General features: G+C 37.2%; 4 protein-coding genes across 4 annotated transcripts; 2 read left to right on the top strand and 2 right to left on the bottom strand.

Moving 5' to 3' along the window:
* Positions 1-54343: 54343 nt before the first annotated feature.
* Positions 54344-66654, top strand: n6amt1 (N-6 adenine-specific DNA methyltransferase 1). The gene is made up of 7 exons (XM_007237290.3): positions 54344-54416; positions 58121-58283; positions 59700-59786; positions 60405-60495; positions 61307-61390; positions 63300-63441; positions 65164-66654. The coding sequence occupies exons 2-7, from the start codon at positions 58156-58158 to the stop codon at positions 65277-65279; spliced, it is 648 nt and encodes a 215-aa protein (XP_007237352.3). The 5' UTR covers positions 54344-54416; positions 58121-58155; the 3' UTR covers positions 65280-66654.
* Positions 66655-68009: 1355 nt separating this feature from the next.
* On the bottom strand, positions 68010-106893 carry gart (phosphoribosylglycinamide formyltransferase). The gene is made up of 22 exons (XM_022674977.2): positions 106748-106893; positions 101182-101335; positions 100030-100125; positions 97114-97288; positions 94617-94728; positions 93359-93427; positions 93104-93229; positions 91775-91862; positions 90936-91021; positions 89268-89436; positions 85547-85781; positions 84242-84336; positions 82544-82653; positions 82230-82428; positions 78753-79004; positions 77945-78097; positions 76526-76729; positions 75055-75207; positions 73637-73767; positions 73005-73146; positions 71054-71169; positions 68010-68496 (listed from the first exon to the last, which is right to left on the bottom strand). Exons 2-22 carry the CDS (start codon positions 101324-101326, stop codon positions 68305-68307), a joined length of 3048 nt encoding a protein of 1015 aa, XP_022530698.2. The 5' UTR covers positions 101327-101335; positions 106748-106893; the 3' UTR covers positions 68010-68304.
* Positions 106894-112060: 5167 nt separating this feature from the next.
* LOC111193577 (uncharacterized) lies at positions 112061-118485 on the bottom strand. The gene is made up of 5 exons (XM_022674976.2): positions 118378-118485; positions 116375-116737; positions 114490-114756; positions 113555-113707; positions 112061-112806 (listed from the first exon to the last, which is right to left on the bottom strand). Exons 2-5 carry the CDS (start codon positions 116682-116684, stop codon positions 112637-112639), a joined length of 900 nt encoding a protein of 299 aa, XP_022530697.2. The 5' UTR covers positions 116685-116737; positions 118378-118485; the 3' UTR covers positions 112061-112636.
* Positions 118486-132709: 14224 nt separating this feature from the next.
* On the top strand, positions 132710-142989 carry LOC103046930 (uncharacterized). The gene is made up of 3 exons (XM_049470047.1): positions 132710-133005; positions 139223-139510; positions 142730-142989. The coding sequence occupies exons 1-3, from the start codon at positions 132933-132935 to the stop codon at positions 142987-142989; spliced, it is 621 nt and encodes a 206-aa protein (XP_049326004.1). The 5' UTR covers positions 132710-132932.
* The last annotated feature ends 1190 nt before the right edge of the window (positions 142990-144179 follow it).

The raw sequence follows: 144179 nt of genomic DNA, 5'->3' as shown, positions 1-144179 counted from the left end.
GAACAATAAGGCCCCGTCCACACAAACCCGGGTATTTTTAAAAACAGAGGGTTTTGTCTCCGTTTTGGTCTTCCGTCCACACGAAAGCGGAGTTTTCGAAAACGCCTTCCAAGGTGGAGGTTTTTGAAAACTCTGCTCCAGCGGAGCCGTGTGGACGGGGGAAAACGGAGGTTTTTGAAAACGCTGATGTCACACAGCGAGTCTGCGCATGTCTGCTTTTCGTTTACGACCTGGAGGGGATTCTTTTCGGCGCATCAACAGCGAACTCCGACCGTTTAAAGCATTTTTACACCCAGCTGATCCAACTAATGAACTAACTGCCCTCTCTGACCCAACAGCGCGGAATTACCCAGAACCAGCTTTAAACACTGTAACACGTTTTACCAGTGTAGCTGAGAGCAGTGATAGTGGTGTGTTTGACTGTTCTACACACTACTCTATCAGTATGAGCTCTAATTATACTGATCCAACACCCCCCTGAATACACCAGCAAACTCAAAATATATCATATAACTTACTGTTACTGGAACTCCTCATCCAGCCTGTTTCCTCCACAGCCTCTCTGGATTTTACAGCGGGTCAGTAATGTGGGTTGTAGTGGTTTGTTTATAGATTCTGATCAATTTTATTATGCAGTTTGGTGTTTGTTTCTCGTTGTTTAGTACATTAAGCCACATTAAGATTCGTCCTGAAACAGGGACAGCACCTGGATTGGTTTGTTTCTCTCTGCAATGTGTGGATTAATAACATGTTCACAGCTTAATTTAACCTTACTCTACTAAAATGCGCTGCGTGCAGTTTTTTCCGATCCTCCTGTCCGGAGGTACAGACCCTACCCCGAAAGGTAAAAAATTGGTGGGACAATGAAAAAGAAATATGTAGTTTTTGCTGAGGAGTGACGAGAAAACGTCCAAGTGTCTAGAGAATCACTGTTCACATTCCGTGTGTGTCACGGATGACCCAGGCAGGGAGACGAGGAGGCGGACACAAGTGCAGGTAGGGTGAAATCAATAAATAATAATTTAATAAATAAATATAAATACACCAGGAAACGAGAAACAAGTAAACACTTAAACATAAAACAGGGAGATATATACAAGGATCAAGGGAGTGAACTAAATAAATTAAACTAGATAAACAAATGACCAAAAACCAAAACAAACGAGAGAAACCAGAGAGCATAAACTAAACCAACAAGAGATAATAAATAGCAAAATAAACTGGAAGTAAATAAACAAAGAAACAAACGAGGGACTGAATAAATACAATACTAAACAAGGCAGGGATATATACAAGGAAAACTAACAAGAGGCTAAACTAGACAGGGATAAATAAACTAAGCAGGGAACTAAAGGGAACAAGAAACAAGAAGATGTAAACAAGGAACTAGGGCTAGGGCTAAGGCTGAAATCACAAAGAGACACGGAGAGACAAACAACAGGGGTTAGTGCAAAGACCGACGGAGGACAAGGTGGCAGAGGAGGGCTATTTATAGTAACATAAAACACACTATAATTAGAAACACCTGGGGAAGGGGCGGAGCTACAAATGAGAAACACATGGTGGAAATCTACTGACAAGAGACACAGAGGAGTACAGGTCACGTGAGGAAAACACACAGAGACATGAGACAGGGCTAAGACATGACAGTGTGGACGAAGATATTTTTCAAAACGGAGACAAAAACCTCCATTTTTAAAAATATCCGGCTTCGTGTGGACGGGGCCTAAGACTAGAGTTTAAGGGGTTAATGTACAGAGAAATAAGGGCTAAGGAAGTGCTCGGCAAAGGCAGGCATGGAAAATGCAAGCTTTGAAGCGTGTCTGTTCCCCTCACAACACTGGGATCAGGTTATCACTGTCAGAGTTGGGGTGCTCGCAGGGTCAGGTTTCAGAAAAACATGCGGTTTCCATAAAGCCGGCGAGATGCAGCGGCTTCAGCCAGACTCGTCTCAAACTCAGCATCCCGTCATTTATCTCAGGCCGTGCTGAGAGGACGCCTTTTGAGTTAATTATTAATTATTTGAATTAATTTCATGGTAAGTGAATCGACCTAAAGCCCTTCGCTAAAGAATCAGCGCATGCCAATCTGCACGCTAGCTATTCCTGCTGCACGTCCTTCTGCCAGCTGGCGTCCCGCGCACTATAGTGCACCAGAGAAACATTCCCCCTCGCTCTGAGCTGTTGCTGGAACTACACACCGGGACACATGAAAAGGTGAAAAAGCGCGCAATTCGCCATTTAGTTAAAAATGAAAATATTCCACCCAACGTTAATTTAGCACCAGCGGGCTGAAGCTGCTTCATCCAGATGCTGATAGATATCAGCGTGAAGTTTCTGTTGGAGGCGGGTTTAAAGACTTTTTCTAGTTATTAATCCCTCAAGCACGTGCACCTATTTTATAGGCTCATGCTAGCTATTAAATATTCCACATAAACTCTAAAAATGGAGCTGTAAATGTGGCCCTTTATTGGTGATTAAAAAAAAAAACTAAGAGCTGGAAGTTGGAACTCAATGCAGGAGTTGGTTTAATATGAAGATATGATACTGTATTCATCATTGCTATCTTACACCACGCCTACAACAGTCTATTTTTACGTTTAAATAGCAGCGCTGCTTCTGAATATATCTATATATCTGATGCGAAGGCGTGTTGGTCTGGAAATGAGACGTGTGTTCAGGTAAATTTCTGGTGTATTGCTATCCCGGCATCATTTTGGCAACAGAAAACACAGGTGCACCACTGACTGAATACAACCTAGACAGACATCAACAGTCAACAGTCAGATGTTCATTGCTATCTTGGCAGTGAATTATCAACACAGCTGCATTTCTGCACGATCTGAACCAACTGAAACACAATAATTCCTTTTCTATATAGTTTAGATTAATTAAAGACGGTTAAGACAGGCTATCATCACCATTAAACAATCAATGAAGAAATAAATCTGACTTCCCTTCAAGTGCATGCATGCGTGCAATGCAGCAGCATAAGATCCAAAAGAGTGCGCTGGTAATTTCTATATTTACTGTAACTGTAGATTAACCCTTTTATAAACCAAAATGAAATCTGAGAGAAATATGCTATGCTTTTCCTGATGCATGATGTAACTTTACTCGTACTTGTTGACTGTTGGTTTCTTGGAGTGGCACAGAATTTGGCATAACACCTTGCTAAAATTATGGGGAGCAATGTTCTTTTTGGAGAGCAGCATTCTTAGCTTCCTCCTTGTAACCTTGCTGTATACATGACTGTTGTATGGTGTTCTCTTGATAGTGGGCTCATGATCATTAACATTAGCCAATGTGTGAAGGCCTTCAGTTGCTTAGAAGTTACAATGAATGTGAACAATGAAGGTTCTGAATCTGTTATGCTTGTTCTGCTGTGTGATGTGACTTCATTACTCATTGGGTGTCGGATTCTGGCAGAGAGACAAAATCTTGCACAAAACAAGGTTGAATCGATAACATTCTACCAATCAATATTAAGGTGATGATACTCCCCTCTGAACAGGGAAATAGCGAGCGGTTATTGGGTAATGCTAATGCTGCTCCAGCAGTGCTAGCCAGGGTTAGGAGCAGGCTACAGGCCAATGATACTCAGCTCTGAAAGGGAAAGTAGTGGTTAGCGGCTAATGCTAATGCTACCCCAGTCTCGGTGCTGGAAAACTAAGCTGAAACTCTTGTATAATGCTGTACTTCAGAGAAGTGGCTTTACTGCTCTTTAATACCTGACTGGTATAATTAATACATAAGGGGCACTTGATTAAAAAGCACACAGACAATTATAGGAAAAATTAAATAATTTTAAGTGTGCCTTATAGCACAAAAAATACAGTACTGCTCTTTTAAAAAAAGACAAAAAAAAGAATGGTAAGAACTGGAATTTTTTTGATTTTAGACTCCGCTTACAGGAAGTGAAATTCACGCTTTGAGCCACCCTTGAAGACTTCGCTTTACACATGCATTTCTGGACAAGCTGAGAGAAACAAAACCATCACTCCAAAATAAAAGAAGCAGGATTTTACGCTTATATGAATCAGGTAATGCAAGATTACACAGTTCTTGTGCTTCACCAAAGTTACAGAGTGCAGTTATAGATTATAGACACTGTTGTCCTTATTAAGCGTGTAAAGCTGATATTTTTAATGTTAAAATTGAGAAAACGACACTGAGACACAAGGTTTCTTTTGTTTACCTGTCTTGACTTGGCTTAGTAGAGCAGCCCCGGGAGTCCAGATGGTCCACACTCGTGCACATCTGGAACGGAGACACACACAAACACGTGCACGCACGCACACACACACGCACACACACACACACACACACAATCATGCAAAAGAATGTACATACAGTACAAGCACTTGTATAAATGAGAGACTGACACTAACATTAATCATTCATTTAATCGTGAATTAATACTGGATATGACAAAACAATAAATCATCAATCATGTGCTCATTGTTTAAAACTTCAAATGGAAGCTTAAACAAAAGCAAGAACTCTGGAGTTTAAAACGCCGAAACATCTGCATGAGATTTTCTTTACGGTGACCTGCTTTTATTATTTTTCCCCTTTTAGAGCCTCTTTTCTTATATATGAATAAATTCCCATGAAATATTGACTGGCTTCGCCTGAATGTGAGGGAAAATAAATACAATCAGAGCCTCCTTCATCATATACTGCACACACACACACACACACACACAATACACACACACACACACACACACACACACACACACAATACACACAGCCACCAGCAATATGTTCATCCATCCATCCAGTCTGGATTCTTACAATATGAGCGTCTCGCAGCTCATAACTTTCCTCTCTATCTTTCTCTCTCTCTCTCTCTCTCTCTTTCTGTCTCTCTTTATCGCTTACACACACACACACACACACAAACACGCGCAGACAAAACATCACTCTACTGGGATATGGCAAGCTCCAGCACGGCTGACCCACTTGGCACTTTGCCAGCGGAGCGGTTAAAGCAGAATAAACACTGTATTAAACCCCTCTCTCTCTCTCTCTCTTTTTTTTCTCTCTCTCTTTTTCTCTCTCTCTCTGCACTCATCATCCCTTGCTCCCTCTCCCTCTCTCTCCACTTCCACTGCATTTACTGCCAGTTTCAGACCTCTCAACCTGTTGAAAGATAAAAATAAAGCGAGTCCAAGCTAAAGTTTTGGTCAAAAGAATCTCCATTCATTACTCTGTAGAGTATAAAGTAGAAGTATAGATACTAGAGTTAAAAAATACTTCTGTAGAAGTTAAAGAAGTATCAACTCAAGCTTTACTCTTTAAGTAAAAGTGTAAAGAAAAAAAAAACTACTGGTTTCAAAACTACTTAACCCTTGTGTGGTGTTCGGGTCTGTGGGGCCCGTTTTCATTTTTCATCAAATGATACAAAAAAAATATTTTTTCTACCTCAAACTCATTGACATTGGCTCATTTTTTTGTGAAAAACATATATCAAAACACATTTTCGATAAACACACACTGTACACCCCCGCCCCCCCCCCCCCCCCCCCTACACATTTATATTACATACAGTATGTTTGGCCAAGGGCTAATAAACATTGCTTCATTTGTAAATTTGAAACTAAACAAATTTTCTACTCATATCTTGAGTTTAATTCATTTTCTTTTACATTTTATTAAAAAACTAATAAAAAAAAGAGTAGCACTTTTTAAAAGAAATGTAACATAAGAAAGGTAAAGGGCAAATATTAACCATGTAAGCTGTTTATATTGCTCGCAATTTAGGTGAAGCGAGCATGTGTAAAGCATTTTAATGTAGAATTGCTTAATTTTGCTGAATTAAATACAAGTAACAAAGTAAACGAATAACAAAAATATGAACACCACACAAGGGTTAAAGAAATGGGTAAAAAAAATAAAGCCATTAAGAACAAAAGCTAAGGTCGAACCTATAGTGAGTCCTATAGTGCACTATCCCCCCACAAACACATTTTACTACAAGCCATAATGACTATTTTGTTAAAATATTAAAATGTTAATGTTGATAATATAATTTGGGATTTTGCACTAGGCTGTTCTCTAGTGTTTCAGCTGCATATATGCTGATTATAAATCAATGTATTTTAGTAGAATAAAGTAAATATATTAAAGTTAAAGTTTAGTTGGACTGGAGTTTGTCTGGAGTTCTCTTGAGTCTCTGCACGGATCATCTTCATACTAGACTACATACGTCTGCTATGACGTGTGCAGGTGTGATGAATGAGAGTATAAACCAATAGGGAGTCAGAATGGTATATGTTTAGACTTCTTTACATCCAATCACAATCAGATTCTCTCTATCTGGATGGAGAGATTGATCTGGATAGGAGTTTTCATTTCAGTTCAGTGATGACCCTCTTTGAATCTGTCGACTGGACTAAATGTCTCACATTTGTGTGACAATGACATATCTTTCTGTCATTTAAAAACTGAACAATTTTTCACAAAGAAAATTCAGTGAAGATAAACTGGGCTTTAAAGGGTTAACAGACGCTTGGCTGAACTTGGTCGTCTGCTTTTGGTTCACATTTGGCCTTTGTTTTGTGGGTAACCTGGTCAGAGGTTAGATAGAGTTCAGGTGCATGTGGACTAGTATTGCTGATATTAACTCCATTAATAAAGTTAGTGGAGTAGTGTTAGGGATTAGACTGGTCCAAAACTGTGATATATTGATATATTTAGGTCTACCTAAGCCTAAAACCCAAGTCTTTGCTCATGCATGATCAACATTCCTAAAATACGTAAAATAACGTTGAAGGATCTCATATCTATTTTGTATACTTTGGGAAGGTTGGAAGGTTCAAACTGGACATATGGATTATGACTTAATAATGCACAGTTAGGTATTATTTGGTTCACAGTATTGCTGTCCCTGTGATTCCAATCATGCTTTCTAATCATTCTAGGAAGATGTGTGATCTAGGGTAATTAACTAGGATACACAGTCTTGATCCCAGAGGAAAATCAGATCATTTCTTATCTTAACTAGAGATGCCTCAGTGCTATGGTGCAACCTGAATCCAGATTGGAAGTTTGGTAACACTTTATTTTGAGTGTTCCTTATTTAAATAAAATAAACATCACACATCACACTCTCAGTAATTTATCAAGAACGTACCAGTGATGCAGCATCATCTAAACATTCAGAAGATCATTAAAAGACTTTTACTAAAGACTGGAGAATTCAATTGTTCTTCACTCTATTTGTTAAAAAAGCCGAAGTTCATGTCTGTAGATATTTCCCTGAAAAATACCTGACCTGTAACAGATCTGCTGCTTTTTATAGTCAAAGTGGTTTTTATTGTCATTTCAGCTATATACAGAGTACACAGTGAAACGAAACAACGTTCCTCCAGGGACCATGGTGCACATAAACACAGTGTAGACAGAACAATAGTGCAACAGTACAAAAGTGCAGACAGACAATACAACACAATACAGACAAAGAATAATAAATAACAAGACAGTGTGCAAATTTTGCAGTGTGCAAAAAGTGTGCAAAAAAGACCAGTGAGGTAGTAATTACCTCTATTACACAGTGTGCAATAGAGTCCAGTGAGGTAGTAGGGTTTTTAGTGCTTTCCATTTTCTGGGGTAAGTGGGGTAAGAGTGTGTGTGCATGTACAGAAAAACCATCAGTTCAGTCTCTGCAGTTGAGGAGTCTGATGACTTGGGGGTAGAAGCTGTTGCAGAATCTGGTCGTGCTGGACCGGATGCTGCGGTACCTTCTTCCCGAAGGCAGGAGGGAGAACAGTTTGTGTGAGGGATGAGTGGGGTCATTCACAATGCTGGTTGCTTTGCGGATGCTGCGGGTGGTGTAAATGTCCGTGATGGAGGGGAGAGAGACGCCGATGATCCTCTCAGCTGTCCTCACAATACGCTGGAGGGTCTTGCGGTAAGAGACGGTGCAGGTCCCAAACCAGGCAGTGATGCAGCTGCTCAGGATGCTCTCAATGGCTCAATAGTCTATAATTTACTGAGGAATAGGATTGGGTCTTGGATTTAGATTAAGTTTAGAACTTGGTTTTGGATTGTGGGTAAAAATAGAGGAAGGGTCAGGATAATGGTTAGAATTAAGCATTGTGTTTTAGGGTTTAGGTTCTGAACTGAGGTTAAGGTTGGGGTTAGATTAGGTGTTGGGTAACACTGGGTTATGGTTTGCTGGTTGAAGGTTACATATTTACAAGTCTACTTCATGGATGTATAGTTACCTCAATGTATTTAAATGCTTCATTATACCTATTTCACTGATATGTTATTAATTAGGGCTGCACCGATTAGTCGATATAATCGACAATGTCGATTATTCAAATTAATAATCAACTAATCGTTAATTTGTAACCGCATTACTCAAAGTGCTGGGGACAGGAGCGCAATGGGAGATGGGTAATGGGTTCACTCACACAATTTACACTGTTTTGAGTGTCTCCAAAAGTGCCCAACCGCAACAGATCACATATTTAATCACTAAAAATCAGTATATTCCACTTTTAAACAACATTTGGATATTTAAATCTCATGTTCAGCGGTTTTCTGTTGTTTTTAGAGATGGAGGACAAGGCCGAAATTATCGTTGACTAATTGACTAATCGACTAATCGAAAAAATTATGTTCAGATTAGTCGACTACCAAAATAATCATTAGTTGCAGCCCTATTATTAATGCATTACTGATAATCTATTAAGCGATTACTAAACATTTACAAAGGACCACTCATAAGAAAACTTTACCAAAAGTTAAAAAAAGAGGGTTTTATGTGGTAATAAGTAAAATTGTTGGGCTACAGATTTTTCTAAGTTATTTTAAGTTCAACATCTGTCTGTCAGTCTGTAATCAGAATTTGATTACTTGATAAAATGTTGATAGACAGTAAAATGTTTATAAAGACAGTATTGCTATCTGGGAACATGCAGATTTAATGGCTCTTCAAATCAAGGGTATAATACAGAGTTTGTTCAAATTTCAATGTAGTGGGTCCAAACCTTGATATATAGCTCATGGCTAATGTAGGGTCTAACACTTAACCCTATCCCTCTTTTTTGTACATTCACGTCCATAAGTCAGATTTTCCAATTTTTCTTAGGTTGAAGTGGCAGGTTAAGGGAAGTGCTGGGGCTACATGGTACTTCAAACTGAGATTTTCCAGAGTCACTCTCAAAACAGAGGGCTATAAGAATCCCTGGCAAGATGGCGGCACAAGCAACCAAACAAACCCATAACTAAAGTATTTTCCTTGTTACAATTACGATAAACCCCAAGCTATATTACCACAGTTTAATGTGTAGTTTCAATGTTTTAAGGCCATTTTCTTTATAACAAGCCTAAAAAAGCAGTCACTAGTAGTTCGTTTTAGTAGCTAGCAAGCTAAGTTACACGTTCCACCTTAAACGGTGAAACGGAAAGCCGAAGCTGCAGCATTAAAGGAATAAAAGCTAATGAAAGCAGGGTGCCGAATGCTCCAGCAGTCTAAAGTGCTGCCACTATAATTGGGAGATTGCTGGTTCGAACCCTGGTCATGCAGCTTGCCACCAGCTGCCAGAACCCTGAGAGAGCCCGATTGGCCTTGCTCTCTGGGTGGGTACAGTAGATGGCGCTCTTTACCCTAATCACTCCTAGGGTGATGTCGATCAGCACAAGGCTGCGCCTGTGAGCGGTTGTAACACCCTCCTCATGTTGTGGCATCACCTGTACTGCGAGATATATAAAGTACAGGCCAAAAGTTTGGACACATCTTCTCTTTTTCAATGCGTTTCTTTATTTTCATGACTATTTACATTGTAGATTCTCACTGAAGCATCAAAACTATGAATGAACACATGTGGAGTTTTATGCACTTATGCACAAAAAAAAGGTGAAATAACTAAAAACATGTTTTATATTCTAGTTTCTTAAAAATAGCCACCCTTTGCTCTGATTACTGCTTTGCACACTCTTGGCATCATTCTCTCAATGAGCTTCATTAAGAGGTGGCCACCTGAAATGAAACGTTTTCCAACAGTCTTGAAGGAAGGAAGGAGTTCCCAGAGGTGTTTATTAGCACTTGTTGCTCCTTTGCCTTCTTCACTCTGTGCTCCAGCTCACCCCAAACCTCAAATCTGGATTGGGTTCAGGTCCGGTGACTGTGGAGGTTCAGCTAATTCATAGTTTTGATGCTTCAGTGAGAATCTACAATGTAAATAGTCATGAAAATAAAGAAAACACATTAAAAAAGAGAAGGTGTGTCCAAACTTTTGGCCTGTACTGTAGCTGAGCAGCAGCTGAATGGGTGGAACAATCAACCTAGCTCCCAATTTTTAGGGGGATGATTTAACTCCGTTCCAAGAGGGAAGGGTTACAAAAGAGCAATGGGATTGGGCTCAAGTCTGCTACAGCCTATAATTCAAGTCTAAATTCTGTGAGAAGATCTAAAAATCTTTTGTCCAGCATGCTCAATTAGTCAGGGCAGATTGATAAACTGCAGTGTCATCAGGTGGAAGTGGAAGTCAGGGGCACGTCCTACACAACCGCACACATACGGCCTACACGCCAACATAACACACATACGCATACCGAATTCCCAAGTGTTCTTTTCCTTTTTCCCAGACGTTCACTTCTGTCAGATAAACACACGTATGCCTTCCCCCGGCGGCAGTGCGTACTCGGATCTGTCAGCGGGTGAAATTGCCTGGAAAAGAGAAAAACGCAGGAGAAATGAACTGGTGAAGGTTATTTATCATACAACCAAGATTAGCTGATCTCGTCCCAAACCGCAGCACCGCACTGCACGCCTCGGTGGGAATGCAAATAGGTGCACGTAAAAAATGAGCACTTTTTCATACATTTGAGAGATTTCGCTTTTCTGTGGCTCCGGCGATCTATGGTCTCTTTCTCCGGCTCAGATGAATCGCTTTGAAGTCGTTCCCAACTAGGGATACAAGTGTAATTGCCATGCCCAACCGGAGCGTGCCAAAGAACTCATTCAGCTTTTGCACTTTAAAGTTTATGTGCAATGAAAAGACAATGCCTGTTGAAGTGGAGTTGAATCTTGTGAAGCCATTTCTGGAAAACTCTTGCTGTGTGTGGGTGAGCATTATCCTGCTAAAAAATGCCAATTGTACTTCTGCTAAAATCCATTTTTTCTTGTTCTTTGTGAAATACAGTAGGTCTCTCTGAGTTGTATATGATGCTGCACATGATGAAACTCTTCCTCAACCTCCATTGTCTGCAGCAGAAACTGAAAAGAAAATATTCAGAAAAACAAGTCGATCAGGAAAAGCACCATGTCTATGGCAACCCGTGAATGAGTCTTTTTGGCCCCGCCCACCTCAGCTTGTGACCGCCCACAGGCAGTGACACCACCTTGTCAGATAAGAGCTAACAGTGCTAGAAACAGCATGACAGTTCATTCCTGTGTTATGTGTGCGAATAACACATCAGTGTTTTATATACTTTACCCAGTAATTCAGAGCTAAGAGACAAATGGTTAAAATGCGTCTATGAAACACCAGCAGGAAAGCACAATTGAGATAGTAGGTAGGTGTATGTTTAGAACTGTTCTGTTTACACTAGTTAAAAGTAAAAAAAAAAAAATACTCTCAGGACCTGGACTAAATGTCTCTGTTTTAAAATATTTCGAACTGTTGTCCGTCTCGCTGCCCACTGGTGTCACAGTGCTGTTAGCTGATCAGAGGCGATATGTTTGCCTGTATGAATATTCATAAGCAAGAGCCAAAATCCCCCCTCTCTCCCCGCCCACTCCTCAACGGGCCTAAAGCAGTGTTAAACCGGATCACCAGAGCAATTTTTTTTTTCACAAAAACAGCTCACATGGCATTCATTTATAACTAGACATTATAAAACGATTCAAAAACAATGGAATGAGACCTTTAAAGCACATTTAGCCACAGGATGTCATGCATGTACAGTATCACTAAAATGTTACCGTACGTGTCCACTGACACTTAAGCCTCTATTAAGCATCAATTTCAATAGTGAGCCTTTTGCAACAATAAAATTTAATTTTCTTTTTTTTTGCAGTAGTGTACTCTATTTTATATTAAAAAAAAACATGCAAAACATGAAATTATTTTACAGCCATATAGCCCACCCCTATTAGAAATAATAAAGCCAAAAACATCTCTATTTTCAATTTGAGGTAACAAACAAATGTAGCATTTCACATAAACTTAGGTAACTAATTTAATTATTATATAATAATTTTCTGGAGGTTAAAATTGCTGTGGTCAAATTGACCTCCAATGATAAATGATTTTTTTAAAGGTAACAGGAGGGCTGAAATAAAAAAAAAATACAAGTCATATGTTACTTGTGTTTTAACATTCCACTTATTTGAATGAATCAATTAATAAATAGATTAATAAATATATGCTTTCTGATTCAAGCTGTCCTCTGAATATGGAAAAAAAAAAGGAAAACAGCAATTTCAGCTTTCAGCCTTGTACACATTTGTACATATTTATACAGTGATTAAAAACATGGTAGCTTAAGAAAGAATAAGTAAGCTCTTATTGTACACACTGATATATTTAACTATGTGCAATGTGAACATGCACCACCCTTACTCCTCTGGCGACAGATTTACACCAATAAAAAACACTCAAACTGCCAATTTTCGTACTGTTATGTGAATAGGCACTATTAGGGCTAACAGCTTCTGTTAAGCATCAGTAAATATAATTTTCATATTGGTTAAGCCCTAATTTTACAGCATAAAAGTCCCAGTGTTGCAACCAATCTATGGTCGTTTTAATTCAATATTAGTGTGGCAATAATCATTAATGTGTTCACTGATTCTACCTTCAGTTCCTCCCAGACATGAAGACTGTAGACTTTGGTTTGGCTGGTGTTGTTTTTAAAGAAGGATTACTTCAATATTTTTTTAGATGAAAAAGCAGCCTGTGTATTTTTTTAATAGAGTACAGCCCTATACAGTACCAGTCCAAAGTTTGGACACACCCTAAATTCAGTGTTTGTTTTTTTTTTTTTTTTTTTTTTTTTCATTTTCATTCATCCACAGCAAAGGCAGAATTAAATTGCTCACAGCAAGACCTCATTCTCAAACCTGGCCATCGGCAGATTCATTACCAAAGTGTTGGTTAAAGCTGCCCTGTCCTATAAAAAAAAACACACACCAGTTTAGAGTTTGCTGTTCTTAAGAAGCATTGCTTGATGTGAAAAATGCCTCACACAAAAGAGCTCTCAGAAGACCTACAATCAAGAATTGTTGGAAAGGGTTACAAAAGTATCTCTAAAAACCTTGATGTTCATGTGTCCATGGTAAGACAGACGCTCTACAAATGGAGAAAGTTCAGCACTGCTGATGCTCTCCCTAGGCATAATAAAGTCCTGTAAAGATGACTGTAAGAGCACAGCGCAGAATGATCAATGAGGTGAGGAAGAATCCTAGAGTGTCAGCTGAAGACTTACAGATATCTTTGGCACATGCTGACATTTTTGTTGACAAATCTACAATAAGGAAAACGTCAAACAAGAATGGAGTTCATGGAAGGACACCACAGAGGAACCACTGCTGTCCAAAAAAACATTGCTGCAGGTTTTAAGTTTGTAAAAGAGCACCTGGATGATCTATAGCAGTACTGGCTAAATATACTGTGGACAAATTAAACCAAAACTGAATTTTAGTTTTGAAGGTACAGACAACGCTATGTGTGGAGAAAAAAGGCACAGCGCACCATCATCAAACCCTCATCCAACTGTGAAACATGGTGGAGGGGGCATCATGGTTCGGGGCTGCTTTGCTGCCTCAGGGCCTAAACGGATTGCTGTCATCAATGGAAAAATTAATCCCCAAGTTTACCAAGACATTTTGCAGGAAAACTTAAGACCATCTGTTCACCAACTGAAGCTTAACAGTGGATGGATGATGCAACAGAACAACGACCCAAAACATAGAAGTAGATCAACAACAGAACGAACGGCTTCAACAGAAGAAAATATATAAATACGCTTTCTGGAGAGTCCTGACCTCCTGAAACCAATTGAGATGCTGTGGCATCATGACCTCAAGAGAGCGATTCACACCAGATATCCCATAATATTATAGCTGAACTGAAACAGTTTAGTGAATAGGAATGATCCAGAATTCCTCCTGACTGTTCTGCAGGTCTGATCTGCAACTACAGGAAATGTTTGGTTGAGTTTTTGCTGCTAAAGGAGGATCAACCAGTTATTAAATACAAAGATTTACATACTTTTTCCTCCCTCACTGTGAATGTTAACGTTAATGTTGTGTTCAATAAAACCATGCAAACATATATTTTTTTGTGTGGTATTAGTTTAAGCAGACTGTGTTTGTCTATTGTTGTGACTTAGATGAAGATCAGAACACATTTAATGACCAATTTATGCAGAAATCTAAGTAATCCCAAAGGGTTCACATACTTTTTCTTGGAAATGTACAATAACTGCATGTCTGCAAAATGAATGGTCCCAACCATACGAACAGTCATATAGCCTTTACACAGCAGTTTCAAACTCATAAATTAACTTTTACCAGCTAATTAGTGTTTTATATGTTTATTGTTATATTCAGCAAAATCTTCTGTTTCACAGCCAATCGTTAAATGCCACACAGTGCAGTACTCTGTCACGCTATAGCACACATACTAGAGTTATGCATTGTCTTGCTGGGAAAATACGAGCCTGTGAAGAATTAAACTGGCATGTTGAAGTCCAGAGAAAGAAAAATAAAAGGTCTGTATAAGGTGTTTATTTATGTAGTGCCAGGTCGTGTGACAGGCGTCTACATGAAACTCTCCCTCCAGCAGTTTACTTAACAACATAAATGTCCTCCTAAAAACTTTTAATTATAGACATCTTGGTTATGGGTCTCTGATTTAATCCAGTTGTTCTAATGCTGAGAAGCAGAATAGCAGCTTTCAAAAGCTTCAAGAGTTTCAAATAGTCCAGAGATTGTCAGACTAGGATTTCCAGTGTTTTATTAAAGATCTAATTCTAAAATAAAAAATGAAGCAAGGAAATAAAAGAATGATGTAATAGCATTTAATAGTCTATATCATCCCTGTCCAATGAAAAACATGAATCTCCAAAACAGCAATTTTACAGAAGATAAAAAAAAACCTTCTAATTTTTCAATGGAAGTCAATGTAAAAAGGGATATGCACCCTAGTTGAAGTGAAAACGCTGAATGATTTTGCTTTTATGGTGCTGATAAGTGGCTGCTATGGTGTTGCTAGCTGGCTTTTACAGTGTTGATAAGTGGCTGCTATGGTGTTGCTAGGTGGCTTTTACGGTGTTGATAAGTGGCTGCTATGGTGTTGCTAGGTGGCTTTTACAGTGCTGATAAGTGGCTGCTATGGTGTTGTTAGGTGGCTTTTACAGTGTTGATAAGTGGCTGCTATGGTGTTGTTAGGTGGCTTTTACGGTGTTGATAAGTGGCTGCTATGGTGTTGTTAGGTGGCTTCTACAGTGCTGATAAGTGGCTGCTATGGTGTTGCTAGGTGGCTTTTACAGTGCTGATAAGTGGCTGCTATGGTGTTGTTAGGTGGCTTTTACAGTGCTGATAAGTGGCTGCTATGGTGTTGTTAGGTGGCTTTTACGGTGTTGATAAGTGGCTGCTATGGTGTTGCTAGGTGGCTTTTCCGGTGTTGATAAGTGGCTGCTACACTCTAAAAAACAGAGGTACGATATCAGTACTTTTTTGTACTTAAAGGTACACTCTTCATAATTGTACCCTCAAAGGTACAATATTGGTCTTTACAGGGTCAGATGTGTTCCCTCTGAAGTACAATGTCTTTCCTGACAGCAATAAGTACAGATTTGTACCATTTAACCCGAAAAAAAGGTACATTCAGTATTCTGTATCATTGTACTGATAAACAATATATATTTTAATTGCACATTTTTAAATTTAAAAGCCAGACAATTTTGGATCATCAAGTTTTTGAGCCATATTTAGTTGATGATAATGTTTATAATCTTTATAATTTATACTGAAAAAAAAACATGGGTACAAAAAAGGACTTTCACTGAAAGGTACTTTTTTGTACCTCAATATAAGGTACAGCCCCAGCGACAAGCTTTGTACTCTTTTAAGTACAAATCTGTACTTACTTTTCTTAGTGTGTATGGTGTTGTTAGGTGGCTTCTACAGTGCTGATAAGTGGCTGCTATGGTGTTGCTAGGTGGCTTTTACAGTGTTGATAAGTGGCTGCTATGGTGTTGTTAGGTGGCTTTTACGGTGTTGATAAGTGGCTGCTATGGTGTTGTTAGGTGGCTTTTACGGTGTTGATAAGTGGCTGCTATGGTGTTGCTAGCTGGCTTTTACAGTGTTGATAAGTGGCTGCTATGGTGTTGCTAGGTGGCTTTTACGGTGTTGATAAGTGGCTGCTATGGTGTTGCTAGGTGGCTTTTACAGTGCTGATAAGTGGCTGCTATGGTGTTGCTAGGTGGCTTTTACGGTGTTGATAAGTGGCTGCTATGGTGTTGTTAGGTGGCTTTTCCGGTGTTGATAAGTGGCTGCTATGGTGTTGTTAGGTGGCTTCTACAGTGCTGATAAGTGGCTGCTATGGTGTTGTTAGGTGCCTTTTCCGGTGTTGATAAGTGGCTGCTATGGTGTTGTTAGGTGGCTTTTACGGTGTTGATAAGTGGCTGCTATGGTGTTGCTAGCTGGCTTTTACAGTGTTGATAAGTGGCTGCTATGGTGTTGCTAGGTGGCTTTTACGGTGTTGATAAGTGGCTGCTATGGTGTTGCTAGGTGGCTTTTACAGTGCTGATAAGTGGCTGCTATGGTGTTGCTAGGTGGCTTTTACGGTGTTGATAAGTGGCTGCTATGGTGTTGTTAGGTGGCTTTTCCGGTGTTGATAAGTGGCTGCTATGGTGTTGTTAGGTGGCTTCTACAGTGCTGATAAGTGGCTGCTATGGTGTTGTTAGGTGCCTTTTCCGGTGTTGATAAGTGGCTGCTATGGTCTTGTTAGGTGGCTCCTACAGTGTTGATAAGTGGCTGCTATGGTGTTGCTAGGTGGCTTTTACAGTGCTGATAAGTGGCTGCTATGGTGTTGTTAGGTGGCTTTTACAGTGTTGATAAGTGGCTGCTATGGTGTTGTTAGGTGGCTTTTACAGTGCTGATAAGTGGCTGCTATGGTGTTGTTAGGTGGCTTTTACGGTGTTGATAAGTGGCTGCTATGGTGTTGCTAGGTGGCTTTTCCGGTGTTGATAAGTGGCTGCTATGGTGTTGTTAGGTGGCTTCTACAGTGCTGATAAGTGGCTGCTATGGTGTTGTTAGGTGGCTTTTACGGTGTTGATAAGTGGCTGCTATGGTGTTGTTAGGTGGCTTTTACGGTGTTGATAAGTGGCTGCTATGGTGTTGCTAGCTGGCTTTTACAGTGTTGATAAGTGGCTGCTATGGTGTTGCTAGGTGGCTTTTACGGTGTTGATAAGTGGCTGCTATGGTGTTGCTAGCTGGCTTTTACAGTGTTGATAAGTGGCTGCTATGGTGTTGCTAGGTGGCTTTTACGGTGTTGATAAGTGGCTGCTATGGTGTTGCTAGGTGGCTTTTACAGTGCTGATAAGTGGCTGCTATGGTGTTGTTAGGTGGCTTTTCCGGTGTTGATAAGTGGCTGCTATGGTGTTGTTAGGTGGCTTCTACAGTGCTGATAAGTGGCTGCTATGGTGTTGTTAGGTGCCTTTTCCGGTGTTGATAAGTGGCTGCTATGGTCTTGTTAGGTGGCTCCTACAGTGTTGATAAGTGGCTGCTATGGTGTTGCTAGGTGGCTTTTACAGTGTTGATAAGTGGCTGCTATGGTGTTGCCAGGTGGCTGCTATGGTGTTCCAACATGATGCAAAAAATGCACTTGCTTTGTTAGTAGTTACTCTGTAATTCCAGGTGGTTGCAATGTCACCAAGTGTTTTTTTTTTTTGTAACCTTTGTGACTGTTTAGGTATTGTTAGAGTATTTGCATAGTGGGAGTTGCTAGGTGGTTGCCATGGTGTACTACAGTATGCAGTTGCTTTGATCACCTATGTGGAGAGTTCCAACACGGTTGCTTTGTCATGATATATTGTTGTGGTACCCTATTAGGCTGGCTAGATATTATTAGTGTATTTGTATAGTGGTTGCTAGTTGGTTGCTATGGTGTTGCTAGGTGGCTGCTATGATGTTGCTACATGATGGTAAAAAATGCAGATGCTTTATTAACCAGTCTTGGTCATGATTGGTGGCTGCTATATCATTCCAGGTGGTCGCTATGTCGGCAAGTAGTAGGTTTTACCAGTGTATTTGCTTAGTGGGTGATGCTAGGTGGATGCTATGATGTTGCTAGGTGGCTGCTATGGTGGTGCTACATGATGCTAAAAAATTGTGCTTTATTTTGCTGCTCTGTCATGGTAAGTGTTGCTTATTATGCTTATTTTGGTGGGCACTATTTTAGCCATTTTTAGCACACCAATCAATTTAGGGTTTGATTTAGGGCATGTTGTGTGTCTTTGGTATCGTGAGGGTGTGAAAAATACCCTTTGCACGCCTCAAAATGTGCCAAAAACATGTACTAATTCTCTTAATTAATCATGGGTGTGGTAAATTTTGGGCGTAACGTGAAATAAACCAATCAGTGGGCCAGTTGTCATTCCCTTTAAAAGGCAGGTAAGCTCTGACTTTGGCGTGCTTGTATCTTAACAGGGCGGCGCTTTTGTGCGTCTCAGCAGAGACAGATACTGACCTACTACTGAAGGTATGCCAGCAGCTCCTTTAAGGGAACAGCAATGTTATTTTATTCTTTATTTTACTGTTGAATTATGATGATTGACTGTCGTGAGGGTTTTAATCAGTCAGTGGCGCACCCATCAGTGTAGATTTATTACTAAACTTCAAGGAGCATCAAGCAAGCAACAAATATTGCGCAGGCAGTATGATAGGGGCCAAGATCATTGGTTGCAGGACCTCATTAATGTAACATTGGGCTGACAAATTTTCTGTATTAAAGACAGGTTCTTTCGAGTTTTCCTCAATTTTCTCTTTAATAATATGTTTCTAAAAGTTAGCAGAAGCTGCAGTTCTGTGGCTTAGCGCCTTGCTCTTCACTGCAGTTCACTGGAGGCACATTTGGCTCGCACATGTTTTCCCTCAGGGCTGCTCCGGGCCAGGGTGAGAATAGCTGCCGAATCAACAGGGCCAAAAAACCACAACAACACGCCACTGAGGAACGGCCTTAGCTGGCAGATTACAGGCCTCGGCCTCTGAGCTTCTGCTGATCTTCAGGAAGACCTCCCTGGTCCTCACCTTTTAGGCTTTTCAGTGTGGGAAGTATGAAGGAACAGGAACCCTTAAAACCTTCCCCTCATAATCTGCTTATTCAGACTCGCTAACTCGCTAACCGCTAACCTGCGACTGCCTTTAGCTGCTAATCACAGAGCCTTTCCCACAGACTTCCTTAGTAAATATAGGATACTTAGCCAGGAATTAGAAACGTGTGCTCGCCACGAAGAAAAGTGTTTTCTTTATGAGTCTACTGACCAATGGCAGGACGCGCTATAATACCTAGCCCATTACTCATAAGCTTAGGAGCTGCATAATTTTACTTTGAATGGATATTTGGGATATTTGATTCCAACATGTTAGCATTAGCTTTGTGTGACTCAGTAGGAAATGGCATGTTGGGTAGATGGTTGGAAGGATCCTTGTGTGGGAGGTTTGGTTTTGTCTTTATATGCTCAAACAGCTAACCACAGTTTTGCTAGCTGAGATGTATTTCCTGCAACGAAGTCTTACATTAAAGATGATTATAAAGTGTTATTTTTATAAATACCCCTCCATCTCTGCTTTCTGTAATTTTACCATGCTTGATAACTGAGTAGATTTTAATTACTTGTACTTTTTCCACATATTACACATAATTAAGGAATTTTATTACCCTTTCACAGACATAAAGCTCACTCGGGTTGCCAGGCTGAGGACACTGAACCTACCCGATGTACGAGTGCAAGACAAGTTCAAAAACTTCAATAACTATCAAACATGTATCTAGTGTTATGCTGACTCTATTTTACACAATAGATAGATAGATGTATAGATAGATATATAGCTGTGTAGATGTATAGATAGATAGATAGATAGATAGATAGATAGATAGATAGATAGATAGATAGATAGATAGATAGATAGATAGCTAAATAGCTAACGCTAGTTGCTAGGACTGGTCATTAGTAATGTTTACTGTTACTTTTCTTACCTTTTGGACGTAAGAAATTGCTCAATATATAATCACAATCGTAGCTAAATTGAGTTAATAAAGAGTCTAACTTTAGTTTACTGATATATATTTTTGACATACTCATCACTACTCATCATAGTTCAGCATATTTCAGATCACTTTAGCTAACCTTGCTAAGCTAGCTAGCATTAGCTATCTCAAGTACCCTCTGCATTGTTACCCAATATATTTATTTAAATGCCCATCCCTAGTGAGCTAACCTAGTGGTTGTGATATACTGTATTACTAGTTGTGATAAATGTTCTGGCAAAGTAGCTTAGATAACCTACCTGATCAGGAGAAAAGTAGCAGCTCAGCGTCTTGTAGTCCTTCTGGTCTCCTAGTCTTCTCCATCTGTCGAACAAACTGCCAGTATTTACTCTCATTTTATTCAATTGTTTTGTGTGTAGCAGCTAAGATTTGCTTGTTAGCTTCTATGGCTATATCACCGCTGATACGTTTTTAAATCTGGCAACCTCGGGGGGTGAAGTTAGCGTTGGAAAATGAGTCAGAGGACACAGCCACACAGATTTCTGTAGTTTTAGTAAGAAAATACTGGCTTTTGCTCTGCTGACAACAGATGACAGTGCTTGTTCGCATGTTTACTTGATAATTATATCTGATGACAAATCCTGATCATTTTATCATTTATTACTATAAACATAATACTTAATAGTGCACACACACACTTGCACCAACACATACACATATGCTCTGTTCACTGCACATTTTCTCTTTCCAGGTGGAATATGGTATGAAATCATGATTAATCACATAATATTGTTGTGATTAATAAAATACTTTTTTGATTGATTGATCCAACTAATATAAATATAATTTATTTTCACCAATCTGACTATTCTATTGTTTGTACAAATTTAAATACCATTATTAAATGCTTAAGTCTTAAGAATGCAAAAAAGTGTGATTAATTATAATTATTCGTGTAATAATGATATTAATAAATATAGGGGTTGGACAATGAAACTGAAACACCTGGTTTTAGAGCACAATAATTGATTGTGGTGACGGACAGTTCTGGTGGAAACAGGAGAGTTGAGGTGCACATTGAATTCTGCGTGATTTGATCAGCCGTGGTTTTATGTTTTTTGGATAAAATCCGGGTTAGCACCCGAACATCCCTTTTAGACAGCTTCCTCTTACAGCGTCCACAGTTAATCCTGTTGGATGTGGTTGGTCCTTCTTGGTGGTTATGCTGACATTACCCTGGATACCGTGGCTCTTGATGCATCACAAAGACTTGCTGTCTTGGTCACAGATGCTCCAGCAAGACGTGCACCAACAATTTGTCCTCTTTTGAACTCTGGTATGTGACCCACAATGTTGTGTGCATTGCAATATTTAGAGCAGAACTGTGCTCTTACCCTGCTAATTGAACCTTCACACTCTGCTCTTACTGGTGCAATGTGCAATTAATGAAGATTGGCCACCAGGCTGCTCCAATTTAGCCATGAAACCTAAAATCCCACACTAAAATGAGACAGGTGTTTCAGTTTCATTGTCCAACCCCTGTACATACTTAATTCAATGTATAATTGATTCAATGTGTCTGACTTCAGATCTTTAAGAGTTAAATGTAACTTAAAGCTAAGCTATTTGATAAATGAGCAGAAACAAACAATGTCGCAATGCTCGGGAAAGAAGATGACTCTGACAGACAAACAACACTAGAGCCTTCAGTGGAAATGAAAAACAAGCCGAGCACATGTTTTCCTTTTTGGCATGTGTTGTTGGACCAGAAACAGGATTATACATGTACTGAACGTGTTTAATTTCAGCCCATCAAAATGACTGGCTCTGTTCTGCTGCTGAATGTGACGGAACCACAGGGTCCAAATACCGTTCCTGCTCACATCTGCAACAACTGGGTCAGCTAAATTGATCTCAGCGGGCTCACTGCATGATAATAGGGGCAATAACACTGAATCCCCGTCGTCGCCTTCTTCCCAGTCCTACATGTGAACAATTATACTGCCCCAGTGCTGACTGCACAGACTGCTCGAGACGGGACCCAGACAGGAACTGAAATGAGGTCGAGAACAATTTTACACAAACCAACAGGAAAACAACATTTTATAACTGAAGAAACTTTATATGTGTGAATATAATGATGATATACAGGGGTTGGACAATGAAACTAAAGACCTGTCATTTTAGTGTGGGAGGTTTCATGGCTAAATTGGAGCAGCCTGGTGGCCAATCTTCATTAATTGCACATTATTGCACCAGTAAGAGCAGAGTGTGAAGGTTTAATTAGCAGGGTAAGAGCACAGTTTTACTCAAAATATTGCAATGCACACAACATTATGTGTGACATACCAGTGTTCAAAAGAGGACAAATTGTTGGTGCACGTCTTGCTGGCGCATCTGTGACCAAGACAGCAAGTCTTTGTGATGCATCAAGAGCCACGGTATCCAGGGTAATGTCAGCATACCACCAAAAAGGACCAACCACATCCAACAGGATTAACTGTGGACGCTGTAAGAGGAAGCTGTCTGAAAACAGCTAACCCGGATTGTATCCAAAAAACATAAAACCACGGCTGATCAAATCACGCAGAATTCAATGTGCACCTCAACTCTCCTGTTTCCACCAGAACTGTCCGTCACCACAATAAATTATTGTCTAAACTATGTCTCAGTTGCGGAGCTCACCATCAGATCTTCCGACATTCGGATTTTATTGTTAAAAACGACATTTCTGAAGTGAAGCAATAGCTTGTTCAGCAGTTAACTGTTGTAACAGACCCTCAGGGAAACGTTCTCTGCAGTTTTTTCGGTAAGTGGATAATTTCCCTCCAAAATGGCAGCTTTCATTTCGGCCATATTTTGGCTTCAAAACGCCGTAATGAGAGTGAATGGGGACGTCCTGTCCATACTTATAAACATACTGTGTCTGTGGTCCATACTTCAACCTGTCAAACTGTCATTGTCATTGCCATGGAAAACCTGGAATTGTCGCAAAAGACAATATACTGTAGTTCCAGTCTAGTAGCAGTCTAGGTTCCTCTGTCCTTGTAGTCCATGTACCCTCAAGTGGGGTACCTGGTTAGTGTTCTGATACTCAATGTACTAGGCTGAATGTTGGCTTATGAAAGGGGTATCCAAGGAGTGTTCTGTTACTCACTGTACTGGGCTGAATGATGGACTCTTGAGAGGGGTTTCCAGGTAGTGTTCTGATACTCAGTGTACTGGGCTAAATGATTGACTATCACTAAACACAATACAGTTCAAGTCTAGTAGCAGTCTAGGGTTCTCTGTACATGTAGTCCATGTACTCTCAAGAGGGGTATTTGATCAGTGTTCTGATACTCACTGTACTGGGCTGAATGATGGATTCTTGAGAGGGGTATCCAGTCATTGTTCTGATAATCACTGTACAGGGCTAAATGATGGACTCTTAAGAAAGGTATTCATTTAGTGTTATGATACTGAATGATAGACTCTTGTTAAATACAATACAGTTCCAGTCAAGTAGCAGTCTAGCTTTCTCAACCCATGCAAGTCCAAGAACTCTCAAGAGGGGTACCTGGTTAGTGTTTTGACACTCATAGTGCTGGGCTGAGTGATGGACTCTTGAAGGGGTAGGAAACACTACTCGTTGGTACAGAGTTCTCTGTGTTTCTGTGTCTTTTTCTAGTTATTATTATGAAAGTGTGAATGTGTGTAAGTGTGTAAATGCTGCAGTCCAAATATACAATATAGTTTTTTTTAAGAGAATTGTATTGAGTTTTTCAGTTTATACCATTGATTTTGTACCATTTCTGGTTATTTACTGGACCTGAAGATCTTACATAGCAAAAATAAAGGGAAATCAATGCGGGGTTTCTACAACTTTTGACTGGTAGTCTACAGTATAAAGATTTTGAGGTATATTTCAATTCACAGACACAATACACCCCTTAAACATATGATATATTTGTTCCAACCAAAACACATATCTCTGCAGGAGAATATTGCTCAGTGACACTGAAAGGCTGTTGCTTATTATTGCTCTGTGAATTGTGTCCAGGGGTTACCCTCAGACCCCCAGACCATGTGTTTGACAAAATGTGTTTGTACTGGGGTTTTGACACATGGGGGGAGTGGGGAAGGGAAGGGGGTGGGAGGGATTATAGCTAAGAAGGAGCCAAGTTGTCAGAAAACATTTGTGGAAGACCACGGGACAGCCTATCTTTTTCCGCTGGGTTGACAGCGCCGCTCGGGTCTTGTGTGGTCTCGGCCGATAAGGCATTTCTCTTTCAGAGGCCGATGGACTCGCAGGGTCAGAGTTCAGCTACTCGAAGTTCAGTGTGACACGTGACTCCATAAATCATCTCGTGAGGTTCAGCTGTATGGGAGTGCATGCAGGAAGACTCAAGCCATAGCATGAACATACATTTTACCACAAACAGTAACAGAGCTCTTTAAAATACAAACAAACACTTTTCTCCTGTGATCCAGAACCACATCATCGTGTTCTGATAATCATGTTATGGTTGGGGTAGATGTTGGATCCAAGTGCAGAGCAGGTAGGGAAATGTATATAATGAATATATAAGGAAAAAAGCAACCAAACGTAAAACTGTCTGAGCACTGATCAGTCCTCTCTTTTGAGGTCTTTTTTTTTATCATTGTCGATTCTCACTGAAGGCATAAAAACTATAAATGAACACATGTGGAGTTTTATTTACTTAACAAAAAAAGGTGAATCAACTGAAAAAAAAGTTTCTTCAAAGGAGCCCCCTTTTGCTCTGATTACTGCTTTGCACACTCTTGGCATCATTCTCTCAATGAGCTTCTTCAAGAGGTAGTCACCTGAAATGGAAAGTTTTCCTACAGTCTTGAAGGAAGGAGTTCCCAGAGGTGTTTATTAGCACTTGTTGCCCCTTTGTCTTCTTCACTCTGTGCTCCAGCTCACCCCAAACCATCTGGATTGGGTTCAGGTCCGGTGACTGTGGAGGTTCAGCTAATTTTTTGTTAAGTATAAAACTCCACATGTGTTCATTCATAGTTTTGATGCTTCAGTGACAATCTACAATGTAAATAGTCATGAAATTAAGAAAATGCATTGAATGAGAAGGTGTGTCCAAACTTTTGGCCTGTAAAGCAGGGTGCTCACAGGTGCAGGTGGTTGACGCTGATCATTGCACCTGCTGGTAGCCCGCGGTGCAGCACTGCCCATAACAAATCATGTGGTTGGGTTGTTCACTGCAGTTATGGTTTAGGATAGAGATGGAACAATCAGGGACCTATCGGACGCCCTATGCAAAGCACGTTGCAATGCTCATTGCTATCTTACACCCTGCCAACAGTCTGTTTCCATGCCTTGTGCTCATGCTGTTACGATATCAAAGTGCCAAATTCAGAGAGCACCTGGCTCTTCTGTTCTGACCTTCAGTGTACTGAACTAAATAATGTAATCTCTTTGTCAAGTAGTTCTTGCCATAATCTGGATTAGAACATTACTCAAATATTCACTATTCACTGTATACCTGTAACTCTACCTCTTCACTACTTTACTTTAACTGATGCTCTCAAACACTTTATTAAGAGACAAGAAATTCAAGTAATTAACTCTTGATGAGTTCAGCACAGCTGTTAACTGAAAGCCTGAATTCCTTTGTGAATCTACCTCATAAAACTGACTGAGAAAATCCAGCAGAGATGTGTAGCAGATAGTTCTCCAATCTTGTCCTGCAGCGTCCTCTAGTCTGGTTCTGTGTAAAGCTGTTAGACGAGGTTGTGGAGGGATGATGGCGCCTCAGGCCAGTTCAGAGTGTTTCCTCTCGTCTTTCAGCATCTGACCTCTTCAGGTTCAGGGATGCCCTCCTTCACCCCTGTAATCCTCAATTCTTCACTGAACTTTAAATACCTGTCACGCCTGATCTGGGGAATTTCTGAGGTTGTGCGATTCTGCACGTCACCAAAACAGACGTACGCAGAGCGGGGCACGTGCAGACACGCCCACAAACACACACACTCACGTACACACACACACACACTCACGCACACACACAGAAATATACAGCACTCTGGGGAAGTTAGGCTAGCTTTAACAAAAAATGGAAAAGGTTGGGACAGTATGTAAAATGAGTTTCCTACATTTAAGGAATTATACACTCGAGGTTCGTGCTATAATGTGTAATATTCGCACTGCTGTTCTGCGGTCGTAGGAATGTTATAGCACAAACCTCAGGTGTATTATTGTGATTATACCACAGTTCAATTATCACAGTTAAAGAGGACGAGAAAATCCGATCTGTTTGGTTATAAAAACTCAGCGAGCTAAAATGCTTCCATTGCTGCTCAATTTGTAGCTGTAGTGCTGTTTGGCTTGTAAGCGCTGCATCGTTGCTAGGTTACCTGTATGTGGCGGAGTTATACATGGAGAGCTTCGGTTACAGTGCATTACCTGCTGATAACGGCACTCACAGAACACCTCTAAGGACACAGTAATATTTCAGGATTGAAATGAGGTTTATTGTACTAAGAGTTGCCTGAGGTGTGCTTTTGCTTTTGCATACCTCAGGTGACTCTGTTTTTGGCGTTCTTGCAGAAATGGCTTCTTTGGCATCACTCTCCCATACAGCTTCTCCTTGTGCAAAGTGCGCTGTATTGTTGACCGATGCACAGTGACACCATCTGCAGAAAGATGATGCTGCAGCTCTTTGGAGGTGGTCTGTGGATTGTCCTTGACTGTTCTCACCATTCTTCTTCTCTGCCTTTCTGATATTTTTCTTGACTCTCAAATGATCTAAAAACAAAGATTGGTCAACATAGTTGTTCAGGGGAAGGATACAAAAAGTTGTCTCAGAGATTTAACCTGTCACACAGGGACCACAAGTGGGCTTAACAAGAATTGTCTCCTTCCCCTGAACAACTATGCTGAACAATCTTTGTTTTTAGATCATTTGAGAGTTGTTTTGATGAGCCCATGATGCCACTCTTCAGAGGAGATTCAAATAGGAGAACAACTTGCAATTGGCCACCTTAAATACCTTTTCTCATGATTGGATACACCTGGCTATGAAGTTCAAAGCTCAATGAGGTTACCAAACCAATTTGACAAAAAACCCTCATATTGCTGAGATGAATAGATTAGTGTAATTTGCTTTGGTGCCTAAAACTTACTCTATTACTGCACAGTACTGTATATAAAATCTTTTTTTTTTTTTAAGGAACTTTGGATCTGTGCAAAAAGATGTTCAGAAGCCATAAACAGGTGGATCAGAACTCAAGAACTTAAGAACTAGGTAACTTACAAAGGTTTTCGTGAAATGCTCTTTATTTTAAGAAAGTTCTTAAGTATGAGGTTGCGAAGTTCTTAGCCTTAAGAACATTTTAGGAAACGCACCCTTGGATGTTTGTGTGTTTTTTATGTATTTTAAGTAATGCTTTACATCCAGAAAATGAAAAAAAAGACATTTCATTAGATTCTAATGTTCTACTTATGAAGGTACTGATTAACATGTAACTCTGTACTATAACATTTTTAAAGTCTTGTTAAAGTCTCTGGTTCTACAGTATGAATATATATATATATATAAATATATGTGATTTTCTTTCCCCAGCACGGTCATCAATCGTCCTGACACCCCCACACCGGGGCGTGAGGGGCCCGGGCGCTGCTGCAGGTGTGTGGTGACAGTTCAGGAAAAGGCCCTGCTGTTATTTGACGTTTTCTCCCGGCTGCTGACCCCCGTCACTCCCACTGGATACGAGCGTCAGTGCAGAGAGCCCTCCCTCTCCCCCTGCCCTAACACGCCATCATTAACTTCAAAAACATCCCTGCCTGCCATTTATTGGCCCTGTGGTGAATGTAGGCCAAATTCTCGCTTTATGGGCCCTAGTGAGGCCTGAGTGTGTCTGAGTGAGAGAGAGAGAGTGAGTGACAGAAAGAGGAAAGAGGGGAAAGAAAGAGCTGTACATCCTGAATACATTTGAATTTGAATCTCTTTGGATGTGTAGAAAGAGTTAGCCAACTTCTTTCCTTCAGTGCCGGGAAAATCTAAAATCCACAAAATCACCAAGAAGCTGATTGTTAGAAAAGAACAAAACTATAAATATGTCTCAATAAAATGATGATATACAGTTGGGTATGGAGGTTGTACTGTCTTCTGCTCTATGTGAGCGAGAACTCTGACAGCAAGTGTCAACACTGTAGGTTCCATCAACAGGTTCAATGACGTTTGAAGTCGTGAAACTATAAATAAAACAGATTCAAATCACTTAAATATTCGACTTATTGAGGTTTACATAGACAAGTAGCTTCCTATAACAGTTAGAAACTGCCAGGCTAAAATAAGAGCTGGCCTACAAAGCACACAAAGTTTAACTCTCTAGCTCTAGCTAAGCAATATTACTGATTTACATTATCAAGAAATATGAAAGTGTAAGCAAAGATACACCTTGTAATAAGATATATATACATACATACATACATACAGACGATGCCACGTAAAACAGAAGAAGGTAGATGAAGTGGGATAGAGAAGTCCATCAGCATGTGATCTGGAGCATGAACATACGTCCTTGAACTATACAACTTCCTGTGTAGTGACATCACATCCTGTATGCCAGCAACAATAAAGAAAAACACCAAAATCGGCCACTAGGTCGCATTCAGTAGCTCCTCCATTTCCACTTCCACGCTTTTGTGTTTGCAGTGGACAAATAGCTGTTTTATTAAATGTGAGGAGATGAAACTCATCTGATATGTCCGTCCGGATGGAAATAAAATTACTGGAGGACTACGAAAAGAATTCAGTGAAAAACTGTAGATAATTCAGCCTCTAATTTTCTCCGAGGACGTCTGATTATAACACATACATGGTCGTTCCGGACAGGAATAAAATCACAGAGGACCCACCATAAAAGAGAAAACTACCCCAGAACCCTCTGAGAAACTAATCCCATTCAGATATGGCTTAAGCTTCACCTCCTGCCTTTATTTTTACCTCTTTCTCTCTATTATATCTCTGGCCAGAGCGCTGAGATGATGGACAGCGGGCTGCAGTAAATCTTGTCATTTTCACGGCTTCAGTATGATAAACGCTGCATACAGAGCTGCACTCCTACATCTGGCTCCAACCCCAACTGCTCCTGTGCAGATATAAAACCAGGCCCCTTCAGCTCAGCTCAGCCATCGCTCACGTTCAGTCGCACCTCAGAGTGGGTCAGATTCTGTGTAACCAGAGAGATATCACCTGTGTAAATTCGAATAAATTCATGGTGGGGACTATTCATCTATCTAATGGTTTCTCTTAGTTGAGACGCCGCCCCAGAAAGCTGTGGGTCTCCATAATAACTCAGTTACCAATGAGGCTATTCATCACACACACATACAGCGTGAGTATCGGCTCTTCCACTGTGGGCCGATTATGTTATATTTTTCACCACACCTGTGCTCTAGTCGTACGAAACTGATTATTGCGACAGTATTAAATTCTGGTAATCTTTTTCTTAATAGTGCTGCGTATCTGAGACTCCACGCTAAGGCCCGTGGCGTTCTCCCGCCGGTCATATTTCCACTGCTTTGGCTTGTACGAATCCAGGGCAGTGGAAAAGGTGCTACAGGGAGCTGTAACAGTGGCCAGGAGTCTACACGTGTCATACGGTCGTTTGCACCACATTCCAATCCCACCAAATACACACGTATTTATAAAGTGGGACACTATATGTTGAGTCCAGTGTTTTTACTATTTTCTACTGAAAGCACTTCTTACGATAGTGTCCTATTATTAAAAGAATGTAACTTTACGTTTTATAGAGATTTTTGGCAGCAGTTAATGTATACAGGTATAATTAGATAACCCAAACCCTTCCAGTCTGTTAGCGGCACAAGACATTATCCGAAAGTTGTTTTTATTGCAGTATATTGTTATTTTTGCGATTCACTGCTCTCATCACTGACCTCGCTTGTAAAACCGGTGTTGGGCCAAATTTAGCACCCCCGCCAGGAAAAGCACCCCCTCTCGGGAGCACGCAGGAAAAAGAAGCGTCACCTGCAGCCTCTCCTGAAAGAGAGGGTGCTTTTAATTGCAGGGGTGCAGATTTCAGCGCACTTTCAAAATAAAAGTTTATTTTAAAACTATTTCTGCTTTTTTGTGGTATTAATCTGCTTTTTTGCGGCAAATCTACCTATTTCTGATATTGGGTGGGACACCCATCCCCCTGGTTCCTACACCAATGTGCACCAACAAATATACATATATTTAGAAATTGGGACACTATTCACACACCATCTCAAGACCATGTCTGACTGTCTGAGAAAAAAGACACTCATTCACTTACTCATCTATTACTCTAACATGATAGTCCACCTAATTCTTTTACTTCAGATGCTGGTTCTTTATCTCTCAGCTTGTCCAGAAATGCTTGTCCATTAGGGGTGGCTCAGAGTGGTTAATGATGTAACGAATTTGCTAATTGGCTCAGGTTTTATTTGGTCTACTTTTTAATCTCGGACAGCAAACACATCCTGATGGCTTGTGGCGTTCTCCCGCCGGTCATATTTCCACTGCTTTGGCTTGTATGAATCCAGGGCAGTGGAAAAGGTGCTACAGGGAGCTGTAACAGTGGCCAGGAGTCTACACGTGTCATACGGTCGTTTGCACCACATTCCAATCCCACCAAATACACACGTATTTATAAAGTGGGACACTGCACACAATCCTGAGGCAAGACTGTCTGAGAAATAAAAAATATCAGTGTCATTTGCTTACACATATTAGTATAACCTTTTTTACTTACAAAAAAAACAGAGGTGTCTAGCATTCCCATTTACACAGTTCTTCAATTTATATTATAAATGAACTTGCTTTTAATACTTCTCACCCGAGGGTCCAAAGATCACCAGCATCCAATACTGACCTCCTTACATACAGGGTTTCCTACAGATTTTCTAAAACTTGACATTATGGGCTGTAGATGGTGGCCATTTACAATTTTATTTTTTTTCTTAAATTGTTTCACAAATTTTAAATGTAGTTAATGGCAGATTGATCATTATTTCGGTTCTTGTTTACTTTTTATAATAATAAAGATCAGGTCATTAAATCGTCAGTAAAGTATTAGGATTTAACCTTTTTTATTTTTAAATGTATGTTCACTATATAAAAAATGATGCTATGCTGTGTTGGTCTAACTTGCATTGGTGCATTCTGTAAAATATTGCAAACTTAGAAAAAGAAAAGAAAAATACCCTACAGCTTTCAAACACCGTATTTAATAATAAGAGTTTGAGGTATATTTCACATTGTATGGTCCGAACCTTCAGACTTTTTTACTTTGTTCCAAACCAAAATAGCATGTGTGAAAGATGCCATGGACCAAAATTTGATGCAACCAATAGAGATGGTCCTCAGTCAGCATTAAAATGCAGCATGGTGTGATTTGTAATGTGAAAACACTTTTCGAATAATTTACATTTTTGGACTAATTACAGCAATTTGATGCAGGTTATTGTCTACAATTAAAACATTAAGAAAATAGAAGTAGAAGAGAAATAAAGTTAGTTGTAAAATTGTTAGTTGTTCATTTGTAAAATTGGAACGAGTATTAAGTATTGTTCTTAAAGCTGACGGTGCCCTTGTAAAAAAAAAAAAAAAAAACAGTAGATTAAAGTATACTAAGCATTATTACACTGTAGTGCACTATATATAGTGAACTTGTAGCCACATTATTAATCAGTATATTTTTATAACTTTTATTGTACTTATTATACTTTAATTACAGTATGAAAATAGAGTCTGTGACGCCTACCACAGACTCTCTAGTTCCTTTTTCTGACTCTGCCGTTCCCGTCTATGGACAATCCCCGGTCCGGAACTACACCTCCCAGCATGCACCTGACAACACCACGTGTTCGGACTCAGCCAACCGCGGCTCACTCGTGCGTTCTACGTCACCGGAATTCTAGACTGTGTTCAGGTGTTAGTAATTTAGTTTAGGTATAAATACCTGTCTGTTTGTCTCGCGTGTCGCGAGGTAATTTCCCTGTTCACCAGCGATATACTGAGCGTTATTTTCCTGTCTGTATTACCCGTGTATGACCCTTACTTGTTCTTTTCGACTACGTTTTTGCCTTACCCTTTTGTTCTGTTTGGTTTGTGATTTTCTGGTTTATTGAACTCTGCTTCTGTCTTATGGTTTCGTTTTCGGTTTGTGATTCGGCTCTGATGTTTTGATTGGTTGTTTTTCTGGCTTTGACCCACGCCTGTTATCCGACTACGCTATCAGCTTACGTGCTTTATAATAAAGCCTCGTTTTGTTTTTACCGCGAGCGTCTGACTCCCGTCTGTGGCGTTACAAATAGTACAAAAGTCTTATTTAAATTGTGCTAAGTGTACTTAACTGTACTTAAATGGAACTATTTTAAATATACTTAAGTAACATTTAAACATTTAAACTACTTAATGTATGTAACCCCATATTTTAAATATGCTTAAAGTAAAATTATAATACATTTATTATAGAGTATTACAACTGTATCACTATTTATTATACACCAGGTATATTAGAAATGTGCTAAGAATTGATGTTAAATATATGTGATCTATTTATATTAGAGTACAAATATGCTTATTGTTACTGTCTTTTGTAAGTACCACACTTCTAGTATACTTCGTTGCTATAAAAATATATTTTTATATACTGTACTTCCTTAATATACTGTTTAATTTATTCTGTACTAACAATCATTTATAATATATATATATTTTTTTTAATTAGTAGTAGTAATTCAATTTACTTAAAAAAAATACATGACACATTGTACTTTAAGTGAACTACTGTAACAGATGTTTTTAACACACTTTGCTAAAAATGCATAAAAGTATATTTGGAAATAAATATTTTAGTATTGAATTACATTACTAATACATAGCTAAAAGTGTACATCACAGTAGTCTATTTTATTATTATTTTTAAATACGCTGTATTGTACATTTTAAAATGTATGATCAAAGTTTACTTTCAGTCATTTGATGAAAGTATAGTATTAATGTATTTTTAATATATTTTAAGTATATTTACAGCATACTCAGACATTTCTCACTATGTTTTAAGTAAAATAAAGTATATTTTTTGACCAGGGTGCTGCTTGCACTCGCAAAATATTTGCCAATCGAGCATTTATGGAAACAACTGGGTGTTTGCTAGTATTGACCCACGCCCTTGATTGGGCAGAGAAGAAGAAAGAGGGGGAGCGAACTCAGAGTATTTGGGGTGGAGTTCGGGGCAGCTTCGCTGTAAAGCGTGAAGCCGAAGCCCCCCCTCTCATGAAGAGAAACATGAGAAGAGAATAAAATTAAAGAAGGAGGAAGATGGGGAGGAGGTGGGTGCGAGGTTTGTTCAATGAGTAGGTAGAGAGGAAGTGACGGTTTAAATAGGGATGGAAGTGGGAGGAGTGAGGGCGTGGCTCACTCCCAAAACTTAGTTATGACACATAACTCCACATACAGAACATTTAGGCCTTCATACCCAACTATAACTTATATTGTATCCTGGTTAAAGTCTATTTTTTCAACAATCCACAATCCACAATTCTTGGTGCTTTTTTTATTATTAGTAAGTGTATTAAAGCGCATAAACACTAAGAAAAGTAAGTACAGATTTGTACTTAAAAGGGTACAAAGCTTGTCTCTGGGGCTGTACCTTATATTGAGGTACAAAAAAGTACCTTTCAGTGAAAGTCCTTTTTTGTACCCATGGTTTTTTGTGCCAGTAAAGATTATAAAGATTATAAACATTATCATACTAAACTAAATATGGCTCAAAAACTTGATGATCCAAAATTGTCTGGCTTTCAAATAAAAAATGTGCAATTAAAATATATATAGTTTATTAGTACAGTGATACAGAATACTGAATGTACCTTCTGGCTGCAGGTTAAATGGTACAAATTTGTACTTATTCCTGTTAGAAATGACTTTGTACTTCAGAGGGAACAAATCTGACCCTCTAAAGACCAATACTGTACCTTTGAGGGTACAATTATGAAGAGTGTACCTTAGAGTACAAAAAAGTACTCATATCGTACCTCTGTTTTTTAGAGTGTATTTACTCATTTCTTTCTGTCCAGTTTGAGTTTGTTCTGTTAGTCCTGCACTCCGTCCCAGAACAGCACTGCTACCCGGTTCTGAAGTGATAATCTGTTGTGGTTCTTATTTTTCCACATCTCACTTATGAAAGAAGTGAACGTTCTGGAGCGAGGGAGCTGCAGTGGAGCCAAAACAACAGATAAATTTAAAAACGAGAGCGTTGCTTCACTCTTGAGTTGTTTCTGGGTAAAATCAGAGGAACAGCTGTGCTTCTCTCTCTCTGTGTGTGTTTTTCATGATCCTCTCTGTCCAGAAACACTGTTCACTTTTAGATCAGTTGTTTATTGTTGACATGAACACTTTAAAATATACAATCTACAATCATATGTATCAAACGTAGAATCGTATAATAAATATTACATAATGTGAAGAAAATATATGGAAACAGTTGAGTGGAAAACGTCAGCATTGCTCCACTTATAGAACAGAACTGTGAGAATATTCAATTCAACATACTGTATCTCAATATATGAATATCCATAACCAGTATATACGTACACAGTATGTATCAGTCTAAAGTTTTAGAACATCTCTATGGTTTAGTAGTCCAGTAGTAGTGCTGTATGACCCAGACAAGCTGCTTTGGTACCACTTTAAAATAAGACTGCCTTTATAAAGGGTTTATAAATGGTTTACAATTAGTTTATTAATGGTCACCAGAGACTGTAAAAAAAGATGGACGCCGTGTCTCCATTCCCATTCATTCAATGAAAATGAAGCCAAAATCTTCCGCCATGTTGGCGATTCTGACACCCGATTCTGCACAGTAGAGACCAGAGGAGGGAGAAAGACTGTGGATAGCAGTCGAGGGCTGCCTCGAGGTCACAGGCTGCAGAGCGGGGCGGAGCGGAGCTGACGGTCTGTTATTGGTCCCGCCCATAAGCAGCCCTTTTACAATAACCACACCTTTTTTGAATAGAGCTGAATAACGTTTTAAAAAAATGAATTCTGTGGGGATATAAAAAATTGACAATATAAGCAGAGGTTACACTAGCTGCTGCATTTAAATAATGGAGGTAGAATTACAGTATATTAGAAAAAAACGTGATTGAGAGTTGTTCTGTTTTGCCATTGAAACCTATGGGGATGGGTGGAGTTACACAGCTTTCTGCAGCCGAACAGCAGGGGGCGCCGACCTGTGGTGGCTTCATTTTTGAGAGACGATGCTCTGTCCAGCTATACATAGTCTATGATGGTCACTAATTAGGTTGTAAATGCCTTAAAATCATTAATAATCAGTTATAACACATACGTAGAAAGGACAACAATATAGATGGCTGTGTAATAGAGTTCACTATTTGGCAAACAACAGGTCATTGTTGCCCTTTCTACGTATGTGTTATAACTGATTATTAATGATTTTTAAGACATTTACAACCTAATTAGGAACCATTAATAAACTAATTGTAAACCATTTATAAACCCTTTATAAAGGTAGTCTTGTTTTAAAGTGGTACCGCTGCTTTATTATTTTCTCATCTAATCAATGACTTTATTACTACTCTTCACCTGTCAGACCTCTAATTTTTCTCTTTTCTTCTTCCGGATGGGATTAGTTTCTCAGGGGGACATTTGTGAAAAATATTTTACTCTTCTTCTCAGTGATAAAACTCTTGCATCCGGACTGCAATTATAAAAACAGGAGGACCAGTGAGTTTTTAGGCTTTCTTAGTCACATGACATCGCGTTCAGTAGCTCCTCTATTTCCACTCGCTGTTGTGTTTACATAGATCTCCATGGAAACGCGCGCCAAAAGTATAATTATGGTGCACGGCAGTGAAAAAAAAAAAGCTATTTTATCAAACGCGAGGAGACGAAACTCAAAGATGTGCGTCTGGACGGGACTAAAATTAGAGTTCGACGTCTAAAAAAAAAACACACACATGGTGGTTCTGGACAGGAGTAAAATCACAGAGGACTCCCCCATAAAAGAGAAAATTACTAATCCCATCCAGATAGTGCTTTAATTAAGATGAGCTAAATGCTGAAGCTGTTGTTTCCATGTGGATCAGCCAGACGTGACTCTTCCTGTAGCATTTTTTTTCTCCAGTTTCCAAGAGTCTTTATTTAAAGGTGTAGGAAACAGTATTCACCGCTCTGTGGCTTCATTTGTAATTTCTCTAAAGAAAAGAAAAACTTCTACTTTTATTAGTTACATATTTCTCTGTGTTTCTGTCAGAGGTGGAAAAAGTACTGAAAAATTGTAATTAAGTAAAAGTACCTTTACTTTGCTAAAATTCTACTCAAGTAAAAGTAAAAGTACCCATCTAAAAATCTACTCGAGGAAAAGCAAAAAAGTACTCAATCAAAAATGTACTGTGAGTAAAAGTTACATAGTTACTTTTAATTATTTGATGTAAAAAAAGTAAAAACAAATCATAAATTAAATTGTTTTTAATGAACTATTATTCCATATAATAATTTGGATCTTTCAGGCAGTATCTGTTCAGACCACCCCATAAAACATTTTCAAGAACAAGTGGTATAGATTTCTATGATCCATATTTTCCCTTATTGTTAAAAAGTTATGGTCATATATGTGACTATAAACTGTATTTTTATAATTTTACAGACAATTGTTTTTTTTTTTTTTCCCAGCATTTTATTTTTTACATAGTAATTGGGAGTTTTTCAATGTAGCAAAGTAAATTACTTGTGTCAAAATGTACTTAAGTAAAATTACCTATTTATTAAAAAGACAAATTACTCATAAAATATACTCAATTACAGTAACTTGAGTAAATGTAATTCATTACTTTCCACCTCTGGTTTCTGTGTCTTTTTCTAGTTATTATGATGAACCTGTGATTGTGCTATGTGTGTGTGTGTGTGTGTGTGTGTGTGTGTGTGTGTGTGTGTATCACATTTATTTGCAATATAAGATGCACCGGATTATAAGGCACACGATCAATAAATGTCAATTTTCTGATCTATTTTTATACATAAGGTGTACACTGTATTTTGAGGCGCATTAAGCGACACTAGTAAGGAACAGGGGTGTCTCCATATTTTCTTCTGATTCAGCAGGTCTTACCGCTGGGTGGCAAGGCCTGTAAAGCTAAAATAAGTTAAGAAAACAAAACTGTAATTCTAAAAAAAAAAAAAAAAAAATTAAGTCAAACGAGCCAAAACAAGTGCTGGATGTTAATCTACACAGATTTATCTCCTTAAAAAAAACTGTATATTTGGGTGAATAAAGCACTACTGTTTATTTACAGTAAGCTTATATTTCCAAATTTGTCTCACTGTTGCTATATAAACGAGGCAGGCAGAAGGCCTGAATATAGACTGTTGGTGGGGTGTGAGATAGCAATGAGCATCACAAATCGCCTTGGGCAGGGTGTGAGATAGGGCCCTCTGAGCGCCAAAATTTAACACCCATTACAATAAACTCACATTAAATTAACTATTACGTGTAGATTAAACATTTACTGTATTTACTGTACAAATAAGTAAAGTATAAGGTCTAAAGAAAGTACTTTTTATTCAATCAGAAACTATTAATTGCTGAGTAATGACAAATTACTGTATTTAGTAAATAACATGAATTATTTACTTTATTATTTATTAGGTACCCTATTGGTAATTATTCAGCAGTTACTAATAAATTATACACTATAAAATAGATTATATTAATTATTATGTAACTAATATTAATAATTTAGTATCTACCTTAAACTGATTCCACTGATTCCACTGATTCCACTGATTCCTACTGATTGTCATGATTTATTTATATGCTAATGTTAATGTCTCTTATTCAAAAAAAAAAAAAAATATATATATATATATATATATATATATTATTCAAAAATATATATTTACTAGTATATTGGCCAAATATCCATTTTGCTCCATTAATGAATGATTTAAATTAAGTCTTGTTTTCTCATTTTATCATTGAGACCCTACAGAGACCACCTGCTTTCCACATCCACAGTGAATGTTACAGTGAATTGTTTTCTATATTTTTAGTTTAATCAGTTCCAATGAACAGTATTCACACAATAATGAATATATTGGTGCATTATTTTTTTTTGTCTGCCTGGATTTTTTCATATTGCGTCAAACTAAAGCCTCGGCCTTCCAGTTAGAACCGGAGCTGCATGACACTGCAGGAACGTACTTTGAGTACTTTTACATGCTTCCAGTGGTGGGTGAAAATATGTACACAAATCTTTGAGTTAGTCAGTCACGCCAATTCAACAATTTAACACAGGAGCACTTCACCAGCATCTGCCGTCCAGAACCATTTCAAAATGCTTTTCATTTAGTTATGACGCAGAGATACAGCTCCAGTACAAAACAACAAAACTTCTCTGTTTACATACATTCATCTTCATAATAAGGATAAGGAATCAACTAACAGGAATGAAACTTGGTGGGTAGTAGTGCCAAACTGTCCCACTTTATTCTTGGTGGAGACGACCAACGAATCTGTGGGTGGTGGTAATGTGGGCAGCACCAAGATCAACAATCAGGGCCTTATCGTACATCCTGTGCAAGGCGTTTCTTGATGCTCATTGCTATCTTACACCCCCTCAACAGTCTGTTTAACACCTTGCGCCCACACCGTTAAAATAGCATCAGAGTTTAGTAATAAATCTACACTGATGGGCGTGGTGATCTGGAAGGGAGGTGTTTTCAGGTAAATTTCTGGCATGTTTCTATATATTTTGGTGGTGGAAAACATAGGAGCTTCACTGACTTATTAAAACCCAACAGACAACAGTCAACAGTCAGAATCCATTCCTACAGGTGCTCCCAGCGTTAAACACACACACAACCACATATGGACGCACTGCAGAGCACAAACCTGACTTTTAACTGAACAATAAACTGAATAAAGAATATTATATCTTTACTGTTTCCTTAAATGAGCTGCTGGTGTGTCTTCACAGCATGAACGAGCAGCTCAGTATCCTATATCTAAAGTCTGAGCTCACCTTTCTCTTAAAGGGAATGATAAATGACACACTGACTGGTTTATTTTATGTTATGCCCAAAATTAACCACATCCATGTTTAATGAAGAGAATTAGTACATGCCTTTTGCGCATTTTATGCTGCTCAAGGAATACTTTTTCATGACACCAAAGACACAACGAAACGCCCTAAATCAAGCTGCGCAATGCATAATTGGCCATTGTACATTATTTTAAAATGTTCTACACTATAGATTAATACTAAAGTCATCTAAACTATGAAGACAAACATATGGAATTGTTTAGTGAGCAAAAACGTGTTGAACAAACCAGAATATGTTTTATATTTTAGATTCTTCAGCTTTACACATCTCACATCTTCAGCTTTATGAGGTAGGCCTTTTAGTTAACAGCTGTGCTAAACTCTTCAAGTTAATTACTTGAATTTCTTGTCTCTTAATAAAGTGTTTGAGAGCATCAGTTAAAGTAAAGTAGTGAAGAGGTAGAGTTACAGGTATACAGTGAATAGTGAATATTTGAGTAATGTTCTAATCCAGATTATGAGAAGCAAGAACTACTCAACTAAATAAAGAAAAAAAATACTTTAATAAATGAAGGTCAGTCAATCTGAAACATTTCAAGAACTTTGAGGCTATTCTCAAGTGCAATCACCGCAAAAAACATCAAAAGTGTTATGATGAAGCTGGCTCTCATCAGGACCACCCCATGAAAGGAAGAGCAAGAGTTTCTCTGTTGTACAGGATAAGTTTATTAGAGTTATCAGCCTCAGAAACCACAAGTTAACAGCTCCCCAGATAAGAGCACCTAAAAGCTTCTTCACAGAGTATTTTGGTTTGTTTAACACTTTTAAGTTACTACTAGGCTACCAGTAGCTCTGCCACCACAGCAAAATCTGGACACTGTATTATCTAACTAACAATAGAGCATTAATAAGCAGCAGGTTAGAAATGTAGATAACTGGTGGTAATGCTCCTTTCCCTCTGAGCTTCATAAACTACAGCCCAAGTAGTTAGAACTATATTTCACTGCAAAAAAAAAAAAGAAAAATACGACTTTATTCTCATAATATAATGACTTTATTTCTGTAAAATTAAGATTTTATTCCCGTAATATTTGTACTATTTTTTTAATTATTTTTTTACGAGTGGCCCTAAAACTTAACCTTTGACTGGTAGTGTATATTTAAAGCTGATGTCCATAAGTTTTGGGATTTAAGGGATTTAGTGCCCTCTCTGGTGAGAATAGGTAATTGCACCGAGCATGCGGAAGAATCATTTTAAACTGGACGGGTGTGATGTGGTCTCCGTTCAGAGTGGAAGAATCAGATTCCAGGTTATGTTCAGTCAGAGAGAGAGAGAGAGAGCGCTCAGTCGGAATCTTCACTCCTTCGTTTCTTTGGTTTTACTACGAGTGAATGAGCTCCTGAGGTCTGAGTTTCCTCTTCTGAAGTCTCCGTTGCTCCACCAGCCGCTCGCGTTCAGTAAAACTGAGCCGGATCCTCTTTTAGAGGCTGTACGTGTGGCGTAAGTACATACAGTTAAGATGCGTGACGTGGCCAGAAGAAGAACTCAATGTAACACCCCAGTTTTTAGAATGAATATATTAGTCTTAGCAGGGATGGTGGTTTCAGCACACTGGTACCATTAAACACAATATTTTATCCATATTCTTCTCCACTCAGACATGCTTCTGCTTTCAGTTTGTGTTTCTCTGTTCCCTACATTCAGCTTCTTCTTTCGCTGACAGAACTAAACATCCTGTACACACCTCTCCACCCTGACCCCTCCCATCATCTGTCCTCACAACAGAACCACTTTGAAGTCCAAAGTGTCAAACTGCATCCTCAAACCCAGTCTCCTAATCCCAGCATGCGCCAGCCGCTCGTAAAGCCATCCCACAAATCTGCGCTCCTCCGCTGGGCTCGGTCTTTTGCTGAATGGCCAGGACTGAACATCTTGCACAGAGACGTCTCTCGGACCGGGTTTTCTCAGAGGCTGGACCTACTGTGCTCTTAATTCCCTTGATTTAGCCTCTAATCTTACCCCATAAAGACGTCACACACGTGTCCACTGAGGAAGGGACAGAGAAGAACCCTGTAGACCCTGTGACCTATATTTCTTCATAAATTTGACACTATTTATCACTATTTAACACAATTTGACACTATGTCAGGCCCGTCCAGCCAAGCCAAGCACCCTATGCCCAAATAAGGACTTCCCCTAATTAGAGCACACACACACACACACACACATACATACACACACACACACTCTGAGAGGCACTCCATGCCCATATATGGACTTCCTCTAATCAGGGCACGCTCATGCAGTCATCCAGCCCTGATTAGAGATCAGCTTCACCTGGGCAGAGTTGCTTATAAGCACGCTGCTCCTCTCTGCTGTTGCCGAGTATTGGTCGCTCTCATGGTCTGTGTTTCCTTGTGGTTCCAGCCTGTTTGCTACTCTACAAAGCGTTCTATCTCCCAAGCCTGTCTTCCCTAGTTCCTGTTTTTTCCTTGGACTCCTCCCGGCCTAAGTATCCCTGTTTTATTTCTTGTTTTGTTTGTTTGCCCTGTTTACTTTCTTAGTCTAGCCATTTTCCTAAGCTCTGCTTATTAGTTTTCTGTTTGCTATTTTGTAGTCTAGTGCTCCCTTTGTTTTCCCCATTCCCCTTACTACTTCCTGGTTTTATTGTTTTGGCCGTTCCACTTATTCCTTAGTCCCTGTTTCTTTTGGCCCAGTCCCGTTTACTTTGTCAGTGTTTATATTTGTTTTCAGTTTTGCCCGACTTTAGTGTGTTGCTCTAGTCCTCTCTTATATTGTTTATTTTGTTGTTTATTTCAATAAATTTTACTGCTTCGTTCTACATCCCAGCAGTGTCTCTTATTTTCTCTCTGCCTGTTTACAGTCAGGCATGACACACTAGTATTGTACTTAAAACATATTGAGAAATGTCTAAATGTGCTGTAAATATACTATACAGATTTATATACTTACTTAAAATATATTAAAAGTACATTTATATTATGCTTTCATCAAACGTTTGAAAGTAAACTTTGATTATACTTTTAAAAGTACTATATAGAGTATTTAAAATAAATAGACTACTACTTTTATTTTAATGTAATTAAATATACTTCTAAAATAATTATTTCCAAATATACTCATTGTGTTAAAAAAAAAACTGTTACAGTAGTTCACTTAAAGTACAATGTATCAATGTATCAAAAAGTAGAATCAAATTCTGTGAAGTCAGCTGGATTGCTCTGGGGTCTCAAGTAAGTAGGCTTATATTAAAAAAAAAAATACAAGGGCGAACAAAAAAAATTAGGAAACCATTTTATGGATCTTACTTTGTTGGGTAGAACTTAGTTTAAAAATTTAGAACCGCTTAAATTCATAGATCTTTGAAATGTGTGTTTAAAAAACTGAGTAGACTCAACTCGAATGATGTATGGGTTTAGAGGCAGGGCAGGAGGGAGAGCTGATTGGCTGAGCCACAGCAGCAGCAATGGTAAGATGCAGATGTTTGGACGTCCGCAGGGGGCGTTATTATTGATTGACTGATCTGCATATTGTCTATTGTATATCTTTATATCAAAGTACACGGAAACGTCATCCACACATATAACACAGTTGATCCTGAGAGGGCGTTGCAGAGGCAGAAATTAGGGAAGGTTTATAAAGATTGTAAGCAGGACTGGTATGTTTCATAACTTTAAAGAAACACGTTTTAGCTCTTAAAGAAAAATATATGGTTTAGGGTTTAGTGGTTCTTTATAATATAATATTTTAAGTCATATTTTGACATGACTTTGTGACTTTAGTTATGCTGTGGTAATTTAATAAGTATATTTTAAGTAGCTTTTACTATTTATGTTTACTTAAATGAACAGAAAGTTGATTCAACTCAAGAAAGATCCAAATATACGCCTCATTTTTTAGTGTGTGCTAACCCATGATAAATAACTAAATAATATAAGTCAAGTCTTCAATATATCAAGAATGTAAAGGTGTTTCTTTAATATTTTTGGTGTGTTAAACACATTTTTGGGGGAATACAGTGAATCCCTAAAAAGCCTGATGTAGAACTGAACTCAACACGGACACGCTGCCAGGCTCTTTCTGCAACAAAGACCTTCCAAGACTTCCATTACTATGAAATGATAAAGGTAAATAGAGCAGAATTAAATTCTGTGGAGTCAGCTGGATTGCTCTGGGGTCTCCTCCTCTCCCCACCCACCCACTCGCTCAGTCAGTCAGTCAGACGGTTAGTTGATGGGCTTTTGGGGCCGGCGGGTCTGGAAAGTGTTAAATCCTCTCTTCTGTGGATCATGGCCAGGTCACAGTCACGACCAGGCAGTCTGGGATATGTTAGACACCCTTGTGGAGATCAGCTGCCTCAGCAAAGAGAACCAACAGGAGTCTATTGACCACCTGACTGTCAAACTACTGCTGACTTTCTCTCGCCTAAAATGCCCAAGAATTTATTGTACAACAATTTACTGTTTTGCAAGATATTGTCTTGAGTGGAGGGAAAACTGTAACGTTTTCCTGTCAGGCTAGGGGCTAATCATACACCAGGGGTGTCCAAACTACGGCCCGCGGGCCATTTGGGGCCCGTTTCCTTTTTTGGAGCGGCCCGCGAGGTATTTTAGAAATAGAATGAAAGTTGGCCCGCTGTTAAGCAGGTTTTTATAATGTGAGATCCAAAGTTTGAACGCTAGGTGTCAGAAACGGGCCAAAGAGTCTAAAAGCGGAGAGGGTGCGCATTTCTAGCGCAGAAAAATGTGCCAAAGAATCTAAAAGCGGAGAGAGTGCACATTTCTAGCGCAGAAAAACAGGCAAAAGAGTCTAAAAGTGGAGAGGGTGCGCATTTCTAGCGCAGAAAAACAGGGCCAAATAGTCTAAAAGCAGAGAGAGTGTGCATTTCTAGCGCAGAAAAACGGGGCAAAGAGTCTAAAAGCGAAGAGAGTGCGCATTTCTATCGCAGAAAAACGGACAAAAGAGTCTAAAAGCGGAGAGGGTGAGCATTTCTAGCGCAGAAAAACGGGCCAAATAGTCTAAAAGCAGAGAGAGTGTGCATTTCTAGCTCAGAAAAACAGGGCAAAAGAGTCTAAAAGCGGAGAGAGTGCGCATTTCTAGCGCAGAAAAACGGGCCAAAGAGTCTAAAAGCGGAGAGAGTGCGCATTTCTAGCGCAGAAAAACAGGGCAAAAGAGTCTAAAAGCGGAGAGGGTGCACATTTCTAGCGCAGAAAAACGGGCCAAAGAGTCTAAAAGCGAAGAGAGTGCGCATTTCTAGCGCAGAAAAACAGGGCAAAAGAGTCTAAAAGCGGAGAGGGTGCACATTTCTAGCGCAGAAAAACAGGGCAAAAGTGTCTAAAAGTGGAGAGAGTGCGCATTTCTAGTGCAGACAAACGGGCCAAAGAGTCTAAAAGAGGAGAGGGTGCTCATTTCTAGAGCAGAAAAACAGGGCAAAGAGTCTAAAAGCAGAGAGAGTGCGCATTTCTAGAGCAGAAAAACGGGCCAAAGAGTCTAAAAGCGGAGAGGGTGCGCATTTCTAGCTCAGAAAAATGACCAAAGAGTGTAAAAGTTGTCATAATTAAGGAGTTTAATATTAAGAGACATCATGAAATGAAACATCAATCTTAGTTTACACAACACTGTCAAAGATAAAGATAGTAAGTCAAGTAAAATGGTGTGTAAATGAAATAATCAGGAAAAATGTATTATTTAAAGTGGTATATTTCATTATTTGTTTTATTATAAGTCTGTGGCCCGTGACTTCAAATATATTTCTCCTTCTGACCCCCAACAAAAAAAGTTTGGACAAACCTCTCATACACAGTGTAAATGCTTGGAAATGTATTTATACCTTGAACTTTTCCACATTTTGTCACCCTACAACCACAAACTTAAATGCATTTGATTGAGATTTTAAGATTTTATTGAGATCCATCGTTAAAAGAAACATATGAATCGCTGTTTGCAGTTGCAGCAAAAACATGTGGAAAAGGTTCTGTGATCAGATGAGACCAATGTTGAACTTACAGGCCTAAATGCAAAGCAAAGCTCTATATGGGGAGGAAAAGTAACTCTGCTCATCACCCTGAACACCCCACTCATCCCCACTGTGAAACATGGTGGTGGCAGCATCATGCGGTAGAGATGCTTTTCTTCAGCAGGGACAGAGAAGCTGATTAGTGTTGATGGTGGGAAGATGGATGGAGATAAATACAGAACAGTCCTGGAAAAAAAGAAAACCTGTTGGAGGCTTAAAAAGATTTGAGACTGGGAAGGAGATTCACCTTCCAGCAAGACGATGACCCTAAGCATACAGCCAGAGCTACAGTGCAAAGATTTAGGTAAATAAATATTCATGTGTTGATGAAAATGATCCAGTTTTAAATCGCATTGAGCTTCTGTGGAGAGATATGAAAACTGCTGTTCACAGATGCTCTCTGCTCTCCATCCAACCTGGCTGAGCTTAAGCTGTTTTATAAAGAAGAACGGGGCAAAAATCTAAAATCTCAGTTGAATTGCAGCAAATGGTGGCTCTACTAAGTATTGCTTTGAAATACTTTTGAATAATTTTGCACATCACACTTTTTTTTTAGATTATGCAATGCTTTGTGTTGGTTTATCACTTAAAATCTCAATAAAATACATTATTACCACAAGTTTGTGGTTGTAAGGTGACAAAATGTTGAAATGTTAAAGGGGTATGAATACATTTGCAAGCCACTGTAAAGTGAAATTGGCAAAAAAAAATGCACCAAGAGTTTTACTGTTGGAATGGTAAAAAAAAAAAAAAATGTAAATGATTACAGTATTATAGTGCAAAAAATATATATATATATTGGGCCAAACCATACAGACCCTATACAGTCTCTAGGTAAGACTCTTGACATTCTGCAACAAATTTAATCCTAATCTGTTTTACAATCTGGTATTTATTCCTGGAAAACCCTTGCTATGTGTGGGTGAGCATTATCCTGCTGAAAAATGCTAGTCGGAAGTTCTGCCATGGGAAGCAACACGTGGCCACAGGATGTCCAGCAAATATCAATATGCTGTTAGTTAGTGTCCCAAGTATCACTACTAGGGGTGACTGACTGTTGTATAAAATGCATCCTTAGATCATCACACCAGCAGTTCTGGCAGTGTGTCGCTCAACAGCACTTAAAACAGGCTGTTGTATAATACCAAAGAGAACATTCATTTTTGGGTAATGATAATATGGTTTCAAACCAGAGACTGGAAAAAACATGGACGCCGTGTCGCCGTTCCCATTCATTAAATGAAAATGAAGCCAAAATCTTCCTCCATGTTGGCGATCCTGAAACTCGAGTCTGTAGAGCACAGTAGAGACCAGAGGAGGGAGAAAGACTGTGGAGAGACTGTGTCATTTAAATAACCCCGCCCCCTGAGGACTGCCTCGAGGTCACAGGCTGCAGAGCGGAGCTGAGCAGAGCTGACGGTCTGTTATTGGTCCCGCCCATAACCAGCCCTTTTACAATAACCACACCTTTTTTAAATAGAGCTGAATAACATTTTTAAATAAAGAATTTTGCTGAGATATAAAAATTGACAATATAAGCAGAGGTTACAGTAACTGCTGAATTTAAATAAAGGAGGTAGAATTACAGTATATTAGATAAAAAAGTGATTGAAAGTTGTCTGTTTTACCATTGAAACCTATGGGGATGGGTGGGGTTACACAGCTTTCTGAAACCGAACAGCAGGGGGCGCCCGACCTGTGGTGGCTTCACTTTTGAGAGACGATGCTCTGTCCAGCTATACACAGTCTATGTTTCAAACCACCATCCTGTTAGCCATCCAATATATTTGAATGCATCATAGGCTACGTTCACATTACAAGCCACATTGCTTAAATCAGATTTTTTGCTCAGACCAGATTTGGCTATCTTGACGGTTCAAATTCACAAATGTAAGAGACCACAACACTTTTGAGGTCTGCAATAAACACAGTAGCTAATCTTTCCCAATTCAGTCAAAGCTGGCTTTTTAGCATCATGGTGAAACTGCCCAAACCCGTTTTTTTATTCCATACAAATATATACTAATATTTTAATTAACACCACTAAATATATTTGCATTCTACATTTTGTCACACCTTGGCCTGTGTCTGTCTTGTATATATTTTTTCTTCTTTTGGTTCTATATGTTTCTGTCCTCTATATTTCTGTCCCCCTCCCTAGCCATTAGTGTTGTCACCTTGTGTCTTGTTTGTAACCCCGCCCCCTCGTTACTGGCCCCAGGTGTTCCTCACCCTCCTTGTGTAGTTAAGCCCCTTTGTTTCAGTGTTTGTGAATGTGTGTCAGGTTTGTTTTTGATCCCAGTGTTATTTTCCTCCCTCTAGTCTCTTATTTTATTAGTTTTGATTAGTCTTTGTTATTGTGTTTATTATTTATTTATCCCTGTCTTGTAAAATTAGTTTTTTACCTTTTGCTTTGTTTATCTTGGTTGTCTTCTCACTCTTTCCTATGTGACACATTTCTTACATTCATTCTTTTATTTACATTTGATTATTTACTATAACAAGTGTGATTAATCGCAGTTAATCACAGAATATTGTTGTGATTAATCTGATTATTTTTTTAATCAACTGACACCACTAATATTTGCTCCTTTCAGCAGAGTAAAACATTGGGGGAAGAAATTCAATAGACTTTTAGTAATATTGCCAATGTAGGGCATGTATCTCTCTCTCTCTCTCTTTTACTCTTTGTCTCTCTCTCTTTCTTTCTCTCTGCCAGCAAAAACAATGAAGCACCTCTCAAAGCTTTTCAACTTCCAGCAGCATTAGGAACCTCAGAGCTGTTCCTCGTGGATCTCTGCTGCCCTCTATTGACTCTATTCATTTAAACTTTTTACCATGGAACTTTCCACTCCATTCATTCAAACCAGCACTGGAAAACCGTGCCCTTTAGGAAGCATGCACACTTTCTGTCCACAAACCCATTACTGTTACAGTGTTTCTACACTGAATATCACTTTGTAGATCTGTAAAAATAATTATAGACTGTAGTTCTGTATCTGTTTCTCTGTATACTTTATTAACCCTTGTGTGGTGTCATATTTTTGTTACTCGTTTACTTTGTTACTTGTATTTAATTCAGCAAAATTAAGCAATTTTACATTAAAATGCTTTACACATGCTTGCTTCAACTAAATTGCAAGCAATATAAACAGCTTACATGGTTAATATTTGCCCTTTACCTTTCTTATGTTACATTTCTTTCAAAAAGTGCTGCTCTTTTTTTATTAGTTTATTAATAAAATGTAAAAGAAAATGAATTAAACTCAAGATATGAGTAGAAAATTTGTGTAGTTTCAAATTTACAAATGAAGCAATGTTTATTAGCCCTTGGCCAAACATACTGTATGTAATATAAATGGGTAGGGGGGGGGGGTGCTGCACAGTGTGTGTTTATCGAAAATGTGTTTTGATATATGTTTTTCACAAAAAATGAGCCAATGCCAATGAGTTTGAGGTAGAAAAAATATTTTTTTAGTATCATTTAATGAAAAATTAAAACGTGTCCCACAGACCCGAACACCACACAAGGGTTAAACTTTTGATTCATACTTTACTTTATCACTTAAGAGGATCTGAACAAAGCAAAAAGGCAAATAACCACTGTTTTTGCTTTTTCATATTTTATATAATGTATTTTTACACAAATACAGGAGCATTTGGAGGAAAATGAAGCGTGAAATAAAGTAAAGAACTGCAACAACAAAAGAAAAGAGACAAACGTTGGGCAAAACATGCGACAGCTCTTCACCTGTCGTCTGCCAGTGTAAACACAGGGTTAGTGTGTGTTGTGCTCATATGTGTGGATCAGAAACAGCCATGCTGCTGGAGTGTTTAAACACCTTAGGGTCACTGTTACAATCGGAAAAGTCAGGTTTGTTTTGTTGCACCTTTCCCAGCTCTATATTATAAAGTTCAATGCGAATGGCACTGCTTTGACCTGTGTTCTGTCGAGTTGTGCTGCCTTGTCAAACCCTGCTTCCCTAGTGCATATTTAAGGTTTCGGTAAAGGGCGGAATCAACCGGAGATCCGATTTAAACCTACAGTTACTTACACAAGATAGCTAATGATAACAAGCTCTGTAAACAGAATTAGATATTTCACTTCTCTGCATATCTCTGCTTTCAGAGTACATTAGTAAGAAACTCTTTGTCTCTTTTTTTCCTAATATAAAAGATGAGTACAAAATCAGATGACCATTGGTTATTTTATTATTTATTTGTTTTTAAATATCTATTCTTAATTAATTATAGTCTGTAATTGTTTAAGAACTATTAGAACTATAAATTACTTCTGTATGATCTTGGCGGCACAGTGGCTTAGTGTTTTGGGGTCTTGGGTTCAAGTCCCTATCTGTGTGGAGTTTCCATGTTCTCCCTGTGTCAATGTAGGTTTCCTCCAGGGACGCTGTTTTCATCCCACAGTCTACAAACATGGAGATCAAGTAAATTGCCCAGAAAAAGTGAGTGGTATGTATGTAGGTGTGTGTAAATGTATGTATGACTGTGCCCAGATATGGATTGGTAAATGCTGTAGTGCTCGATGCAGTCCTCCAGGTGGACGGTTGTTTCCGGATGAGAGTACGCTGTGCGCTATTGGCTGCCGCTTCTCACCGGTGTGTGGATGAGTGTTGATGTGTAATGTGCTTGTGTGTAAAATGTGTAAATTATAAAGCGTCCTTGGGTTTCTAGAAAGGTACTACATATATATATATATATAAGTTGAACTTCATTCATACATTCATTTATTCATTCATTCATTCAGTGTAGCTGATGGATGAAAATGAAAAAGGATAATGGGTTTATTAACAATAAGGTGGTCATAATGATATGCATGTTATCCTTCAGTAAAGACAAACTCCAGCAATCGAGTCCCTCCCTATTGAACCGTCTCCTGGAGCATAGCGTGGCAGCGCGGCTCTCCAGGCCTGGCCAGCGCCGGCCGGTCTTATTTATCTGCTGCGTGTGGCCCTTATAAAGGCTTGGCCCTCCGGAGACCCAGGAATTTCTAAATTAAAAACAAGTTTGTTTGGCTTATCGCTCTCCACACACTCTCTTTCTCTCTCACACACACACGAAAAAAAAAGAAAAGAGAGAAAAATCACACGTTTTTTACACCCCTCTCTTTTATGTGTCCCTCTCGTGTCTATAATTCGATCTCAGCAGCTTGTTTGCCCTACAGGCTCGTCACTGTCAGAACCAATGCATAGGTGGACCATTCACAACCGCCCAAGTTTCTCTGCTTCTCTGTAATTGTGGATGATTGCACATTTGTTTTAAATGCTGGTCTGCAAATCATAGATATAAAATGCAAAAGAGGCTGGAGAACCACTGGCGTCTTCCATCAAACACCAAGAGTAAGCAAACTCTACAGTAACTCTACTAGTATCAACACCCGGGGCGATTCTAGGATCATAGGTTTAAGGTGGGTCTTAAGGTGCCCAATGATCCCAGCCACATCGTTTTCCTTTAAAAAACACTGTAAATGAATAAATGCATGTAGTAGCGCCTTTCCAAGGACGCTTTACAATTTACACGTTTTTATAAACAACCATTCATACTCAGCACTCATCCACACACCAATGAGAAGCGGCAGCCAATAGGACGCAGCGTACTCTCAACCGGAAACAACCACCCACCTGGAGAACTGCATATTACAGCATTCTACAGCATTTTTACTCAGAGTGCCAATTCATATCTGGCCACAGTTATACAAACATTTCTGGGCAATTTAGAGTGATTTACCTAATCACCACGTTGTTTGGACTGTGGGAAGAAACCAGAGTCCTTGGAGGAAACCCACACAGACACAGGGAGAACATGGAAACTCCACACAGTTAGGGACTTGAACCCAAGACCCCGGTGCTGGGAGGCTACCACTGTGCTAACCACTAAGCCACTGTGCCGTCAAATGAAATAGAAGCGGGTTCCCAGGAGGGGTGAAAGTCTCATATTAGAAGAAATAAAACCTTTTAGATTTAAATCAGACTTGCAAACTATGTTATACACAGGGAAAAGGTGTGTTACTTTCACTTTAAACTAGTGCTGTGCGGTATACCGGTTCATACAAAACTTCATAAAACCTAATGATATAAGGTGAGCAGTAACTATAGCACTGTTTAAATATATTAATACTGCGGCGTGAAGGTTAATATTAATGAGCACTGAACTAAATTTATTTGTTAACTTGAGAAAGAAGGGAGTTTAGTTTCGTAATGTCTCTAATGGTTTAACTATTTATTAAAATATTTTTGTAAAGGAAGCTGTGTTAAGGTTGTTGGCGTATCTCTTTTTAAAGGTATATTGATTACATTGTTCAGCTGTTTTTCTTCTAATGAAGTCTGATGTCTTCATATATTGTGTAATTTAGTGGGAGAAAAATAAACCCAATCAGAGTAATCAGAGGCTTAATTTGAAGCATAGTCATGCACAAACATATAAACAAATAATAAAAATAAAATACTGTGATATACATTTTTGGTCATACCTCCCAGCACTATTTTAAACACCTTCTTAGCAGATAATAAGATGAAAAGAAAAAAAAATGAGGGCGCATTATTGCATATTTGTATCTAAAATAAATACTTTCCACAGCTGTATTCTATTTTATTTTGTCTGAATTATATAATAATTATATAATAATAAGCTACTTAAAACCTCAGTATAGATAACATTAATTAGCTGACACACACAGACAGTACTAGTCTAGCACCTCATCTTTAATATAATAAACTCACAGACCAACCCACAGCCTGTGCTGTGCTGTGTGAGATGGGGATTGCTGGTTCAAATCCTGGCCATGCAGCTTGCCATCAGCTGCTGGAGCCCTGACAGAGAACTATTGGCCTTGCTCTCTCTGGGTGGGTACAGTAGATGGCGCTCTTCCTCCTCATCACTCCTATGGTGATGTCGATCCGCACAAGGCATCTGTGAGCTGATGTATCAGACCCAAGTCGCTGCATCAGTGCTGCATCAGCAGCAGTTCAAAAAGAGGCGGAGTCTGACTTTACATTTATCGAAGGAGGCATGTGCTGGTCTTCACCCTCCTTGTGTTGGGGCATCACTAGTGATGAGGGATGTACAGCTGGTTAGCAGCTGAAATGGTGAGACAACTGGTCTAGCTAAATTGGCAGAAATTGGGGACAATTTGAAATAAATAATGTTTTAAAATGTTAAAAATTATGTTTTTTAAATGGTTAATAATAATAAAAGATAACTAGTTTAGTCCCACTCATTCATATTACATTTCTCAAAAATATTTCAGGTCTCAGTGTTTTCTGAATGAAGCACAACACGGCCCAACCAATTAAAACAGAGCTCATTTATCTGTCTATTCAGCTGCTTTAAATGTACAATAAAAGAAAGAGCCTGTTAAATTCTTAGGGATTAAGAGGGGTCATAAACCGGTCACGTAAAAATGAATGTAAACCCACACTGTCTTTATAAGTGCAGCTGAATGAAGAAATAAAATACGAGTCATCACACTGGATGGTGCCGGCTAGTCTCTTCTACACTCAAGGGCAAGCCGTGCTCTGCAAAATTAAAACACCACAAATGGCTGGTTTGGCTTCTTCCTCCACACCCTGCATCTATAAACCATTATGCAACTATGACATCTCTATGTGCATCAGATACAGGCTTCACAATGCAACAACTCAATATACGTTCATCTGCATTTAAAGTTCATATTTTAAAGTTAAGTTCAAGCTACATTAATCTGTAATTAGTCAGTAAACTGAAAACAATAAATCAATAAAGTAACCTTTATCTAAATTCAGAATACAATACAAGGATTACCCTTATTTAAAATATCGCAGATCATAGTACATTTAAGGATAATAAGAAATAATGAATTATTTAAAACTGCTGTAACACAGTAATTAATATAAATTCATTAATTAGGAAAAACAGATGAAACTAATAATAATAATAATAATAGTCTTTTAAAACAGAAGAAGTATCTCCATTCATTTCTCTGTAGGTAGAAGTATAGATACTAGGGTTTAAAATACTTCTGTAGAAGTTGAAGCATTAACTCAAGCTTTTTACTCTTTGAGTAAAGTACCGGATTTAAAACTACTTAAAGTATAAAAGTAAAAGTAAAAAAAAAATAAAGCCATTAACTACAACCTGACTGAACCACAGAGTCCTATAGTTTACTATAATGTTAAAATATAAAAATGTTAATGTTAATAATATAATTTGGGATTTTGCACTAGGCTGTTCTCTGGTTTTTCAGCTGCATATATGCTGATTGTAAATCAATGTATTTTAGTAGAATAAAGTAAATATATTAAAGAAGTTTAGTTGGACAGGAGTTTATCTGGAGTTCTCTTGAGTCTCTGCACGGATCATCTTCATACTAGACTACATACGTCTGCTATGTTCTAGCTGGAGTGTGTGTGTGTGTGTGGGGGGGAGGGGGGTGGTTGGGGGCGTGTGCAGGTGTGATGGATCACAGTATAAACCAATAGGGAGTTGGAATGGTTTATGTTTATACTTCTCTACATCCAATCGCAATCAGATTCTCTCTATCTGGATGGAGAGATTTATCTGGATAGGAGTTTTATTAAACGATGAGAAGCCGGAATAAAAACGAGCTGAAATTAAATAGGATTAACGTGGCTGTTTTTATTAAAATGTAAGGAGTAGAAAGTTCAGATAATTGTGTGAAAATGTAAGAAGCAGAAGAAAACAGTAGTCTAAATAAATAATTACTACACTAAAGTATAGAAATAAAGAATAAAGTATAGAATGTGTACTTTTTTACTTGAAACCTTTAGTTTACAATAAATATAAAATAACTTCAAATTATAACTACATGGATTAATAGTATCCAATTTTATATGTATTTTAAAGAGTTTTATTATATTTTTATAAGTTTTATTATTAGTAGTATTTTTAATACTAAATCTGCCATAGGAACCTGGCTTTTATTGTACATTTACCAAAAAAAACTACATCTCCCACAATGCACTTGGAGAGTACCCGGAAGTGGAAGCGCGCTCGTGTCTAGCTGCATGTGTGTTTTGGAGACAGTGCAGAGAGAGCGGTGAAGGTATGGAGTCTCTCTGTTACTCTGAGTTTTATAATTAATAATCTAATAATCTGATATTCAGAGCGGGATTAGTGTGTATTAATGTGCGTTAGACACTTGATTAGACTTTAATACAGGACCACGTGTCTGCTGACGGAACCTGTAGCTTATATCATTCATTCATCCATCTAAACACAATACATACATTATTACATATATATATATAACTTACAGCTCTGGGAAAAAAAATAAGAGACCACTTAAAAGTGTAAGATTCTTTGATTTTACCAAATTAAAAACCTCTGGAATATAATCAAGAGGAAGAAGGATGATCACAAGCCATCAAACCAAACTGAACAGGAGTAAAGCAGCATAAAGTTATCCAAAAGCAGTGTGTAAGACTGGTGGAGGAGAACATGATGCCAAGATGCATGAAAACTGTGATTAAAAACCAGGTTTATTCCACCAAATATTGATTTCTGAACTCTTAAAGCTTTATGAATATAAACTTTTCTTTATATTTTTTAGGTCTGAAAGCTCTGCCCCTTTTTTGTTATTTCAGCCATTTCTCATTTTCTGCAAATAAATGCTCTAAATGTCAATATTTTTATTTGGATTTGTTTACTCAAACATATACCCATAAATAAAAGCAGCAACTATTGCTCAGCTCCTTCAAGATGCTGAGAAACTATTCCAGGTGACTCTCCCTCATGAAGACACTGTATTTAAAAAAACTGTATTTAAAAAAAAAATAATAATACTTAGAAGAATCTAAAATATAAAACATATTCTGGTTTGTTTAACACGTTTTGTTTACTTAATAATTAAGCATGTGATCCTGTATAGCTTCTATATAGTAATATTCAGTATCTGAATATTAAATGAATAGGCTAACCCTTTTGAGAGTACATCAGTCATTCCATAGAGTGAGTATCAGAACACTACCTGGTTACCCCTCTCAAGAGTCCATCATTTAGCCCAGTACAGTGAGTATTAGAATAATAACGGGATACCCCTCTTGAGAGAATTGTAAGGTATGAAATGTAAGGTATGTTTCATCTTGAGAGACTTTTTAATATATTTTAATATACATGATGATGCATTACCAAGATTGCCTAAAAAAATGATAATCATCTTGTCCCGCTATTGATTGATATTGGTGAACGACTGATGATCAGTGATCGATGATCAGCCCAAAAAACACAGATTATTCCATCTCTATTCCATACCTAGTATCAAGTCTCCCGTTTTGGCCGGTAAAAAACTACCGTATTTTACTCCTCTTTCCCGCCGTCCTGTCTCATTAGTATTTTCCTGTAAATTTCCTGTATTATATAAAATTTTAAAAAACTTTATTATTGAGGAGACAGGGCACTGACCACTCTGTGTCTCTTAACCAATCGTGGTGCCGGTTCAAGGAGAAAGTCCCGCCTTTCAGGAGAAACAGCCAATCAGCTTGCTGATTTGCAGAGCACAAAGGAGGGTCAGTGTGGGGAAGCCCCCCCGTCGCTGCTGTGAGTTCAGGCAGCTATTTGGAGCAGCTGATGTCAAAACAGATCTGGATATTCAGCGATTTTTCTAAAAGAAAGGTAACGGTAGGCTAATCATGTAAACTGTGATGAGATTTTTCTGATAGCTGCTTAAAAATACTCGTCTCCGAATCAAAACACACAGATTAAACCTTTTAAAAATAAAACAATTACAGATTGTGACTCAGTTTAACTAGAAATGTGGAGAGGACCGAAATGAACTGAACTGATCAGGGGTGGAGTGATCAAAAGAAAGAAGTATTAATTAAAAATGATTAATTGTTTAGGCCCCTTAGGACTAATTTTTACTGATGGAATAAATCTGGTCCATGTCCTTTTAGTAAAAGCTAAATCCATTAAATAAATTAAAAATATATCATATATAAAAGAGTGCATTTATGCCAAAAAAGACATAAAATCTTAACTTTTTTTTAAAAATAACTAGCAAATGTTTTTTAATTTGGCTGTAATAAAATAATTACATATGTAGGAATGTTCACAACATTTCAGTGTCAACAAAGGTAGACCCATCAGATTCTGATCATCTAATTGTAGTGTGTAAGTGGTTATCAGGTGGTTATTTTCAGATTTTTTTGTAAACCTGTCTTAAAATGTAAGGGATACTGAACCTTCGTTGGGCTGATGGGACGGCTCAAAGCGGACAGAGATATTTTTAAATCTAAAACTTGTCAGGTATGCTCTATTCTAAACCGTAACTGGAGTGAACAACCCAGCCACATGATTACCAGAGCAGGGTGGTGTGGTTGTGGATCACCGGACAAAAATGTGTTTGTAATGTTTTAATCCATATTATGGGAAGAATATCTCACTTAATTAAAGAAAAATAATTTTGAAAGGACCCTCAATTGAAGTCGCAAAGACCATCAAATACGTAATGATGAAACTGGCACTCATCAGGACCACCCCAGCAAAGGAAGAGCAGGAGTTTCCTCTGTTGTACAGGATAAGTTCATCAGAGTTACCAGCCTCAGAAACCACAAGTTAACAGCTCCCCAGTATTTTGGTTTGTTTAACACTTTTTTTTAAAGTTACTACATGATTCCTTGTGTTCCTACATAATATGGATCACTTCAGTATTCATTTACAAAATACTGAAATATAAAATAGATAACATATTGAATAAGAAGCTGTTTCCGAACATTTGACTGGTACCATTACCGTGTTCAGCTGTTTTTTTCAGCAGAGTTGATGTATAAAATAGATTTAAAGTGTTTATAGTTATGGAAGGTTATGGAGCACAGCTCGTTAAAGACGCTGTAAATCTCAGCCAGACAGCAGATGACAGCGTTCTGTAAATCCTCTCGTGTCTACAGAACACCAAATCTCACACTCTCAGCCTTTAAGCACCAGCACTGCTGCTGTCAGCCAACTCCCAGAAAATAAAACTATAAAACTGTGGCAGTGTAAAGGAGCCGAACCCTCGCGTGCTCAGCTGTATCAGTATAAAGCTGTGGTGGTGTGGGACCTGTGGCTGTGGTGGGATTCTGTGGGCTGATCTGATTTTACAGTCTTTTATATTCCTTTTGTTTAATGTTTTAAGAGTTTAGTCTGTACTGTACACTCAGACATGCACTTTATTACAAACTGCTATATTCACTATATACTGCTATTATATATTTGCTATTCACTCTGAAACTCAAAAATTTACCAAACTGTTTTTATTTATATTTTTTTATGTTTTATTTAATATGTTCTTATTATATCTGATATATCATGTATTAATGTTAAAAACTTAAGGATTAGGGCCTAAATTGTAGTTTAAAATATTGAATCCAGTCTGGGGTCATTTCCAGCCGCAGTGCTGTGACGTCTAACTTTAAGCATTAGCTTAAAGTTAGCATTTTTCTAATTACTCCCCTTAAACGATCTCGAAATTCACAGGATCCAGTGATATTTAGGAGGTAAATGTACACAGAACAAAACGTTCAGGGTTCTGAACATATTTATTTACCACAGAATGTGACAGAGACCACTTCAGTGGTCTATTGGACTGTAGCCTGCATGTTTACTGTGTTAAAACAAGCTACATAGGACAAACCGCTAGCTAATATCAACCTAACTTTCCGGAACATTCAGGGTTCTTCAGTGTAGCTCTGAAGAACCCTACTAGCGCTAATCGCTGCACCCAGCCTTAGTGGATCTGGTCTAGTGTATGCTCTCTGTTCTGTGTTTCAGAAGCACTCGCTGTATGCTGTTCTGTAGCCGTGCTGATGTTCCCGACTCCGCTCTACTCCCACGCTGGTCGTGGGCCGTTCTCAGAAGTGTACGAACCAGCAGAGGATTCCTTCCTGCTCATCGACGCTTTAGAGAAGGATGCTGATTTGCTGAGGGAAAGCAGGTGGGTGTTTTTCTAAAGGGAGTGTTGTGGATTTTGTGATGTCATTAGTAATTTCTGACTACTTTATCATTTGTTGACACTTGATTTGGTTTATCTGATATATATTTTTTATAGTGGTGACAATCGTTACAAAAAAATTAAGCATTGTATTTTATTGTATGTACTTCACATTATAACAAATTTTATTTAAATGCAATCATGGTAAAACAAACAAACAAAAAAAAAAACAGAGGCGCATCTCAAAAAATTTGAATATCATTGGAAAGTAAAATTATCTCAGTAATTCAGCCTAAAATGTGAAACTCATATATTTTATAAATGTATTAAACACAGAGTGATCTATATTAAGCGATACGTTTCTTTTATTGTTAAGTCTCAGAAAATGTGAATATAATATAACATGCATAAGTCGCTTGGGGCGTGTCTCACTCAGAACGAGTTGTCGCTGTTGGGCATTTCTAAACACGTGCAGTCAGACAGGAAGGATACAGAAACAGGGTTTAGCCTGTGTACGTAATTCCTAAACATTAAACACTCATGCAAACATTTCACATTATTTCAAATGCACATCATCTAAACAATTAATAATTTTTATTTTATCAAATACAATTATTTAACATAATTAATTATGTATAAAAATATTACAATACATTAGATATAATACATTATTTTGCTTAATGTAGTAAATAATTCCCTTATGTTATATATATATACAGTCATATGAAAATAAATTGGGCACCCCTATTAATCTTAATCATTTTTAGTTCTAAATATTTGGGTGTTTGCAACAGCCATTTCAGTTTGATATATCTAATAACTCAGAGGAGATTCAAATAGGTGAACAACTTGCAATTGGCCACCTTAAATACCTTTTCTCATGATTGGATACACCTGGCTATGAAGTTCAAAGCTCAATGAGGTTACCAAACCAATGTTGTGCTTCAGTAAGTCAGTAAAAAGTAGTTAGGAGTATTCAAATCAATAAAATGATAAGGGTGCCCATACTTTTGCACCGGTCAAATTTTGGTTTAATGCATATTGCACATTTTCTGTTAGTACAATAAACCTCAATCCTGAAATATTACTGTGTCCATCAGTTATTAGATATATCAAACTGAAATGGCTGTTGCAAACACCCAAATATTTACAACTAAAAATGATTAAGATTAATAGGGGTGCCCAAACTTTTTCATATGACTGTAAGTATGTATATATATATATATATATATATATATATATATATATATATATATATATATATATATATATATATATATATATATATATATATATATGTGTATGTATATATATATGTGTATGTATGTATGTATGTATGTATTGGATTTTGATACCCCGTATTGAAGTAGCCCAAATTACAATTATAAATATTATACTCATTTTCTCTGTGTTTTTCAGACCTGCTGTGTGTTTGGAGGTGGGCAGTGGTTCGGGGGTGGTCTCTGCTTTTCTGGCTTCTGTGATTGGGCCAGAAGCTTTATATCTGTGAGTGTGAGACTCGTGCTTCAGTACTTGATTAATTCAGCTTTATACTGTTTGTTAGTGACTTTTTTCAGAGTTAATTAGTCTGAATATAAGGTATATCACTGGTAAGTATACATAATAAATATTAAACCACAGTTAGTTCCAACCCTGCAATGTGATTGGCTGAGAGGTGTTCTATGAATGCCATTATCAGCCAGTAATGCACTCACGGAGTGTTTATAACCAAACAGATTGTATTTTCTCATACTCTTTAACTCAAAATCTTGTAATAAACACTGATAATGGAACTGTGGTATAATCACAATAATACACTCGAGGTTCGTGCTATAACGTGTAATATTGGCACTGCTGTGCTGATCTAAGGCACTCGGTTCATTATAGCACAAATCTTGAGTGTGTTATTGCATAAATATATATTTTAAATCAAACATAGATGTATTATCCTTAAGCACAATGTTCTTTTACCATTGGATACATAAGCTAATTTATAATACATATATTTTGCTTTTTCATACATAATGTTTGAAATGTACTGATAAAAACTGATATTAATAAATCAGACAGTATTGATCAGAGATTCCGATTTTCACTGTGTGTGTGTGTGTGTGTGTGTTATAGCTGTACTGATCTGAACCCTGCTGCAGCTCAGTGCACTGCTGAAACGTCTCGCTGCAACAAGCTTGATCTACAGCCAATCATAACAGACCTGGTGAGACACATTCGTCTTTTTTTATTCTCTCTCTCTTTCTCTCTTTACTCTGTAATTAATACACACTCACCCTGGCGCTTTTATTACCATGCTTCTGTAGTTGCTGCCAGTATAAGTTCCTTATTTATTACTGTATTTTTTCACACTATAAGGCTCAGGTTTCGGTGAAGTTTCTCCAGCACTAAGGCTGGGTGCAGCAGACCCCATCGCTTTCTATTTTGCTGTTCAAAGGCAAATATATATAGGACTGTAGCCTTTATATACCATGTTAAAACAAGCTATGTGAGATGATCCGCTGTCTGCTAAATTCTAGCTCAGGGTTCCTCAGTGTAGCACTGTTGAACAGCATTTACATCCAACTAGCGCTGCGGTTAGCAGCTAATGCTAAAGCTTAGTGCTGGAGAAACTTCACTGAAAACTCACCCTTAGACAAAATATTGGATATCTGAGCTTACTGTAAATAAACAGAAGCACTTTACTTACCCAAAAAAAGTTTTTTTCAGGAGATAAATCTGTGTAGATTAATATCCAGCGCTCATTTTACTTTAAAAGAAAATGTTTTTTTAAGAATTACAGTTTTGTTTAATTAGTCGCTTCTCCCAGATTTCCCATTAGAATGGAGACATTTGCTCACTTTAATGTTGGCATCCTTACTAGTGTCACTTAATTCGCCTTAAAGTCTGATTTTTTTTTTTTCCTGAAGCAGATCTGTTTCTGAATGTTCATAATGTTTTATGTACAGTATATATATATATATATATATATATATATATATATGTATATTGTATTTAATAATGGGTTTGTTTGTTAGATGGAGTGTTTGTTACCCAGACTGAATGGAAAGGTGGATGTTCTGCTCTTCAACCCCCCGTACGTCGTTACACCTTCTGATGAGGTTAAGAAACGTTATGATAAAGCAGTTAATCACACTAAATACTGAGCTTGCTGTTGAAATTTTTTTTCTTCACACCTTGGATATTTAGATTCTTAACAGTTATTAACAATTAAATATGTTAATAATTTGTATTAACTTTTAAGATTGTGTAAATATTTTGTTATATCTTTTCACGGGGTAAGACTGAAAATAAGACACTTTGATAGTATACAGCTCAAAATACCTCAATATACAGCCATTACTGTCTAAACTACTGACAACAAAAGTGAGTACATCCTTAAATACAAATGGCCAGATTGTGCCCAATTAGCCATTTTCCTTCCCTGGTGTATCATGTGACTCATTAGTTTTTAGAAGGTCTCATGTGTGAAAGGGGAGCAGTTAAATTTGGTGTTTTGGGTCCAATTCTCTCATACTGGCCACTGGATATTTAACATAGCACTTCATGGCAAAGAACTCTCTGAGGATGGGAGAAACAGAATTGTTCTCTACAAAGATGGCTTAGTCTGAACATGGATAATGCCCTAAACTGCCTAGGGTTGACAGAAAAAGTTGAGTCCTACATTTGCAGCTGCTTTGCTGAAGAAGCTGAAGATAAAGGTAATTGACTGGCCAAGTATGGCTCCAGACATTAAGCCTATTGAGCATCTGTGGGGCATCCTGAAACCGAAGGTGGAGGAGTGCAGAGTCCAGTGGCGACCTGTGAAGCTATAGTGAACTCCATCCCCAACAGAGTTAAAGCACTGCTGGAAAATAATGGTGGCAAAACAATGTACTTACATTTTGGGCACAATTTGGCCATTTTCTCTTGGTGTACTCACTTTCGTTGCTAGTGGTTTGGACATTAATTGTTTTACTATAGCTGTACACTGACTACTACACTGTATCAAAGTGTCATATCTCCAGTTTTGTACTTTTAAATCAGGGGTGTCCAAACTTTTTTTTTTGTTGGCGGCCAGAAGGAGAAATATATTTGAAGTCACGGGCCACAGACTCTGTAATAAAACAAATAATGAAATATACCACTTTAAATAATACATTTTTCTAATTATTTCATTTACACACCATTTTACTTGACTTTCTTTATCTTTGACAGTGTTGTGTAAACTAAGATTTTTCAAATTGATGTTTCATTTCATGATGTCTTTTAATATTAAACTCCTTAATTACGGCAACTTTTAGACTCATTAGCCCTTTTTCTGGGGAACAACTGAACACTCTAACCCCTTTTAGGCTTTTTGGCCCGTTTTTCTGTGCTACAATTGCGCACTCTCTCCTCTTTTAGACTCTTTGGCCCGTTTTTTCTGCGCTAGAAATGCACACTCTCTCCGCTTTTAGACTCTTTGGCCCGTATTTTTGCACTAGAAACACGTTCCCTCTCCGCTTTTAGACTCTTTGGCCCGTTTTTCTGCGCTAGAAATGCGCACCCTCTCCGCTTTTAGACTCTTAGGCCTGTTTTTTGCACTAGAAATGCGCACCCTCACCGCTTTTACACTCTTTGGCCTGTTTTTCTGCGCTACAACTGTGCACTCTCTCCGCTTTTAGACTCTTTGGCCCGTTTTTCTGCGCTAGAAATGCGCACCCTCTCCGCTTTTAGACTCTTTGTCCCGTTTCTGACACCTAGCGTTCAAACTTTGAATCTCACATTATAAAAACCTGCTTAACAGCGGGCCAACTTTCATTCTATTTCTAAAATACCTCGCGGGTCGCTCCAAAAAAAGGAAACGGGCCCCAAATGGCCCGCGGGCTGTAGTTTGGACACCCCTGCTTTAAATGGTAAGTTTCTTACTTTTTATTTTACAAATACATGAGAGGTGCACTATTTTTTGTGGGATACTGCCAATATAGACTGTGAATATGCCTGTAGATTAGTTTAATATCTTCTTTGTATTTAAATGCTCATGTTCAGGTGGGCAGTCATGGTATTGAGGCGTCCTGGGCTGGTGGAAACAGAGGCCGGGAGGTGATGGACAGATTCTTCCCAATGGTTCCACAATTACTGTCCAATCAGGGTCTCTTCTACCTCGTTACAGTCTCCGATAATAAACCAGGTAGGATCATCTATGAGACAAACTAAGTTTGTAAGTTTGCCCGCTAAGGAAGACGTGTAGGTTAGTTTTAAGAGTGAGGGATAGAATATCAAAAATAAAATCCAGAAAATCATATTGTATAAATTATATACATTTATTAGCATTTTGCAGTTTTGGTCCACTCCTCTTTGCAGATCATCTCTAAATCATTAAAATTTTGAGCCGGCTGTCGCTTGGCAGCTCGAAGCTTTAGCTCTCTCCATAAGTTGTCTATGGGATTAAGATCTGGCTATAGGCCACTCCATGATCTTAATGTGCTTCTTTTTTGAGCCACTCCTTCGTAGCCTCAGCTGTATGTTTTGGGTCATAGTCATGCTGGAAGACCCAGCCACAACCCATTTTTAATGTCTTTCTTACTGTTGCACCAACAGTTGTCTCCTTTTCGCCCAGTGTCTTACTTATGGTTTTGTAGGCCATTGCAGGCTTGTGCAGGTCTATGATCTTGTCCCTGACCTCCTTAGAAAGCTCTTTAGTCTTGCCCATTTTGCAGGGATTAGAGTCTGATTGATTAATTGAGTCTGTGGACAGGAGTCTTTTATACAGGTGTCTGTATAAACAGCTTTTTTAAACAGCTGTCTTTAATGCAAGTAACGAGTTGATTAGGATTACAGTACTCTTGCTATTTAATAGAGATGAACCAAAATGAAAAAGTAAACAAATATTGAATAAGTAAACATTTACCATTTTTAATATCCCAGCAGACAAACCAACAAAGCACAAAACATTTACCTCAGCAGTGCTATTGTAATTATACAATAGTGCTACTCTAACCACCTGTCTACCTCACCCGAGCATTCTAATCGTACATTTACCTCAGTAGCTATTCTAATCAAACATTTACCTCAGCAGTGCTATTCTTAGCCAGAATTGACCTCAGTAGTGCTATTCTAATGAAACATTTACCGCAGCAGTGCTATTCTAATTATATATTACCCTTAGACGTGCTATTCTAATTGTGAATTTACCTCAGCAGTGCTGTTCTAATCGTACATTTACCTCAACAGTGCTATTTTAATTGTGAATTTACATCAGCAATGCTATTCTAATCATATATTTACCTCAGCAGTAATATTCTAATCATACATTTACCTTAGTAGTGCTATTTTAAGCATACATTAACCTCAGTGGTGTTATTCTAATTATACATTTACCCCAGCATTGCTATCTTGATCACGCATTTTCCTCAGCAGTGCTATTCTGATCATACATTTACCTCAGCATTGCTATTCTAATTACATGAATTGAAATTTGCGTAGAGAAATACAACCAGTGTTTGTTTGGTAACCAAACAATTCCTAAAGATAAGTTCATTCATTATCTTTACACCTAACTTGTATCTTACAGCTGGATACTGAGAGTCACTTATTTAATTTATTTGTAAAAAATAGAGTGTAAAAATGAACTTAAACCTGCTGTTTGTCGACTCTCATAATGTTAAAGAAAAAAGTGCAGTTTGATTTCAAATGAATATTATTGTTCTATATTAATTTTATAAAAGTGCACCAGCTTTCTATATGTCTTTTAGTGATTATGGTAGTCTTTTAAGTTTCAGTTGGCAAATAATTGGAGCATCCCTGATGTAATCCTTACTATTTAAGATAAGTGTTGTACTGTTTATATTATATAACTGTAACAGTGCTGTTGATCTTTTTATATGTTTTTCTTTCCTGTCTCTGTGTTTAGAGGAGATTCTGGATCTTCTGAGGGGTTCAGGGCTGAGGGGGACTGTGTGTCTGTCCCGTCAGGCTGGTATAGAGAAGCTGTCCATCCTGCGCTTCAGTAAGAGTGAATACTGTTAATCAGCAGCGCTGATGGACTGACTGACCACAGGATCTCTTTCACTGAGTGAAGGAGAACTGACTGCAGGATCTGCTCTGTGTGGAGTTTTTGTCGTAAGCTGAGACTGTTCTTCACTGAGGGTTTAATGGGTTATCTGCCACTATGATCGGGAGATCGCTGGTTCGAATCCCGGTCATGCAGCTTTCCATCAGCTGCCAGAACCCCGAGAGCGTACAATTGGCCTTGCTCTCTCTGGGTGGGTACAGTAGATGGTGCTAACGCTCTTTCCCCTCATCACTCCTAGGGTGATGTAGATCAGCACGAGGCGTCTGTGAGCTGTGACCTAATGATACTTCAGCTGCTCTTTGGGGAAAAAAATGAAGATAAGAGACAGTTATTAAAATCAAATAAATCTGTATATTTAAATACAAAAATGCATTTCAGTATTTTTAACTGGAGGAACTCAAGATGAAATATTGTTTTTACTTGACTTTCAATAAAAGTATTAAATCTGTTTGCTTAAATCTTGCTTGTGTAGATATTAATGGGAATTTAAATCTAGTCATGGCAGTCTAAATATGTATGCACAGTTAGGGAGTCCATAACATGAATAAGACTTTATTTTCGTGGAAATATTAATTGGATTTGTTTTGACCCTTTGTGGCATGGCACTAACCTTTGATTATTACAAAATCCATTTAATTTGTGTCATTTTTTGGTAATATTCACAAAATGCCACAAATAATAACATTTTTTTTTTTTCGTTTACTTAATAAATTTGAGTCTTTTGTATTTGTTGCCTAAGGGCAACATTATGCAGCTAGACTTCTTTAATTGGGAATAATGCCAAAGCAGTGGTGGTTATTTCCTTTCTAAAAATACATCCAAAATGTGCCATAAATGGTTTATTATTTGTAACATTATTATTGTATAACATTTTAAGATTTAAAAAGTTAATTTCTTTTAAAATTGGAAGAATTGAATTTATTAATAAGGTTTTATTTAATTATTTTATAAAAGGGTCTTAAATTTGATTTTTTTTTTTTTTGCGCTAAAAATTATGTCGTCCAAACAAAAATATCAACTGATCAAACTATTCCAATAAAATTATTCCAGTTATTTTACCTACTGGTTGTCTCGTTTCAACGCATCATTGGACAGGTGACTGTTCAGTCCAGTGTTCAACCTCACTCACAAGATAGCACCTCACAACTTGTACAGGTGTGGGCATTTTCTTAAACATTGCTTGAATGCATCACTTCTGGATGAATTTACAAACTGCTGTCCCATAACTTTTGGCATGTCAGTGTGTGTTGAAGCTTTTTCTAACAGTTTATATAGGACGTAATGTGTAATATAAGTGTATGTGAGTAAAGAACAATCTCAAAACTGTTACACCGGTGCAGGTTTTGTGCAATATTATGATTTAATACATCAGTGTAGAGAAACAGAAATTACAGTATTCACAGTCACGTGCAGAGAGCAGATACAGTGTTCACTATTGCAGTTCACCATCAGGCACTGGTCATGCAATTCATCTTTTATTAGTCTGAATAATACTTAAGTAGTGTCTAATCTAAATGTGAGTTCTTGTAATGCTCAACATGGCATCTGTTTACAGATAAAGACCCACCCTTTAACAAAAAGAGCCAATCAGCTTAAGAGGCAGTGTGCTTGGTATAGAAGCCCAGGATCAGTGTGGAGATCTGCGCAAGCACAGTAGCCAGAAAAAGCAGAAAATGCATGTTTTTTGTGCATTATTGACCTAAATGCTTCAAACCATTCATAAGGTTCTTATCAATTATTTAAAAAATGTTTTTAAAATGACAATTTGACCTTCAGTTTCTAGCAGGGTTCTTGCACAATTTTAAAATCAAATTTAAGGTTTTTTAAGACCGGTTTTAGACCTCAATAAATTTGAATTTAAGACACATATATATTTTCTTTGGTAGAAAATAATTTGTCCAATTGGAAATCATAACTTGATGCAGCTACCTCGCCGCTAACATTACTATGTTATCTAGCTCACTGCTAATGTTAGCTAGCTTGCCATCAACCTTAGTTCTTTCCCCAGTAATGTAGCTAACTTGCCCAAACGTTACTATGTTAGCTAGCTCTCCACTGACCTTTATTCTCTCCCCGGTAACATAGCTAACTCACTGCTAATGTTATTATGTTAGCATGTTAGCTAGTTCACCACTAATGTTCTCTCCCCAGTAATGTAGCTAGATAATGCTGCCATCGTTAGTATGTTAGCTAGTTTGACGCTAACGTTAGCTAGCTCGCCCCTACCTTTAGTAAGCTCTCCGCTAACCTTACTTCTCTCCCCAGCAATGTAGCTAGATAACGCTGCTTACGTTAGTATGTTAGCTAGCTCACCGCTACTGTGAGCTAGCTCTCTGTTAACGTTAGTTCTCTTTCCAGTAACATTAGCTAACCGCTAAAGTTAGCACGTGCCTTCCCACGGCATAAAGCTCACCATCTTAAAAATTAATACCTACAGCAAATTTACAGTACATTTAAGTCAATTTAAGACCTTAATTACCTGGATTTTAATTTAAGACCTTTTAAGACTTTTTAAGGACCTGCAGGGACCCTGTCTAGTATTTTGGTGTTTTTAATCATTCATAGAGATGGGAGTCTGGTGTTGTATGTTGCAAAAATGGCCACAGAATGAACAGACCTGCCTGTAAGGAAGTTAGTTTGTACTTTAACATAATAAAAGTGAAGAATAGAAAAAAAAAAGATTAGTTTATATTAGAAAAATGGAATGTTCAGAAATAACACAAAACCACAGTAATACTTGTAACATTTAACACTTCCTCTTAAACTAGACAAATGAGCATTCTACATCATTCTAACAGCTAAATAATAGAATGAAATGAAATGAGATGAGATGAAAAGAAATGGAATGAAATGAAAGGTCACTTGTGCTCTCAGTAAGTGATGTAAACAAGCTCAGTTCAGAATTCAGGCAGAGGAATTATTTATTTATACTGGATCTAATCTAAACCAGGTTTCATCACGCTAGCCGCAGCCCGAACTCTACGCAGACTGGCTCCACAGGAGGTGTCCGTCCTCCCCCAGTCTGACCGCTCCACTGGATACCAGTTCTAACGCACTGGGAAACGCCCGATGCTCCGCCTCCCGGATGCGCTCCGATAGGCTTTCCTCCGTGTCATTGGTCAGCACAGGGACTGCCTCCTGAGCTATGATAGCTCCAGCATCCACCTCCTCCTGTTGAGTCAAGAATGTTTTAATACAGTTAAATATACAAAGACAAAATGCACCTTATTTAATATGTAAAATATATCAAAATATTTAATAAATAATTTTATATAAAAAAGCACTATATATATATATATATATATACACACATTAACAGCAATATGAGTGTTTTTACCTGAAAAAAAAAAAAGCGCCACATGATTTAAACAATGCAAATAAACATACATACAATAAAATGTAACAAGGAATTCTCATTTTTAACTAAGTATGTTATTTCAATGTTATTGCCGAGATGAAGAACAAAGTGTAGTTTCTCCAGATTTCTCCTGGATGCTCCTCAGCCAGCATGTGTATATTATGTTCAGTTCCGTCAGAAGCTCACCTGATTTACCACATTTACCAATTTACCAAACCAGGTGTTGATTAATATGATGAGAACTAGAAATATGAACTCTATTAAACTCAGATTAAGAGGAGGAGAGATTAGGAGATGTTTTAAGGAAAACGGGGCTGTAAAAGCTGGCCTCGCTTTGCCAAACATTCACACAAAGCAATCCAGACTGTTCTCATACAGAGTTCCCCAATGGTGGAACAAACTACCTTCCACTACCAGATCAGGAGAATCTCTCACTATCTTTAATAAACTCCTGAAGACAGAGCTCTTCAAAGAGCACTTTCTCTCCTAACACCTCTAACTAACTACCTTCTACTACCAGATCAGGAGAATCTCTCACTATCTTTAATAAACTCCTGAAGACAGAGCTCTTCAAAGAGCTCTTACTCTCCTAACACCTCTAACTAACTACCTTCTACTACCAGATCAGGAGAATCTCTCACTATCTTTAATAAACTCCTGAAGACAGAGCTCTTCAAAGAGCACTTACTCTCCTAACACCTCTAACTAACTACCTTCTACTACCAGATCAGGAGAATCTCACTATCTTTAAGAAACTCCTGAAGACAGAGCTCTTCAAAGAGCTCTTACTCTCCTAACACCTCTAACTAACTACCTTCTACTACCAGATCAGGAGAATCTCACTATCTTTAAGAAACTCCTGAAGACAGAGCTCTTCAAAGAGCTCTTACTCTCCTAACACCTCTAACTAACTACCTTCTACTACCAGATCAGGAGAATCTCACTATCTTTAAGAAACTCCTGAAGACAGAACTCTTCAAAGAGCACTTACTCTCCTAACACCTCTAACAAACTAACTACTTCTAACCTCATTTCCTTCTTCCCCTCCTTCACTCCTCTATCCTATTATTCCCCTTTGTCCTCCTTTTATCCCTATCCAAAGATGTTTTTCCTTTAAACTTATTTTACATTGTACTTGACTATTGTAAGTCGCTTTGGACAAAAGCGTCTGCCAAATGTAATGTAATGTAATGTAATGTAACTGCTCTTTGTAAAATTGCTGTGTTTGTATTTATTGTAATGCTAAGTTAGTGTTTTACTGATCTAATAAACACTTACTGCCCAGATGAGAAGCTTTATCTTTACTGAAATTCCAACAGGTGCCTAAAACATTTGCACAATACTGTGAATATGTAAAAATAAATGTTAAAAAAAAAAATAGCAATACCAGTGAAAAAAATAAAATGGTTATTCATTAAATACTAATATAGAATTTATTAAATATAAAAAAACTGCATGTGCATCACTGTATGTGCCAGAAAGATTTCAGCTGTATCAAATACGATATAATAAAAGTAATATATTTTAAATGTAATTTAATCTTTTTTTTTTTTATACCTCATCAGAAGGTCAAATAAATCCTCCACTTTAAATAATTAAACATTTCTGGCTACTTTTGACGGTTTAGGCTTTTAGAAAGTTAAGAATTAAAAAGGAAAAAAGAAAAAAAAATAGCACTATAAGGGGCTAACCTAGTTTACAGGTAATAGAACCATATATAACCACCTTGTTAGCATTGTGAAATTAAAGAGACCACCAGTTTCTGGATCAGTTTCTCTGATTTAGCTATTTATAGGTAAAAAAAGATGCAGAGCTTTCAGACCTCAAATAATGCAAAGAAAACAAGTTCATATTCATAAAGCTTTAAGAGTTCAGAAATCAATATTTGGTGGAATAACCCTGGTTGGTTTTTAATCACAGTTTTTTTCATGCATCTTGGCATCATGTTCTCCTCCACCAGTCTTACACACTGCTTTTGGATAACTTTATGCTGCTTTACTCCTGGTGCAAAAATTCAAGCAGTTCAGTTTGGTGGTTTGATGGTTTGTGATCATCCATCTTCCTCTTGATTATATTCCAGAGGTTTTCAATTTGGTAAAATGAAAAAACTCATTTTTAAGTGCTCTCTTATTTTTTTCTAGAGCTGTATGTAACTAATATTGTAGCTAGTCATTTAATGAACAGGTGAACACATGTTAGTGGAGGCTAAAACATCTTTTAAAAATAAGGAAAAAGCAATTGCATTATTATGCTGTTATACTATCCGTATACATGTGGCATTAAATGGTATTAAAAGAACAATATTGTTGCAACCCAGAAAAACTGATTTTCTGATTTTATCCGCTATGTTTAATACAGTAAAGGACTTACAGCGACGAAGTGCACGGTGCAGCCGGAGACTCGAGCTCCTGCCTGCAGGGCCTGCTTCTGTGCGTTCACTCCTTTAAAAGACGGCAGCAGAGACGGGTGGATGTTCAGCAGCTTCCCTGTTCCACACAGAGAAACACAGATATAAAAACTACTGGTCCAGATCTGTTTCTTCATTCAGAGAGGAGGAGGGATCATGTGCATCACTACAGTCAGCAGAGAGATGTTATTCTACACATATCCACCAGAGGACGCTGTTTTTCCAATAGTGCGCCTTTTTAATATGTTTTTGGTGGAATTATATAACTTTATACAACAAAAAGTACCAAAAGTTTCCCTTCTCATCCCTTCTCAGTGTGTTTCTTTATTTCTTAATCGACAATGTAGGAAATACATTACATTAATATTAAAGACAGGGACACATATGGAATTATGTAGTAAACAGTATAAAAGTGTTCATCCTCCACATTAATCCCCTGATCTAAACCTGATGGACTGAGATGGTGATTTGAGGTGATTTAATTGGGATGAGCTGGAGCTTCACAGCAAAGTGAAGAAAAAGCAGCAACTATTGTTCAGCACCTCCAGGAACTCCTTCTTTCAAGACGCTGAGAAAACTATTCCAGGTGACTCTCCCTCATGAAGACACTGAGATTAAAATACCAAGAGTGTGCAGATCTGTACTTAAAGATAAATGTGATACTTATTTAGAAGAATCTAAAGTATAAAACATACTCTGATTTGTTAAACATTTTTTCTTTACAGAACAAGAGTTCAGCATGAATTTCTGTATAGCTGTAATATAGTTTTCCATATCAAATTTACAATGTAAAAAAAAATCATAAAAAAGAAAGAAAACCTATTTAATGACAGAAATCTTGAGACAGAAGTTTGGACACACCCTAAATTCAGTGTTTAAATACTAACATCATATAATATAGTCTTCAATATTAAATTTACTATGTATGAAAATCACAAAAATGAAGAAAACACAACTTTTGACTGGTACTGTACAGTTTTATTTATATATTTATATATATATATATATATATATATATATATATATATATATATATATATATATATATATATATATTTCTCATTGTACTTGTGGATTGTGTTCTGATTTAACAGAAAAGAGTTAATACTCAAATGCTAGGAAAAAAAAAAATCATGCTTTTTTTTTCCCACATATTTAACAATATGTAATAAAAACTAGTTTACGCTTCACTTTATAACAGACGTTAAATAAATCACGATTACTAAGTTACACAATGGGCAGGTTTTAAATATATAAATATAACATGGTTTTCGGGAGTGGGCGTGTCATTTCTTATTGTAGGCTATAATATAGCCAAAAAAAATATATATATATGTTTTTTTTTTTTTTGTGGTAGATTTTTATAGCTATGTTACTTTATTCATTTATTTTTTTATTTATTTAATATCACTTATTATTTATAGAAAATGTGGTCTTGGTAAGTTACTTTTTATGAAATAAACTAAAGTTTATAGATTTTCTTTATATCTATGTTTCTGCTGAATATCTGAAACTCTTATATTGATACTTAATAAAACTATTATTTATTTTGTTGCAGTAGTATAGTCTTCAAATTCATTTTAAGAAAAGTGATTATTTGTCATATCGGCAGGAATATCGTTATAAAAAAATACATTGAAATATTGTGATTATTATTTTAGGACCATATCGCTACACTAAATATAGTTTTCTTATTTTTTATTTATTTTCACACTTATTTTACACAATTTTTGACCCTGCAGCTGGGATTAATTTGTATGGTATTTGAAGTAGGGGCTCATTAACATTACAGCAGATCTGTTTTCACTATTCCAGATCTCTCTCTCTCTGTTTGTATTTTGTATAAAACAGTAGATAAATAAACTGATTTATCCTAAACTCCTAAACTCCCAAACTCCAGGTTTAGCTCCATACCGTTCCATTTTCTGACGAAGTTTCCGGTGAGGATTCTCATGAAGCCGGCGAGACACACCACCTCCACCCCGAACTCCTCCAGCACTCGGTCTATAGTGCTGTCAAACTCAGCACGACTCCCATACAGCTTATGATCCACCACCTGAAGATCACAGCAACAAATACATCAACCCAAACTGAACGGTTTCTACACAACCGGCCTGCCTCTCCAATCATCTGCTGCAGGTTATATTCAGAAACTAATCTTAAACTATGATCGGGAGATCGCTGATTCGAATCCCGGTCATGCAGCTTGCCATCAGCTGCCAGAGTCCTGAGAGAGCACAATTGGTAGAATTGGTCTTGCTCTCTCTGGGTGGGTACAGTCAATGGCGCTCCTTCCCCCCCCCCCATCACTCCTAGGGTGATGTCGCTCAGCACAAGGCTGCGTCTGTGAGCTGATGTATCAGAACCGAGTCGCTGCGCTTTCCTCCGAGCGTTAGCGCTGTGATGCTACTCGGCAATGATGCATCAGCAGCAGTTCAAAAAGAGGCGGAGTCTGACTTCACATGTATCAAAGTAGGGCATGTGCTACTAGCATCACTAGTTATGGAGGAAATACAGTATGTTTGGAACTGTGGAGGAACTTGTACCCGTGTCTGAATTCCAGCCATGGAGGCTCTCTTCAGACCCAGAACCCCCGGCCGGTTTGAGATCACCACCACAATCTCAGCGGAGCTGGATGGCTTCTTGGTCTGCTCGATCAGGGCCTGCAGGTTGGTGCCTAAAACACACACATATTACCATTTTATCATGATTAATAACTTTTTTTAGATTTTAGACAAATAGATACACTTCTTCTTAAATTATGGTTCAACATATATAGGATCCCCGATAAAGAAAACTGTTTTAAACACATTTATATTAAATCATATGAATATTTCAGCTTCTTTCAAACAGTATCAAGCAGTCATGCTTCACATACTAACGTGAACTGAACTCAATAATAATGGAGAAGTAGCCAAGTTACATCTGATTAATAATTTGGCAGTGAGGAGTACTCCAAAATATACGCCAGAAACCGATAGTTAGTCTCTATAGTGACTCAGTTTAGCTAAAAATGTGTTTATATATTGAGCGATTTGTTACGTTCAAAACGATTAATGGTGAACATTACTTATGACCATTCCTAGCAACTACCCAGCTATTTAGCTTATTATATTAATCTGTTTGTTGTGTAACATACAGTCAACATTATGCTAGATATGGGTTTTAGTAGAGAGTTTTAGTAGAATTTCTCCTCCTCCTCCTCTTCCTCCACTCTTGCTCCTCCTCTCAATTCTGCGACTCTCCTACCAGCCTAAACTGGCTTCGCTTGACAGCAGATCTAGATCACGCTGAAAAAAGCCTTTCCCACTCCTCAATGCAGAATTCTCTCATCTGAGTGACGTTTGAGGGGTTTCTTGCTGATCAGCCTGTTTCCAAAACATCAAACCATCGAGTTCTACATCAAACCATCGAGTTCTAGGCTTCAACTTTCTCTCTTTTGAGCAAATGTTTGGTGGAGTTACTCAAATGTTTTGGGTCGTTGTCATGCTGCATGATCCATCTCTGCTTCAGCTTCAGTTTTTGTGAGATATAAATCCTCTTTAGATCTAGTCACGGGGATCCACACTATTTCACAATCAAGAACAAACTTTTTTATTTACAAATATATATATATATTTTTTGTACAGTACATTTAGTTTTATGTTTAGTTATATAAACTCCATCTCTGTTTCTGATACAGTTAAAAAAGCTGTTCAAATGCTTAAATGTCTATATGATTTAATGTGTTTAAAAAGACAGGTTTCATGGTATTACCTACATTTTTCACATGAAAATAGGTTTAAAAACCAAAAACATCTAAAGCCTTACACCGAGTTTGACTGTAGGGACCATTCTCTGTTCTTTAAAAGGCCTGAAACCATTTTGTGTAAATAGTACAGCGATGCATTTGATCTTATTTGACCACAAAGCACTATTCTCGAAGGATGTTCTAAAGAATCACAGCTGAGAATTCATCACTCACCCGTCCCAGAGATCAGCACAGCCACCTTGGTCCTCTTGCGGGAGCTGGAATCTGTGTGGGAAGCTCCGTTCTGAAGAACACTGGTATCAGGAGAGGGATTAGGACCAGCCTTCAGACTGTCTAACAGGTTTCTGACCACCACAGCTTCTCCACCTGATCATTTATGAAATAAAAAAATATATACATTTGATTACTTATTTTAGAATATTTATAAGGAATTAGCTTTTTTTTATTTATCTTTAGATTTATACATACAAAGCATTATAGAGAAATATACAACACAGACCAAACTTATAAAATGCTGTAAATTAGGACTACACATGGTTAATTGTGACTGCGCATAGTCACAATATTCTTCCTTTAACTTTTTGAAGTGACTGCAACCGTTTCTGCTTGTGAGTTCTGGATAGGGGTGGCCGAATAGTAGGTTTATGCACCACAGCGAGCCTTTGAAGGATCTACACCTTGAGGTTTGCAGGACTCCAGAGGCACCAGCAGCTTTAAAGCTTTTTTTTTTTTTTTTTTGCTAATCTATTAAAACCCCTTAACACCTGAATTAATGTAGCTGTATATGAAAAAATGTTTCATGTGTGTTTTACCTTTAAGTAGATAGTAAATATTGTTGAGATTATTAATTTCACTTTTGCACAAAAATAAATAGAAATTTTGGTATGTTGCAAATTTGCAACAACAGGCAATATGGTCCATACTAAGATAACAATAACAGAGTAATATAACAGTGAAAAATCAATGTTTTATTTATGCACCCAACAGCAGGCATTCAATAATAAATAACACCAATTACTGTCACCAACACAATATACACAAATATTACAGGAAACATTTCATTAATTTGAATTCTAGATTCATTTGAATTGTAAATTGTCAAAGGTTCCTAGGTCCGTGGCGAATATGCACTAACAGGCATTGGGGGAATGCAGGCGCTATCTTGGCAGGTTGATTGAATCAAACGGTTAGTCGCATATTTGCAACAACAGGCGTTAAGGGGTGAATCTGATGAACTTGCCTGTCAGAAACCTTCCTCATTTTGCATCTGTGCTCTAAATCAGCCACAAATCTCTTCACAGCACGATGATCACGCTTCAGTTTTCGTGCCTTGCCCAAGGCAAAGAGATCTTTTTCTTTCCCATATTGCTTGAAACCTGTGGCCTGCTTAATAATGTGTTTTTTTTTTTTTCTAACTTATCATCGGAAGGTTTGTTTAATAAAATTGGATTTATACTTAACAATTCATGACTTAGAAATTATACTGACTGTCATTTGCATTGACTATTTAGGAAATTCTGAGACAAATAATATTTGCATATTAATTTGGAACACGGTGTATGTTAAGACAAAGTGTGCTGATCAAAAATGTATATTTAATTCAGTGTACACATGATTTATTGAGCAGATAACTCAGCCATTCTGAATGTAGATGTAAATCTAAAATTGTACATCTAAAACACACCAGGCAGTTTGTGCATCAGCGAGCCAACGATCCACGCCTCCTCCTGGGCCTGCAGCTGTCTGAGGACCCTCTGAGCGTCCTGCTTTCCCACCACCAGCACCGCTCCCAGCCCACAGTTAAACGTCCGAGCCATCTCTTCCTCAGAGAGTCCTCCTTCCTTCTGCAGCCACGAGAAAACCGAGGGAATTCTCCAGCGAGTCGCATCTGAAAAACAAAACCTCAGTATCATCAAAGATAAATCTGGTACTAATAAAGCAGAGCAAACAAGGTGTGCGTTCTCCAAAAGCACAGTTATTAACTATGTTACCAACTAGCATAGTTTAAGTGTGTTTTCCATCACCACAGATGGAACTATTGAGGTAATCACATTGGTAACTGGCATGGTAGAAACCATTGTTAAGATACACAGGTTTTTACATTTACCACCCATGTGACCCATGCTATAAACCCATCTGTTTATATTTCACCATGCATTTTAAATACAATTGTTGTATACACAATATATAAAATGCAATGTATTTTTAAATGTATAAAAGTACATGTGCATATTTTTTTTTTTGTGTTGGATTCTGTTTCAATGAAACTTCAGAAAACAGTTTACTCTCTTCACAAATTGGCTATACAGGGCTAGAATAGTCATGTTAGCTTAGCTTAGCCTGTAAACTTAAAGTTAATTATGAAAGACTGCTGAGGTAAAATAAAGACTTAAGGTTTTCACTAGTATATAACTTAATTCATTGGAATTTAAAGCATTCAGCACCACTTATTATATGCTCTGTATCATTTACTATCATTTCATAAACTGTCTGTTTCCCAACTAAAGGATACAAGGTGTTCAGGTCTAGCATATTAACGTTAGCTAGTAAACTAATAGCCATAGCATCTGTTTATTTGCCGAAATACTCGCTACATTTATCTGGAGAAAAATGACTTACATTTGATTAAAGTAGCACTGCTGAGGTAAACTTATGAATAGAATAGAACTTCTGAGGTAAATGTATTACTATAAAGGCACTGCCGAGGTAAATGCATGACTAGAATACAACTTCAGAGGTAAATGTATTACTAGAAAAGCACTGCCGAGGTAAATGTATGACTAGAATAAAAATTCTGAGATGAATGTATGACTAGAAACTAGGATACTAGAATAGCACTATTAAGGTAAGTGTATGACTACAATAGAACCTTTGAGGTAAAAAAACTAGAAACTAGAAACTAGAAAAGCATTGCTGAGCTAAATGAATTACTAAAATACCACTACTGAGGTAAATGGATGACTACGATAGCAATACTGAGGTAAATTCATGACTAAAATTTCACTGCTAAGGTAAATGTATTACCAGAATAGCACTACTGAGGTAAATGTATGACCACATTAGAACTGCTGAGGTGTTTTCAATCCAGGCAGTGCATCCTTACCCAGGTCTACAGCCAGTTCTTTGGGTAGAACTCTGGGAATGTTCTCCAGGAGGCCGCCCCCTGTAATGTGGGCGTAGGCTTTAACGGTTCCACTGCGCAGGATGGGCTGGAGAAGGCGGCTGTAGATTTTGGTTGGTGTGAGCAGCGTCTCACCTGCAAAATAACAGAGCATTAATACTAATTAATAATTTACTGTCCCAAAAATATTGTAATCGGAACATTGACTCGACATCTAAAACCATATCTATCTACAGGGGTTGGACAATGAAACTGAAACACCTGGTTTTAGACCACAATAATGTATTGTGGTGACGGACAGTTCTGGTGGAAACAGGAGAGTTGAGGTGCACATTGAATTCTGCCGTGATTTGGGCAGCCGTGGTTTTATGTTTTCAGACAGCTTCCTCTTACAGCGTCCACAGTTAATCCTGTTGGATGTGGTTGGTCCTTCTTGGTGGTTATGCTGACATTACTCTGGATACCGTGGCTCTTGATGCATCACAAAGACTTGCTGTCTTGGTCACAGATGCTCCAGCAAGACGTGCACCAACAATTTGTCCTCTTTTGAACTCTGGTATGTCACCCATAATGTTGTGTGCATTGCAATATTTAGAGCAGAACTGTGCTCTTACCCTGCTACTTGAACCTTCACACTCTGCTCTTACTGGTGTAATAATGTGCAATTAATGAAGATTGACCACCAGGCTGCTCCAATTTAGCCATGAATCCTCCCACACTAAAATGACAGGTGTTTCAGTTTCATTGTCAAACCCCTGTATCTATATCTATATCTATATATTTGCCGTACCCATGGTTTGTCCTGGTGATCCGAAGGGGGCGGGTGAGCTGTACTGGAGCCCCGCCCGCTCCAGGACTTTCCTCACCAGGCTGAATCCGTTACTGTGCACCCCGGAGGAGGCTACACCAATCAGCAGGTCTCCCTCTTGAATATCCCCCAGCCTGGGCAGCAGAGACCCCCGCTCTACAGCTCCGACACAGAACCCGGCCAGGTCATACTCTCCAGCACCATACACTCCCGGCATCTCTGCAGTTTCTCCACCTGAACATATAAAAAAATACACTTACCATAATGATACAGTTCAACCCTTTAGACATGTTTAGTGTCTGAACTCTGTTCCTTTATGCCAAGCTCAGACTACACAACATTTTTGTCCCTCACAAGGTTCACTATGTCAGATTAAGCAGTTATCTTCGTTTTGCATCGTTCTCAGGGGACTGGCAACACTACACGTTAGTCACCGACCAATCATCGTCCGCGTCCTCGCGTGAGTTCGTAGGTCATCGCGGGGGAGAAGCATAGAATCTGAGAATCATGGCTTCAGAAGCGCTTTGCGTGATTGTGGCGATTTTTTGTGCTGAAGAAACTAAATAAAGAGGGAAAAGCGACTGTGGGCTCCTGGGTGACCCAAATGGACGTTACATGCTTTTTGCACTCCAGAGAGAACTTACGGTATGGTAAAGATGTAGCTACTTAGGTTTCAGTGAATGTAACCAGAATATCTCATGGATGAAGTAGATTATTAGAAGATTATTAGATGATTATTAGATTATTCTTCTGTTTCTCTGGTCCAGAGAACTGCAGGAGCACCGTCCTGCTTTCTTTTCTCATGTTTACATCTGTGCGCCACAGAACGCTCTGTCTACCAGTCAATCGTGGCCAGCATTCTCTTCTACGCTGTGGTGTGCTGGGGAGGCAACATGAAGAGGAGAGATGCATCACGGTTAGACAAGCTGGTCAGGAGGGCCGGGGCAGTGGTTGGAATGGAGCTGGACTCTCTGGTTACAATAGCTGAGAGAAGGACTTTGGATAAACTGCTTTCTATCATGAACAATGATAGTCACCCACTTCACACCACCATCATGAAGCAGAGGAGTGTGTTCAGTGGCAGACTGCTGTCACAGAGCTGCACAACAGACAGACTCAGAAAATCCTTCATTCCGAGAGCCATCAGACTCTTTAACTCCTCCCATCGGGGACGGGATGCTGCTGACGACTGAGTTTAATCCAGTCACACCACTTGGACATTATTCAACAACTTAATTATTTATATTAACACTTCCCCAACCTCGCTTACATTCAAGTACACTTTACTCATGATTGGGTATTCACATTTTCACATTCTCTTTTTAGAACTGTCTTCTCACAGATGCATATTTATATTATATTTCTATGTCACATCAGTTACTTTCGTAATCGGTGTCATTGCACATTGCACTTTACTCTGTTAATTATTTAATTATTTATGACCATTAGCAACATCTACTGCACTGCTCTGTTTACAGATAGATCCTTACCTTCTATAGTTAGTTTTTTTTATAGCCTTATATATTTTCTATTCTTCTGTGTTTTGATTTGTCTGAGTATGTTTCTTATTGTATTGTGTTGTTGCTGCTGGATGCCTAAATTTCCTTCGGGATAAATAAAGTATCTATCTGTCTGTCTGTCTGTCTGTCTGTCTGTCTGTCTTCCTATTGGTCAGTCAGGGAGCAGCATGTGTCAAACTAGGCGATAAAATACAAAAAATTCTAACATGCTAGTCTTTCCATCGGACACTCCTAGGGCATCGATCACGTCAAATTACTGATCTTTGACTGTGTCACACTACACAGAGCTTTGTGGCTCGCGACAATAAAATTGTCGGGCATTAGTTTTACATTGGAGATTCAAAGCTAATGTCGCTAACAACAATGGATAGTTTTTATTCTGATTGGTTGCACATGATAACAATGATATCACAATACTGTAAACACACTGCCTGGAAAAAAAGACCTCACCTGGATTTAAGTAAGTAAACTATGTTGGGTTGGTTGATGCTGCAGTTGGTCTGCAGGTTTAGGTTCAGCAACAGTATGTGCTGAAAGAATGAGGTCAGCTGACTACCTGAATATACTGAATATAGACCAGGTTATTCCATCAATGGATCAACCTTTTCTTCATATTCCAAGATGACAATGTCAGGATTCATGGGGCTGGAATTGTGAAAGAGTTCAGGGTTCAGGGAGCATGAGATCATCATTTATCATTTTCACACATGGATTGAGAGAGAGTTCACCACAGAGTCCAGATCTTAACCTCATTGAGGTTAATCTTTGGGATGTGCTGGATGGAGAAGAGCTGCTTTGTGCAGTGGTCAGACTCTACCATCATCAATGCTGCTGCAAGATCTTGATAAAAAATGAATCCAGCAACACTGGATTGAAATAAATCTTATAGGAATGCAGAAGCTTTATGAAAAAAACAATGTCACAGTGAATGCGTGCTGCAATCAAAGCAATTAAAAAGGGGGCAACCAAATATTAGAATGTGTGATGACATGATATGATACAGTCATATGAAAAAGTTTGGGCACCCCTATTAATCTTAATCATTTTTAGTTGTAAACATTTGGGTGTTTGAAACAGCCATTTCAGTTTGATATATCTAATAACTGATGGACGCAGTAATATTTCAGGATTGAAATGAGGTTTATTGTACTAACAGAAAATGTGTAATATGCATTAAACCAAAATTTGACCGGTGCAAAAGTATGGGCACCCTTATCATTTTATTGATTTGAATACTCCTAACTACTTTTTACTGACTTACTGAAGCACAAAATTGGTTTGGTAACCTCATTGAGCTTTGAACTTCATAGCCAGGTGCCTCATTTCAATCCTGAAATATTACTGTGTCCATCAGTTATTAGATATATCAAACTGAAATGGCTGTTGCAAACACCCAAATATTAACAACTAAAAATTATTAAGATTAATAGGGGTGCCCAAACTTTTTCATTTGACTGAATCCCTCTCATTATTAAAATAAAAGAATCAGGATGTTAATTTATAAATAGAGTAGGTCTACAGAGGTAAATTTGCTAATATTACTAATATGACACTGCTGTGGTATCTATTTAGCAAGTGTGATTAGAGTAGCACGGCTGAAGTAAATTTATGAATAGAGTAGCACTATGAAAAGTAAATAGAGTATATTGAGCTTTGTTGTTATTCTGGTCTTCTTGGATATTAAAAAAAAGTAGTTTTATGCAATACAACATTTTCTACACATTTTATTGGAGTGTGTGGTTTGGGATGTAGCCTTGTATTAATGTATAAATAAATGTATTATTACTTTTTCCTAAAATGTACATTTCCTTAGGATTTCATTACAAGTCAAATGGGAAAATAATAAGTATATATTCTTGATAATTCTAATATTATTGTTAAAATGTTTAGTAAAAAACCTCCTTGAAAATGTAGCTAAAAATTAGCTGATGAGACTCACCTAACAAAGCACATCCTGCCATCTGACACCCCTCCACAATACCACCAATCACAGATGAGGCCACGCCCACATCCAAGTGCCCACAGGAGAAATAGTCCAGAAAGAAGAGAGGCTCCGCCCCCTGGGCCAGAACATCATTCACACACATGGCCACCAGGTCCTGTCCGAGAGTGTTGTGGACGTTGCAATCTTGTGCAATCTAAACAAAATTCAGAACAAGAATAAACGAATGAATCTGTTTAACTGAAGAACTTAAAGATAAAATAAAGCTGAGTTTATGATTCTTTTTGATAAAGGTCAACATCAATTCATACCTTCAGTTTAGTACCAACTCCATCAGTTCCAGAAACGAGAATCGGATCAACAAATCCAGCAGCTTTCAGGTCAAACAGCCCAGCGAAGCCTCCGAGATCAGCACTGCAGCCTGAGGAAGAGTAATCATTATTTCAGAATAAAATACTAAATAAAAACTATATAAAATGGTATAAACTGTGGTGTATAGAGGTCATGTGTGTGATTATCTATGTTATACTTAATATAACACTAATATAATAACACTGCTGTAGTAGCTAGCTAGCAAAAGCTACTAAGTGTGATTAGAGTAGCATGGCTGAAGTAAATTCAATAATAGAGTAGCACTACGAAAAGTAAATAGAGTATATTGAGATTTCTTGGTATTTTGGGATATTTTGCGTATTCTGGTCTTTTGGGATATTAAAAAAAGTAGTTTTATGCAATACTGCATTTTCTACACATTTTATTGGAGTGTGTTCCACAGCATAACAATTCCAACCTCTTAAGTAGGAATTTACAAAGAGGACCTAAAGGCAGCAATAAAAGTGTTAAACAACCCAAAATACTCTGTGAACTGTTTAGCTGCTCTTATCTGGGGAGCTGTTTACTTGTAGTTTCTGAGGCTGGAAACTCTGATGAACTTATCCTGTACAACAGAGGAAACTCTTGCTCTTCCTTTCCTGGAGCGGTCCTGATGAGTGCCAGTTTCATCATCATAAGGTTTTGATGGTCTTGTTTTGTGACTGCACTTGAGGATACTTGCAAGTAATTAACTCTTGATGAGTTCAGCACAGCTGTTAACTGAAAGCCTGAATTCCAGATGACTCTACCTCATAAAGCTGACTGAGAAAATCTAAAATCTAAAATCATATTCTGGCTTGTTTAACACTTTGTTTACTAAATAATTCAATGTATTTTTATTCATAGTTTGGATGACTTCAGTATTATTAACTATTCCCTCTTTCTGTATATGAATTACATTATAATACATAAACTATTTGTATTAATGATGGAGAAAAAACATTTCCTTAATGTATTTGTTAGATATATTTTTAAAAAACTTTTAATAATAATAAAACAACTGTTTCTAAATTTGTGTTTCATTTGTTACATTAAAAGCAACGTTTATTTATTATTAATAAAGAACAGTGTGTTCCAAGAACATTAAAATGATCAAATCTGGCAAACTCGCAAATGAGAATTATTAGGGGTGGGCGATATGACGCAAAAATAATACATGATATTTCATGGTATTTTTGCAAAAATGATACTTGTTAATATGACAAAACACTGGATTGCAATATGATATGATACGGCACACCCCTAACTGAGATATTAAAAAAATACAATAATTTTTATTAAATTTGTAACAGTAGTCAATGATCCAGAATATCATGATACTAATAATAATGCACTCCAAATATCTCCATATATCCAGGATTAAAGTAAAATAAATTATTATAAATGAACTGGACATATATAATCTGTCTCAAGTAGATATTTAATTGGAAATGAGAGAAAACAGTAAAAAGTAGTACCCTTATGTGATAATTAGGGGTGGATGATATGGTATGATATTTCAGGGTATAATATCGTTTACATTATTCAAAAATATTAGTGATATTATTGAAACAAAACGACATGGCATACCTCTAACCAAGATACTATAATAATGAGAAATTTGCTGTTTTTCTTATTATAATATTAGATGAAGGTACCTGAGCGAGACGTGGCTTTAGCCAGAGGTTTGATTATATCCACCAGCTTGTTCCCTGCAGCTATATCCACTCCACTGTCCTTATACGTCAGCCCTCTGTAAAATCCACACAAGAGGACAAGTGAGTGCATTGTTTAGTTTTTTTTTTGTTTTTTTTAAACAATGATCTGAATTATGATTAATTTATTTATACACTGAAATTTTATCAATTCATATATTTTAATATAATTCTAAATTAAATGACAAAGAAAGGGGTGTTGCAAAAGATTGTTTAGTTATTTATTAGAAAATAAACAAAACAAAAAGAAATACATATACAATGAACACAATAATACACATATGTATACTAGTGCATCTAAAAAAAAAATAATAATATCATTGAAAAGCTACTTTATTGCAGTAATTCAGTTTAAAATGTGAAACTCATATATTATATAGATGTATTAAACACAGAGTGATCTATTTTAAGTGTTTATTTCTTTTATTGTTGATGATTATGGCTTACAGACAATGAAAACCCAAAAATCAGTGTCTCAGAAAATTAGAATATTATATAAGATCAATTGATACTTTTGGAAATGTGGGCAGTGTGCCAAGTCCTGCTGAAAAATGAAATCTGCATCTCCATAAAAGTTGGTATCAGCAGAGGGAAGCTCTAAGATATGAAGTGCTGTAAGATTTTGTGGGAAAACAAAACTGCACTGACTTTAGACTTGATAATAAAACACAGTGGATCAACACCAGCAGATGACAGACATGTCTCTCCAAACCATCACTGATCATCAGTAAATTTTACATTTCATTTGTAAATCAAGGGAGCAGAGTCTGGAGGAAGAGTGGAGAGACACACAGTCCAAACTGCTCGAGGTCTAGTGTGAAGTTTCCACCAATCAGTGATGGTTTGGAGAGACATGTCATCTGCTGGTGTTGATCCACTGTGTTTTATTATCAAGTCTAAAGTCAGTGCAGTTTTGTTTTCCACAAAATCTTACAGCACTTCATGCTTCCCTCTGCTGACAACTTTTATAAAGATGTGGATTTCATTTTCCAGCAGGACTTGGCACACTGCCCACACTGCCAAAAATACCAATTGGTCTTATATAATGCTCTAATTTTCATTGGCTGTAAGCCACAATAAGATATAAACTCTATAAATAGATCACTCTGTGTGTTTAATACATCTTTATAATATATGAGTTTAACTGAAATAAAGTAACTTTTAAATGATATTCAATTTTTTGAGCTGCATTAGTATACTGTAACTCTTATCTCCAGCAGTGATGGATCCTCAGCTCCTCACACACACCTGGTGCGGGTGAGGTAGGCGATGGCTCGGTGGCCGATGTCTCGGCGGTACACGGCGTTGGGGAAGCCCACCGCTGCCACGCCCCGATTGGCGCTGTGTAAAGCGCTCTCTAAAGTGGGCCGGACTGCGGTCACAGTTAGGACACGCCCACCACTGGTCACAACTCCGCCTCCTTCTTTCAGGGCAGTGCCGGCGTGGAACACCTGGAGTCCCATCTCTGTGAGCTGAGACAGACCTGCAGAAATCAGAGAAACCAAACAGCATTATTTTATTATTTCAATTGATTTTATTATTTGGCACTTTATTCTCACATACAGCTCTGGAAAAAGTTCGAGAGCACTTAATGATGATGTTTTTTCCTGATTTTACCAAATTGAAAACCTCTGGAATATAATCAAGAGGAAGATGGATGATCACAAGCCATCAAACCAAGCTGAACTGTTGAATTTTTGCACCAGGAGTAAAGCAGCATAAAGTTATCTAAAAGCAGTGTGTAAGACTGGTGGAGGAGAACATGATGCCAAGATGCATGAAAAAAAACTGTGATTAAAAACCAACCAGGGTTATTCCACCAAATATTGATTACTGAACTCTTAAAACTTTATAAATTTGAACTTGTTTTCTTTGCATTATTTGATGTCTGAAAGCTCTGCATCTTTTTTTTGTTATTTCAGCCATTTCTCATTTTCTGCAAATAAAAATGCTCTAAATTATTTCTCCAAATTTTATTTGGAATTCGGGATAAATGTTGTTATACAGAATAAAACAACAATGTTCATTTGACTCAAACATAAACCTATAAATAGCAAAATCAGAGAAACTGATTCAGAACTGAAGTGGCCTCTTATTTTTTCACAGAGCTGTATATTGCTTTTACCTGATAACGCAGCCACTAGCATTCAATATTTTAAAGCTCAGCTTCCGTCGTTTTTTCTTTCATTTTAAAATGTCTAGTTGTGGTCTCTAGTATGAATGAATGACATGTGAGCCGTTTTTGTAAAAAAAAAAAAAGTGCTCAGGTGTCTCTGTATAGCTCTTTTTTAATGGACTGTTTTAGGGGTGTGTCCAAAATGACCGGATTCCAGCTTTGCTCATGAATATTCATACATGTAAAACAGCATGCAAATATCTCTCCTCTGATTGGCTAGGAGCACTGCGACGCCCCTCCGCCGCTCTGCCGCTCACTGCCTCCCACCTCCTAACTGATGAGCGGTGATGTTGCGTCGCTTCAGCTCCGCCTCTGGGAGTTTCTCGAGCCAAGGTGGGCTGGTCTGTGAGTTTCTGCCTACGTAGGCAGAAAGATAATTCAAAATTCACCCGTTTTTCGGAGGGGGGGAGGGGGGATTTCTTTGCTTAGCTCCTGCAGACAATGAGGGCTGCAAAACAGTTTAATGTGCAGGTGTACACATTCAACTCGGAGAGACCTACTGTATTCCACAAAAAACAAGAAAAATCGGATTTTCGCGGAAGGTGAGCTTTAACATTTTAGTAACCTTTTAATCTCCATTTTAGATTTTCCACTTTCCTGCTGTCTTTGCTAACACAGTAAGCTATTTCACAACTAAAGTCTGGATACAAATACTATTAAACATACACAAGAAATAAACAAAATAAAGGACATTCAAGGTTTTTATTTTGACTGCTGTGAGTTATTATGAAGTAGGGGTGGGCAATATTATATCGTATACAATATATCGTGACACAGAAATATCATGTTATTAAAAATCCATATTGTGATAATAGGGCTGTTCTGTCTTAAAAGTAGTCTATTATTTACTGTGAAGCTTTAGGTTTATTTATTGTATAATATAAGTTTTAGTTTGCAGTTTATATGCATGCACTAAATATTCTGCAATATTTTTTGCTGCATTATATTATTTTATGCCATATTATTTTTTTTGCCACATTATGATTATTCTGTTATACTATTATACTATATTCCTGAAATTAATGGATTATTTTAGTTGTCCTATATCGCCAAGTATATCGTTATCGCAAAAATACCCTGAAATATCGTGATATTATTTTAGAGCCATATCGCCCACCCCTAATATGAAGTACTTTTTTTAATTATTCCTGTCAATCTAATGATCATAAATGACTCATCACAGGTGGTGTATTTGCAGCTGTAATCTGCCCCACCTTCGCCCAGCCTCTGCCCAATGCGCAGTTTTTTTTTTCTTTTTCTTTTTCTGAAGCGATTCGCTTGTGGTGAGAACGTGATCTGGTCTCTATCTGACCAGCTTTCAAATATACTTCTTTTTATTTTAGATAAATTGCTGATTAGGCACAGTTTAACCTGATCCATTATAACCAGATAATATACTGCTAGGAACAAACACTGTCTCTGCTGCTCCATGCTGTTTACATGTGCAGATTGTGCAGCGTTCACTGCTCGCAGCCAGGCGAGTCCGGTTACTACCTATCTTTGCTGCACGTCCCGCTGAAAAAAAAACACTGAGTTTAAAAGCGTGTTAAAAAGAGTGTAAAAGCAGCTTCACACTGCACAGATATATGCACTGGAACCAAGAACCTTCTCACTATATTTACTTTCTTGCTCCTGCACCAGACAGCTCTGACCAATCAGGGGAGAGAATGTGCTCGCGTGGTTTATTGGTGCACATTTTGGTGCGTTTAGGTTTTTATGCCTGTGTGAAACCAAACCAAACAGAGGGAGAAACGCTTCAAATAAACAAACTCATCTACTGATCCAGATCATAGAAACTATAACACAACTACAGGTGTAAAAACGCACTTTTTTAATACTCAGCAAATTAAGATCTAATTCAGAAATCTTTACAACCAAGCTGAGATGTTTATAATGAAGTGCATTCTTTTAATTCAGCGCCCCATGTTGGCTTTATCTCCCCTCAAAAATACGAATATACTAGCATTTTAATTACCATCACTTTTTTTTTGCATTTTACATTTCTTACATTTATCCTTTTTTTTTTTTTTTTTAGAATTATATATCCACTACAGAAATTTGCATCTTAAGAAGCACTATGCCACTATGAGCAGGAGGTTGGCGGTTCGAACCCCAGCTCATGCAGCTTTGCCATCAAGCTGCCGGCGCTCAGAGGGAGCACAATTGGCCCTGCTCCCTCTGGGTGGGTAGATGGCGCTCTCTCCCCACATCACTCCTATGGTGATGTCTGCAGCACAGTGCGTCTGTGAGCTGATGTACCGGAGCCGAGCCGCTGTGCTTTCCTCCAAGCGCGCTGGCTGCTCGGTAATGCTGCAGCAGCAGCAGCTCGAAAAGAAGCGGTGGCTGACTTCACATGTATCAGAGGAAGCATGTGTTAGTCTTCACCCTCCTGGTGTGTTGAGGTATCATTAGTGATAGGGAGTTTTGAGTCCTAATGAGTGGGTTGGGTAATTGGCCGTGTAAATTGGGGAGAAAATGGGAAAAATTAGAAATAAAATTATAAAAAAAAAAAAAAAAAAGAATAAACATGGCAATAAACTTCCTTAAAAACAAAGCATGTTAAAAAAGCATTGACACCACCAATAACGACTAAAATTCATAATGCATGATAAACATGGCTATAGTTTTTTTATGCCTTTTTTAAATAATATTATAAATTATATTATAAATAAATTTTAATAATGTTTATAATGCCTTACAAATGCATTAAATGCATTTTAAAGGAGTTAATACAGTCTTATAGACATTAAATAAAAAAAAAAAAAAACTGATATATTATTTAGTTAACTTTACCTGTGATCTCCACACCCTTCTTATAGACTCCAGGATATCCCTCACTGGCCATCACCACAGTGACCGCAGCGCTGTCGTCCAACCACAGCGGAGGATCTGAGGCCAGTTTAGACTCCAGCGTGTTCTTCAGCACCTCGTACAGATCACTCTTCAGCAGCGGCAGCAGCACCTGAGAATTAATGATAACACATTCCATTAATGAAGCGTCTATTACAAACATACTCATACAAATGATAAATATGGTTATACTTATTAATAAAAAAGCATAACATATTATAGACATCTTTATTATGCTTTATTAATTGTAGATAAAACCATGCAGATAAAATAATTTTGTATTTAGTGATATTTAAGTTAGGGTATTTTATTTAAGATCATGTTGGAATAAACCCTTTAATACTGTTGATATGCTGAACATTTGCTGTTTGGGCGGTTTTATCAGCATTTTGGCATCGTTTTACCCGGTGGTTTGGTTTCATCTGAATCCCACTATAACAATCTGGCAACCCTCTGTCCACTCTGTTTGTTGAACTGTCTGTTAATTAGTAGCGAGACTCGCAATGCATTTTGGGAAACATTTAGGTCATGTAGTAAGTAGCGATGTTTACTATAGATTTGGGTGCATCATGGGAGTGCATTGCATTTATTGTTTTAAAACAATAGTTGTTAACAATACATTAAACAATATATTAAATATGCTACATAATACTATTGTATATAATTTCAATTTAAATAACTGGTTAAAAAATATATATATATATTACTGTCTATGAAGGACATCTCTAATAGAAATGCTCCAAAATTACTTATTAAAAATCTCTACATTGAAAACATTGAAAGTCAATTATTCTGCATGTTTATATTTATATACTGATGATGAGTACTCTAGGCATAAAAAATGCATTATTTCTGGTCAGTAGATTATTAGATTGTTCAGACTGTAAATATTTTAGTAAGTAAGGCTACGTTCACATTACAAGCCACACTGCTCAAATCCGAATTTTTGCTCAGACCTGATTTGTCCATCTTGACGGTTCACATTCACTGTAAATGTGATCTGTAAGTGATCTGTATCTGTGTAATGTGAACAAATCTGTTCCTGAAACGTCTCACATGCTTCACATTGATACCTGTATAAACGTCTCCTACTTCACCAACAACAAAAAAACTCATATTAGAGATGAGAGACTCGTAGCTTTATAAAGGGAAATGGATGAGTTGAGCAGCTCATATGTGGAGCACCTTTTGCTGGAGTGGAAAGTAAACAGCTGCTCTGAAGGAGGTGAAAAAAGGCCAGGTGGTTTGCTTTTGCTGTTTTTGCAGCTATAGCATGTCCATGGCTTGGATACGTAACCAATTTAGGACCACATATAAAAGTGACTCAAATCTGATCTGAAAAAATCGGATTTGGCACGTTCACACAGCCATGAAAAAAACAGATTAAAGCCACATTGAGAAAAAAAATTCAGATTTGAGTCACTTTGAGTCACACACAGCCTGGTAATGTGAACGTAGCGTGAAAGGAAGATGCTGCGCTGATTATTAACTGGGCAACAGTTGAGTATAATCTGTAGTCAATAAAACAACACAGAGAAGATAGATAGTGATTAAGAGTGATTAAGAGCGATAGAGCTGCATGATGAAAGAGTGATGAGTGTAAACGCTGACCTGACACTCCGGATCACCGAATCGGCAGTTAAACTCCAGCACCTTCGGCCCCTGATCAGTTAACATCAGCCCGGCGTACAGAACACCTGAGGAGAGGAGCAGAGGATCAGAAACCAGCGGTCTAATGACTTAATATACAGAAACACAGCTTTAAATACCAAACTCTCTTCTTTATTTAAAGAACAGAGAACAATAAAAAAGAAATTTGAATCTATAGATAAATAAAAAATGAAGTGAACAAAAAACAAGTAAATAAATACATAAAAAAGCATTGACTCATCAACTAATTTAAAAAAATACAACTAAAATAATAGTTATTTCCATTTTGTTTTGTATTAGTGAGGAGTCAATGATTATTTAAGATTGTTAATCAGGATTACTCCAGTTATGCCCTTACATTTAAAAAATGTACAAACCTTTATTTTGTTCTTTATTTTGTCTGTTATGTGTTTATTTAATATTATTTGTGTCCAGACTTTTATTGTGAAGACCCAAATGAGCAAACCCCGCCCCTCTATTTTTTCCTGTCAGGATTGGCCCCTCCCCTTCCCGGCTCTCGATTGATGTCTGAGCAGAGATGCAGGATGGTCGTGATAAACTCTCTTCGATTTCTCCATCACTCCAAAATAACAGAAACACCAAAACTAGGGATTTAAATGAGGAGTGCATGAAATATCTGTCTATCGTTTTTTTAATTAATGGTATTGATTATGTCAACTAATCACTGCAGCCCTGCTTCACACTGGTTAAAAAAAAAAAAAAAAAAAAAACTTTATGTGGATCCAGGAAGCACCAAGAAGGGTTCCGCTAATATTAAGACAAAAATTCAGTGTACATACCCACATATGGAATTCCATCTTCTTTCATACCGTCTACTGTCTTCTGAAGAACTGTGGTCCTGATCTGCTGAAGCATCTCCTCAGATACCTACACACACACACACACACACAGACAGAGACATAGAAAAAGACAGACAGATAAAGACAAACAGAGAGAGACAGACAGAGGAAGAGAGACAGAGAAAGAGAGAGAGAGAGAGAGACGCAGAGAGAGAAAGACAGAGAGAGAGAAAGACAGAGAGAGAGCAAGAGACAGAGAGCGAGACAGACAGAGAGCAAGACACAGAAAGAGAGAGCGAGATACAGAGAGAGCGAGACACAGAGAGCGAGAAAGACAGACAGAGAGAGCAAAAGAGACAGAGAGCGAGACACAGACAAAGAGAGAGACACAGAGCTAGTTCATGATTAATTGTGATAGAAACAAAACTCATTATTTGAAAGTGATTACAGCTTCCTCATCTGCCGACATTGCTACGGAGAGTAGGTACAGATCCCTCCCTCAGAAGAAGTCTGCTGGCTAATCCTGCTGTGTAATGTACTCAACCAGCAAACTGTAATGGTGTTTTTTTTTTTTTCCCCAACTGATCTAGTGGGCAGTTCTCTTTCCACTGATTCACAGAAAATGGATGGATAGATTTTTTTTTTCAGGCTTGAAGTTTAAAGGGTCGAGACGCAGAAAAAAAGGGAGTTTAGCATAAATATGTTCCCTTTATTTTTATCTAACTACAGTTACAAACGTCTACAGGGGTTGGACAATGAAACTGAAACACCTGTCATTTTAGTGTGAGAGGTTTCATGGCTAAATTGGAGCAGCCTGGTGGCCAATCTTCATTAATTGCACATTATTGCACCAGTAAGAGCAGAGTGTGAAGGTTCAATTATCAGGGTAAGAGCACAGTTCTGCTCTAAATATTGCAATGCACACAACATTATGGGTGACATACCAGAGTTCAAAAGAGGACAAATTGTTGGTGCACGTCTTGCTGGAGCATCTGTGACCAAGACAGCAAGTCTTTGTGATGCATCAAGAGCCACGGTATCCAGGTTAATGTCAGCATACAAACAAGAAGAACCAACCACATCCAACAGGATTAACTGTGGACTCTGTAAGAGGAAGCTGTCTGAAAGGGATGTTCGGGTGCTAACCCGGATTGTATCCAAAAAACATAAAACCACGGCTGATCAAATCACGGCAGAATTCAATGTGCACTCAACTCTCCTGTTTCCACCAGAACTGTCCGTCACCACAATCAATTATTGTGCTCTAAAACCAGGTGTTTTAGTTCCATTGTCAAACCCCTGTATGCTGATGTTTGAATGATGAAGTACCTGTGGGGTGGGGCAGTACGCTCCCATTCCCCCCGTATTCGGACCCTGATCTCCATCCAGCAGCCTCTTATGGTCCTGAGCAGGAGGCATAGCAGCTACTGTAGACCCATCACTGAAACACAGACACTGAAGAGGAACAGAGAGAGAGATTACACACAGACAGACACACACATATATGAATATAAATATCTATATATATATATATATATATATATATATATATATATAGATATATATATATGAAAGGACACTCACAGAGACTTCCTCTCCTTCAAGCAGTTCTTCCACCACCACAGTATCACCAGCTGTGCCAAACGTCTTGTCCTACAACAGCAAACAATGTATTCCAATTTAATATGAATAAATGAATAAATGAATAATTTTTTTAATTAATGAACAAATAAGATTCCATAAAAAAATAACACAAATCACACATAACATGGAAATTATGGTAACAATCAATTTACATGCTGCTGTCCCATGACTTTTAGCTTCTCGTTGCTGACAAGATAATTTAAATGATGGGAGTTGGAGGGAGATCTGATAATCAGTGATGGATTAGACATTCCATTTCTGAAGTTGAGGGTGAAGATATTTAACATTTGCTTTGTAATGTTGCGTAGTAAGGACAATTCATGACTGGATTTGCTGCACAGGTGAGTGGGTGAGCGAACACTTTTAAAAGTGTTTGATAGTGTACATACCATATTTTTTTCGCACTATAATATAAGGCGCATTGTATGCGACACTAGAAAAGAGCAGGGGTGTCGCCATGTTTTCCGCTGAGTGGCGGAACCTATAAAGCTAAGCTAAGTAAACAAAACTGTAATTCTTACAAAAAAAAAAAAAAAACATTTCACACAAGTCAAAAGAGTGATGGATGTTAATCTTCACAGATTTCTCTCCTTAAAAAACTGTTTATTTAGGTGAGTGTGCTTAAATTTCCTGAATTCCACTAAAGCTGGAACATTAGCATTAGCTGTTAACCGCTACAGGTTAGTGGCTAATGCTGCCCGACAGAGCAACACTGAGGAACCCTGAATGTTCTGGTTAGCCAGGTCAACATTAGCTAGCGGTTTATTCCACTTAGCTTGTTTTAACATGGTAAACAGGCACATTACAGTCCGATATACCGGTTAGCGGCTAATGCTAATACTACTGGAGGACTCAACTGAAACTCCTGTATAATGCTGTACTTTAGCAGAGTGGGTTTGTTGTTGTTGTTGTTGCTCCCTACAACCTAATTCATAAAATTAATACAAAAGAGGCACCAGATCATAAGGCGCACTGACGATATTTGGGAAAAAAGGATTTTAAGTGTGCCTTAAAGTGCGAAAAATATGATACAAATCGCCTTTTTACATTTTATTTGATGCATCAATTAAATGTTTTATGTAATGTCTCCTTCATTGTCTTGCCATTCCTGCCAGACTAAAATTTAAACACAATACTCAATAAATAAATGAATGTATCAATTAATTAAAAATTAGCAAAATCACAGAAAGTCTCTGACCTTCATGATGTCCAGTACTGCCTGGCAGGCCTCATCCTTATCCTTCGCTACAATCACTCCTTTCCCTGCAGCCAGGCCGCTGGCCTTCACCACCAGAGCTGGGAAATCCGCCCTGCACAAAAGAGTTATATCAGTTTTACTGCTGCACTTTTAAGTTTACCGCTAAGGGTTAACTTGGAGTGATTTACCCTTGATTTGGTTTGTTGTCACACAAGGAAAAACCCAAGTGAATTAAAAATATATATACAAACAAAACACAAAAACCCACAAACTTATAATGTACAGTTCTGTATGGCATTCTGCAGCACATTTACCCACAGACCTGTAGATCCTGTTCTACACTCGAAGGTTTCTGAAGCTTGCATTCCAGCTGCTTCAATAAATACTAAATTAATTAGTGATAAATCTGGTGTGCAGGCCAAGAACATGGAAAACAATCCTGGGAAATGCTTGCTGTGTGTGGACGAGCATTATCCTGCTGAAAAATGCTATCAGTTGGAAGTCCTTCCATGCAGGCAAGACACATGGCCTCAGTCCTGCGCATATCTCTGAGAGGTAAGTGTCCCTCGTATCACTACTAGGGGTGACTGATTGTCGTATGCGATGCGATGGCTCGCCAGATCATCACACCAGTAGTTGAGGCAGTGCGTCACTTTACAGTAAAGGTACCGTTGTTGGGTCCTTAACAAAATTTAAATTCATTGCTAAACACAATACAGTTCAGACAGTAGAAGTGAAGCTGCAAACGAAGGTGACGGTCTCTGTCTGGATGAACAAATGGCCTGGATGTTGAGCAATTTTTCAAAACTACAATCCTGTTTCTCTCAGTCCAATGATGCTCCTTTTTTAAAGTCTGTCAACAGGGAAAAATGTCTTTGAATGAGTTTTAGAGGCATGTGTAGCAGCAGTCAACTGTTTCTCACCAAGAGGTACACTACCCAAAAAAAGCCTTTACAGTAGGGGTGTTCCATACTGTATAGTACGCAATAATATTGAAAACATTTTTGAATATCATGAACATTATTATACCCTGAAATATGGTGCCATATCAACCACCCCTAATTATCACATTCGGGTACTCCTTTTTTTTTTTTTTTTTTTTTTTTTTGCTGTTTTTAGAAAAAAAAAAGAAAAAAAGAAAAAAATCACACTGTTCTCATTCCCCATTATACAGTATATCTACCAGAGACAGATTATATCTGTCCAGTATCATTTATTTTACTTTAAGCTTGGATATATGGAGATATTTGGAGTGTATTATTATTAGTATCATGACATTCTTTATTATTGACTTGTGTTATAAATATGATAAAATTCTTGTATTTTTTTTTTTGATATCTCAGTTAGGGGTGTGCCATATCATATCATATCATATCATATCATATATCGTATGCAATAATAAAATTTAATTTTCATTTTGTTGCAGTAGTGTATTCTTGTTTAAATCAGTGTTTTGTCATTTCGCCAAAATTATAGTTATTGGGAAAATACTAGAGGTGGGCGATATGGCCCTAAAATAATATCACGATATTTCATGGTATTTTTGCGATAACGATACTCTTGACTCTTTTTCTCATTTTTCAAGAATACACTACTGCACAATACTAATAATGCACTCCATATATTCAGAACTGCAGTAAAATTAATGACATTGGACAGATATAATCTGTCTCTAGTAGATATATTATGGGAAATGAGAACAGTGTGATTTTTTTTTATTTTTTTGGTAAAAACAGCAAAAAAATGTTGTACCCTGATGTGTTAATTAGGGGTGGGTGATATGGCAAGATACTTCAGCGTTTGTTTTTTTTTTTTTTTTTTTTTGGCCCAACCACCACCCCCCCTCTTCGGAGGACAATTAATACTTTATTTTTATTTATTTATTTATTTTATTTTGTATTATTATTATTATTATTATTATTATTATTTTTTTTTTTTTTTTTTTTTTTATATATATATTTTATTATTATTATTTTTTTTAATATATATATATATATTTTGTGTGGATATAGTTGTGGGAGTTCAGGGTTGAAAGGATCGGATTGTGAGGTACAGGAGGGGGTACAAGAAGAAGAAAAAAAAAAGAAAAACCCTAAACAAAAAACAAACAAACAAACAAAAAAAAATAATAATAAAATAAAATAAACATAAAATAAACAAACATACATACATACACATACTCACATATCTAACTATACATATGCTTACACACATACATAAATATACATACATATTAATACATACACATAAATACATACAGGGTTTAATATCGTTCATGATATTCAAAAATGTTGGCGATATTATCGTGTATGATATGATATGGCACACCCCTATAAAATACTATAAAATATTGTGATGTTATTTTAGGGCCATATCGCCCACCCCTACTTTACAATATACACTGAAATATATACAGTAAATCTTTGAATGTGTGATTATAAGACACTGATGATCACATTAATCACACTCTTCTGAATTTTGCCCCCTGCACACTCACCCTCGAATGTATCTGCAGGCCTCCTGAGGGTCTGTGAAGGAGCTCCAGCGGGCCGTGGGGATGCCGTGACGGTCCATGAAGCTCTTGGAGAAGCTTTTACTGGCCTCCAGCTGGGCCGCCTTGGCTGAGGGCCCGAAGCACGGCACACCTGCTGCCGTCAGGTCATCCACAATACCTGTAATGGCAAGAAACCTATTATTAGAAAACATTATTTATTCCAGGAACTTCTTTTAATTCTTGTTTTAGTTAATATGCCTTTATGACAGACACTAAATAAATGAACAATGTTTCGATTGGCTGTTTTGAATTGTGCTTCCTTCAGAAAGCACACACACATTCTACTTTTGAAGAGAAACAAACGATTAATTATTGATATTAAGATAATGATAGTGTAATTGAAATATACAGTGGTGTGAAAAAGTGTTCCCCCCCCCCCCCCCCCCCCTTCCTGACTTTCTGATTTTTTGCATGATTGTCACACTTACATGTTTCGGAACATCAAACCAATTTAAATATGAATCAAAGACAACACAGGTAAACACAAAATGCTATTTTTAAATGAAGGTGTTTATTATTAAGGGAGAAAAAACTCCAAACCTACATGGCCCTGTGTGAAAAAGTGATTGTTAAAACATACCGTCACTGCATACCTGTCAAGTTTTAGATTTAAAAATAAGGGATATTTTCCTCTGTCCGCTTAAAGTCGTCCCACCAGCCCAACGAAGGTTCAGTATCCCTTCCATTTTAAGACAGGTTTACAAAAAATCTAAAATAACCACAAGTGAACCACTTACACGCTACAATCAGATTATCAGAATCTGAAATGTTGTGGACATTCCTACATATGTCATTCTTTTAATACAGCCAAATTAAAAACCCTAAAAATAGTATTATGAGCTTTTACTAAAAGGACATGGACCACATATATTCCATCAGTAAAAATTAGTCCTAAGGGGTCTACACAATTAATAATTTTTAATTAATACTTCTTTCTTTTGATCACTCCTGATCAGTTCAGTTAATTTCGGTCCTCTCCACATTTCTAGTTAAACTGAGTCACAAGCTGTTATTTTTTTATTTTAAAAGGTTTAATCTGTGTGTTTTACTTCGGAGACGAGTATTTTTAAGCAGCTATCAGAAAAATCTCATCATTAACCTACCGTTACCTTTCTTTAAGAAAAATCGCTGAATATCCAGATATGTTTTAACATCAGCTGCTCCGACTAGCTCCCTGAACTCACAGCAGCGACGGGGGGCTTCACCCCACTGACCCTCCTTTTCAAGCTGACTGGATGTTTCTCCTGAAAGGCGGGACTTTCTCCTTGAACCGCCTCCACGATTGGTTAAGAGACACAGAGCGGTCAGTGCCCTGTCTCCTCAATAATATACATTTTTTAATTTTAATATAATACGGGAAATTTACGGGAAAATACTAATACGGGAGGACGGCGGGAAAGAGGAGTAAAATACGGTAGTTTCCCGGCCAAAACGGGAGACTTGACAGGTATGCGTCACTGTGGTTTCTGACACCTGAGTACACTGTCTCTAGCCACACCCAGGCCTGATTATTGACACACCTGTTCTTAATCAAGACATCACTTAACTAGGACCTGTCTGACAAAGTGAAGTCCACCGAAAGATCCTTAAAAGCTGCACATCATGCGGAGATCCAAAGACATTCAGGAACAATTGAGTCTGGAAATCGTTATAAAGCCATTTCCAAAGCAAGTGTGACAAACATGCAAAAAAAAAAAAGAAATCAGGAAATCAGGAAGGGGGCAAACACTTTTTCACACCACTTTATATTTTATATATTCAGCATAGCAGCTCATTAATATTAATTAACTCTCCTCATTAAGAAAAAAAAAAACAGGCAATATTACAATAGTTTGAGACAAAATAGTTTGAGGTTCTGTTTATATATTGTACGATAAAATCGCTAACACAAATTGTATCAGACCTACTCCGGAGTAAATAGGATTCAGTACCAGTATTTATATATTACATTAAAAGTAAAAACTTCAATAAAATGGAAAAAAGGAAAAAAAAAAAAAAAGTCAACCCTCTAAGAGTCTCATAATCAGATGATTACTGCATGGGTGATTATGTTTCACCTGGCAACAAGTTATAACCCTAACTGATGCAGTGAGTAGCTTCTCATTCATTAAACAACCATGTGCAAAGAATAATACATAAATACTGCGGTTGTGGAAAAGATGTTTATCCGTTTTAGAAGTGTCAAATTATTTGCGTGTATCAAGCAGAGGAAACATCTAAGCAGATTAGATTTTGACACTACCAAAATTAGGTTAATAACTGTCCTCGATATAATTAAAAAGTGTAAGGACAGTGAAGAAACATTATCTTCGAGGAAGTAATGTCATGAAACAATATTGAATGATGGTGATTGGCGATAATTTAAACATTTAATGACATCTAAAGGTAGGAAAACATCACTAGAAATCAGGAAAATGTTTAATAGTGAAAGTAAGAGCATTTCCACACACACAATGCAGTGAAGGGAACTAAACAGCAGTGTAGCCTATGGGATGCGCTGGAGAAGACACTGAGCAATGTCTCAAATCTCCTAACATTAATACAAGATCTTGGGAAAAAATGATTGCAACTCGGGACAGAAGTTTGTGGAAACAATGCCACAGAGAATGTGTTCCATACTTATAGCTAAAATTGGGTGAAACAAATATTAGTGTGACCATTTTTGGCTAGGCAGTGTATCTTTTATTTAAAGAGCTCTTGACCCTAGACCGGGTTGTAACAACCCTTTAGTGTCACAGGCATATAATCAGCCAAATAAATACAGCACATCACAAAATGTTACAAAATTATATTACTCAGGGATCATGCAGTTCTAGATAAGACTAAAACTACTGTGATGTTAAAAAAAGGCTTTCTTACCTGCAGCTAAAGGAACCTCCGGGCCAACAACCACCAGTCCCACATTATGATCTTTACAGAACTGAGCCAGGATAGAGTGATTACTCACACTGACAGCTGAGAGAGAGAGAGAGAGAGAGAGAGAGAGAGAAATACGAATGATACAGAAGAAAAGCAATGTAAATAGAATAGCTATAAATTGTCTGCAATAAAAAAAAGTTAAAATCAAATAACAAAATGAAATTTCTAAGCTTTAGTTGCTTAAACAGAAAGTTACGTGGTTCTCAATGTCGTTTACATGGTATCTACAGCAGAGGTGGAAAAAGTACAGAAAAATTGTAATTAAGTAAATTGTTTTTAATGAACTATTATTCCACATAATAATTTGGATCTTTCAGGCAGGATTTGTTCAGACCACCCCATAAAACAAGTAGTATAGGTTTCTATGATGCATTTTTTTTCTTTACTATTCAAAAGTTATGGTAATATAGGCGACTATAAACCGTATTTTTATAGTTTTACAGTTCATTATTATTTTTTAACTTGCCATTGCTGTGCTTCAACTGTTTTTTTTTTTTTTTTAACATTTAATCAGATTGTTTAATGATAAAAGTACTTACACCACATGCTTTCTCAGGTTTGATGTGGAAGTTTTGAAAGCTGCAGCTCTGTCCGATGGGGCAGGACACATTTTGTATTGCATGAGGAAGTTATTGCCTCGTTATTCCACGCGCGAGCATCCGTGCCTTTTTTTTTTTTTTTTTAATTCAGACAATTGTTTTTTTTTTTTTTTCCCAGCATTTTATTTTTTACTCAGTAATTGGGAGTTTTACATTGTAGCAAAGTAAATTACTTGTGTCAAAATGTACTTGAGTAAAAGTAAAATTACCTATTTTAAAAACTACTTTAAAAATTACAAATTACTCATAAAATCTACTCAATTACAGTAACTTAAGTAAATGTATTCAACTGAACCATTAGTTTGGTTTATTGTTAAACATGTAAGGTAAATTAAAAAACTAATTTGGGAATTGCAAGCTGTAAACAGAGAAAAGACAACCCAGAATGTTTTTACTGACAGTACTGGTGTTTTTAGGCCTGAGATAGAGAGATATAGATTTTAAAACATTAAGATTTGATATTTGTATTTTTATCAGCTCTATATACACCTACCAGAGTTGCAGATCTTTCCGCAGTCGGCCGTGCCCGCGTTACCCGGGGCCACAAGGACCTTCTGGACGTGAGGAGACTGCGCCAGCTTCCACGCCAACGCATGCTCCCGCCCACCACTGCCAATCACGAGCACATGCTCCGCCATGGCACCTGTCTGTAAAACACAAAACTGACCAATCATGACACAGTTTTACCTAAAAGATTATTTTTTGCATGACTGGGGTTTTATATGGGACTGGATTTATATGGATTTGTGGCGTATTCTACTGGCTTTGATTACTATAGGGTTTACTTAGTCCCACAAAAATACATAATATACATTTACAGAAAATCTGTTCCAGAATGCAACGTGTAAACAAAATAGCACTTAAATGCACTTAAACGTGGACACATCTCCTAAAAGTGATTGGCATTTTCTTTTTTTTTCCTTTTTAAATCAACTTTTGGTGTATAATTACAACATGGGATATAGATTAAATTAGCTGCATTTTGAACTGGATTGGTTATATGGTTCCTGAGAAACTTTTATTTTTATTTTATTTATTTTTTTTAGCACTGACTCCTCCCCCTTCAGGAGTACATCAGGAAACAAATTGACATGTCTGCACAGAATCAGTCTTAAATAAGTTTGTGAAGTTTTCTTTAAATCAGTTTAGGCCTTACAATGTTATAGCTGTCACCTGAGTACGTTTGGTTTCGTTCTAAAATTATAAATTTGTATGTGGCGGCCATCAAGTATAAAAATATCGACATTTTTTGCCCTGGTGAGAATCACACTTTTCCTGAGGAGTTTGATCCCAAACATTTTAAGATTAGTAAAAAAAATCCTAGGACTTGTTCGCACTGTTGTTCACATTGACAAAAGAGTGCTAAAAAGAATTTTGAGAATAGGTCTTACAGTTCTGAAGTTATTGGACAAAACGAATGATGCTTTGCTATAACGCCACCATCAGGCCAATGAGTGTCATTTTGGTGTACCTTGTGGCCAAGTTTGGTGTTCCTCACCCTTAGTGTCTTTGCTTCACATTGATTTTTAACCAAAAAAATAATAATATAGCTCTGGGGGGGGGGGGGAAATGAGAAATGGCTGAAATAACAAAAAAGATGCAGAGCTTTCAGACCTCAAATAATGCAAAGAAAACAAGTTCATATTCATAAAGTTATAAGAGTTCAGAAATCAATATTTGGTGAAATAAACCCTGTTTTTTTTATCACAGTTTTTATGCATCTTGGCATCATGGTCTCCTCCACCAGTCTTACACACTGCTTTTGGATAACTTTATGCTGCTTTACTCCTGGTGCAAAAAAATTCAAGCAGTTCAGTTTGGTGGTTTGATGGCTTGTGATCATCCATCTTCCTCTTGATTATATTCCAGAGGTTTTCAATTTGGTAAAATCAAAGAAACTCATCATTTTTAAGTGCTCTCTTATTTTGTTCTCTTTATGTAATTAAGATAACCTGCTGGGACCTTAATAAATGAGATTAGTGACGAAGAAAAAAGAGAATGCTCTTGATTCTTTGTTTAAATGGGCAAAGATTTCCAACAGTGCACAGGTCATCAGGACACTCCAAAGTTCAGACCTGTAACCGTAACACATATCTTGATAAATCTATCACTGAGCAGCTCTGGAGCAACAGCATGGAGGCATTTAAACATGATTAAATAATCTAACAAAGACACATCCAGGGGGATGTCTCAATTAACTCAATGAATGGTGACCCATGTGTCACAGACCCTTTAAAGCTGTGTAAAATTTCTCACAACACTTTATACATCACATGGGTTATACATAACCCATTATTAACGTTCCTAAGTGATGCATACTAAACAAAGTATTTACAGAATGCTAGGGTTACTGCTGCAGACAAAACCAGTTCCTTTTAAAAGTGTATTTTTTTTACAGCTCTGTTCCAATCATTTAACAATTGAAATACTTTAATTAATGTTTTACATTCCGTACAATAACTAGTTTTTACCCAATTCCTAGAGTATGATGTTAAAATACAAGTTATAATATTAAATTGTTGTGTTATTTGTAGCATCAAGAATTTTATCTTAAAATATTTACTGGTAGTCATGTGGCCACTGCTCACTGAACTGTACGTTCAGAATTAAAGAGCCACTAAACCCTAAATTATAATAGCTGAAATATGTTCCGTTGAATAAAATAAATAATAAAACACAACAGACCTGCTTAAAACTTTTATAAACATTTCCTAACCTTTAAAAAATGCTTTTATTGCGGTACTTTCTGCCTCTGCAGCGCCCTCTCAGGTTCAGCTGTGCTATAGGTGAGGATGATGTGTCTGTGTACTTTGGTAGGCAGACAAATCACAATATGCAAATCAGTCAATCAATAACACCACCCTCCTGCTGACATCCAACCTTACTGCTATTAGAGGCACAGTGCTGCAGCTGCAGCTCAGCCATTCAGCTCCCCCTCCTGTTCTGCCTCTAAACCCATACATCACCCAGTGTCCCTTCCATTTTTTTGTCTTTTTAAAATTTGAGCTGAAGGTGGAGTCAGCTAAAATCAGGCGGTTTAGTGCCCCTTTAGTTTGAAATTTGGCATCAATATTTAGAAATGGGTCTGGGCTCTTACGGATCTGTGCAACATTAAATTATTTTTTGTTACGTTTCATCTTTTTTGCTGCTTGAAACTGCTATGGTACAGTTACTTCTATCACATATTTATAATTGAGACACATATTGGAATATTAATATCATGTACTGGACAATATGGCAACATTTTTTTATCACAATATATTTGTCAATTAAGGTTGATATGATACAATTCCGAAGTTGTTATAAATAAGATAAAAGCCAGCACCCTTGACATACTGATAGAGCTGCTGGGTGACATGGTAAAAATAATATATCATGATATTTAAAGACATTTTCACGATGCGTAGAATTTATTATGGCTTGGCACACAGACTAAATGCACCAGCAGTGGCAGATTCTGCTTTTTTTGCTTTTCAAATACTCCTTCACATTAAATAGAGTGCTTACTATTTAGTTTTTGCTGCACATCATCCAATGAAACAGGATTCTTTTACACTCTCTGTAATGAAACGTACAGTTGGGTCGGTGTTCTTTAAGTACTGATGATATCCTTATTTTTTTTATTATTGATACAATAAGAAAATGTATCACAATACAACAAAATATCAATATATTGTCCTGGTCTTGGATCAATGACGAAATTTGGTGTTAAATTCTGTTTTATTATTATTTTTTTTTCATATTGCAATTTCATTTATTTTTCCAATATCGTGCAGCCCTAATCTAGCAAGATCACCAGTGAGGTAAATAGGGCCATATGGCTCTAAAATAATTTCACGATATTTCAGGGTATTTTTATGATAACGATATACTTGGTGATATAGGAAAACTAAAATAATTAATTAATTTCAGGAATATAGTATAATAGTATGACAGAATAATCATAAATGTGGCAAAAAAAATAATATAGCATAAAATAATATAATGCAGCAAATAATATTGCAGAATATTTAGTGCATGCATATAAACTGCAAACTAAAACTTATATTATACAATAAATAAACCTAAAGCTTCACAGTAAACAGTAGACTACTTTTAAGACCGAACATCCCTATTATCACGATATGGATTATTAATATCAAGATATTTCTGTGTCACGATATATTGTATACGATATAATATTGCCCACCCCTATTGGAGAGCTTTGCAGCCAATAGATTCATGCTCAAAGGAGTCCTATTCTACTGGCAGTACATTTCTACAGGCACTAGATAAGGTTTGTATGTGGAGGTTTATAAGTATATGCAGGGAGTTTAATTGAATGAATAAAGTGACCTATAGAGCACCAATCATGAGATTGGAACCAACATTTTAATAGCTTGAAGAAATTAGTGACCTTTTATTCACACATAAGGCAGTAAATCCATATACAACATAAATGTCACAGGAGCAGGAACTCAGACAACCATACAATTAAATAGACTTATCAATCTGCCTGACCAACAGAAGCACTATAACGAATGTCTGGTATTAGTTCTTAATCTGTATAGAGCCCAAATGCAAGTAATTTCAAGTAACTGTAATAACTACCGTTCTATATTTTTTTAACATTAATTTATAGGCCCTACAGTAGAACCCTGTGGGACTCCACAAAATACATTACAATTCAATCACAATACTGTCTTCTACTGTGTTGTAGAGGCATCTCTAGTAGTCAACAATCTCTCACCAAGAGGTACACTACCCAAAAGGCATCTGTTACCAAGTAATTCACAGTAATGTTCCAAATTGTGTTGTACATCCCTATCTTGCAGTCAACAATCAAAATCAGTCTATTGACCTAAATATGAAGCTGTTAAGCTGCAGTAAAACATGCACTGGATTGGAAAAAAACTATTCCGCAGATTAGTCAACTACTACAAAAAAGTAAATAGTCGCACCTCTATACAGGATTCATACACATTTGAACCATAAATTTCCATGAATTATATAAGTATAATTAAAATTGGTTTTAGTAGGTCTAAAACAAATCAGATAAAAATGTTGACACAATCTTTAATAATAAAATGTGTCAGATGCTGAGAGCTCCATAGTGTCGGGCTAAATTACTGAATTAACTCTGAGCTGACGTATTTGTTGTTAGCTTAATATAGATTTTCTCCATCGATAAACTGAAAAACAAAGATTTGTAGACCAAATTTCCATGACTTCTCCAAAACTTTCTGGGTATTTTTATTTTTCCAAAACTTATCATGGCCTGGAAATTGCAATTTTTTTTTTTTTCCAAACCTTCTTTAAATGTTGCTTTGGGTTCTTTTGTGACCTCCTGGATGAGTTGTCCATGCCCTTTGGAGTAGGCTGATTCACCAGTCTTCCATGTTCTCTTTAGAAATGTCTTTGTAACATTTTTCAAAGTGATAGATGATCAATATTCAGATTATCTTGGTTATCTTTGTCTGAAGTTTGTTTGATCATCCGAAAAATGTAAATGGGACAAAAAGGTAAAAAAAAAAAAAAAAGGTGAAATCTGTAAGGAAGCAAATCATACACCAATAACTGTACCTGGTCCACCTTAAAAAAAGAACCCAGGTTCACAGTGACCCTGTTTGACCTATGGCACAAAAACCCACTGATACAATTCCCAAAGCTTACAAACGATTATTTAAGCATGAATTTAACATGGAAAGGAAGCGACATTAATTTACGCAAAAATGCTACACAAGGCAACCAATTTACTGCAGTGATTAAATTGGTTTGGTGGCTGCAGGCATGTGATTCACGAGGCAGGAGTTAAGCATGTTACCAGCACAGAGCTGCACGCGGACTAACTCAAACGTTACCTGTTTAAAACACAACTGGAGAGTCTATCTCACCAGTAAACCCAGTAATAAACCCAGTGACGGAGAGCTGCAGCTCCATGTGAGCAGCAGGAAGATACTGGTGAAAGAAAATTCAGATGAAGCAACGCTACAGTAACTTTCCTCACCCAGCAGATAAACTCTAAACACTAATCCCAGATCAGTACAGAGGATTCAGCAGGTGATGAGTCTGTATCTCACCTGTTCTGGAGTCAGTACAGAGGGAAGGGAAGGCTCGGGGTGTGCGGTGCTGCTGCTCCAGCTGCGGTCCAGGTTCCAGTGGAAGGACTCGGGTCTGTACTGGTGTGAACTGGGAGTCTGCTCGTGTGGAACTCCTGAAAGAATCGTTTGTCCTGAATCGATTCTTTTGAACTCGGCTCACAAACTCAAATGAATCCCAGAAAGTTTTGTGGCGCTGACGCAACAGGTTTACATGTTAAAGTTATAAAAAAATAATAAAATATATTTTATTCATATTTGATATGTTGTGCAAAAAGAAATAAATAAATAAAAAATAAGCTGTGTCTGCTTTTTTTACATTTTTGATGTTATTGAGACATGCTGTGTAAAATAATAATTACATAAATTATTAATAATAATAATAATAATAATAATAATAATAATAATAATAATAATAATAATAATAGTAGTTTCTTAAGTGACTTAGTAATAAAAAATGTGTTTTAAGGTATATAAACAAGTTTAATTTGACAGAAAGTAAGAGATATGTTGTCAAGTTTTTTTTTTTAATCTTGGATGTTCTTGATTATTATATGTTGCGCAATAAAATAAATATATAATAATAATAATAATAATAATAATAATAATAATAATAATAATAATAATAATAACACATACATACACAAATAATAAAAAAAACAACGATTAGATATAGGTATATGAAGAAGAAAGTAACAATCACAATAGTATTCACACATATCAAAGAACAATAAACTTACAATAGATAAACAGATAAAGATAACAAAATAAGGGCAAAATGCAAAATAATACAAATAAATAAAATAAAAAATATAGAATAATAAAGAATTCATAGCAGCTGCTTAAGATATAAATATACAATATAAACGTATAATATAAAATATTAAATTAATATATACAGTTAGAGTTACAGTTAAAGCTCGCTACTAATAAACTTATACATGTATTTAATCGTATTGTAAAGATTTAATAATTATATATTTGACTCGATTTATTGATTCATTGAATCTGTTGTTAAATTCGTTTAAAAGTGTCTGAAATAAAAAAATCAATTCTTTGAACTGAATCGGATCACTGATCAGTAGGATCGCTGTGTATCAGAATCACCAAACACGTGTTTCAGTTTCAGCGCTCTGACTGAACACCCAGCACAGATAATCCCGTATATATAAATTACTATAATCTATAATACAGCGCGCGGGGTTTACATAGCAGCACACTGATCACATTTATACACACACTTATACACACACTCACACCTTTAACTTCATAACGGCTCTGCTCACACTTCCGCGATGTGTTCCAGGGGCTTATGGGTAATGTAGTTCATTCTGGTCTGTAGTCGCATTAGAGCAGTGGTGGAGGAAAAATACAAACCCTGTGTTTGAGTTAAAGCAAAGATACTGCAGAAATGTTACTGTAGAAAAATGTGAAATAATGTCTTTAAACCTTCACTGGAGTAAACGTAGTTAAATGTTAAATGTTGCATATTGTTTTAAACCAATAGGCTATTTTTCTGTATTTCTGTAAATGTCTAAAACACATCTCCCTCACACATAGCCGCACTAAATCTAATAATAATGGTCTACTTATTTAGTAGAATACTGTGGTTTGATTAAGTGTTTAGGGTGTTGAGTTTTTAAAGTTGAATAAATATAAGATTTTTTGTTGTAATATACAGTAGTGTTAGTAAATATAAATACTATATATGGCCATTTAAAGAACAAATCATATACAGCTTTGGAAATTAAGAGACCACTTCAGTTCCTGAATCAGTTTCTCTGAATTTTGCTATTTATAGGTATATATTCCTATAAAAAATAAACATTGTTGCTTTATTCTATAAACTACAGACAACATTTCTCCCAAATTCCATATAAAAATATTGTCATTCAGAGCATTTATTTACAGAAAATGAGAAATGACTGAAATAACAAAAAAGAGTTCAGAAATCAATATTTGGTGGAATAACCCTGGTTGGTTTTTAATTACAGTTTTCATGCATCTTGGCATCATGTTCTCCTCCACCAGTCTTACACACTGCTTTTGGATAACTTTATGCTGCTTTACTCCTGGTGCAAAAATTCAAGCAGTTCAGTTTGGTTGTTTGATGTCTTGTGATCATCCATCTTCCTCTTGATTATATTCCAAATGTTTTCAATTCGATAAAATCAAAGTAACACATTTTTTAAGTGGTCTCTTATTTTTTCCAGAGCTGTATATATGGTGTATTATTATTATGACTAAGTGACACATACTGAACATCCTAAGTGCATCACTACAGGACAGAGGGTAGTGTCCTGTGTTCTTTCACCTCACCTTATTTACACAGAATATAGGAGTGCTGGAGTGCTGGAGATAAAACTTGTGTAAAAAGTACTTTTTTCTCCTTCTACAGCTCTGTTTTAACCAGTTTAATGATTACAATGTTTTAATAAAATGTTTTGAATTCTTTATAATTAGTACTGACCTGATTTCTGGAACAAAATGTTCAAATACAGGTTATACAAATTGTTGTGTAATCAGGATTAATATATATATATATATATATATATATATATATATATATATATATATATATATATATATATACAGTTGTGGTCAAAAGTTTACATACACTTGTAAAAAAACATAATGTTATGGCTGTCTTGAGTTTTCAATAAGTTCTACAACTCTTATTTTTCTGTGATAGAGTGATCGGAACACATACATGTTTGTCACAAAAAACAGTCATAAAATTTGGTTCTTTCATAAATTTATTATGGGTCTGCTGAAAATGTCACCAAATCTGCTGGGTCAAAAATATACATACAGCAACAAAATTTGTCAATTTTGGTGATGTAGCGAGTTGTGTCAATCAAATTAGCTTCATGTCATGGCCTCTACACTTCTTGTAAGTGATTCTGATTGACTACAGCTGTTGACTTCTCATGAGCCCATTTAAATAGGGCTCATTTGACCCAGTGATTAGACTCAGCTACAAAAGCTACAATGGGAAAGTCAAAGGAACTCAGTGTGGATCTGAAAAAGCGAATTATTGACTTGAACAAGTCAGGGAAGTCACTTGGAGCCATTTCAAAGCAGCTACAGGTCCCAAGAGCAACTGTGCAGACAATTATACGCAAGTATAAAGTGCATGGAACAGTTGTGTCACTGCCACGATCAGGAAGAAAACGCAAGCTATCACATGCTGCCGAGAGGAGATTGGTCAGGATGGTCAAGAGTCAACCAAGAATCACCAAGAAGCAGGTCTGCAAGGATTTGGAAGCTGATGGAACACAGGTGTCAGTCTCCACAGTCAAGCGTGTTTTACATCGCCATGGACTGAGAGGCTGCCGTGCAAGAAAGAAGCCCTTGCTCCAGAAAAGGCACCTTAAGACTCGGCTGAAGTTTGCTGCTGATCACATGGACAAAGATAAAACCTTCTGGAGGAAAGTTCTCTGGTCAGACGAAACAAAAATTGAGCTGTTTGGCCACAACACCCAGCAATATGTTTGGAGGAGAAAAGGTGAGGCCTTTAATCCCAGGAACACCATGCCTACTGTCAAGCATGGTGGTGGTAGTATTATGCTCTGGGGATGTTTTGCTGCCAGTGGAACTGGTTCTTTGCAGAAAGTAAATGGGATAATGAAGAAGGAGGATTACCTCCAAATTCTGCAGGAAAACTTAAAACCATCAGCCCGAAGGTTGGGTCTTGGGCGCAGTTGGGTGTTCCAACAAGACAATGACCCAAAACACACATCAAAAGTGGTAAAGGAATGGCTAAACCAGGCTAGAATTAAGGTTTTAGAATGGCCTTCCCAAAGTCCTGACTTAAACCCCATTGAGAACATGTGGACAGTGCTAAAGAAACGGGTTCATGCAAGAAAACCATCACATTTAGCTGAACTGCACCAATTCTGTCAAGAAGAGTGGTCAAACATTCGACCTGAAGCTTGCCAGGAGCTTGTGGATGGCTACCAAAAGCGCCTAGTTGCCGTGAAAATGGCCAAGGGACATGTAACCAAATACTAATGTTGCTGTATGTATATTTTTGACCCAGCAGATTTGGTGACATTTTCAGCAGACCCATAATAAATTTATGAAAGAACCAAATTTTATGACTGTTTTTTGTGACAAACATGTATGTGTTCCGATCACTCTATCACAGAAAAATAAGAGTTGTAGAACTTATTGAAAACTCAAGACAGCCATAACATTATGTTTTTTTACAAGTGTATGTAAACTTTTGACCACAACTGTATATATATATATATACATATATATATATACATATATACGTATATATATATATATATATATATATATATATATATATATATATATATATATACATATATATATATATATATATATATATGTATATATATATACGTATATATATATATATATATATTTACAGTTATAAAAACATGCATGAGCTGAATGTATCCAATTCAGTTATTTTGGAATTTCGTATTTGATATCAATATTTAGAAATGAACTCCTACGGGTTCATCAGTTTATTAAAATAATCATAAACACTACAGATAAAAAAAAAACATTTCATTAGCTATAACAATCATGACATCGCAACCACATCAGCCTTACCCAGCATCTAAACACTATTAAATACAGGAGCATCTCAAAAAATGTAAATATCATTGAAATATCATATCATTAAAAAAATCATTTTATTTCAGTAATTCAGTTGAAAATGTGAAACTCATATATTATATAGATGTATTAAACACACAGAGTGATCTATTTTAAACATTTTTTTCTTTTATTGTTGATGATTATGGCTCACAGCCAATGAAAACCCAATATATTTTGTAAGACCAACTGGTACTTTTGTCAGTGTGGGCAGTGTGCCAAATCCTGCTGGAAAATGAAATCTGCATCTCCATAAAAGTTGTCAGCAGCAGAGGGAAGCATGAAGTGCTGTAAGATTTTGTGGGAAAACAAAACTGCACTGACTTTAGACTTGATAATAAAACACAGTGGATCAACACCAGCAGATGACATGTCTCTCTTTTTTATTTTTTTTTTTAGAGAGATTTCATTTTCCAGCAGGATTTGGCACACTGCCGACACTGCCAAAAGTACCAATTGGTCTTATATAATTTTCTTATTTTCTGACATACTGATTTTTAGGTTTTCATTGGCTGTAATCCAAAATCATCATCAATAAAATAAACACTTAAAATAGATCACTCTGTGTGTAATACAATGCTGTTGTTTTTGTTCTTAATAAAGCACCACAATCAGGCTCCAGAAGATGGAGGCTTTGATGATGACAGTAGGAGAGAACCCTGGTTTTAAGCATTTAATAAAAGAGCTCGAGCCCTGTTACAATATTCCATCCCAAAAACTAAACATGGTTATAATGAAGATTCATTGTTATGAAATTGTTTTTTTCCACCAACCGTACCGAAAACGTATTGAAAACATACTGCACCGTGGGGTTTATACCGAGGTGTGAACCAAACCGTGAATTTTCTGCAAAGTTACACCCCTAATAATAAGATAAAAATATTTAAGATGCATTCACACAGGTAGAACTGAAAACCAGTGCACTGTGTTGCCATATCCCTTCAGTACACTGATTTCCAGGCTTTTAATTTATATAAATAAATCAGTTTTACACATCTAAAAGTATGATGTTCTTCACAACAGCAGAGTGGACAAGTTTACACAAGTGCAACACGCCAAAACTTCCACCTTTTACCAGTCTGCCAGAGAATACAGTGTTAAAAATCTCGCTAATCGTTTTCGTACAGATTAAAATACTGACACAAAACTTCAATTGCACATCATCTATAAGAAGCACAGCAACGAGCTGCATGAAGGACAAGTCCAGACACGATGCAGATCATAGTGAACTGCTGACTATAACACAGGCAGCTCTGGAGCACCGAGCAGCTCCTGACCAACTGCAGAGTCTCTGAGAGTGAAGAGCGTGATTCCAGAGCTGTACGCTGCGGGGATGGTTATGTGCGTCGTTTTTGGATGGTCCTGATCACTGTGGTCTTCTTCATTTATCATCTGCTTAACTTGACCTAGAAATAATAAAAAATAAAGAAAGCAATCAATGATATGGACAGGAAATAGTGTAGTTCAATTTTACTGTAATAAAAAAAAAAAACACTTAAAATTACAATAAAGAAGTAACATTCAGCAGAGCATGTGGAGCTGTGTTATTCTTTTATATATATATATATATATATATATATATATATATATATATATATATATATATATATATTTTATTTATAATTTTTACTCAATTTTATTTCCCAATTTACACGGCCAATTACTCAACCCACTCATTAGGACTCCCCCTATCACTAGTGATGCCCCAACACACCAGGAGGGTGAAGACTAACACATGCTTCCACTGATACATGTGAAGTCAGCCACCTCTTTTTGAACTGTTGCTGATGCAGCATTACTGAGCAGCATCACAGCGCACTTGGAGGCAGCTAATGGCAAGCTACATCACCAGGATTCGAACCGGAAATCTCAATCTCCTGATCAGAGGGGCAGCGCCTAGCCCACTGGACCACTCGGAGCCTGAGCAGTGCTATTCTCATCATAAATGTACCTCAGCAGTGCTACTTAAGTTACATGAGTGAAATTCACACAAAGAAAGAGAGACAGACTTGTAGTAAACAATAAGATGCTAAGTTATCTCAGCTAAGTTACTATCCTAGTCCTGTACAGCTCCAATCTTTCATTTGGCAGTTTGGGAAAGCGCAGTAAACTGAGTAAACAGACACCAAACATATCTACAGACTTTTAAAGTACCTTCAACATTGATGGTTTTCCAGCGGGGGTCAGCCTGCTGATCTGAGATCAGTGAGAGTGGGCAGTCCAGCGTTAGCCTGTTTAAGACGTCTTCACGGCGGATCAGCAGCACAGATTCACTGCACAGACGTACATGAACGTCTTCTTCACCAGCTGTAAACACAAAGAAGCAATCAGATTAATATTACTGTAATTGGCCAAAATTTATATTTTAGCGACACTAACGGCAAAATCCAGACACTGTATTATCACACTGTAACAAGAGAGCATTATAAGCAGCAGGTTAAAACAGTAACTAACTGATGGTAATCACAGCAGGATCATTAGCGTAAAATGTTCTTTTCCCTCCCTCTGTGCTTCTTAAACTGCACAAGTAATTAGTCTACTTTTGCCTCTAATAATTCAGACTTTATTTTCATAATATTTAAAGCCCCACTAGGTAGGATTTCCTTGATTTTTGATCTTTTTAAAGAAGTAAAATTACAGCTTGAAACTCACTGCAGCGCTGCATTGAGGTGTAATAGGAGGAATAGCGGTGCTCTCGTGTCTGTGCCGGAGCTCCTCTGAGCTCAAACCAGACTCTGTAAGTTTTCTGAGGCGGCCGCGACCAAAGCTCGCGAGAACTGCGACCTGCTTTCCGTCCTTTAGTTCTAACAGTTCTACAAGCACTACCGGTTCATTCTTTACAAACTAACATACAGACACTCTGGCAGAAGCTGGAAAGAGACCGAATATGTCTGTGAAAGCCAGAAAACGAGAAAGAGAAACTAATCCGCCTGAAACATTTATTACACTCTGCAACTGTAGGGGGAGCCAACGAGCACAAAATCTCAAATCCTACCTAGTGGAGCTTTAACTAATTCAGATTTTCTGCCGCCATAATGACAATTATGAGGTCTCCCATCTATTAACATCACACACATCCAACTACATACCCACATCCAGAGGATTAGTCATGAACACAGCATTGGGTGCCACCCCGAAGATCAGCTGGTGATGCCAGGCATCAGGGATTTCCTCCCCCTCTGCTACTCCCCGCTGCATGTTCATGGTGGCTACAGGCACAGCTCCTCTCCTGATCCAGCGCGCCAGCCAGGGTACCAGCTTTACCCGCCTCGCTGGGTAAAAACCAAAGAACCTCCCAAGCACTCGACCTCCACTCGCCTGCTCTGCCCCTTCTATCAGCTGGTGGTGGGTGGCACCTGGTGGAAAGGAGACGCTCAGTGAGTTAAGATTAGCGGCGTCAATGGGTGTTTTATAGCCTCGGGCATAGGATGTAGAGGTGCATCTAAAAAAATTAGAATATCATTGAAAAGTAATTTACTTTACTTCAGTAATTTATTTGAAAATGTGAAATTCATATTATATAGATTTTAAACGTTTATTTATTTCATTGTTGTGTCTCAGAAAAGTTGAATATTACATAAGACCAATTGGCAGTGTGTCCTGCTGGAAAATGAAGTCCGCATCTCCAGAAAAGTTGTCAGCAACTGACTTTAGACTTGATAATAAAACACAGTGGATCAACACCAGCAGATGACAGACATGTCTCTTTATCCAAACCATCACTGATTGGTGGAAACTTCACACTAGACCTCGATTAGTTTGGACTGTGTGTCTTTCCACTCTTCCTCCAGACTCTGCTCCCTTGATTTACAAATGAAATGTAAAATTTACTGATAATCAGTGATGGTTTGGAGTAGGGGTGGGCAATATTATATCGTATACAATATATCGTGACACAGAAATATCATGATATTAAAAATCCATATCGTGATAATAGAGATGTTCGGTCTTAAAAGTAGTCTATTATTTACTGTGAAGCTTTAGGTGTATTTATTGTATAATTGTTTTAGTTTGCAGTTTATATGCATGCACTAAATATTCTGCAATATTTCTTGCTGCTTTATATTATTTTATGCTATATTATTTATTTTGCCACATTATGATTATTCTGTTATATTATTATACTATATTCCTGAAATGAATGAATTATTTTAGTTTTCTTATATCGCCAAGTATATCGTTATTGCAAAAATACCCTGAAATATTGTGATATTATTTTAGAGCCATATCGCCCACCCCTAGTTTGGAGAGACATGTCATCTGCTGGTGTTGATCCACTGTGTTTTATTATCAAGTCTAAAGTCAGTGCATTTTTTTTCCCACAAAATCTTACAGCACTTTATGCTTCCCTCTGCTACTGACAACTTTTAAAGAGATGCAGATTTCATTTTACAGCAGGACTTGGCACACTGCCCACACTGACAAAAGTATCAATTAATCTTATTTAATATTCTAATTTTCTGAGACACAAATGTTAAGGTTTTCATTGAGAAAACAAATGAAAAATTGCAAAATTTCTGTGAAAAACAAATTACATGAACTGTTTTTAAAAAGAAACTTCTTCTGTCAATTGTAGTACACATCATAATGGAAAGAATGCCCAATCCCCTTAATGCAGGATACATTACTGCATTGCATTACAGTTTTTTTTAATGCAATGGTACACATTTATTTTTGCTGGGCAAACCTGCCGGTCGAGGAGTTAACAATTTGCACATATACAGCGCTAATTCTTCATTTTATTAATTAATTATGCGAATCAATCAGTAGTGGATCATTCAAATGAAGACTGGTCTGAATCAAAAAAGCCTTTCAAAGTTTGAAGTAAAGCAAACCTAACTTAAATTTTAGGAATATTACTGTGTTTAACAGGAGTTTTTGCAGCGACACAGAGTGTGACCAGAGTTACATAGTGCAGTTTCTGGCTTACACTATGTTGCTTTAAGTAAGATGTGGTGGTTAAGGGAAAAGTACCAGCGTTGCTGCGTGAGTGAAGGTAATCAGGCAGTGGGGAATCGTTTCTCCTCAGTCTGGTCCGAACGCAGTGGTCGGCCGTCTCTGGAGCTACAGTAATCCCCAGAGCCTGAAGCACGTCCACCACAGCTGTAGCTCCGCAGGCCGAGACCCCGATCTGAAGGGTCTGCCTCTCCACTGCCTCCTGAATGGACCACAGCATGGCCGTGTGCACCACCTCCTCCTCCTCCTCCCCTTCCTCCTCAGCATCGGCTTTACCGCTTCTGCTTACAGAGGCTTCGGGATCACGACCGGGTGGAGCCACCTCCATCCTAAAACCCTGACTGATACTGACCCGTCCAGACCTTACATCAAATAAGAGTTCTATTAACAGAAAGAAACAGAGGAAAAAAAAAAATTCGAATATTAGAAGATAAATATCATCATAAAAGTGATTTACTTGAAACATATATACTACAGGAATTTTCCAGTTTTCCTGATAATAATAATGTAATCAGCACTTACTGCAAATGTGTACTGAAAAACTCAAAAAGAGATTATAAAATCTAACAAATATATAAACAGTTAGTCTGAGTGTGTGAGAGAGTTACAATGCTGGTTTACACTGGGTAAATGTGTGTAATATAGCTGTAGAGGAATATATATAAACAGTTAGACTGAGTGTGTTAGATAAAGATAGAGATGCAGTGCTGGGTTTAGACTGGGTAAATGTATGTAATATAGCTGTAGAGGAATATAAACAGTTAGACTGAGTGTAAGAGAGAGAGAGAGAGAGAGAGAGAGAGAGAGAGAGAGAGCTGCAGTGCTGGGTTTAGACTGGGTAAATGTATGTAATATAGCTGTAGAGGAATATAAACAGTTAGACTGAGTGTAAGATAGAGAGAGAGAGAGAGAGAGAGAGAGAGAGAGAGAGAGAGAGAGAGAGATGCAGTGCTGGGTTTAGACTGGGTAAATGTGTGTAATATAGCTGTAGAGGAATATAAACAGTTAGACTGAGTGTAAGATAGAGAGAGAGAGAGAGAGAGAGAGAGAGAGAGAGAGAGCTGCAGTGCTGGGTTTAGACTGGGTAAATGTATGTAATATAAATGTAGAGGAATATAAACAGTTAGACTGAGTGTAAGAGAGAGAGAGCTGCAGTGTTGGGTTTAGACTGGGTAAATGTATGTAATATAAATGTAGAGGAATATAAACAGTTAGACTGAGTGTAAGATAGAGAGAGAGAGAGAGAGAGAGAGAGAGCTGCAGTGCTGGGTTTAGACTGGGTAAATGTGTGTAATATATCTGTAGAGGAATATAAACAGTTAGACTGAGTGTAAGAGAGAGAGAGAGCTACAGTGCTGGGTTAAGACTGGGTAAATGTGTGTAATATATCTGTAGAGGAATATAAACAGTTATACTGAGTGTAAGAGAGAGAGAGAGAGCTGTAGTGTTGGGTTTAGACTGGGTAAATATGTGTAATATAGCTGTAAAGGAATATATAAACAGTTAGACTGAGTGTAAGAGAGAGAGAGCTGCAGTGTTGGGTTTAGACTGGGTAAATATGTGTAATATAGCTGTAGAGAAATATATAAACAGTTAGACTGAGTGTAATAGAGTTAGAGAGAGAGAGAGAGAGAGAGAGAGAGAGAGAGAGAGAGAGAGAGAGAGAGAGAGAGAGCTGCAGTGCTGGGTTTAGACTGGGTAAATGTGTGTAATATATCTGTAGAGAAATATATAAACAGTTGGACTGAGTGTAATAGAGAGAGAGAGCTGCAGTGCTGGATTTAGACTGGGTAAATGTGTGTAATATATCTGTAGAAGAATATAAATAGTTAGACTGAGTGTAATAGAGAGAGAGAGCTGTAGTGTTCGGTTTAGACTGGGTAAATATGTGTAATATAGCTGTAAAGGAATATATAAATAGTTAGACTGAGTGTAAGAGAGAGAGAGAGAGCTGCAGTGTTGGGTTTAGACTGGGTAAAAATGTGTAATATAGCTATAGGAATATAAATAGGTATATTTACTGTAGAGACTCCGTTGATCTGTTGCTGCTGCTGTAGTGTTGTGGTTGGTGGATTTTCCTCCTGTTGCTGGACTGGAGAAATGGATCAGTGCTGCCTCCTAATGGACTGGAGGATAGATGTGGCCAATATGAGATGTGTTTTTTTATTAATTTACTTTTTTTATTTATTAATTCATTTAATATATATATATATATTTTTGCACAACATACAATCCGAAACACAGGAGAAAACTGAGGTCACAAACAAAGTTCAAACACAAACATAAAAACAAACCTAAAAAACAAACAAACATAAAGTTGAAAAATATCTATGGAATTATGACACTTTTTTATTTTAATTTGCGTAAATTAGTCAGTTAGTGAATGTAATTAAGAGGGTAATTATGATCAGGAGACTGCTGATTTATCCTGGTCAGGCAGCTTTTGCCATCAGCTGCCGGAGCCCTGAGAGAGCACAGTTGGTCTTGATCTCTCTGTGGGTAGCTGATGCTCTTTGCCCTCATTACTCCTAGTCTGTGAGCTGATGTATCAGAACCGAGTCGCTGCGCTTTCCTCCGAGCGTTAGCGCTGTGATGCTACTCAGCAATGCTGCATCAGCAGCAGTTCAAAAAGAGGCGGAGTCTGACTTCACATGTATTGGAGGAGGCATGTGCTAGTCTATACCCTCCTGGTGTGTTGGGGCATCACTAGTGATAGTGGGAGGCCTAATGAGTGAGTTGAGTAATTGGCTGTGTAAATTGGAGAGAAAATGGGAAAGAAATATTGAAATAAAATTATATGTATATAAAAAAGAAGTGTAAATAATTATAGTATATTAGCTATATATATTATATATTAATGTTTGGAATAATGTTTGGTCTATTCTTAGCAAATTTAATTTTGTGTTTTGCTTATTCACCTTTCTTTTCAAGTCTAAAACAAGATCAATTCAAAATAAGCAATAAATATACAACAGTAAAAAAAATAACAATAATAAATATTCAATGGACTCCAATGGTTCCTTTATAGAAAACACATGCATAATTTATAAACAATTACTTTGAAATATGAAGATTAGTCAGTCCATAAGTCAATTTCAAGAAATTTGCAGTCCCAAAAAAGACCATTAAAAACCGTGTGATGATGAAACTGGCACTCATCAGAGACGCCCCAACTAAATAAAGAAATAAAGAAAAATATTAAATGAGATTTTTTTTACTTTGGTCTGGTACTGTAAATCAGTACTGCCCTGAAGATGGCACCAATACATAATTCACCAAGAGAGGGCAGAACAGTGCAAACCAATCTCCTGCACCAGAGAGATAACACTGCATACTGGTGCCATCTGCAGGACAGAGTAGGTAAGATTATTTTCAAATGAGTTAGTCCAGAGCAGGCAGTCCCAATAATGTGTATATGCACAATTATTCCAAACTTTTTAGTACTTTGAAAGTAAAGATACTGAATGTATATGAATATTATATATTTATACCAGTAAAGGTAAAACTATTCTCTATTCTCTATGCACCTCCACTTGAATAAAAGTACCAAAGCACTTAACTTCAAATTAGCTTAAGGATGGAAATAAAAAGTAGCATACTTTATTTTATTATGCTAATTATTTGTATTTAACCAATTTCATTTCCATTACATTAAAACCAAGTGCTACAAATATCCTTTTTTAAACAAGCAACGCTCCAGTTAGAATTGCAGTATTTTGAACTTTTAATAATAGATTTATAATATAGATAATTAATTTTAATAAAAATCTAATTATGTAATATGTAATGTTCTCAATAAATAAATGGCCATGTATAATGTTTCGTCAATTTTTTTCAACTGGGTTCTCTTTATATACAGCTTTGGAAAAAAAACAAGAGACCACTTAAAATGATTTTTGAGTTTATTTGATTTTACCAAATTGAAAACCTCTGGAATATAATCAAGAGGAAGATGGATGATCACAAGCCATCAAACCAAGCTGAACTGCTTGAAGTTATCCAAAAGCAGTGTGTAAGACTGGTGGAGGAGAGCATTATGCCAAGATGCATGAAAACTGTGATTTAAAAACCAGGGTTATTCCACCAAATATTGATTATTTCTGAACTCTTAATACTTTATGAATATGAACTTGTTTTCTTTGCATTATTTGAGGTCTGAAAGCTCTGCATCTTTTTGGTTGTTTCTCAGTCATTTCTCATTTTCTGCAAATAAATGTTTTAAAAGAAAACTGAAGTGGTCTCCTTATTTTTTCCAGAGCTGTGTGTTTAAGACTTGTAATACAATATTGTTTTAGTTCATATTTATGCAGTACTATAGAAAATTTTACAGAGTTCACAAACTATTAAGCACCCTTTATATTATATTATTATATAGAAATACTAGAATACCCTACAGAGTACTTAATGGACCCAGGTGCACTCATGCACAATTTAAGTCCACAAACAAAGAAATGAGAGTTTTTTCAAGAACTGTCAGATGTTTTGTGTGTGTTTTTATTACTAATATCCACCAGATAATACAGTTGGCGTCAGCATGCATGTTCCTACGTGTCCTACGGGGTCTTCAGAACTGCTAATGAAAAGTAATATCAGTACAGAAAGCACAGTTCGTCCCCATCTTTCACCAAATCCTGGCACCTGCAACGTTTTCACCTGCCCATGGACCTGTTCACCTCAACTGAAATGGAAACAAGAGAACAGAGCAAGTGCATACATACCTACATGCCACCCACATCTCACTGACACTCAGATTAACATCAGGATTAGACAGCAGGATCTTCAGGACATCACTCATCTTTCTTCTCAAACAATAAAGAGCTATCAGTCAATTTTTTGTTATGAAAAGTCCAATTTCTCTCTCTCTCTCTCTCTCTCCCTTTTCTCTCCCTCTTCCTATCTCTGTCTCTGCCTCTCTCTATCTCTCTTTCTCTTACTCAAAATTGAATGTAGCTTTAGCTCAAACAATAACTCTGGCCTACCCAAACTGACAGATCCAGCAAGGAGAGCACTGGTCAGAGAAGCAGCCAAGAGGCCCCATGGTCACTCTGGAGGAGCTGCAGAAATCTAAAGCTCAGGTGGGGGCATCTATAAGTCAGAGTGGCAATAACAAAATCCATTGTTAAAAGAAACATATGAATCGCTGTTTGCAGCTGCAGCAAATATGTGAAAGAAGGTTCTGTGCTCAGATGAGACCAATATTGCACTTTCTGGCCTAAATGCAAAGCGCTGTATGGGCAGGAAAAGTAACTCTGCTCATCACCCTGAACACAGCATCCCCACTGTGAAACATGGTGGTGGGAGCATCATGCTTCTGGGGATGCTTTTCTTCAGCAGGGACAGATAGGTTGGTTAGAGTTGATTGGAAGATGGATGGAGATAAATGCAGGACAATCCTGGAAAAAAAACCTGTTGGAGGCTGAAAAAGACTTGAGACTGGGAAGAAGATTCACCTTCCAGCAAGACGATGACCCTAAACATACAGCCAGAGCTACAGTAGAATGATTTAGATGAAAGAATATTCATGAGTTAGAATGACCCAGTCTTAAATCGCATTGAGCTTCTGTGGCAAGACTGAGCTTCAGCTGTTTTATAAAGAAGAATGAGCAAAAATCTCTAGATGCGCAAAGCTGGTAGAGACAAACCCTGAAGCACTTGCAGTTGTAATTGCAGAGTTGGCTCTACTAAGTATTGATATGGGCTGAATATTTTTTCAGATTTTTATTTTATTCAAATTTTGAAAACTATGTACAAAATGTGTTGCTTTAAATAAAGTTGATAAATTACACTTATTAAGACTAATTAAATTTGGACATGTATGCATGTTATGTTAGCACAGTCTCATTCATTTCATTAAATTTCTCATGTAATGTTCAAAAAAATACTAACACATAACACATATAACAATACTACTTGTAAAGTAATATCCTTTAAAAAAAATAAAAAAAACAGAGAACACAAATCAGTCACTGTTGATTTTGGCCCATATTTGTTATTGTTTTCCCACATTTCTCTCTGACGTCTTGTCACTAAAGCTGGCTGTCAGATGAATCATCCTCATCAAAGAGATAATACAAGTATCTTCATGGTTTGGCATCACTTTGCACATTTTTTGCAGATGTTTTCAACAGTAGCTCCAGGTTAAAATTTATCATCATTATTTAACGACACGCCACTGTATAATTCCCCACTTCATTTACTCTGTCAGTGCTTGTTGTTCTTAAGTGCCGTCAGGGAGGATTAACTGATCGTCAGATTTTAAATACCTCTGTAACCATTACAACTTTGAAAAATTAAAGTAATAATGGAATTTGCTTTTTTTTTGTTATTATTGTTTGTGATTATTGAATTCAGATTTAGCAGGAGAACATAAAGGCATATGTCACAATATCAATTAAACATCTGGACTCTTTATTTTTTTAAGTTGTGATAGTTTATGAATAACTTAAATGAGTTTATTATAGGTTATTAAGTAGGTTATTGTCATGGTTTTGCATCTCTCTGGTCTGTCTCTGTGTTTATTTACCCTCTGCACATGCCCTGTGTGCATCCTGTGTCTCCTCCCCTGTCGCGCACCTGTTTATTTGTAGCTCCGCCCCCTGGTCCCAGGTGTTTCCTGTTTCCTGTCCTTGTCCGTTTGAATCATTGACAGTATATATTAACTGGACCAAGCCATCCCGCTGATTTCAACGGAGCCAGGTGAGGCCAATCGTGTCACTTCCTGATCGGCTTCTCGTGGGGCGTTAACCGGGAAAGTGAGCGATTGCGCAGGCGCCAGCATGACGCAAATCTTTCGCGTGCCGTGAAAACAACCGTACTGTTAATAGGAGCTGCACATAACTATTTACTCCACAGTGAGAGAAGCTCCATTCCGTCCCAGAATGGGGCTTTTATTGAATGAACAGCAGATATAAACTAGAATTACTGATACCCAATATTAGTCCACGGATTTACTGAGGAATATTCATAGTTTGTCTATATAACAAGCATTTAGAAACTCTGTAATGATAATAATAAATGTGTAATATAAATTATAGTTATATCTATACATTATAATTCTCATAGTCTATCTTACTTCTATTTACTACTATCCTACTATCTACAATGTATTATAACTGTTAGTAGTAGTATTATATTTGCATAATAAGAGGTTACTTTGACCCTGCTCTAATTCAATCAGCTCTGTACTTTTAAATTATGAGGAGCAACTTCTCCAAACATTACAGCACGGTATTTTGGGTTGCGTTTTTTTTACGTCATCGTTAGCATAGTTCTATAAAAATGTTATTTTCTAAAGCAATGAACAGATTATTAATCCTATGGATCAGATGGCAGAAAATCCGTTCTTTGTAAAAAAGAACATGGTCCGTGTCATAATCGAAAACGGCTTGGAAACACATTTATTATTAGTTCAAAGACACCCCGCTCTAATGGTCCTCTCATCCCTGAGCAGCACACTTCCGGTGGCACGTTTTGGAAGGGAAAAGCTGGGGGCCTGGTTTGAATAAATAGTCCTCCTTTTTTCTCTGTTATTGGTTTGTGGTCTGGAAATGAGGTGTGTTCAGGTAAATTTCTATGGAAAAGGACTCAAGCCTTTCTCTCAGTACCTCAAGCTGTAGATCATATTCAGTACCAGTCAAAAGTTTGGACACACCTTAGATTAAGTGTTTTTTTTTTTTTCAATATTTAAAATACTTGTGGATTCTCTTGTGGAAACTAGTGTTTGTAAAGATGAATGAGTGTATTTAAAAAGGCAGGTAATGTTAGTAGGAGATAATCAAACTCCATCACTTGGCTCTGTCTGACTGCACTCAGTCCCATTGCAAGTGGCGTGCATGCAAAGTTATAAAGAAGTCAAAAGAGAAAGACAGTAAAAGACAGTGAGTGCTAAATAACTAAATAGCTACATCTAGTGCTAATCTAGTGTTAACTGAACTTAGCTTTCACCAGCATGACTTTTTTTTTTCTTTCATCAGATATTTAACATTAGCTAACCTAGCTAACAGAGCACCCTAGCAGCTAACCTAGCTAACAGAGCACCCTAGCAGCTAACCTAGCTAACAGAGCAGCCTAGCAGCTGCCCTAGCTAACAGCGCGCCCTAGCAGCTAACCTAGCTAACAGAGCAACCTAGCAGCTAACCTAGCTAACAGAGCACCCTAGCAGCTAACCTAGCTAACAGAACAGCCTAGCAGCTAACCTAGCTAACAGAGCAGCCTAGCAGCTAACCTAGCTAACAGAGCACCACAGCTAACCTAGCTAACAGAGCACCCTAACAGCTAACCTAGCTAACAGAGCACCACAGCTAACCTAGCTAACAGAGCACCCTAACAGCTAACCTAGCTAACAGAGCACCACAGCTAACCTAGCTAACAGAGCACCCTAACAGCTAACCTAGCTAACAGAGCACCACAGCTAACCTAGCTAACAGAGCACCCTAGCAGCTAACCTAGCTAACAGAGCACCACAGCTAACCTAGCTAACAGAGCACCCTAACAGCTAACCTAGCTAACAGAGCACCACAGCTAACCTAGCTAACAGAGCACCCTAACAGCTAACCTAGCTAACAGAGCACCACAGCTAACCTAGCTAACAGAGCACCCTAACAGCTAACCTAGCTAACAGAGCACCACAGCTAACCTAGCTAACAGAGCACCCTAACAGCTAACCTAGCTAACAGAGCACCACAGCTTACCTAGCTAACAGAGCACCCTAACAGCTAACCTAGCTAACAGAGCACCTCAGCTAACCTAGCTAACAGAGCAGCCTAGCAGCTAACCTAGCTAACAGAGCAGCCTAGCAGCTAACCTAGCTAACAGAACAGCCTAGCAGCTAACCTAGCTAAAAGAACAGCCTAGCAGCTAACCTAGCTAACAGAGCACCACAGCTAACCTAGCTAACAGAGCAGCCTAGCAGCTAACCTAGCTAACAGAACAGCCTAGCAGCTAACCTAGCTAACAGAGCAGCCTAGCAGCTAACCTAGCTAACAGAGCACCCTAGCAGCTAACCTAGCTAACAGAACAGCCTAGCAGCTAACCTAGCTAACAGAGCAGCCTAGCAGCTAACCTAGCTAACAGAGCAGCCTAGCAGCTAACCTAGCTAACAGAGCACCACAGCTAACCTAGCTAACAGAGCAGCCTAGCAGCTAACCTAGCTAACAGAGCACCCTAGCAGCTAACCTAGCTAACAGAACAGCCTAGCAGCTAACCTAGCTAACAGAGCAGCCTAGCAGCTAACCTAGCTAACAGAGCAGCCTAGCAGCTAACCTAGCTAACAGAGCACTACAGCTAACCTAGCTAACAGAGCACCCTAACAGCTAACCTAGCTAACAGAGCACCACAGCTAACCTAGCTAACAGAGCAGCCTAGCAGCTAACCTAGCTAACAGAGCACCCTAGCAGCTAACCTAAAATTTAGAGGCAAATATTGTAAATTATTTATTGCATTTTCAATTTGTGTAGTGTAGGCTTAGTTTTCTTATGAAAGTTGTATATTTTAATCTGTAAAAACCTGATTGATTAGCCAATGTTCCCCCAGCACAAAGGTATAATAGTCTGTATCAGAACTATTACTTTCTCCCTATCAAGCTAAATTTAAACAGTAAAAAAACTAGTAATGCATTATTATTTTTTTTTAATGCAGTTATTTACTTCATCAAGTTTGACCCCAACCTCCACTGTAATCTGCCTCACTCCTATCTAATTGGCTTTATCTCCCTTCCTATCCTACACTGTAAGACAGGATAAGTTGAATTTACTTAAAATAATTGAGGAAACCGGTTGCCTTAAAAAAGTTAAGTAATAGATAATGAAAACTTAAGTTAATATAACTTAGAACATCAAGTTACTACAACTAAAGGGGAAATTGATTTTAGGTTTTTAGTTTTGTTATACTGTAAGACCGGATAAGTTGAGTTTGCTTAAATGTTTTAAGTAATGCGTAATGAAAACTTGAGTTAGCATAAATTAAAACATCAAGTTATTACAACTAAAGGGGAAGTTGATTTATTTGTAAGGAAGCCCAGGGGGAATCACTACACACTGATGGTGAGTGTTAGTCAGAAGCTGTTGGACACACCCAGTATGCAAATAGATTCTGACAGAAGCCAATAGAAAAGAAGCTGCTAATGGCAGACTAAACAGACTAAACTCAGTTATTATAAGTTGGTTCAACTCAAAGATCTCAGTTTGAATAGTACAGTATATGTGCCCACAAATGTTCAACCAACTCAAAATAGTTGAGTTTTGTTTAGAAATCTCCAATTTTATGTAAAACAGACTTAAATCATTTGAGTTTACAGTCTATACATACAAGTATATACTAGTATTTTTATTGACACCACTTATATAATTACATTTTTACATTTCTTACATTCATTGTTTTTTACATTTCACATTTAAATATCCACTATAAAAACTTCTGTCTTAAAAGAACAGGTGCAATTAATCACAGTTAATCACAGAATATTGTTGTGAGTAATCAGATAAAATGTTTTAATTGATTGACCATTAAAAAGTTAAATTTGAGGAATTTTTAACTCTGTAATTTAAAAGGATTTTACATTATTATTATTATGTTTATTTCATTACTGTTACAATTATATGTAACACTTTTATTTATAGTATATCATAATTTTTTTCCTCAGGAACATTATTTAAGTTTTTGGCACCAGCTATTTTATACATATTTATATATCATCATAAGCCGACCTTAATGTGTTTAATTTCTGTCATATTTTTTACAGCTGATTAGTGATAAAAACTGTGCATTTTTGCGTTGGCCCCAATAGACTCTACAAAGGCCACTGAGCATCGTAAACAAATGGGATGAGAGCATTATGTCTTTTATAGTGACAAACAATCCAGTAGAAACCAAGGTTATAATTATACTAAAACTCTGTATAATTAATTACAAAGTATCACTACTCCACACTATCTATTATAATACTCTGGATTCAGTAAAAAGTTATGAGCTGTTGACAGAGGAACTTTGATCAGTTGCTCAGTAACACATTATTTAAAAAAGCAAAACCATTTCTCACAAAAGCAAAACGGCTGCTGTTCTGGACAAACTCCTTCAGAAGCCAAGACGACTTCCGTCCGTGACAAAACCTGACAAAGCTATTCACAAAAGTAAAGAGAGAAACAGTGTTTATTACTCACTGATGCAGAGAATCACCTCCTCCCTCCTTTCACCTCCCTAAATCTCACTTACAAATCCAAAAAAACAAGCAAACAAAAAAAAATGGACTGGAGCCAAGCAGGCCTTAACAGTCTGTTTCATTTTACATTTCACTCCTCACTTAAAAACTAATCCAATTTCTTAGGAAGCAGTTGTTTACCTCTTGTTATAAAATCATAACAAGTTCTGAATTTGCAAAATGCCTTCTTCCACCCTGTTTATCCTAATTAAAAAGTATGCAGGTCAGTGATAAAAAGGTAATTTTAAAATTGAATTAAATGAATTAAAAATATTTTAGTGTTTTTCACAATTTAAACATTGTCTGCATTGTACATTAACACTTTGTAACACAAGTGTTAAACAAACCAGAATATACTCTTTCTTAGATCTTGGCTGGCTTTTTTTCAGTCAGTTTTATGAGTCAGAGTCACCTGGAATTCAGGCTTTCAGTTAACAGCTGTGCTGAACTCATCAAGAGTTAATTACTTTAACGTTAATTTCTTGTCTCTTAATAAAGTGTTTGAGAGCATCAGCTAAAGTAAAGTAGTGAAGAGGTAGAGTTACAGGTATACAGTGAATAGTGAATATTTGAGTAATGTTCGAATCCAGATTATGAGAAGCAAGAAATACTATATAACTAAATAAAGAAAAAAGTACTTTAAGAAATGAAAATCAATCAATCTGAAAGATTTCAAAAACTTTGAAAGTATCCTCAAGTGCAGGTGCAAAGACCATCAAAAATATTATAAAGATGAAACCGGCACTCATCAGGAGTGCCCCAGGAAAGGAAGAGTTTCCTCTGTTGTACAGGATAAGTTTATTAGAGTTTCCCGCCTCAGAAACTACAAGTTAACAGAACCTCAGATAAGAGCACCTAAAAGCTTCTTCACAGAGTATTTTGGTTTATTTAACACTTTAATTTACTACATGATTCTTTATGTGTTCCTTCATAGTCTGGATCACTTCACTATTTATTTATAATGTAGGAAAATATAAATAAAAATTGTAGGGTTTTATGCAGAAAAAATATTTTTTTTGGCCTTATAACATGTCATATAATGCTCCCATAATCGTTTTATTTTATCTTAAAAAAATAAAAATAATAATAATTCCCGTAACATGCTTAACATTTCTTAACAGTTCTCAGTAATGCAAACTATTCATAAAGTAAGTGTTTCTATTACGTGTAAAAAAATCGATCACACATAAAAAAACACACCAAAAAATAGTACATACTTCATGTTTAATTACGTTACTTTTTAAATGTTTTTAAATATACAGCTTTGGGAAAAAAAATAAAAATAAGAGACCTGTTCAGTTTCTGAATCAGTTTCTGTTTATGTTTGAGTAAAATGAACATTGTTGTTTTATTCTATAAACTACGAACAACATTTCTCCCAAATTCCAAATAAAAATATTATCATTTAGAGCATTTATTTGCAGAAAATGAGAAATGGCTGAAATAACAAAAAAGATGCAGAGCTTTCAGACCTCAAATAATGCAAAGAAACAAATTCATATTCATAAAGTTTTAAGAGTTCAGAAATCAATAACCCTGGTTGGTTTTTAATCACAGTTTTAAACATGCATCTTGGCATCATGTTCTCCTCCACCAGTCTTACACACTGCTTTTGGATAACTTTATGCTGCTTTACTCCTGGTGTAAAAATTTAAGCAGTTCAGTTTGGTGGTTTGATGGCTTGTGATCATCCATCTTCCTCTTGATTATATTCCAGAGGTTTTCAATTTGGTAAAATTAAAGAAACTCATCATTTTTAAGTGATCTCTTATTTTTATCCAGAGCTGTATATGTCTTTTTTCTAGTAAGATAGTGTGGTATTGGTTTAGGGTCAAAATGAACACAATGCCTATTGAATATTGAATGAGTTTCTCTTTGCTTGACACTGGCATCTGTTATAATGGGTGAAAACAAATATAAATAATAAATGCATTAATAAATATACAATAAACAACCTAAATTTGCATAATTACTCAAGTTAAATTACAACCCCAATTCCAAAAGGGTTGAGATACATTTTATAATGTAAATAAATGTACATCAAACAGAATGCAATCATTTTTAAAGCCAGATTTTACTTACAATAGAAGATAATTTCATGATAAATTAAATGCAACAGCAAATCTTAATAAAGTTAGTTTTGGGTCAGTTCAAATAAATGTGCCATCCTGGAGGAGCAGCAGATTCTGCCTAATGCTATCAGTATTGACAAGGACACTAGCAAAAGCACAAAACTAGAGAAGATTTAATAGGATAATTAATCAAGAAAAATAAAGAGAGAGTGTTTTTTTTTAGCACAACCGGCAAAACCGTTCCCTTTTTGGGTGTTGACTTTCATTTGAACCAAAGCAGGTGAACTTAATGTACTATCACTTACTCTTACTAACTGGCAGACTGATGTTTCTGACATTTAACTGGCTTACTGTTATACTTTGATTATTATGTATCATCCTCATTTATTTATTTTTGGTGAAGTTAGTTCTGGCAGAACTAATTCTTGAAGTAAGAAAAAACAAACCAGTTCTTTTATAATATCTTTTCATGGGACAAAAGTAGTCATCTTGGAGTTCATCTTGTATAAGAGTGTGAATTTGCTGTGCCCTCAAAAGGTTAAGGCTGTAAAAATGTAGCTGTCAGGGCCAGACAAGGATTAGACTTGTGCGGATACAAATAAATAACTTTATTAAAAGAGCAAGAGCTTACAAGGATAGTCGAGACAAACAGGTTCAGTACCAGCGAGACGTAGCAGAGAAAAACCATACCATAAATGGGTAACAGTGCAGAGATCATACACGGGCATCCAATACGAGGGCGCAGGCAAAAATCAAAGTCGGAAAAACACAAAGACAGGATCATACACAGGATATCAAACAAGGGCTATAGAAACCCTTTGTATTGCAGGATAAACCAAACAGATACTCGGCCAGGTGTGAGCATGAGCATGGTCCTTAAATAATGAGGGTAATCAGTACTCGGGACTTCCTAGAGGTGTCATGCAGTGTGTCATGTGATCGGGAGTGAGCATGATGTCATGGTGTGGTGCGTTCTGGGTATTGTAGTTGGAAACTTGGAAATCGCAGGTAGAGCTGAGTGTGGGAGACACAGGTGTGCTTTCAGCACCAGACATGACAGTAGCAGAATTGTTACACCTCTTTTCAAAATAATTATGCAAATTGGATTAGCATCAAGATTATTTTTTTTGTTTCTCAATTAAACTCATGGATGGTATTGTGTCTCAGGGCTCTTAGGATCCCTAAAACACCTGTGATAATTAGTTTTCCAGGTGAGCCCAATTAAAGGAAAACTACTTAAGAAGGATGTTCCACAGGTTTCAAGCAACATGGGAAAGAAAAAGCGTAAAAAAAAGCATCATGCCTTGGACAAGGAATAAAACATTAGATTTTTCATGAAAACTTGAGCGTGATCATCGTATTATAAAAAGAGATTTGTGGCTGATTTAGAGCTCAGACGGGTTTGTGCATATAAAGGCAAAATGAGGAAGGCAAGTTTCTGCCAGGCAAGTTCATCAGATTAAGAGAGCAGCTGCTAAAATGCCATAAGAAACCAGCAAACAGGTATTTGAAGCTTCTGGAGCTTCTGAAGTCTCAAAAACCTCAAGGTGTAGATCCTTCAAAGACTCGCTGTGGTGCATAAATCTACTATTCATCCACCCCTAACCAGAGCTCACAAGCAGAAATGCCTACAGTGAACCCAGACATACATGAAGACTAATTTCATAACAGTCTTGTTTACTGATGAAAGCTGTGCAACCCTGGATGATCCAGACTGATGGAGTAGTGGATGGATGGTTGGTGGATGGCCACCATGTCCCAACAAGGCTGTGATGTCAGCAAGGAGGGGGCGGAGTCATGTTTTGGGCCGGAATCATGGGGAGAGAGCTGGTAGCCCCTGTAGGGTCCCTGAAGGTGTGAAAAAATGACCTCAGTAAAGTATATAGAGTTTCTGACTGACCACTTTCTTCTACATTCTTGTATATAGTTGTCTTTGTGTGTTCTGACTATAAAAGAAAAATAAATCCACCTGATGCTCTCCATGTTCAACTCATATACACTCTAGTCTAACTATTTTTGAAAATATATCTTGGGTGTGAATATATTTAAAGTCTATACATTCAAAAATAAGTAAAATAAAAACAGGCGCTTGGTAAATTTTTTACTAACTTACATTTTAAATTATTATATTTTTGAGCAGCCGTATGTCTTCTGGAGTAAAAGAGATCAGGGCATGTGTCTGTCTGATATAATTACTGTGTTATAAGACCTGAAAAAGGCTGACGATTTTAAAACGTATCTCCTCCCAACACCCCCTACCACAACGCTGACCATTTAAAACATTTTGCAGTGGTGAGTACTGTAAGGGTCACCAGTAATAAATCTCAGAGCAGAATGGTAGATTGAGTCCAGCACTGCTAGTATGGTTGCCTCCACTATTTGTTTTTGCAGCATGCACGGGTAAACAGAATTTATTCCCATAAAGGAATCCAAGCTCTTGTCTGCACTTAATGGCGAGTTTGTTAATATGGGATTTAAAAGAAAGTTTTTCATCAAGCCAGATGCTGAAATATTTATATTCGCTGACTCGTTCAATGGTGGATCCTGCCAGAGTAGTAATAGTTCTGGAATTTAAAATACTATTTAAAAATCTGGAAAACAGCATGAATTTGCTTTGATTAGCATTTAAACAACACAAGTTCATTTCAAGCTGCATTTCTCCTTTAAACTCTTTAAATTTGATCTGCTCTATTTTCACATTTGTTGTGTTTTTGGGGCATTGCTTTAACAGTCTGTTGGTAATTGTTAATATTTCTCATTATTCTCTTTGTTTAACCTTAAAGAGAGTTTAGTTCATACAAGAAGAGGAATTTCTAGAATTTCTAGGGTCAGAGAGTGCTTTTAAACCATGCTTTTAAGGACAGTGTTTGTTTTTGTAGAGACAATGTGTGTGTTTTTTTTCTGGATCAATTAGCATTTTAGATCAGACTGATATGCATCAGACGAAACATGCCAGGTCTCTGAGGTGATAGAGCGATAAAGTGATAGAGTGATGGAAGGGGCTGAATAACAGTAGAAGAATTTGGGGGCGTATACAGTGGATCTTCTGATGCGGAGCTTCTGTTCTAAACCACAGTCTAGAAGTGAAACCCGAGAAACCCGAGTAGAGAGAGGGAAAGTATGAAAGAAAGTTGTTTGCGGTTGTTTAACTCTGGAGATTTTACTTTTACTGATGTTTCTGTAAAGCAGATTGAGCTGAAATGGAAAGAAGAAGAGCTTTTTAAAAGATAGGAAAGGATTATTAACATTAACAACATTATCTCAGGATTTTTCCTTCTTTTTAACTCCTTAAATGTGAATAAATGCAGGAATGAATCAAATCTCAGCGAACAGAAGATCTGGTCCAGTTCTGATCACACTGCTGATCTCAATGTGTGTGTCGGGTAAGTGAATTAATTCTGAATTAAATAAGTATCAGTGTTATTAAATATAGATTTTTTTTTTTGCTAAATTGTGAGTTGTGTAATTCTATAATGATCTTGAGTCTCTACCAATAACTGTATCAGATTTTAATACATATTATTATTTTTAATTCTTTAAATCTATTGTGTGTAACGACTATACTATTTAGTTTGGTCTATATCAATATATCTATGAATATAACAATATACATGCTATACAGACACTGTGTAACCAAACAATAACATTTTAACAATATTTACTCTGAATGAAAATATTATTACATACAGTATATAGAGAAATACGTTTAATTTTCACTTTAAATAACTTTTTTCTATATTTTCTACAGTTTTGTCTTTGACACATTGACAAAACTGTCAAACTTTGGTCAAAATTTCTATTTGATTTCCTTATGTTTTTGTGTATTTTAAATAACTTAGGCATTTATTATATGATTCCTTTACTTATTTTTTTTAGCTATTTATTAAATATTTTGTTATTTAAATGTGTTAAAGACTGTTCAACCTGTCATTTTGGGATAATTCATATTTAGCTGAGGTAAACCTTAAGCTGCCTATTTATGGTTTTACCTTTTATGGTAAAATATTACGTTAATTAGGATATTTTAAGAAAATCTTTGAGACAGATCAACCACATTTTAATTTTCACTATACAGGGTGGACACGTGCATGACAGAATATAAAAAAGGTGAAATAAAAAAAAAATGATTTAGTTGGTAAATAGGATTTTTGTGTAGCCTAAACTCTTGTTTACAGTGGTGTGGAAAAAGGGGGGACTCCTTATATATTTCATGATGAGTTTTCTTTATAAATTTCAGTTAAATATATATCATATAGCAGAAGAACACAGTGATATTTGAGAAGAGAAATTAAGTAGGATTTAAAGGAAGTGTCGTTTAATTGATTTGAATACCTGTATCACTAATTATTGGAACACAAAATTGTGTTGGGTAAGCCCATTGACCCTTGACCTACACACACAGGTAAATCTAGTTATGAGAAAGAGAAAGTTTTTCTCCTCTTTTCTGTATCTTCTCTGAAGAGCGGCAACATGGGAGCCTCAAAACACTCAAAACTTTCAAACTCTCAAATGACCTGAAAACAAAGATTGTTCAACATCATGGTTTTTAGAGGAAGGAAATAAAAAGCTCAATAATCTCAGAGATTTCAGCTGATCAGTTTCCACTGTGAGGAACAGAGTGATGAAATGGAAGAACCACAGGCTCAGTTCTAGTTAAGACCTGAAGTAGCAGAACAAGAAAAATCTCAGATAATCAGAGGAGAAGGATGGTGAGAACAGTCATAGTCAACATAATCACAGACCTCCAGACCAGCTCTAAAGACCTACATCATTATCCTGCTGCAGATGGAGTCACTGTGCATCGTTCACTATTTACTATTTAGCACACTTTACACAAGGAGAGGCTGTATGGGAGAGTAATTAATGCAGAAGAAGCCTTTTCTGAGAACACGCCACAAACAGAGTCGCTTCAGGTATGCTAAAGCTAAAGCACATTTGGAGAAGCCAGCTTTATTTTGGAGTAAGGTTCTGTGGACTGATGAAGCTAAAATGATTAGAGTTATTTGGAGGGCGGTTATTTTTGCATGGAGGAAAAAGAACACAGCATTTCAACATAAGCACTTTACTGCTCCCCACAGTAAAATTGGTGCCGGTTCCATCATGCTGTGGGGCTGTGTGATCAGTGCAGGTTCTGGGAATCTTGTTAAAGTTGAGAGTCTCATGGATTTCAGTCAATATCAGCAGATTCTTGAGAACAATGTTGAAGAATCAGTGAGAAAGTTGAAGTTTGAAGCGCCGGGGCTGGATACTTCAACAAGACAACGACCCTAAACACTAAACACTAAACTCTGCTCAAAATCTACTAAAGCACTAAATCATTCATACAGAGGAACACAGGAAGTACAACATTCTGGAATGATCATCTCAGATCATCTCAGTCCTCAGACCTGAATATTATTATAAATCTGTGGTGTGATTTAAAGCGGCTGTTCATGATCAGAAACCTGAATCAAACCTGACTGAACTGGAGATGATTTATAAAGAAGAATGATCCAAAATACCTTCAACCAGAAGCTTCAACCAGACTCTCATTGGAAGCTATAGGAAGAGTTTAGAGGCTGTTATTCCTGCAAAAGGAGGATCTACTAATTATTGTTGTAATTTTTTGTAAATTTATGCACCTGCCTAATTTTGTTTATGTAATTATTGCACACTTTCTGTAAATCCTATAAACTTTCACTTCTCAAGTATCACTGTATTCCTCTGCTATATCTACGATATATTTAACTAAAATTGCTGATCTGAACAACCAAAGATTTAAAAAGAAAAATCATGAAAATTTTCTAGATATTTATGTGCTATATTTATATTACATTTAATATAAAATTGTCTAACTGTGTAGTTTAAACATCACTTGTGCACCCTTTGCCAAATGATAATACATATTTTTATTATGTTATTTGTATGTATTTTTGTAAGCCCTGCATAAACAGGCCACACACTGCAGTTTTTAATGATTATTCAGGCAATGATTTTTGGAAAACATGCACCGCCCACGTGAAAGTCAAGTAGCAGGTTGTGTCAATGTTGACAGTAGCAACAGCAAACATGTGCAGTAACTACAGCAGGTGTATCACATCAGTCTGAAGGAATTTTCACATATTCATCTCAAGTGATTTGTTTTGATTTGTCTGCTTTGTAGAGTTTGTGGAGCATGAGCTGCCTGTGTAAAGATCTGTCACAGCATCTCAACGGGGTTCAAGTCAGGACTCTGGGTGAATCCCATTTCTCCCCTTGGCCCTACCCCTTACCCCTACCCCTCTGTTTTGCGCGTGCACGTCAAGGGGTAGGGGTGTCCCGATTCCTGTTAGGATGAAGTGGTAGGGGTAAGGGGTAGGGCTAGTTAGCCCTTCAAATGGAGATTTTCCAGACCCACACTTCGTACCGAGGGGTATGAGAATGACTGGCAAGATGGCGGAACAAGCGACCAAAGAAAGTATTTTCCATGTTAAAAATTACGATTAGCACTGTATTACCTTAGTTTATTTTGTAGTTTTGATGTTTTATGGCTGAATTCTTCGTAACAAGCATAAAAAGTTCGCTAGTAGTTCGTTTCGGTAGCTAGCTAGCTAGCTAACTTTCCCGTTCCACCTTAAATGGTGCAACAGACGGCAGGCGCTACCGCATTTAAGGCGGAACGGAAAAAATAAATCAAATAAAAAATAATCAGAGCTAATTTCAGCTCCCCATCACAGAGGAATTAAGGAATGGACAATATTAATTAATTTCTGCACCTCCTGCCCCCTTTCTGTACACATACAATGCCCTAAAGTTAACTAGTTAACCAGCAGCTAGGCTACTGAACTTTAGCGCTCCACTGCTATCATCACATCAGCCCAGCAGGGTCACCTACACACCACCGCTAGTAGCCTGGTCATAAATCAGTGCTATTTATTTATGTATTTATTGTTCATTGACACACGTCATTGTGATATACCAGTGATTCCTCTGTCACTGAGGACCCATATTCTTGCACATTTTATTGTTTTTGTAACACATTACCTGCTCCAGGACCAGTGTTGGGAACCAGTGTGATATACAATTTCTAGTATATTATGGAGGCTATTTTCAATAAGATTCACCTTTCACCGGGTGCTTGAAGGGTTGTCCCAATTCCTAGGGGTAGGATTTTACCCCTTCCCCTTGTAACTCCGTTTCAAGGGGAAGGATTACACTCGAAAAGAAGGGGTAGGAGTAAGGGGTAGGGCCAAGGGGAGAAATAGGATTCACCCTCTGACTCAGACACTTAAAAATATGTTCTGTTCAACTTTTATTAGGGTGGTTGCCAAGCAAAGCAAAGCATTATGCTTTTATGCATTTCTTCTTTCTCAGCTTTTTCTAATTATTATTCATGCTTTAATAATAATAAAAAAGATTGTTAATAGCATATCAGTTAATCATTGTATAAAGATAATAGCACTACCCAATAGTAATAATATTGTAAGAACAAGGGAATTACACAAAGGACCAATATGGTAACCACATGGCAATGCCTCTTTAGTAATTACATGGTAAAAACCCAATTGTACAAATAACACAATATTAATAACACAGTAATAAGACAATAGTAATAAAAGTATAGCAGTGAAAATTACCCAAAAGTAATAATTTTTAAAGAACAAGGGAATTGCACAAAAGGACCAATATTGTAAAAACATGGTAATGCCTCTTTAGTAATTACATGGTAATAACCCAATAGTAATAACACAATGTTAATAATACAGTAATAAGACAATAGTAATAAAAGTATAACAGTGAAAATTACCCAATAGTAATACTATTGTAAGAACAAGGGAATTGCACAAAAAGTCCAATATTGTAACAACATGGTAATCCCTTTATTAGTAATTACATGGTAATAACCCAATAGTACAATAAAACAATGTAAATAACACAGTAATAAGACAATAGTTATAAAACTATAAGAGTAAAAATTACCCAATAGTAATATTTTTTTAAAGAACAAGGCACTAACACAAAAGTAATAACATTGTAATAATATGATTATAGCATCATAGTAACAATGTTGCATGCAGTAACACAAAAGTAATACATTGTAATAATGTGGTAATAACATCACAATAATAACAATATAATGACATGGCAAAATATCAAAGCAATAACATTGTAATTAACTTGCACAATGGTAATCACATTGTAATTAAGAGGCAATTACACAATAGTACCTTGCATTAGTAACAACTGGGTAATTGCATGGTAATACACATTAGCAATAGCACTGTGATAACATGGGGTAACATGATAGTAATAATATGGTAACAACATGATAGTGATAACATTGTAATAAAGCAATGGCTATCACTTTGTTACAATTACAAGGCTATAATAATATTATTGTAATAACATGAATGTAACAAAATTGCAATAACATGTTAATAACACAATTGTAATAACACAATGATACAATGTTGCAATAACATGGTAATTATCAATATCAAAACATTAATAGGAATTATAATTATCAAAACAATAAAACAATGGCAATTACATTGTTGTAACTTTGCAATAACCAAGTAATAACATGTAATAACATTGTAAATAACATAACTGTAAAAAAATAGAAAGAACATGTTAATTACACAATTGTAGTAATGTAGTAATACCACAATGTTAATTACATTGTAATAACAATTTAGTAATAATAACAGCAATAACATTGCAATAACTTTGCAATAACACAAAGTAATAACAGGGTAATACATGGTAGTAACACAATAGTGATAACATTGTAATAACAAGGATATTTTAAAACAAGAACACTATTATAGATTATAATAAAATGATAATAACACATGAGTGATAACATGGTAGGAATACAGTGGAAATAACATGCTAGTAATATTGCAATAACATAATGTTAAAAACATTGTAATAACACTAGTAATCAATGATGTATAATGCATAATGTAGTAACATAATAATAACACAATGGTAATAACTTTGTAATAACAAATTAGTAATGATATGTGCAATAAGTCACGGTAATAACAGGGTAATACATGAAACTGACAATAGTAATAACATTGTAATAACAAGGGAATTACACAATAGTAATAACATTGTGATAAAAATTTAATTACACAATATTTTAATATAAAAAAACACATGAACAACACATGAGAAATAATGTTATAGTAATACTGCAATAACACAACAGTAGAATATTTTAGATTTACTTTTTATTGTGTAGGTTCTGGCCAAAATCAAAAACTAAAAACCTCCATAACCTGTTATAGTTGCAAATCAAAGAGATAATCAAATAAAAACAGTGAAAAGTTCAGGAGCGCACAGCTTCAGTTCTGAGGGGTAGGTCCACAGTGAGTTTGGAAGTTGTCGTATTTAAACACACCTCACTCAACTCATCAGTTAATTAGCAGGTGAAGCAGGAGTGTTTCAGTAGGCCAACTTTCAAACGGTGCTGGGAACTCAGGTCTGGAGTTACTCAGCCCTGAAACACAGAGTGATTTCTAAACTGCAGACTGTGTGTATATGGATGAAAATGCAATAGAAAATAATCTAAAACTGAACTGTTGAACCACGGTTTCACCAGATTTCTCAATTTCCACATTCTCTCAGCAGACGGCAGGAATATCACAGTCAGGATGGGATCGGGCGTGATGCTACCGTGTAGCTGCCCACACGTTTCTTCACTGCTCAGCTGGCAGAAGGGCATCACCATAGTGTACAGTGATCGCAGAAACTCAGCCGAAACCAGTGCAGATCAGCAGTACAGCGGGAGAACCAGAGTCCTGGAGAGCAACTGCTCTCTGGTCCTGAGCCGAGTTCAGCCGTCTGACGAGGGAGAGTACTCCTGCTACTACCAGACCTCCAGTTTCTCCGTAGAGACTGTAACTCTACACGTCACAGGTGAATAGAGATGCTGAGGTGACACTATACCAGGGGTCGGCAAATAAGTTTGACCACGGGCCAGATATTTTCCAAGCCATTATTAATTCTGTTCTGTAAAATGAAGTGTAATGGGTTAGAGTGCTACTGACTAGTAGCTCTCCAGCCCAGAGGGTTGTTGAACCAAATTGCAGAACAGTTGACCTCAAAGCAGGTAAACCCAAGAAGAAAAGAAAATATAAATAAATAAATGATCCAATATGCTACCGCTACCGCTGAATTGGGACACAGCCGGAAAAAAAAAACGCCCTTATAAGGAGATAGGGAGCCCAAAAACAGGCAGAAAAATGAAAACGGGCGGAAACTAAAGTCACGGCAAGCGCGACAGTGAGAGCTCATCAGTTGTTTTTCATTATCATTTTTTATAGTTCAAACAACCTCACAGGCCAGATGTTTCATGCTTGCAGGCCACATCTGGCCCGCTGGACGCGTATTGCCGACCCCTGGTTTAACATTACACTTTCTCAATCCCACTAATGGTGTTTTGGTCTTTTCCCAGCATGCACAAGCATTGCAACAGTGCTGGTTGTGTTCGAAACTGCCAACCCATGGTGGTTCACCAGCTATTCCATTATCTGTTCAATTCTCGATGGAGACCTGACGGATTTTCTCTGTCGCTAGCTAGCTAGCCAGCAAAGGGTCTAGAAATCAAAAGGTATCCTATTGATAAATCATATGGAGACATTGCATTCAATATCGATTTTTATCGTAATAGAAAATGTTTTTAAGGATTACATATTCTTTAAACTAGGGCTGTTAACATCAAAGCGTGTATTGTGGCCAGCCCATGAGTACACCTGTGTAAAAATCAGTGCGTCTAATCAGCATTTTGATATGCCACACCTGTAACTGATGGATGGTTTATCTCAGCAAAGAAGAAGTGCTCCCTAACTCAGATTTAGACCCAATTGTGAGAAAACATCCTTTTTTGTACGTAGGAAAATTCTTAGATCTGTGAGTTTAGCTAATGAAAAATGGGAGCAAAACCAAAAGTGTTTAAACAAGTTGCAAGAAAAAGTATGTAATCCTTTTGGGATTACTTGGATTTCTGCATAAATTGGTCATTAAATGTGTTATGATCTTCATCAAGTCACACCAATAGACAAACACAGACTCCTTTACCTAATACCACAAATTATATCTTTGCAAGGTTTTATTAAACACAACATGTTAACATTCACAGTGAGGGGGAAAAGTATGTGAACCTTTGGATTTAATGACTGGTTGATCCTCCTTTGGCAGAAAAAATCTCAATCTAACGTTTCCTGTAGTTGCAGATCAGACCTGGAAAAAACTGTTTCAGTTCAGCTATAATATTCTTGGGATATCTGGTGTGAATCGCTCTCTTGAGGTCATGATGCCACAGAATCTCAATTGGGTTCAGGAGGTCTCTCCAGGACTCTCCAGAGGCTTATTTTCTTCTGTTGAAGTCGTTCGGTTGTTAATTTACTTCTATGTTTTGGGTCGTTGTTCTGTTGCATCATCCATCCTCTGTTCAGCTTCAGTTGGAGGACAGATGATCTTAAGTTTTCCTGCAAAATCTCTTGGTAAACTTGGGAATTCATTTTTCTGTTGATGACGGCAATCCGTCAAGACCCTGAGGCAGCAAAGCAGTCCCAAACCATGATGCCCCCTCCACCATGTTTCACAGTTGGGATGAGGTTTTGATAATTATGTGCTGTGCCTTTTTTCTCCAAACATAATATTGTGTGTTTCTTTCAAACAACTCAATTTTTATTTTATATGTCCCCAGCATATTTTGCCAGTAGTGCTGTGGAACATCCAGGTGCTCTTTTGCAAACTTCAAACGCACAGCAATGTTTTTTTTTGGACAGCAGTGGCTTCCTCTGTGGTGTCCTCCCATGAACTCCATCCTTGTTTAATGTTTTCCTTATTGTAGATTTGTCAGCAAAAATGTCAGCATGTGCCTGAGATTTCTGTATTCAGTCTTCAGCTGACACTCTAGGATTCTTCCTCACCTCATTGATCATTCTGCGCTGTACTCTTGCAGTCATCTTTACAGGACTTTACCACGCCTAGGGAGAGCAGCAACAGTGCAGAACTTTCTCCAATTGTAGACAGTCTGTCTTACCGTGGACACATGAACATCAAGGCTTTTAGAGATACTTTTTATAAACCTTTCCAGCTGCATGCAAGTAAACAATTCTTGAATGTAGATCCTCTGAGAGCTCTTTTGTTGTGCGAGGCATGATTAACATCAAGCAATGCTTCTTAAGAACAGTAAACTCAAAACTAGTGTATGTTTTTATAGGTCAGGTCAGCTTTAAACCAACACATCCAATCTCATCACATTGATTGGACTCCAGGTTGGCTGACTCCTGGCTTCAATTAGCCTAAGGGTTCACATACTTTTTCCACCCTCACTGTTAACATGTTGTGTTTAATAAAACCATGCAAACATATACTTTTTTGTGTGGTGTTAGTTTAAGCAGACTGTGTTTGTCTATTGTTGTGATTTAGATGAAGACCAGAACACATTTAAAGACCAATTTATGCAGAAATCCAAGAAATTCCAAAAGGGTCACATACTTTTTCTTGCAACTGTAAACAGACAGGTTACTATGAGAACTAGAGAACTACAGAATACACAAAGATTAAACAAACAAAACAAAAAAGACAAAGAAAAACCAACAACCCAAAACAGACATAAAATGTATAAGAACCAACAAACTAACACTAACTGTGAAAACACAGGGGCTTAAATACACATGGAGGGAACATGAAACAGGAAACGCTTGGGGGCAGGTAATAAGGAGGCGGGGCTAAAAATGAACACAGGTGGGAGCACTGGAGACACGGGTGGAGACAAGGAGAACACAGAGAGGGCCATGTGGTTAGGAAAGATACATAAACAAGCAGGAGGGCAGGAAAACACAGACACAGAACAGGACAAGAATGTACCATTATACCCTTTTTTACAGTGATAGGTAGCTCAGTATGTTGTTATGTTAGCTCTCAGCTAATGTGTGCAAATTTAAGAAACTGTAGAATAGTTAAAGGAATTCTCAGCCTGTTTTGTGAGTGTCTGAGTTGTATTAGTTTTGAAATGGTTGACAGACTGTCTTTATGGCCCTCAGGCAAATATTCCTTCTGGTAGATCATAATGATGATTCACATACTGCTGTTTTTCTCTGTTTTTTCTGTTCTGTCTCCATGCAGCCGATGCTTCTTGTGAGTACAAATCTGGCCTTTACCATTGTAAGGCCACCTGGGGTTCTCCTGAGGGGTGGATTGTATGGAGATTGAACGGTCAGTCCAAGTTCCTGCATTCAGTGTTTTTCCAGAGGAAGCTGGATGAAGATTCTGGTCTCTATATCATAAACGGCTCCGCCAACATAACCAGTAATGGCGCAGTGACGTGTGAGGTGGAGACTTCTGGAAAAACAGTGGAAATTGAGTGTAACCGTAAGTGTGCTTAGGAAACTTTTTCTGGTATATAGTTGCAGGAAAAAATATGTGAATCCTTTGGGATTACTTGTATTTCTGCATAAATTGGTCATTAAATGTGTTCTAATCTTCATCAGGTCACAACAATAGACAAACACAGTTTGCTTAAACTGATACCACACAAAAAATATATATATGTTTGCATGGTTTTATTGAACACAACATGTTAACATTCACAGTGAGGGGGAAAAAGTATATAAACCCATAAACCAATGACTTTTTCTAAGAGCTAATTGGATGCAGGATGTGATGAGATTGGATGTGTTGGTTAAAGCTGCCCTGCACTATAAAAAAAAACACACATCAGTTTTGAGTTTGCTTTTCCTAAGAAGCATTGCTTCTTGTGAATCTCGCCTCGCACAACAATAGAGCTCTCAGAAGACCTATGTTCAAGAATCGTTGACTTGCATGAAGCTGGAAAGGGCTACAAAAGTATCTCTAAAAGCCTTGATGTTCATGTTTCCACAATAAGACAGACGCTCTACAAATGGAGAAAGTTCAGCACTGCTGTTGCTACTCTCCCTAGGCTTGGTATAAAGTCCTGTAAAGATGACTGCAAGAGCACAGCACAGAATGATCAATGAGGTGAAGAAGAATCCTAGACTGTCCTGGAGGGGGCATCATGGTTTGGGGCTGCTTTGCTGCCTCAGAGTCTGGTCGGATCTCTGTCATCAGCAGAAAAATTTAAACTTAAGACCAGCTGTCTGCCCACTGAAGCTCAACAGAGGATGGATGATGCAACAGGACCCAAAACCCAAAACGACCCAAAACATGAAATTAAATCAACAACCGAACGGCTTCAACAGAAGAAAATACGCTTTCTGGAGAGTCCTGACCTCCTGAACCCAATTGAGATTCTGTGGCATCATGACCTCAAGAGAGCGATTCACACCAGATATCCCAAGAATATTATAGCTGAACTGAAAGGTTCACATACTTTTTCCACCCTGCACTGTGAATGTTAACATGTTGTGTTCAATAAAACCATGTAACCATATACAGTTAAGGTCAAAATTATAACTTTTGACTATTTCCATAAAATACTGGCAATTCTTTGCAATATACATCAAATTTTATATAGTAAATTATTAATCCAGTAAACAGCCGCATTTTGGTCCACTTTGGAATATAAAATAAATATTCAAGATTCCTAATAAAAAAA

Source organism: Astyanax mexicanus, chromosome 21 (assembly GCF_023375975.1).
Source record: "Astyanax mexicanus isolate ESR-SI-001 chromosome 21, AstMex3_surface, whole genome shotgun sequence".
Classification (NCBI taxonomy): Eukaryota; Metazoa; Chordata; class Actinopteri; order Characiformes; family Acestrorhamphidae; genus Astyanax; species Astyanax mexicanus.
The sequence above is the reverse complement of the archived record's forward strand: the minus strand, read 5'-3'. Positions and strand labels throughout refer to the sequence as shown.

Bases quoted from the DNA above. Each gene is read 5' to 3' on its own strand.
- n6amt1 (XM_007237290.3), top strand. From the start codon at position 58,156: ATGTTCCCGACTCCGCTCTACTCCCACGCTGGTCGTGGGCCGTTCTCA. The intron at 59,787-60,404 runs GTGAGTGTGAGA...TGTGTGTTATAG, and splicing joins GGGCCAGAAGCTTTATATCT to CTGTACTGATCTGAACCCTG. The intron at 61,391-63,299 runs GTTAAGAAACGT...GCTCATGTTCAG, and splicing joins TCGTTACACCTTCTGATGAG to GTGGGCAGTCATGGTATTGA.
- gart (XM_022674977.2), bottom strand. From the start codon at position 101,326: ATGGCGGAGCATGTGCTCGTGATTGGCAGTGGTGGGCGGGAGCATGCG. The intron at 97,289-100,029 runs GTAAGAAAGCCT...TTGCCATTACAG, and splicing joins GGAGGTTCCTTTAGCTGCAG to GTATTGTGGATGACCTGACG. The intron at 73,147-73,636 runs GTACAAGTTCCT...TGTGATCTTCAG, and splicing joins TGGCTGGAATTCAGACACGG to GTGGTGGATCATAAGCTGTA.
- LOC111193577 (XM_022674976.2), bottom strand. From the start codon at position 116,684: ATGGAGGTGGCTCCACCCGGTCGTGATCCCGAAGCCTCTGTAAGCAGA. The intron at 113,708-114,489 runs GTATGTAGTTGG...TTGTGTTTACAG, and splicing joins GACTAATCCTCTGGATGTGG to CTGGTGAAGAAGACGTTCAT. The intron at 112,807-113,554 runs GTACTTTAAAAG...TATTATTTCTAG, and splicing joins GAAAACCATCAATGTTGAAG to GTCAAGTTAAGCAGATGATA.
- LOC103046930 (XM_049470047.1), top strand. From the start codon at position 132,933: ATGAATCAAATCTCAGCGAACAGAAGATCTGGTCCAGTTCTGATCACA. The intron at 133,006-139,222 runs GTAAGTGAATTA...TTCTCTCAGCAG, and splicing joins GATCTCAATGTGTGTGTCGG to ACGGCAGGAATATCACAGTC. The intron at 139,511-142,729 runs GTGAATAGAGAT...GTCTCCATGCAG, and splicing joins TGTAACTCTACACGTCACAG to CCGATGCTTCTTGTGAGTAC.